Genomic DNA, 123682 nt, shown 5'->3' with positions numbered 1-123682 from the left:
CATCTGAGTGGACCCCTCCTCTAGGCCAAGGGCTTTCCAAAGTGAACCTGAAGAACTAGTTCAGGCTGTGATGGGAAGGGGGAGCCAGACATGCCTCATCATACCCTCCTCCCTTTTAGAATTACTGATAGAACACACTCTTTAAATCTGATAAGAAACATTTACAGGCCTGGTGGCTCATGCCTGTAATTTCAGCACTTTGGGAGGCTGAGGCGGGCAGATCACTTGAGGCCAGAAGGTTGAGACCAGCCTGGGCAACGTGGTGAAATCCCATCTACACAAAAAATACAAAAGTTAGCCCAGTATGGTGGTGTGCATATGTAGTCCCAGCTACTTGGGAGGCAGAGGTGGGAGGATCACCTGAGCCTGGGAAGGTTGAGGTTGCAGTGAGACATGATCACGTCACTGCACTCCAGTCTGGGCAATGCAGTGGCACCCTGTCTCAAAAAATAAAAAGAAAAAAGATAAAAAGAAAAAACATTTACAATCAGTTCTCTCTGAGGCCTGCTACCTGGACGCTTCATCTACATGATAAAACCTTGGTCTCTTGCCGGGCACGGTGGCTCACGCCTGTAATCCCAACACTTTGGGAGGCCAAGGCAGGCGGATTCACCTGAGGTCAGGAGTTTGAGACCAGCCTGCCCAACGTGGCAAAACCCTGTCTCTACTAAAAATACAAAAAATTAGCCGGGCGTGGAGGCAAGTGCCTGTAATCCCAGCTACTTGGGAGGCTGAGGCAGGAGAATCGCTTGAACTCAGGAGGTGGAGGTTGTGGTGAGCCGAGATTGCGCCACTGCACTCCAGCCTGGGCAACAAGAGCAAAACTCTATCAAACAAACAAACAAACAAACAAAAAACCCTTGGCCTCTGCAACCCCTTATTGTAACCCAGACATTCCTTTCTATTGATTCTAGGTCTTTAGATAATAACTCTTTCAAGCAATTGTCAATTGGAAAATCTTTGAATCTACGTATGACCTGGAACTCTAACTCTAACCCTAATTCCCTTGCCCGCTTCTTCACTTCCAGTTGTCCTGCCTTTCTAGACTGAACCAATGTACATCTTACATATATTGATTGATGTCTTATGTTTTCTTAAAATGTATATACAAAGCAAGCCAGTACAGTGGCTCACGCCTGTCATCCCAGCACTTTGGGAGGCCGAGGCAGGTGGATCACCTGAGGTCAGGAGTTCAAGACCAGCCTGGCCAACATGGTGAAACTCCGTCTCTACTAAAAATCCAAAAAGTAGCCGAGCATTGTGGTGCGCCCGTAATCTCAGCTACTTGGGAGGCTGAGGCAATAGAATCTCTTGAACCCGGGAGGCGGAGGTTGCAGTGAGCCGAGATTGCGCCATTGCACTCCAGCCTGGGCAACAAGCGTGAAATTCTGTCTGAAAAAAAAAAAAAATGTATAAAGTCAAATTGTAGCTTGTTCACCTTCGGCACTTGTCCTCAGGGTCTCCTGAGAGTTGTGTCACGGGCCATTGGTCACTCATATTTGGCTCAGAATAAATATCTTCAAACATTTTACAGAGTTTGACTATTTTCTTTGACATGACACTAATGTTAATAAGTTCTGATAACCCACTACCATCAGACCAGCTTCTTCTAATCTTGAGCATGTTTTTCATTTATTCTCTCTCTACCACCTCCTTCTCCTGTGCTGTAATGCAGTGGGGGCTTCCTGTCCCTGTCTTCCTCATGTAGAAGCCTGTTTGGGAGGTTTTTCTTTTCCTTTTTTTTTTTTTTTTTTGAGACAGAGTCTCGCTCTGTGGCCCAGGCTGGAGTGCAGTGGCGTGATCTCGGCTCACTGCAGCCTCAATCTCCTTGGCTCAGGTGATCCTCCCACCTCAGCCTCCTGAGTAGCTAGGACTACAGGAACACACACTGCACCCAGCTAATTTTTTGTTGGTTTGTTGTTGTTGTTGTTTTTTGAAATGGAGTCTCGCTCTTGTTGCCCAGGCTGGAGTGCAGTGGTGTGATCTTGGCTCACTGCAACCTCCACCTCCCAGGTTCAAACGATTCTACTGCCTCAGCCTCCCCAAGTAGCTGGGACTACAGGCGCTTGCCACCACGCCTGGCTAATTTTTGTATTTTTAGGAGAGACAGGGTTTTGCCATGTTGGCCAGGCTGGTCTCAAACTACTGACCTCAGGTGATCTGCTTGCCTCGGCCTCCCAAAGTGTTGGGATTACAGCCATGAGCCACTGTGCCCAGCCTATTTGTTTTTTTTGAGACAGTCTCATTCTGTTGCCCTGGAGTGCAGTGGTGCGATCTCAGCTCACCACAACCTCCGCCTCCCGGGTTCAAGAGATTCTTGTGCCTCGGTCTCCCGAGTAGCTAGGATTACAGGCATGTGCCACCACATTCAGCTAATTTTTGTATTGGTAGAGATGGGGTTTCACCATGTTGCCCAGGCTGGTCTCGAACTCCTAACCTCAGGTGATCTGCTCGCTTTGATCTCCAAGTGTCAGGGGCATGTGAGCCAGAGCAACTCCATCTTGAAGAGGAGCTGGGTAAAATGAGGCTGAGAACTACTGGGCTGTGTTCCCAGAAGGTCAAGGCATTCTAAGTCACAGGATGAGATAGGAGGTTGGCACAAGATACAGATCATAAAGACCTTGCTGATAAAACAGGTTGCAGTAGAGGAGCTGGCCAAAATCCACCAAAACCAAGACGGCAACGAGAGTGACCTCTGGTCGTCCTCACTGCTACACTTCCACCAGCACCATAACAGTTTACAAATGCCATGGCAACATCAGGAAGTTACCCTGTATGGTGCAAAAAGGGGAGGCATGAATAATCCACTCCTTGTTTAGCATATCATCAAGAAATAACCATGAAAATGGTTAAATCCATGGAGTCACCATCCTTTTGTTCCAACACTTTCCTAGTAAACTTGTTTTCACTTTACTCTATGGAGTTGCCCTGAATTCTTTCTTGTGCGAGATCCAAGAACCCTCTCTTGGGATCTGGATTGGGACCCCTTTCCTGTAACAAACGTGCTGGGATTGCAGGCATGAGCCACTGCGCCCAGCAAATTTTTGTATTTTTTATAGAGACAGGGTTTCGCTATGTTGCCCATCCTGGTCTTGCCAACTCCTGGGCTCAAGCGATCCATCTGCCTCAGCCTCCCAAAGTGCTGGGACTACAGGCAGGAGCTACCTTGCTTGGTCTGGGAACTTTTTTCCCATGGAATCATTAGTGTCCCCATTATACTTGTTGACATAAAGGAAAAAACTGGCACAAATTTAAGTAGAGAGTTTACTTGGGCCAGTTTTGAGGACAGCAATCCAGGAGTATAGATTCAAGTTGCCCAGGACAATAGGCTCAGATTATCAGATTAATAGCAGTTACAAATGTGTGTGGGGTTTTTTTTTTGTTTTTTTTTGAGATGCAGTTTCACTCTTGCTGCCCAGGCTGGAGTACAGTGGCGCGATCTTGGCTCACTGCAACCTCTGCCTCCTGGTTCAAGTGATTCTCCTGCCTCAGCCTCCCGAGTAGCTGAGATTACAGGTGCCCACCACCACGTCCGGCTAATTTTTTGTATTTTTAATAGAGTCAGCATTTCACCATCTTGGCCAGGCTGGTCTTGAACTCCTGATCTCGTGATCTGCCTCCCAAAGTGCTGAGATTCAGGCGTAAGCCACCAGGCCCGGCCAACAAGTGTGTTTTTAAAGGAAAAAAGAGGCCAGGTGTAGTGGCTCATGCCTGTAATCTTAGCACTTTGGGATGCCCAGGCAGGAGGATAGCTTGAGGCCAGGAATTTAAGATCAGCATGGGCAACCTGAGACCACCACCACTCCACCGAAAATAAATAAATAAATAAATAAATAAATAGAAGAGGCAGTTCCTAAACTGTTCGCCAATCACTTACATTAACATAGCGTAAGGTATTTGATTGGCTGTACGTTGTTCTTTGTGTCAGATTCCACGAACATGAAGATAATGGGTGAGGCAACTAGTCAGGGACCAAATGCCTTTAAACCATTGCCCCCAGGCATGGGTCGGGGATTTGTGACTGAAGTCCCATACTCATGTCTCTCTGGGCCTGATAATTTTGCATACCTCACATAGTTCAGACTGCTTTAAGCTATTTTTCTTTTCTCATCCTGATGCATAGAATGATATTAGAATAGAGACTGCAGAATACAAGCAACTATACCTCAGAAGAGAATATAGTTTACGAATACATTCAGTCAGTGGACTTTCCTTTTTTCCTTTTGAGACAGAGTCTCGCTCTGTGCCCAGGCTGAAGTGGAGTGGTGCGATCTCGGATCACTGCAACCTCCGCCTCCCAGATTCAAGGCATTCTCCTGTCCCAGCTTCCAGAGTAGCTGGGATTACAGGTGCCCACCACCACGCCTGGCTAATTTTTGTATTTTAGTAGAGATGGGGTTTTGCCATGTTGATCAGGTTGGTCTCAAACCCCGACCTAAGTTGATCCACCCGTCTCCGCCTCCTAAAGTGTTGGGATTACAGGCGTGAGCCACTGTGCCCAGCCCAGTCAATGGACTTTCAGGTGCAGAATGAGGATGTGGTTTGGGGTGAAGGTGAAGTGGGATAAGAAAAAGGCTACACGTTACATGATGTGAGGCAGGATGAACCAACTCTAGCATAATCCAGAATGGGAATGACATTGTGATCAACAGTCCAGTCCCCTCTCTTGTACATTTTCTAAAGCAAGTGAAATAAAAATTGTGGCCAGGCGCGGTGGCTCACGCCTATAGTCCTAGCACTTTGGGAGGCCGAGGCAGGTGGATTGCCTGAGCTCAGGAGTTCGAGACCAGCCTGGGCAACATGGTGAAACCCTGTCTCTATTAAAATACAAAAAATTAGCTGGGCATGGTCTCAGCTACTCGGGAGGCTGGGGCAGGAGAATGGCTTGAACCCAAAGGTGGAGGTTGCAGTGAGCCAAGATTGAGCCACCGTACTCCAGCCTGGGTGACAGAGCGAGACTCTGTTTCAAAGAAAAAAAAAGTAAAAAAAAGGGCGATCTTCCTTTTCTTATTAACTTTATTTATTTGTTTATTTATGTTTTTGAGACAGAGTTTCACTCTTGTTTGCCCAGCCTGGAGTGCAGTGGCACAGTCTCGGCTCACTGTAACCTCTGGCTCCCGGGTTCAAGCGATTCTCCGGCCTCAGTCTCCCGAGGAGCTGGGATTACAGATGCCTTCCATTATGCCCAGCTAATTTTTGTATTTTTTTTTTTTTTTTTTTTTGAGACAGAGTGTCACTGTGGCCAGGCTGGAGTGCAGTGGCGCAATCTCACCTCACTGCAACCTCTGCCTACCGGGTTCAAGTGATTCTCCTGCCTCAGTCTCCCGAGTAGCTGGAATTACAGGTGCGCGCCACCACACCCAACTTTTTTTTTGTGTTTTTAGTAGAGACGGGGTCTCACCATGTTGGCCAAGGATGGTCTCGATCTCCTGACTTCATGATCCACCCACCTTGGCCTCCCAAAGTGCTGGGATTACAGGTGTGAGCCACTGTGCTGGGCCAAATGGATTGAATTTTAAAGCATACTTCAGGCAGAGGGAATAAGGGAATAGTCTGAGTAATGGTGATGAGAAAAGAAAGAACTGGCCAAGTGCGGTGGCTCATGCCTATGATCTCAGCACTTTGGGAGGCCAAGGAGGGCAGATCACCTCAGGTCAGGAGTTGGAGACCAGCTTGGCCAACATGGTGAAATCTCGTCTTTGCTAAAAACACAAAAATTAATCAGGTGTGGTGGCGGGCACCTGTAATCCCAGCTACTTGGGGGGCAGAGTTTGCAGTGAGCCAAGATTGTGCCACTGCACTCCAGCCTGGGTGACAGAGACTCTGTCTCAAAATAAAATAAAATAAATAAATAAATAAGAAATAATTGTATTTGATGACTTGGTGAGTCAGCTAGCATAAGACATGTGTACCAGGGAGTAGTATAAAACTACAAAGTTGTTTAGCTTGGAATTAGAGCAACTTGTCAATTTGATTCCCGAGGCAATGGGAAGTGTTTAAAGTTTTTTTGTGATGCTGTCTGAAGTATACTTTAGGAAGCCTATGGTGGCAGGATGAATTGAAGGCAGAGGAAAAGGTTTCAATATTCAATAGTCCAGGGAAAAGAAACGTAGGACCTGCAACCAGGTGTTGGCACTAAGGATGGAGCTTTGCCTAGATTTTCCCTTCGTAGATTCTTCTCTTCCTGGATGGAAACTGATAAAAGGAAATTCTTCTGCTAGTAAATTATAATGTTGACTCCAAAATCAATTCTAGATAAAGGCGATTAATTTGCAAACCCAGGATGCCTGGCTGAATGGTCCCTGCATTCAAAGATATTTTCCCCTTTACAGGAGCACCTGATAAATTTAACTCCCTAATCTGTCAAGGGCTTTGTGGAAGAGCCTGGAGGGGGATCGAAGGCGGAACTGATACTTACTGACACACCTGGGTCTGCAAACTCCCAAAACCGAGGCTCAGAATTAGTAAATTAGGGCAGGGCACTTCCCTCTTTGGAAGGGAAGTTCCTATTTTCAAAGTTCTTCCAACGGAACTTTTACATTAGAGAAGTGTAATTGAGTAAGTGGAAGTGACCAGGAACAGCATTTCTGTTCCCTGGGCGGGAGAGAGAACTCCCTCAGGCAGAGCCAGCAGCAGGTCAGCTTCTGAGGGGGCCCTCATGCTGGCGGCGCCGACCTGTGGTGCAATGCTCTGAGTAGGAGAATCTTAAATACATGTTTGAGATTCAATTCCCAGAAACGTAACTAGTCTTCACAAGCCAAAAAAATAAAAATAAAAAATAGAAAAAGGAAGTGATTTCTTTTCAAGAGGTCAAAGGGCCTGGAAGAAGAGCTCCTGGCTTGAGTGTCTCAAGCCTTTCTGGGGCCTAATCCGGCTGGAATGGGACGCAGCATTCATATTCCTGTCCTTGGTCCTGTCTTAATGAAGAATTGAAAATAAGGGGTGGAGAAATAACTTTCCTTCTTCTCCCACCATCCTCCCACAGTGTAAATAAGCAAATAACTCTAAGCTCGATTTCCTCATTTGTCAGGCGTGGGGAAAGACTTGACATCAGGACTCTTCCATTCCACCGCCACCTGTCTTAATTTAAACATTCCCATGACCCACCCCAGAAGCGCCAGCCTCCCGCCCACAAGGAGCATGGAAGTCTCGGTTTCTGGCTAGTGCGCAGACTCCACCTTGAACCTACTCCCCCAACCCCCCACCGCTCCTTTCCCCGTTTCTCCGGCAGAGGGCGCAGGCCCGAAGGTTCCGCCGGCCCCGCCCCAGCCTGGCCCCGCCCCGCCCCGGCGTAGGGGCAGGGGAGACGGGCACGGAAACCTGGCCCCGGCTTTCCGGGAGCTGTGGGCACGCGGGCTGCTCGAAGCCGGTGGCCCGGGGGTTGTCGCTGCCCAGTCCGGCCGCGGCCGGCCGCTTCCCCGAGCCTACGAGCAAGTCGGTCCGCCTCCGGGACGCACCCCGCCCGCCCCTGGCTCGCGCGCTCTGAAGGGGCGCGTCCCGCGCACTCCCGGCGCCGCCCACTCCCCTCCCCACGGCCGCTCCTCCCTCCGCCCGGATAGCCGGCGGCGGCGGCGGCGGCCGGGAGAGGCCCCTCCTTCACGCCCTGCTTCTCTCCCTCGCTCGCAGTCGAGCCGAGCCGGCGGAACCCGCCTGGGCTCCGACCCTGCCCAGGCCATGGCCGGCAACGTGAAGAAGAGCTCTGGGGCCGGGGGCGGCGGCGGCTCCGGGGGCTCGGGCTCGGGTGGCCTGATTGGGCTCATGAAGGACGCCTTCCAGCCGCACCACCACCACCACCACCACCTCAGCCCCCACCCGCCGGGGACGGTGGACAAGAAGATGGTGGAGAAGTGCTGGAAGCTCATGGACAAGGTGAAAGGCCGGCTGAGCGCCCGCTGTTGCAGGGTGGGCGTGGGCGGAGGGCCGCGGGGAGGGGAACGAGCGGACGGAGGAAGCGGGGGAGGGGACGGGTCTGGTGAAGCCGGGGAGGCGCGGAGCTGGGGTGACCGGCCGGGGGCCGGGGGGCGTGGGGGCAGGGACGAGGCCGGGAGGGTGGGGGGCGGCGTGGGGGAGGGGCTGCCGTTGGGAGTCGGGGAACGCTGGGGTGCCGCGTTTGGGGTAGCCAGACAAAGATGGAGTGGGGGCTGGGGCGAAGGTTAACTGGGAAGCCAGTGGGGCGGAAGTATAATGGGGGGTGCGGAGTTTGGGGCTCTGTGCAGGGTGTAGGGATGTAGGTCACGGAATTGGCCTGGGAGGTTAGCGGTGGCGGGGGGGGGGAGGTGAGGAAGAGTGTTTGATTTACCGGCTGGGGCTCTTGGCTGGGTGAGATCTGACTAGGGAATTAGGCAAATGGGCTCTGATTGAGGAACCTGGCTGGGGTCAGGACAGCTTCGCAGGGAAGCTGTGCTCTGGGTGAGAGTATAGTCCTTTCTCATTAAGATGTAACACGAAGATAAGAGACATTGATGTTTAATGGAGGCAAGGAAAGAACTTTCCTCCACATCTAGCGCCAGCTCAAGTTTTTTGTTACCCTCAGAAACACTGGATGTGATCCATTGCTGGTGCTGAGATACGCACTGATTAAACCACAAGTTCTGGTTAGAACTATTATCTTCTGAAAGATGGACTGGCTGAGCCTGTTAAGCAGCAGCAGATTCTGACTTCTTAATAACTTCCTCCCTACTACACCGCTTGAGCTGGGTTCATTTTTTCTGGTAACGGTTCTGACTCCTTATTACAGGTCCTGACTTTAAACTTGTTCGTTGAGCTTCTTTGATTACGCTTTTTTGTTTGCTTTTTGCAAGTGTGAACAAAAATAACTCCTTTATATTTAGCCACTAAGTTTGTCATTTGGGAGAATTTTACTTCCTTATAGTTGTGTCTGTATGATGAAATGTAGTCTGAAGTACTTAAGTGTTTAAGCAGTCGGACGCTTTGTTAGAATTCAATACGTTTTCTTGGTATTTTTCATATTCATTAATTACTTTGGCAAAATTCATATTGCGTATGAAAAGTGATTAGAAGTATCTGACACGTTCTAACAGAGTAGTGTTATTTCCTCCAGGGTAAAATTTGGTTTTCTTTGGTTCCTCCCTGGGCCTCGGTTCCTCTTCTGTAAAGTTCTTCATGGGTTGTTTTGGACTAGAAACCGCTAATAAAATGATTATGAAGCACTTAGCCAATGTAATGTGCAATTTAAATGCTTCATAAGTCCCGTGTATGAATTAACACTCCTGTAGTGCATGTCAGTGGTTTCATAGCCACCTTTTTAGGGCTGGTTTTTCTCATGTTAAATAATTGGTATTGTAATTAATGACACAAGTATTTATGTGTTGATTATATTGGTGGTGTAGTACTAATTTTATTATTAGAAATTATAATAAAATCCTTACAGAAAGTTTAGGTGTGTAAAGGAAACTTTAAATGTGTCGACTCCTTTAAAAAAAAAACACATAGAAGATACTCAAATGCTAAAGTTTTGTTAGTTTGCTTTTTAGGGATTTATCGTTAAGGACTAACAAATTTACTCTGGCATAGAAAAAATACTTTTCTAATGAGTGTCTCGTATCAGACATGTGGGTGCAGTACAATCAAAATTGTGTTGATTAGTGGCCTCTGCTTAAGAATAATCTGTTTACTAAAGAGTTTCCGTATTCTGTATTCTTTTTTTTTTTTGAGACGGAGTTTTCACTCTTGTTACCCGGGCTGGAATGCAGTGGTGCGATCTCGGCTCACTGCAACCTCCGCCTCCTAGGTTCAAGAGATTCTCGTGCCTCAGCCTCCAGAGTAGCTGGGATTACAGGTGCGCGCCACCACGCCCAGCTAATTTTTTGTATTTTTAGTAGAGACGGGGTTTCATCATGTTGACCAGGCTGGTCTCGAACTCCTGACCTCAGGTGATCCATGCGCTTCGGCCTCCCAAACTGCTGGGATTACAGGCGTGAGCCACTGGGCCCGGCCCTGTATTCTTAAAGAATAAGAGTATTCTGTATTCTTATTAAAGTGTTTCTATAAATACAGAGTAAGTTATAGATAGTCCTATTCTACAAGGTAGCCCAAATAAAATCCTCCCTTAAGTCTTACTCCTTCATCTATTTAAATTATGTGTATTGAATTTTGATTTATTCTGCAGAATGTTTAATTATTTGGGAAGAATAAAGAGGACTCAAAGTTTGACTCAAATTGCTTTTCAGGTTTGATAGTTTCACGGAAAGTAGGCTTCTAGCTTTTCCATTCCAGTGTAGGGAGAGGGCTGTTTTATTTTTGTATTACTTGCCTCAGAAGTTGGTTTTAGTACTGTCTGTTCCCCCCTTATCACGTATTTCTAGTTGCTCTGAAAACGTAGATACTTTCTAATGTGTTAGTCTGATAGATTTATACTGCTTTCCAGATTTTCTGAATACCTGCGTGATGTTACTAGATTGCACCATCTCTTTTACCCTTGATGTTTTGAGCATAAGGTGTCCTCTTTTTTCACTTTATTTTTATTGTTGAAGTCTTAAATGTGTCACCACACCTTGACTTCATGTGCTATAAGTGGTGAAGAACCTACTGTCAAATCCGCAGATGTCCCACACATTTAGTTCTTTTTAACAAAATTTCTGGGCCAGGCCCCGTGGCTCACGCCTGTAATCCCAGCACTTTGGGAGGCTGAGGTGGGCGGCTCACTTGAGGTCAGGAGCTCCAGACCAGCCTGGCCAACATGGTGAAACGCTGCCTCTACTAAAAAATACAAAAATTAGCTGGGCGTGGTGGCAGACGCCTGTAATCCCAGCTACTTGGGAGGCTGAGACAGGAGAATCCCTTGAACCTGGGGCAGAGGTTGCAGTGAGCCAAGATCGCACCACTGCACTCTAGCCTGAGCGACAGAGTGAGACTCCGTCTCAAAAAAAAAAGTGTTTAATTCCTTTAAATGACACACATTTAGTTCTAAGTCACCATCTCATACCTGCTTTATCTTTGTTGTTGAAGCTGGATGAATATTATTCCAACCAATTCTTAATCAGTTTATTGAATTAGCACTGGGAACTGTTAGTCTCTTTCCTTCCCCCAATATTGGATACATACAGATGGAAAAGTTGGCATAAGTCATGGGTTCTCGTTAACAGGCCCGATTTACTAATCCATTATGGAACTTAAACTTACTGTTGGAAAAATGTTTGTGCTAGAATGCTTGTTATTAAATAAAAGTTAGAAGAGCCTCTGGTTTTCTTTTTGCCACCCCAGGATATTGTAATAAACATGTGCATAAATACTTGTATGTGAAGTGGCTTGTAAGCCAAAAGACAATTGGGCAGGGAGGAGAGGAGTCGGAAGTGGAGAGAAAAGAGAAAAAGTCACCTAAATTGGCCTTAAATGTATGCTGGGCTCACACCTGTAATCCCAACACTTTGGGAGGATGAGGTAGGCAGATCATTTGATCCCAGCTTCAGCCCAGGAATTCCAGACCAGCCTGGGCAACATGGCGAAACACTGTCTCTACAAAAAATAGGCATATTAGCCAGGCGTGGTAGTGCCTTCCTGTAAGTTCGAGCTGCTAGGGAGGATCACTTGAGCCTAGGAGATGGAGGCTGCAATGAGCTGTTGAGCGAGCCACTGCACACCAGCCTGGGCAGCAGAGTGACACCCTGTCTCAAAAACAAATAAATTGCTTTAAATGTAAATTTCAAAGTATCAAAGTGTTTAATTTAGTAAGAGACTTTATTTATTTATTTATTTGCTCCGTCACCCAGGCTGGAATGCAGTGGCACGATCTTAGCTCACTGTTTCCTCTACCTCCCAGGTTCAAATGATTTTCATGCCTCAGCCACTGAGTAGCTGGGATTATAGGCATGCGCCACCACACCTGGCTAATTTTTCTTTTTTTTTTTTTTTAACTAGAGACGGATTTTCACCATGTTGGCCAGGCTGCTGTCGAACTCCTCGCCTCAATTGACCTGCCCACCTCAGCCTTCCAAAGTGCTGAGGTGGGATAACAGGCATGAGCCACCGCGTCTGGCTCAATTTAGTAAGAGACTTTAAATTCCATTACGAAATAGAACAGAGTTTGGCAAACTTTTTCTGTAAAGGGAGGTTTCAGGGCTGCTGTAAATACAGTAATCCTCCATGGGGATATGTTCAAGACACCCAGTGGATGCCTGAAAACCCCCGATAGTACTGAAGCCTGTACATATACTATGTTTTTCCTATACATACATACCTATGATAAAGCTTAATTTATAAATTAGGCACAGTAAGAGATTAACAACAACAATAATGAAAGAGTACAATTACAAAACACACTATAGTAAAAGTTATATAAATGTAGTCTTCCAAAATATCTTATTGTAGGCTGGGCGTGGTGGCTCATGCCTGTAATCCCAGCACTTTGGAAGGCCGAGGCAAGCGGATCACCTGAGGTCAGGAGTTCGAGACCAGCCTGGCCAAAAAGGTGAAACCCTGTCTCTACTAAAAAATACAAAAATTAGCCAGGCATGGTGGTGGGTGCCTGTAATCCCAGCTAATTGAGAGGCTGAGGCAGGAGAATCGCTTGTACCTGGGAGGCAGAGGTTGCAGTGAGCTGAGACTGCTCCATTGCACTCCAGCCTGGGCAACAAGAGTGAAACTCTGTCTCAAAAACAACAACAAAAAATCTTATTGTATGGTACTGCAGGTAATGGAAACCTCAGATACAGGGAGATACTGTATTTTAGGCTTTGCTGGGCATGCAGTAAGTCTCATGTTCTTTGTTGTTATTGTTACAACTCTTTTTATTTTTTATTTTTTGAGGTAGAGGCTCCCTCTGTAACCCAGGATGGAGTGCAATGGCATGATCTCAGCTCACTGCAACCTCTGCCTCCTGGGTTCAAGCAATTCTCTTGCCTTAGCCTCCCAAGTAGCTGGGATTACAGGTGCCCGCCAGCACACCCAGCTAATTTTTGTATTTTTAGTAGAGATGGGGTTTTGCCATGTTGGCTAGGCTGGTCTCGAACTCCTGACCTCAAGTGATCTGCTGCCTCAGCCTCCCAAAGTGCTGGAACTACAAGCATGAGCCACCGTGCCCGGTTGTTGTTGTTGCGACTCTTTAAAAATGTGAAAGCCACAAGAAAAGGATGCAGGTGATAATTTGCCCACTCCTGAAGTAGAGCATCTATTTTAGGTTTGAATTTTATTTTTATTTTATTATTATTTTTGAGATGGAGTTCCGTTCTTGTTGCCCAGGCTGGAGTGCAATGGCGTGATCTCGGTGCACCGCAGCCCCTGCCTCCCAGGTTCAAGTGATTCTCATGCCTCAGCCTCCCAAGTAGCTGGGATTACAGGCATGTGCCACCATGCCTGGCTAATTTTGTGTTTTTAGTAGAGATAGGGTTTCTCCATGTTGGGCAGGCTGGTCTCGAACTCCTGACCTCAGGTGATGTGCCCGCCTCGGTCTTCCAAAGTGAGCCACCGCGCCCAGCCCTTATTTTTAATTAGCTTATATAATTGAAACATTAAGGTATTGATGATTTTTAAATAGAATATAGTTTATTAGAAAAATACATTTAAAATCATGAGCTCAAAAAAAATTACATTTTTTTGAATTAAAAAAATTATTTTATTGGCCGGGTGTGTGGTGGCTCACGCTTATAATCCCAGCACTTTGGGAGGCTGAGGTGGGTGGATCACCTGAGGTCAGGAGTTCGAGACCAGCCTGACCAACATGGAGAAACCCTGTCTCTACTAAAAATACAAAAAATTAGCTGGGTGTGGTGGTGCATCCCTATAATCTCAGCTACTCGGGAGGCTGAGGCAGGAGAATCACTTGAACCCGGGAAGCGGAGGCTGTGGTGAGCCGAGATCGCACCGTTGCACTCCAGCCTGGGCAAGAAGAGCAAAAACTCCATCTCAAAATAAATAAATAAATATTTTATTTTTATTCATTATTATTAACTAGTAGTATTTTTAAAAATAGAGACAGGGTCAGGCCGGTCATGGTGGCTCACGCCTGTAATCCCAGCACTTTGGGAGGCTGAGGCTGGGGGATCACCTGAGGTCAGGAGTTTGAGACCAGCCTGGCCAACATGGTGAAACCCCGTCTCTACCAAAATACCAAAATTAGCTGAGCATGATGGCGGGTGCCTGTAATCCCAGCTACGGGAGGCAGAGGTTGCAGTGAGCCAAGATCGTGCTACTGCCCTCCAGCCTGGGTGACAGAGCAAAACTCCGTCTCAAAAAAAAAGAGAAAAAAAATAGAGACAGAGTCTGACAGTGTTGCCCAGGCTGGTCTCAGACTCTTGAGCTCAAATAATTCTCCCACCTCAGCCTTCCACAGTGTTGGGATTACAGACGTGAGCCACTGCGCCCAGCCAACAAAGTATTTTTAAAAGGTGATTATTTCCTTCCTTCTAACTTTTCCTGCCTTACCCTATCCACCTTGCCTGCCCTGTGCCTCCTAAAAGCACGTTAGGAAACTTCCTGTGTTTTGGAAGTGAGATACACTTAGAATTTGCAAATTAATATATAGCATTTAATTGGACTACTACTTCACTCCCTCCCTTCCTTCTTACCTTCCTGTGTTTGCATACACAAGCATAGTGGTAGGTATTAAGTTGTTACACTCTAAGAGATTACATTATAAATGGTATATAAGTGATGTGACTATAGGAGAAATATGTCTGAAGTGATGAGGATCTCTTGAGTTTAAACATCTTTCTTCTGTGTGTGAAATGTGTCAATATTTTTTCTGTATTTATCTTGACCTCTTAGGATTGTAAAGTCCTTGAGGGTAGCACCTGTAACCTGCTTATCTCCTGCAATATCCAGTTACGGAGCCTTCTGTAATAGTAGATACTTTGTAAGTTTTTTGGTTTTGCTTTTTTTAAAAAAGGGATTTATTTATTTATTTATTTATTTATTTAAAAAGTACACTTGGAAGAGGGCCAAGTGGGTGACTTGAGACCAAGTGCCTATTTTTATTTTTATTTTTATTTATTTTTTACTTAAGAGACAGAGTCTTGCTCTGATGCCCAGACTGGAGTGCAGTGTCACCATCATAGCTCACTGCATCCTTAAGCATCTGGGCTCAAGCCATCCTCCCGCCTTGGCCTTCCAAAGTGCTGGGATTATCGTCACAAGCCACTGCACCCAGCCAGTAGTTAGCTTTGTGTGCCCCCAAGGAATAACTGCATGGAAAAGGTATGGAGGGGGGCATCCATCTTTTCTTTTCTTTTTTTGAGACGGAGTCTCGCTCTGTTGCCCCAGGCTGGAGTGCAGTTGTATAGTCTTGGCTCACTGCAACCTCCACCTCCTGGGTTCACGCAATTCTCTTGCCTCAGCCTCCTGAGTAGCTGGGACTACAGGTGTGTGCTACCACAGCCGGCTAATTTTTGTATTTTTAGTAGAGACAGGGTTTCACTATGTTGGCCAGGCTGGTCTCAAACTCCTGACCTTGTGATCTGCCCTCCTTGGCCTCCCAAAGTGCTGGGATTACAGGCATGAGCCACCGTGCCTGGCCGGGGGCATCTGTCTTAATTACATTAAACTTACTTATTTTTTGCAGTAGCCCGTTGGTATCATCCCTGTTTTATATATGAAGACATTTAGGCTCAGAGTGGTTAAGTAACTTAGTTAATGGTGGAGACTGACTTGGAATGGTGGATTACCCACTTTCCTAAAACTTAGTTGTTCCATACACTACCTTCTTAGGTATACAACAAAGTGTCAATCACAAAAGCCATTTATTTAGAAAGTGACCTGTTCAGGTCACCTGCTGTATAGACCTCTGACTTATACAGCATTTCCCCCCATTCGAGGGAAGTAGACATTCTCTGTTTTATTATTATTATTTTAAATTTTATTTATTTATTTTTTTTGAGACGGAGTCTCGCTCTGTGGCCCAGGCTGGAATGCAGTGGTGCGATCTTGGCTCAGTGCAAGCTCCACCTCCTGGGTTCATGCCATTCTCCTGCCTCAGCCTCCCAAGTAGCTGGGACTACAGGTGCCCACCACCACACCCGGCTAATTTTTTGTATTTTTAGTAGAGACGGAATTTCATCGTGTTAGCCAGGATGGTCTTGATCTCCTGACCTTGTGATCCGCCTGCCTCAGCCTCTCAAAGTGCTGAGATTACCGGCGTGAGCCACCGTGCTCAGTCCTGGCCGGCTAATTTTTGTATTTTTAGTAGAGATGGGGTTTCATCACATTGGTCTGGCTTGTCTCAAACTCCTGACCTCAGGTGATCCGCCTGCCTCGGCCTCCCAAAGTGCTGGGATTACAGGCATGAGCCACCCTGCCTGGACTTTTTTTTTCTTTTTTTTTTTAAAGACAGAGTCTTGCTCTGTCACCCAGGCTGGCGCACAGTCTAGGCTCAATGCAATGAGTGGCGTGATCTCACCTCTGCCTCCCGGGTTCAAGCAATTCTCGTGCCTCAGCCTCCCAAGTAGTTGGGATTACAGGCGTGTGCCACCACACTGGTTAATTTTTGTACTTTTGGTAGAGACGGGGTTTTACCATGTTGACCAGGCTGGTCTCAAACTCCTGGCCTCAAGTGACTTGCCCACTGCGACCTCCCAAAGTACTGGGATTACAGGTGTGAGCCACTGTGTCCGGCCAGTAGACATTCTCTTGAATGGTACTAAGATAGTGTTTAACTAGTACTATTCAATGAAATATCTGTTGTCTACTTAAAGGTTGGTGTTTCTTCAAATTATGTGTGCTAGTTACTTTGTGTGATGATCATAGAGGCTTTTGTATACTTTTCCAGTTATACTTAATCTATGTTGTCCACTTCATTTTTTATTTTTTTCTGATCAGATAGTTCAGATTGTAGTTTACGTTTTAGCTTCAGTTTATTAACATCTCTCTCACCCATTAGAGCTCCTGAGGACCAAGGCTTTGTCTTAACATAGTCCCTCATTTTCTGTCTAATTAATTGAGGAGATCCGGTAGGGAATTTTTTATTTATTTGTTTATTTTTTTAGCGAGTGCTCATTAAGGTAACATTTACTAAAAGAGGTTTTACCTTATAAAGGTAGTATATAATTATTGTAAAACATGATTTGTGTTTTATGCCTATGAAAAGCTCACCCAAAGGATGTAAGATTCTTCATAATTCCTTAATGTAAAACATGAGACGGTTGAGTATTTCATGTAATCAGCAATAGGATTTTGAAAGGCATATAGAATAAAAGTGGGGTTAGACCAGGGAAGAAGATTGTATGCTCTCTCTGTTTTGTGAGTTTGGTTGAAGTTTTTGCTGACTCTTGCTATAGGAAAAACCTATTTTTAATATGTTTTCAGCCAGCAGTATACATATAGTGAACCTGATAAATCATGGTCAAATTGGTCCTGGAGTCTTCGTCTTCAGCAGAGTTCAATGTTATATTCAAACATACAATAATATTTATACTGTAATAAGTAATTTCCCTAATGATTAACCTAGAGTGCTAAAAGCAAAATGGACTAAATATTCGTTTGAACACAGCCTAAATTTTTGTTTTTTTTTTTTGAGGTGGCGTCTTGCCGTGTTGCCCAGGCTGACCAACATGGTGAGCTCCGTCTCTACTAAAAATACAAAAATTAGCTGGGCTTGGTGGTGCATGCCTGTAATCCCAGCTTCTTGGGAGGCTGAGGCACAAGAATTGCTTGAACTTGGGAGATGGAGGCTACAGTGAGCTGAGTTTGTGTCACTGCACTCCAGCCTGAGCGACAGAGCTACACTCTGTCTCAAAAAAGAAAAAAAAAATTTGTTAGAAGAGGGGCATTTAACAAGTCACTATGAAATATTTTCATGATTAGCAAATTCTGTGCTGGAAGAAAATAGGTGGGAGTAGGCAGCTACCTGGAAGCCAGCGTCAGCTTTGTCCCCACAGTGCTCCTTCCTGCAGCAGCTTCCGCAAGGAGGGAGAGGGGATGCTAATGATGGCACTGGTGGTGTACATCCACTGGGGATCCAAGCACTGGGGAGATGTGATGCCACTATCATAGATGCACCTGTGGTTCTCTCACAAGAAATAAGTAGCCCTTCTGGGTCCCCTCTTTGCTGTTTTTGGAATGGCTAGTGAGTCATGCGTAACAGCCTCCACTGCCTGGGCACCTTCTCACAACCACCACTGTTTGCTGCCTTCCCTGTGGCTTGGATCTGCCATGGAGGAAGGACTACAATGAGGCCAATTCATTGGTGCTTCATTGAGTGGGGATGGGATCCTAACTCCTGCCTCCTCCTCTCTTGGACTTACTGTATTTTTTTTATTTATTTATTTATTTATTTATTTATCTATCTATTTATTTATTTATTTATTTATTTTTTGAGATGGAGTCTTGCTCTGTCGCCAGGCTGGAGTGCAGTGGTGCGATCTCAGCTTACTGCAACCTCCGCCTGCTGGCTTCAAGCGATTGTCCTGCCTCAGTCTCCGTTGTAGCTGGGACTACAGGTGCCCGCCACCACGCCCAGCTAATTTTTGTATTTTTAGTAGAGACGGGGTTCACCATGTTGGCCAGAATGTTCTCCATCTCTTGAGCTTGTGATCTGCCTGCCTCGGCCTCCCAAAGTGCTGGGATTACAGGCTTGAGCCACTGCGACCAGCCTCTTGGACTTATTTTAAACAGCAGCACATAACTGTAGCAATCTTTGAGAAAACCAAAAACAATTTATGAATCATAAAAGATACAGAATGAAATGTAAAAGTCTTCTTTTACCCCCATACCCCCAAATAACTACCCTCCCAAGAGGTATCTACTGTGTGTAGTTTGGGGTCCATTCCCTGCCATCTCCCTACCTGTCTTATCCTTGGTGACTCCGAGAAGGTTGGAGGAATAGCATTGATTGCCCTGGAATTATTTATATACTTAAGCAAGTAGTTGACTTTTCAGCATGTCATCATGTTAAAACTGACAACTAAGAACTAATAATTTGTTATATTGTAGAGCAGTTTACAATTTTATATCTGCAGATAAGTTAAATCTCAAAATAATGTGTCTTATTACAGTTAAACTGAGATTCAGATAGATTAAGCAAGCTACTTAAGTCACCTAGCTCGTATCTTTTTTTCTGAGACATAGTTTCACTCTTGTTGCCCAGGCTATAGTGCAGTGGTGCAATATTGGCTCACTGCAACCTCCACCTCCTGGGTTCAAGCAATTCTCCTGCCTCAGCCTCCTGAGTAGCTGGAGTTACAGGCATGTACCATGGGCCTGGCTAATTTTGTATTTTTAGTAGAGACGGGGTTTCTCCATGTTGGTCAGGTTGGTCTCGAACTCCTGACCTCAGGTGATCCACCTGCCTCGGCCTCCCAAAGTGCCGGGATTATAGGCGTGAGCTACCATGTGCAGCCCATATTTTTGTTTTTTATGTGGATCTTGAACTGATGTTCAGACTGTGTCAAGTGATTTCCTACAAACCAGTACTTCTCAGATTTTATCATGAATTCAGATCAATTCAGGGGATCTTGTTAAAATACTGACTTTGAATAGGTCTGGAGTGGGGCCTGAGAGATTTTGCATTCCTAATCAGCTCTCGAGATGTCATTGCAGCAGGCCCAGGTACCAGACTTGATATAGGAAGGCTGTATGCCACAGTTGCTTTTATTTTGGATAAGCTTGGCAGATTTTTTTTTAAATAAATGGAAGTTGGGCATCTTATGTAAAATTTTTATTATGATGTTCTTCAACTATGAAGGTAATACTTTAAAATATAAATTTTTTGCTGGATGTGGTGGCTCACACCTGTAATCCCAGCACTTTGAGAGGCTGAGGCAGGAAGATTGCTTGAAGCCAAGAGTTCAAGACCAGCCTAGTCAATATAGTTAGAACCCCATCTCTACAAAAATAAAAAATAAAAAAATTAGTTGGGTGTGGTGGTGAGTTCCTTTAGTCCCAGATACTCAGGAGGCTGAGGTGGGAAGATCACCCAGGAGTTTGAGGCTGCAGTGAGCTATGATCCTGCTACTGTGCATCAGCCTGGGCAACAGAGTGAGACCCTGTCTCTAAATAAAGGAAAGGAAAAAGGAGAAGAAACAGCTGATTGTTAGTTACCTCAGGTGAAAATTATGTTGACACTTTTCCACAGTCACACTTAACGTAAATGTAGTAGTTGCTGGGGAGTTAAAGATGACCCGGCACTCACACTTACAATTCGTGTGATACAACTGAAGGTACGTAGAGGGCTCTGGGAACCCTCTATGCTATAGAGTCAATGGGGCTCATGAGGCAAACCATTAATCTCTGAGGAGACAAAAAGGGAATGGGGAGGAACTTTAGACCAGTCAGGCTCTTCTGTGATACCCTTATCCACAATTGTGTCTTAATTAGTGTATGGCATCTAAAAGTGATATTAAAACATTTACAGTAGTCCCTTCATATCCATAGTTTCCCTTCCTGCAGTTTCAGTTACCTGTGGTCTGAAAATATTAAATGGAAAATTCCAGAAATAAACAATCCAGAAGTTTTAAATTGTATGCTCTTCTGAGTAATGAGGTGAAATCTTGCAATCTTGCGCTGCTTCTGTCCTGGGCATGAATCATCCCTTTATGCAGTGTAGATACATACTGTGGATATAGTAGTGTATCCACACCGTCTACACTACCCACCAGTTAGTCACCTAGTAGTCATCTTGATTCTCAGATCAACCGTTGCAGTCTTGCAGTGCTTGTATTTGACTCACCCTTATTTTACTTAATGACCCCCAAAGCATAAGAGTAATGATGCTGGCATTTTAAATATCCAAAGAAAAGCCAGAAAATGCCTCCTTTAAGTGAACAGGTGAAAGTTGTTAAGAAAAGAAAAAAATCATATTCTGAGGTTACTAAGATGTACAGTAAGAGTGAATCTTCTTGAAATTCTGAAGAAAGGTCTGGGCTCAGTGGCTCATGCCTGTAATCCCAGCACTTTGGGAGGCTAAGGTGGGTGTATCACTTGTGTCCAGGAGTTCGAGACCAGCCTAGGCACATGGTGAAACCCTTCTTTATTTAAAAAAAATTTTTTGAAGAAGCAAAAAGAAATTTATACTAGGGCCGGGCGTGGTGGCTCACACCTGTAATCTCAGCACTGAGGGAGGCAGAGGCTGGTGGATCACTTGAGGTCAGGAGTTGGAGACCAGCCTGGCCAACATGGTAATACCCTGTCTCTACTAAAAAATACAAAAATTAGCCGGGTATGGAGGTGGGCTTCTGTAATCCCATCTACGTGGCAGGAGGCTAAGGAGAATTGCTTGAACCCAGGAGGCAGAGGTGGCAGTGAGCCGAGATAGTGTCGCTGCACTCCAGCCTGGGCACAGAGTGAGACTCTGTCTCAAAAAAAAAAAAAAAAAAAAAAGAAAGCATACTAGGCTTGCTGTCATACTTCGTGGCCCTGGTATATGATAAGTGCTTCGTTAAGATGGAAAAGGTGTTAAATTTGTGGATGGAAGACATGCACAGAAACGTGCTCTGATTGGCGCAATTGGGTTTGGTACTATCCTCGGTTTGAGGCAACCACTGAGGGTCTTGGAATGCATCCCCCTAAGATAAAGGGGGATCACTGTAATCTCTGGTTCATGCTAAGTATTTGGTTTGAAATTGCATCAATAACTCTGGACAAAGAACCATTTTGCCTTTTTTTTTTTTTGAGACAGAGTCTCACTCTGTCGTCCAGGCGGGAGTGCAGTGGTGCGATTTTGGCTCACTGCAACCTCTGCCTCCTGGGTTCAACTGATTCTCCTGCCTCAGCCTCCCAAGTAGCTGGGATTATAGGCAGGCACCACCACGCCTGGCTATTTTTTTTTTTTTTTTTGAGACGGAGTCTTGCTCTGTCACCCAGGCTATAGTGCAATGGTGTGGTCTTGGCTCACTGCAACCTCTGCCTCTTGGGTTCAAGCCATTCTCCTGCCTCAGCCACCTGAGTAGCTGGGATTACAGGCATGCGCCACTACGCCCGGCTAATTTTTGTATTTTTAGTAGAGACGGGGTTTCACCATGTTGGCCAGGCTGGTCTCGAACTCCTGACCTTGTGATCCACCCACCTTGGCCTCCCAAAGTGTAGGGATTACAGGCGTGAGCCACTGCACCCAGCTATGCCTGGCTAATTTTTGTATATTTAGTAGAGATGGGGTTTCACCATGTTGGGCAGGCTGGTCTTGAACTCCTGACCTCAGGTGATCCACCCGCCTGGGCCTCCCAAAGTGTTGGTATTACAGGCGTGAGCCACTGCGCCTGGCCCATTTTTGCCTTTTAAAAGTAGAACTGACTAGGTGCAGTGGCTCATTCCTGTAATCCCAGCACTTTGAGAGATTATGGTGGGAGGATCACTTGAGGCCAGGAATTTAAGACCAGCCTGGATAACATAGCAAGACCCTGTGTCTAAAAAAATATTAGCCAGGTGTGGCACATGCCTGTAGTCCCAGCTACTGGGGAGGCTGAGGGAGGAGCATCCCTTGAGCCTAGGAGGTTGAGGCTGAAGTGAGCTGTGATGATGCCACTGCACTCCAATGTGGGCGACAGAGTGAGACCCTGTCTCAAAAAAATAAAAATAAAATCCATATATAAAAACTGCATGGTTAAGCTGTCAGAACTTACATTGTATTGAATATATTTTTTCTGCAGTTGATGTGGTGAGTGAAAGTAATGAGATTGGTAATGATTTGTAAGTGGCATGGTGTTTTTAATAAATGTGTTGGGTGGTATTTGAGAAGTATTCTGTAATAATTACAATTCCAGAACCTGAATGGAGTTTTGAGAAATCAAAAATTGAGAATAGTAATTACAAGTAAGGCGTTTTTCAAATTATTGTCTAATGATGGGGCTATTGTTTAGTGATGACACTTTTTTTTTCTATAATCAGTTGACTTTAAAATATGTTTGTTAAAAAAAAGTATAGGTGGCCAGACGCAGCGGCTTACGCCTGTAATCCCAGAACTTTGGGAGGCCAGGGTGGGTGATCATTTGAGGCCAGGAGTTCGAGACCAGCTTGTCCAACATGCGAAACCATCTCTACTAAAAATACAAAAATCAGCCGGGCATAGTGGTGCGCGCCTGTAGTCTCAGCTACTTGGGAGACTGAGGCAGAGAATTGCTTGAACCTGGGAGGTGGAGGCTGCAGTGAGCTGACATCACACCACTGCATTGCAGCCTGGGCGACAGAGCGAGACTCCATCTCAGAAAAAAAAAAAGTATAGGTTTCCGGCTGGGCACCGTGGCACATCCTGTAATGCCAGCACTTTGCGAGGTTGAGGTGGGCGGATTGCTTGAGTCTAGGAGTTCAAGACCAGTCTAGGCAACATAGTGAGACCCCATCTCTATTTTTATTTAAAAATTAAACCAAAAACAAAAAAGGATAGATTTCTGATTTGTCTTTGAAAAACAGTCATGAGTTTTTGTTTAAAAAAGCTTCACTATAAGCCGGGCGCAGTGGCTCACGTCTGTAATCCCAGCACTTTGGGAGGCCAAGGCGGATGGATCGCGAGGTCAAGAATTAGAGACCAGCCTGACCAATATGGTGAAACCCCGTCTCTACTAAAAATACAAAAAAATTAGCCAGGCGTGGTGGCGCATGCCTGTAATTTCAGTTACTCGGGAGGCTGAGGCAGGAGAATTGCTTGAACCCGGGAGGCGGAGGTTGCAGTGAGCCAAGTCTCACCACTGCACTCCAGCCTGGGCGACAGAGAGAGACTCCGTCTCAAAAAAAAAAAAAAAAAAAAAAGCTTCACTATATATTTATGCCTGTTAAACTTCTTCAAGTTTCTGAGATGGAGTTTTTGAAATGTGAAGCTTTAAGAGACTTTAGAAATAAATTGATCTAACTCTTTCATTTACAGAGACAGAAATTGAGACCTAGAAGGGCAAATAACTTGCTTGAGGTTGTATAGCCAGTTAATGTCAGTCACCAGACTAGAGCCCAGGTCTCTGGACTTGTGCTCTAGTGTCCTCCTCTCTTCTTGACAGGAGGTTAATATTCATCCTTTTAAATTATAATGACATTTTACACGTATAGCTCCACATATTGAATACTTGTTTTTGTAGCATAAAACTATTAATTTTTAACATGGGAAAACATTGAAATGAAAGTGAAAAATGCTTCTATCCATAAGTTGGAGTCTTTAGAGATAAAAAATATTTAAGTTATTTTAGTCTTATATGCTTATGGTTTTCTGCCTAATTAGAAACGCAGACTCCTTAGTGTTAGAAAAGATTCTGTATTCACAACAGCATTAGGCTTAGGCATTGTTGTTCTCTATAACTTTTTGCTTTTTAAAAGTTTAGCAATTTTCGAGCATAGTTTTATTCCTCTTTATTGTGATCATAACACTTTCCACATTTTTTCTATTGACCATTGAGTCTCGGCAGAAGCAAAGGGAGGAGCTAGGCCAGTGAGAAAGCTATTATGAATGGAGTGCATGGCAGCTGTACAAGGATACTGTTGGTTTCCCGGAGCTAAGCACGTTTCTTTTTAACATTGTTCTGAGTGATGCTGTAAATGTACAGGCAGAAGTAAACAAAAGGCAGCCATTTTTGCCACTGCAGCATTTGGAATGCAAAATACAGTTGGCCAAATGGAGGACAGACTAAGCAGGAAAATATTTGTATCTTTCAGAAATTTTTTGGTGAATTTTTTTTAAGCTTGAGGTTCATGTTTGTTTTTTGAAGGTTAACTGTGACTGCCAGTTTAAAATTCACTAAATAATATAGGCATATTGTTTGGGTTTTTGATGTTTGTTAACTATCGACTTGAATTATTCACACAGGACCTTTAGGAACCAATTTTTTAAAGAGGTTATACATAAGAAGGACTTTTTTTCCTTTCCAAAGAGTATTAATATCGAGAGTATCAAGAGCATGGCCAGGTGTGGTGGCTCTTGCCTGTATATAATCCCAGCATTTTGGGATGCCAGGAGGCAGGATCACTTGCCAGGAGTTTGAGACCAGCCTTGGTAACATAGTGAGGCCCTATCGCTGCAAAAAATAGTTTAAAAAATTATCAAGGTGTAGTGGCGTGTACCTGTAGTCCCAGCTACTTGGGAGGTCTAGTTGAGAATGTCTCTTGAGTCCAGGAGTTAAAAGCATTTGAGGTATGATCATGCCACTGTGCTCCAGCCTGGGTGACAGAGCAAACCACCCCACACCCTTCCTTTTTTTTTTTTTTTTTTTTTTTTAAAGAGACAGATCTTGCCATCTCGCCCAGCTGGTCTCAAACTCCGAGGTTCAAGCCATCCTCCTGTCTCAGCCTTTCAAAGTGCTGGGATTACAGGCATGAGCCACCACACCTGGCCTTTTTAAAATTTTTGGTTTTTATTTTATTTTACTTTATTTTATTTTGTTTTATATTTTATTTTGCGTTATGTTATTTTATGTTATTTTAAGACAGAGTCTCGCTCTGTCACCCACGCTGGAGTGCAGTGGCCTGATCTCCGCTCACTGCAAACTCCATCTCCCAGGTTCAAGCAATTCTCCTGTCTCAGCCTCCCCAGTGGTTGGGATTACAGGCGTGTGCCACCACGCCCAGCTACTTCTTGTATTTTTAGTAGAGATGGGCTTTCACCATGTTGGCCATGCTGGTCTCGAACTCCTGACCTCAAGTGATCTGTCTGCCTTGGCCTTCCAAGGTGCTGGGATTACAGGCGTGAGCCACCGCACCCGGCCTAAAATTTTTTTTTTTTTTTTTTTGAGACGGAGTCTCACTCTGTCGCCCAGGCTGGAGTGCAGTGGCACGATCTCAGCTCACTGCAAGCTCCACCTCCCAGGTTCACGCCATTCTCCTGCCTTAGCCTCCCAAGTAGCTGGGACTACGGGCGCCCGGCCACCATGCCTGGCTAAATTTTTTTATTATTATTTGTTTATTTCATTATTTATTTATTTTGAGACAGAGTCTCTCTCTGTCGCCAGGCTGGAGTGCAGTGGCGTGATCTCAGCTCACTGCAACCTCTGCCTCTCAGGTTCAAGTGATTCTCCGGCCTCAGCCTCCTGAGTAGCTGGGATTACAGGCACATGCCACCACACTCAGCTAATTTTTGTATTTTTAGTAGAGACGGGGTTTCAACATGTTGGCCAGGCTGGTCTCGATCTCCTGACCTCGTGATCTGCCCGCTGCAGTCTCCTAAAGTGCTGGGATTACAGGTGTGAGCCACCGTGCCTGGCAATTTTTTTTTGAGACTTCATCTCTTAAAAGATGAAGAAAAAAAAAAGAGTAGACCTACCTGTATATTCTTTGAGGTCTGCGTTAGTGTTCCATAGTTGAAGACTTAAGAGTTAGTGCAGTGCTGATTTCCCTGGTCATGATGATTCATTTTCAAAAGATCTTGAGAAAAACATTTAGTATACAAATGAACTTTAAGAGGTTACATGCTAAAGAAGGACAAATAACACTTGTGGAAGGCACATGGTACTAGTTTAAAAATACTAATCCGTGAAATGTTTTGGAAACATTTTGTGGTACATTGTGAAGGCTAATACATTGTCATGAACATTTATTGATTGCATATGATATAGGTTTTAGTTTAGTTTTTTGTTGTTGAAGGGATGTGCAGTTGACCCTAGAACAGCTAGGAGGTTAGGGGCACAGACCACCCCACGTCCCATCCACCTCCGTCCCTATCCCCCTCATTACCTCCAGCCACTGCCCCCCATTGAAAGTCACACATAACTTTTGACTCCCTGCCAAAAGTTAACCAGTAATAGCCTATTGTTGACCAGAAGCCTTACTGATAACATAAAACAGCTTATTAACACGTTATTTTGTACATACATGTATTGTATCCTGTGTTCTTACAATACAGTAAGCCAGATTAAAGAAAACATTATTTTTTGTATTGTTTGTTTGTTTGAGATGGCGTCTCGCTCTGTCGCCAGGCTAGAGTGCAGTGGCATGACCTTGGCTCACTGCAACCTCTTCGCCTCCCGGGTTCAAGCAATTCTCCTGCCTCAGCCTCCCAAGTAGCTGGGACTACAGAAGAAAACATTGAAAAAATCATAAGGAAGATAAAATATTTACGATTCATTAAGTGGAAGTGGATCTTCATAAAGGTCTTCATCCTCTTTGTCTTCATGTTGAGTAGGAGGAGGAGGGGTTGGCTGCTGTCTCGGGTGGCAGAGACGGAATAGATGGAGGAGGTGGAGCGGGAGGCAAGGGGGCAGGCACACTTGGTATAACTTTTATTGAAAAAAAACTTCATATAAGCAGACCCACGCTTTCAAACCCATGTTGTGGAAGGGTCAACTGTATACCTTTTTTTCGGAGATATTAGGCAAGTACTCTGTTTTATCCTAAACTCTTTGGATGTGTGTGTGTGTGTGTGTGTGTGTGTGTGCGCGCATGTATGTATGTATGTATGTATTTATTTATTTGAGACAGAGTCTTGCTCTGTTACTCAGGCTGGAGTACAGTGGCGTGATCTCTGCTCACTACAACCTCCACCTCCTGGGTTCATGCAATTCTCCTGTCTCAGCCTCCCCAGTAGCTGGGACTACAGGTGCATGCCACCACGCCTGGCTAATTTTTGTATTTTTAGTAGAAACGAGGTTTCACCATGTTGGTCAGGCTGATCTCCAACTCCTGACGTCAGGTGATCCACCCGCCTTGGCCTCCCAAAGTGCTGGGATTACAGGTGTGAGCTACTGTGCCTGGCCTTATGTTTTGTTTTTGTTTTGAGACAGGGTCTCATTCTGTCCTACAGGCTGGAGTGCGGTGTTGCAATCTTGCTTCACTGCAGCCTCAGCCTCCTAGGCTCAATTGATCTTTTCACCTCAGCATCCCAAGTAGTTGGGACTACAGGCATGTGCACCAAATCCAGTTAATTTTTTGTATTTTTTGTAGAGATGGGGTTTTGCTATGTTGTCCAGGCTAGTCTTGAACTCCTAGGCTCAAGCGATCTGCCCACCTCAGCCTCAGCCTCAGCCTCCCAAAGTTCTGGGATTACAGATGTAAGACACCGTATCCAGCCGATATAAATATTTTCTTTCTTTTTTTTTTTTTTTTTGAGACAGAGTTTCGTTCTTGTTGCCCATGCTAGAGTGCAAAGGTGCTACCTCAGCTCACTGCAACCTCCGCCTCCAGGGTTCAACCGATTATTCTGCCTCAGTCTCCCGAGTAGCTAGGATTACTGGCATGTGCCACCATGCCTGGCTAATTTTTTGTGTTTTTAGTAGAGATGGGGTTTCAGCATGTCGGCCAGGCTGGTCTCGAACTCCTGACTTCATGTAATCCACCTGCCTCGGCCTCCCAAAGTGCTGGGATTACAGGCGTGAGCCACCGCATCTGGCCTAAATATTTTCACTGGGAGCTGTACTTGGTACTTGGTTTGAACCTTTGAAGGGGTGGATTCTGTAGCTTTTGCAGATTGTTGGTCACCCAATTCTTGTGTTGCCTGCTGCCTTTTCTCTATTTCTTGGTTACCAGAGACCATGCAGGACTGGGAAAGTAGTTGTGTTACGGGCCTAAATGATAGGACTGATGCTACCAGATTCTGGGAATCATCAAAGGGTGATATGAGGTCCACCATTCTGTCTTTAGTAGGTAATTCTTGCCTCCCCTGCATATAAGCCAGTCAGATGGTGTGGAAATGAGGGGAGCTAACATTTATTGAATGCGATTTTTTGGAAACTGTGCAGTCCTTTTATGCAAATTTTATTATGAGGCATTATCTTTAATTTTGTGGTTAGAAGAACTAAAGCTCAGAGGTTAAGAAATTTACTCAACTTAAATGACTGAAACAGGACTTTTTTTTTGAGATGGAGTCTGTGGCATGTCTCGGCTCACTGCAACCTCCTCCTTCTGGGTTCAAGCAATTCTTCTGCCTCAGCCTCCTGAGTAGCTGGGACTACAGGTGTGTGCCACCATGCCTGGCTAATTTTCACATTTTTAGTAGAGACGGGGTTTCACCATGTTGGCCAGGCTGGTCTTGAATTCCTGACCTCAAGTGATCTGCCTGCCTCAGCCTCCCAAAGTGCTGGGATTACAGGCATGAGCCACCACGCCCTGCCTGAAGCAAGACATTTTGATATGGCTATTTGATTCAGTCTGGTCAAAATACTAAAACATTATTTAGTCCTTTAAAAATTTAATTGAAAACTTAAAAACTTATAGTTTAGGCTTTAGCATAATGTCTCTTTGGTAACTTCCTTACCTGTTCCACAAATCTCCCTCATTACCTTCTCCACCTTGTTCACTATGCTTTAATCTCACTGATCTTTCTATTCTTCAGACAGATCTCAACCTCTTCCCACTTTAAGACCATTGAAGTACAATGGTTTGATGGTACAATTGTTTGATTTGGGATTTTTTGACTTTATGATGGTGCAAAAGTGATAGCTATTCAGTGGAAACTGTGCTTTGAGTATCCATATAAGCATTCTGTTTTTCACTTTTAGTATAGTATTCTATAAATTACACGAGTTATTCAGTATTTTAAAATAAAGTAGGCTTTGTGTTAGATGATTTTGCCCAACTCTAGGCTACTGTGTTATGAGCATGTTTAAGGTAGGCTAGGCTAAGCTATGTTTGGTAGGCTAAGTATATTAAATATACTATTGACATGATATCTTCAACTTAGGATAGGTTTATTAGAATGTAACTCCCTTGTAATAGACTTGAAATAGACTCCTTGTCTATTTCTAAAAAATTAAAATTCAGCCTGGGCAACATTGCAAAACCCCATCTCTACAAAAACATATTTAAAAAATTAGGTAGGCATGGTGGTGGGCACCTGTGGTCCCAGTCACTCAGGAGGCTGAGGTGGGAGATCTGCTTGAGGTGGAAGTTGTGGTCAGCCAAGATCACACCACCATATTCTAGCCTGGGTGACAGAATGAGACTGTATATCAAAAAAGAATATATTAAAAAATATATATTTTAAAAGAACAGGACAACTCCTAGAATAGGGAAAAAAAAAGAGTGAGCACAGGTTCAGACAGAGACCAATTTGTACATATGGAGGCTGTAAGTTAAAGGTTGTACCAGTTTTTATTTTTCTCAACGTATTCATTCAACAAATATGCGTCAGGCACCGGGACAAAGAAGTAAAAAGACAAGGTATCTGAATGTGAGAGGAATCAAGCAATAAAACAATAAAAATGAAGTCAACAAGAAAATTATAAGGTTTGCAGGGCGTGGTGGCTCACGCCTGTAATCCCAGCACTTTGGGAGGCTGAGGCGGGTGGATCACCTGAGGTCAGGAGTTTGAGACCAGCCTGGCCAACATGGCGAAACCCTGTCTCTACTAAAAATTCAAAAATTAGCCGGGCATGGTGGGGCATGCCTGTAACCCCAGCTACTTGGGAGGCTGAGCCAAGAGAATCACTTGAACCTGGGAAGCAGAGGTTGCAGTGAGCTGAGATCGCGCCATTGCACTCCAGCCTGGGTGACAAGAGCAAAACTCCATCTCAAAAAAAAAAAAGGAAATAGGGACAAGGTCTTGCCATGTGGGCCAGACTGGAGTGCAGTGGCTGTTCACAGGCATGATCATAGTACACTGCAGCCTCAGACTCTTGGACTCACTCAAGCAATCCTTCTGCTTCAGCCTCTGGAGTAGCTGAGACTTAAACCCATACCACCACCACCACCACTCGTAGCTAATTCCTTCTCTCTCTCTTTTTTTTTTTTTTTTTTTTTTTTTTTTTTTTTTGGAGACGTGGTTTTGCTCTTGTCCCCCAGGCTGGAGTGCAGTGGTGTGGTCTTGGCTCACTGCAACCTTTGCTTCCTGAGTTCAAGTGATTCTCCTGCCTCAGCCTCCCGAGTAGCCGGGATTACAGGTGCCTGCCACCATGCCTGGCTAATTTTTTTGTATTTTCTAGTAGAGACAGGGTTTCACCTTGTTGGCCAGTTGTCACTTATCTCCTTTTCTCTTCTGGATCTTTCTTAATATATAAAGCATGTTTAGTTTTCAGTTTTTGCTGGATCTTAATCTCTCTAGTTACAGTGTCAGTCTTCCTCACTTCCTTCCACAGACTAACATAGGAAACAACAATTTTAATATTTTTATTGTAAAATGTAGTCTGTTTATAAATACCTGACTTACTTTTGGAATGTAGCACTTGTAAACTGGGAACTGTCTGTATTTGTTTTATTAATATGAGTTATTAAATCTGTTGTACTTAGAATATAGTTATCTTCTGAGGTGGAGTCTTTTTTCCCTGGCCATGTTCTTCCCTTTTGACTTGAACACTTGATAAGAATGAAGAGCTTTCTAAAATGCTGTGAAAATATTCATGAACCAAATGTTTTTGTTGATTCAGCTTGTCTTTGTTTGCTAGGCTTATATGTGGGGCTAGCTGGATGTGGTGGCATGAGCCTTTAATCCCAGCTATTCGGGCAGCTAGGCAGGAGGGTTGCTTGAATCCAGGAGTTCGAGGTTGTGGTGAGCTATGATTGAGCTCCAGCCTGAGTGACAGAGTGAGTCTTTTTCTAAAAAAAAAAAAAAAAAAAAAAACTTAAGAAAACAAGAGTTCAAGAAATGTTGTATTGAGAATGACGTATTTAGTCTTACAATTTTCATATTATCATTTGAAGTTTTTTTTTTTTTTTTTTTTTTGAGACAGAATCTTGCTGTTGCCCAGGCTGGAGTGCTGTGGCATGATCTTGGCTCACTGCAATTTCCATCTCCTGGGTTCAAGTGATTCTCCTGCCTCAGCCTCCCGAGTAGCTGGAATTACAGGCGTGTGCCACCATGTCTGGCTAATTTTTGAGGAATTCTTGATCATTAGTCATTAAACGGGAATTTATCCTAAGGAAATAATCTGATGTATAGAAGAATGAAATACCCAAACATGTTCATCACTGTGATGTTGCTGTAGTAAAGACTTGAAAACAAAATAAATGTTAAAACAAAGTTGGGGGGAGATGGTTAAGATATGTTATTGTCTATCCATAGACTAGAATTATTTAAATATCTCAAAGTTTATAATGAGCTTTCGGTGACACAAGAAAATAGGTATTTTTAAATGCGAAATAAAAACGAGAATGTCAGGCTTATGCTTCCATTAATGTTAGCTTAGGTTGTTTTGAACCAAATATACTGCTAATAGCTAGAAAAGCTAGAAGACATAGATAGAATTGTTATCAAGACAGTGAGAAATTATGCCAAATTTGGGAAGTTGAGGAGAGCTGTGAGAAATTTATTTTCATGTAATGTGTAAGGGATCTAGTTTTATTTTTTCCCATATGGATAACAAAATTTTCAGTAGTTTATTTCTTGTATTCTTGATTTGTAATGTCACCGCTGATACTGAATTTCCTTATGTGCATGTGTGAGTCTGTTTCTGGACTTTCTGTTCCACTAGATTGTCTTTTCCAGACACAGAAAAGTCCATGTAAATAGAAAGCACAAACAAGTTGTTAGGCATAAATCCAAATTTATTTGTATGACAAACACAAAATGGACTAAACTTAGCAGTTAGAAAACAATGATTGTTACATTGGATTTTTAAATTCTGTCTATATGATCTTTAAAAGAAACACTTAAAACATAACTCAGAAAAGTTGAAAGTGAAAGATGGGACAAAGAATTACCAGGCAAATTCTGAGAGTCCAAATGTAGGACTCTCAGCTCCATGCTTTACTGGGTCCAAGGCCTCTCTGTTCCTGTTCCTCAAGCGGTTGTTAAAACTCAAACCCCAGGTTGGGTGCAGTGGCTCATGCCTGTAATCCCAGCACTTCGGAAGGCCAAGGCTGGCGGATCACCTAAGATCAGGCATTCGAGACCAGCCTGGCCAACATGGCGAAATCCCATCTACTAAAAATACTAAAATTAGCTGGGTGTGATGGCGGGTGCCTGTAATCCCAGCTACTTGGGAGGCTGAGACAGGAGAATTGCTTGAACCTGGGAGGCGGCAGCTGCAGTGAGCTGAGATTGCACCATTGCACTCCAGCCTGGGCAAAAAGAGCAAAACTCCATCTCAAAAACAAAAAAACAAACAAAGGGCTGGGCGCAATGGCTCACGCCTGTAATCCCAGCACTTTGGGAGGCTGAGGCCAGTGGATCATGAGGTCAGGAGTTCGAGACCAGGCTGACCAAAATGGAGAAACCCTGTCTCTACTAAAAATACAAAATTAGCCGGGCATGGTAGTGCATGCCTATAATCCCAGCTACTCAGGAGGCTGAGGCAGGAGAACCGCTTGAACCCGGGAGGCGGGGTTGCGGTGAGCCAAGATCACACCATTGCACTCCAGCGTGGTCAACAAGAGTGAAACTGCCTCAAAAAACAAACAAACAAAGCTCAAGACCCTAGATTACAGAGATTTACCTCCCAGGACAGTCATGTCCTTTATTTCTGTCCCTGGGAATTTTCTTTGGTCTATTATAGGGGTCAGGCTGGACACAGTGGCTCATGGCTATAATCCCAGCGTTTTGGGAGGCTGAGGCAGGTGGCATCGTTTGAGCTCAGGAGTTTGGGACTAGCCTGGGCAACATGTCTCTACAAAAAAAAAAAAAAACAATTAGCTGGGTGTGGTTACGCATGGCTGTAGTCCCAGCTACCCAGGAGGCTGAAGTGGGAGGATCACCTGAGTCTGGGGGTTTGAGGCTGCACTGAGCCGTGGTTGCTCCACTCCACTCCAACCGTGAGACCCTGTCTCAAAATAAATAAATAAATAAATAAATAAAAATATTGTGGGGATCAGCAGTATATTTAAAAGTAATTTGCCATATTTCATCTAGCATGTTTTAGGCATTTATGTGGATGTTTTCCCCTAGTTGTTTGTTCTGTATGTTATCTGTACCATTAGTCTCTCAAAGGGATTTAGAAACACATTCTTCTGGGGGACCACTAAAAATTTTAAAATGATTGCCTGGGGCAATGGGGTTATGGATCTGCTTCTTATATTCTCATGTATTTTTCATATTTTGCAAAAGAGCACATATTTCATAACTTTCTTAAAAAAGGGAGCTGTCCTTAAAATTCTCCAAGTAATAGCCCTTCTTTTTCATTTGTTGCAGGTGGTGCGGTTGTGTCAGAACCCAAAGCTGGCGCTAAAGAATAGCCCACCTTATATCTTAGACCTGCTACCAGATACCTACCAGCATCTCCGTACTATCTTGTCAAGATATGAGGGGAAGATGGAGACACTTGGAGAAAATGAGTATTTTAGGGTGTTTATGGAGAATTTGATGAAGAAAACTAAGCAAACCATAAGCCTCTTCAAGGAGGGAAAAGAAAGAATGTATGAGGAGAATTCTCAGCCTAGGTAATGGAGAAATACTACACAAATAATAATGCAGGTCTGTGACTGCCTGAATGGGTAACACATAGAAGTAGTTGAGTTGGTTTCAATTTTATGTTAGTAGGAATGGAAATTTGGCATTTGATTTAAAGGTATAGTTTATATAAAAGGTTGCCATGAATGACATTGTACTATCCCTAACTCTGAATGATTCGCTTAGCTCTGAAAAATCATTTACTGATAGTAATGAAAATGATTTGGAGGCAGTAGGTCCTTTGGAGAACCTGAAGATCATGAAAGTTTGTGGGTAGGTGGGAGTTTGGAAGAAAGAAGATTGGGGTTAAGTGGAGTTTGGGAGTAAATAAGAGGCAGATCTTGCCAAAAGCTGTAGTATATTAGGTAAATTTACGTGTGGGATGATAGGGGGAAAAGCCACTAGTTTAACTTTTTAAAACACGAAGCAAAGTGAAATGACATTTTCTTTATAGGTAAAAGTAACTTTTCAGATAAAATAGGTAGAGGTGAATGCAGTTAATTCAATAAATATTTGAAGGATCACTATTATTCTTTTGTATTAATTTTATTATTATCATTATTTTTTTGAGACAGAGTCTGGCTCTGTCGCCCAGGCTGGAGTGCAGTGGTGTGATCTTGGCCTCCAGGTTCAAGCGATTCTCCTGTCTCAGCTTCCTGACTAGCTGGGATTATAGATGTGCACCACCATGCCAGGCTAATTTTTGTGTTTTTAGTAGAGATGGAGTTTCACCATGTTGGCCAGGCTGGTCTAGAACTCCTGACTTCAGGTGATCTGCCCGCTTTGGCCTCACAAGGTGCTGGGATTACAGATGTGAGCCATCGCACCTGGCCCTCTTTTGTATTAATTACATACCAGAAACTGTAGGCTATCCTGCATGTTGTTAGCTTAGCTGTCGTAAATTACATACTGGGAGAGAAATAAGTTAACTGTATGTGTAGATGTAATTGTGTTTTATTTTGTTCAATTGGAACTAAATATTAACTCATCTAGAATGAGTAATAATTCCACTAGAATTTTTTAGTGAGTAAATTATTCTCGAGTAGTGACTTGAATTAGAAGGAACAGTATTTCTGAAGTCATCTGGTTACCATAAATGACTCTAGCAGTAACATACTAAATGGTATCCTTGTTGTCTACCTTTCCTTTAGGCCTGTTGGCCTAGATTCTGGCAACCCTAGCTCTCAATTAAAATTTTATGCACATGATTATCCATATTACCATTATTGCAACAAATTACTCAGGTGTAGTCTGAGTAATGGACTCAAAATGTCCATCTTTTCTTTCTTTCTTTTATTTATTTATTTATTTTTTTGTTTGAGACGGCGTCTTGCTTTTGCCACCCAGGCTGGAGTGCAGTGGCGTGATCTTGGCTCACTGCAACCTCCGCCTCTTGGGTTCAAGTGATTCTCCTGTCTCAGCCTCCTTAGTAGCTGGGATTACAAGCATGCACCACTGTGCCCGGCTAATTTTTGTATTTTTAGTAGAGATGGAGTTTTGCCATATTGGCAAGCTGGTGTCAAACTCCTGACCTCAGGGGATCTACCCGCCTCCGCCTCCCAAAGTGTTGGGATTACAGTTGAGAGCCACTTCAGCTGGCCTGTCCATCTTTTCTTAAAAAGATTCTGGTGAGTGAATTCAATCCGTAAGAGCCTTTGTAACTTCTAGTTTATCTGGAAGTGAACTTTATTCCTTTTAAATATTCAAATTTTGTAACTTTTGTTAAAACCTCGACTGTATGGACTTTTTAGCTAACTAGTCATTTTATATTGTATTGCTGAGTTTCTAAAAGATAATTTTAATTCATGAGGTACCAAAACTTAAAAATTTGATTTACCAGGTACTGTGAACTAGGTTCTGGTTCTAGGAGGTGAAAAGGAAAGTTAAGCATTCAAATTTGAGGTAATATGACAAATGCAATAATAGAGATATGTACAAAATGCTACTGGGAGCCGGGCACAGTGACATGTACCTGTAATTCTAGCTACTCAGAAGACTGAGGTGGGAGGATTACTTCAGCACAAGAAATTGAGACCAGCCTGGGCAACAACAGCGAGACCTCTTCTTAAAATAAATGAAACAGGGCCGGGCGCGGTGGCTCACGCTTGTAATCCCAGCACTTTGGGAGGCCGAGGCGGGTGGATCACGAGGTCAGGAGATCGAGACCATCCTGGCTAACATGGTGAAACCCCGTCTCTACTAAAAACACAAAAAATTAGCCGGGCGTGGTGGCGGGCGCCTGTAGTCCCAGCTACTCGGGAGGCTGAGGCAGGAGAATGGCGTGAACCCGGGAGGCGGAGCTTGCAGTGAGCCGAGATCATGCCACTGCACTCCAGCCTGGGTGACAGAGCGAGACTCCGTCTCAAAAAAAAAAAAAAAAAAATGAAACATTTAAAAAGTGCTGTGCGAATACAGTTTTGTCCAGTGGCATCAGAGAAGGTGGCATAGAGGACTTGTAATTTGAATTAGAGTTTGAAGGATAAATAGGAATTTTCTAGGCAGAGAAGTCAAGAAAAGTCTTTTAACACAGTGGCATGAAAATGGAGGCTCTGGTATGTTTAAAATAAAGAGAAGTTTGGTTTGGTTAGAATTGCGGGAGATAGATATGCTGGAAATACAGGTTGAAGTCAGATTGTAAAGGGCTGTTTTTTGACCTCTAGACTTTCTCCTATAGATGATAGGCTGTCATAGAACAGGTTTATTTTAAAGAGCATTTCTTTTTTCTATTTTTTTTTTTTTGAGATGGAGTCTCACTCTGTTGCCCAGGCTGGAGTGCAATGGCACAATATTGGCTCACTGCAAACTCTGCCTCCGGCACTCAAACAATTCTCTTGCCTCAGCCTCCTGAGTACCTGGGATTACAGGTGTGTGCGTCATGCTGGGCTTATTTTTTTGTATTTTTAGAAGTGACAGGGTTTCACCATATTGGCTTGGCTGGTCTCAAACTCCTGGCCTCAAGTGATCTGCCCGCCTTGGCCTCTATTTTGTATGTATTCTCACAATAAAGTGTGCTAGAGAAAAGAAAATGTTACTAAAATCGTAAGGAAGATAAAACATATTTATTATTCAGTAAGTGGAAATGGATCCTCATAAAGGTCTTCATCCTCATTGTCTTCATGTTGAATAGGCTGAGGAGGAGGAGTAGTAAGAGGAGGGGTTGGCTGCTGTCTTGGTACTGAAAATTCCAGTACTGGTGTTTCTGTGGTAGAGGCAGAATAGGTGGAGGAGGTGGAAGGGGAGGCAGGAGAGGCAGGCACACTTGGTGTGACTTGTATTGAAAAAAAAAGTCTGTGTGTAGGTGGATCCACATAGTTAAACCCATGTTGTTAAGGCTCAACTATATCTAATTTGCCATTACCAAATGACTTCAGTTATGTGTTGACAAGTTCTTTTGCCTCTTTTTAAACTTCACTGTCGGTGTGCCTGCCTGTATCAATTTTATTCCCCCTAACATGAGGCTTTTAATATTTTATGGACTTTGAACCCAGATTTGTACAAATTATATGTAAAAGGAGAGTAAACAGATTTCAAGTGAGAATCAAGGAGTTCATTTTTTCAATCAACTTTCTCAGATTGAAAGGGTTTTTGTAAATAGGGAAAAATATATAGGCTTTTTGCGTATGATCTTTGTGGTCTTTTTGATTACTTAGAGGTTTTTTTTTCCTATTCAGTTTTTAAATTGAGATATAATTCACATACCATAAAATTCACCCTTTTAAAGTATACAATTTAGTGGTTTTTAGTGTATTCACAAAGTCAGGCAACCATCACCCCTCTGTAATTCCAGAACATTTTCACCCCACACAGGAAACCCCGCTCCCATTAGCAGTCACTCTTTGTTCCTCTCTCTGGATTTCCCCCGGCCCTTGGTAATCGCTAATACCTGCTTTCTGTCTGTGTGGATTTGCCTGCTCTGGACATTTCGTGTAAGTGGAATCACATAACGGTGGCCTTCTGTGGTTTTTTTGTGTGTCTTCTTTTGCTTAGAATGTTTTTACAATTCACCCATATTGTAGCATGTATCAGTACCTCATTCCTTTTTATGGCTAAATCATATTTCAATGTATGGATATACCATATTTTGTTTATGATATTTTTGTCATTTCTACTTTTTGGCTATTACTGAATAATGTTGCTATGAGTATTTATGTGCCAGTTTTTGTATGGCTATAGCCATATAAACATATATACATATGTGTTTTCACTTCTTTTGAGTGTATATATATACACATAGGAGTGGAATTGCTGAGTCATATGGTAATTCTGTGTTCAACTTTTTGAGTAACCTCCAAACTATTTTCACAGTAGCTGTACCATTTTTCGTTCCCCTAGCGATGTACGTGGGTTCTGATTTTTTGCTAACACTTGCTATTGACTTTTTTTATTATAGCCATTCTACTAGGGGTAAAGTGGTGTCTTGAGGTTTTGAAATGCATGTGAATACTTTTTCGTGTGCGTATTGGATGTTTGTATATAGTTGTCCCCCCTTTATCCTCAGTTTAACCTTCCTTGGATTCAGTTACTTCCAGTCAACCATGGTCTGAAAATATTAAATGGAAAATTCTAGAAATAATTCAAAAATTTTGAATTGCATGCCCTTCAGAGTAGTGTGATGTAATCTCACAACGTTCTACTCTATCCCAGCCGAGATGCAAAGCATCCCTTTGTACAGCATCTCCATGCTGTATACGCTAGCACCTGTTAGTCACCTAGTAGCTATCTTAGTTATCAGATTGAGAAAACATAATATACACAGGGTTCAGTACTATCTGTGGTTTCAGGCATCTGCACATCTTGGAATGCAAAGGGGGACTATTATATCTTCTTTGGAGAAACACCTATTCAAATCCTTTGCCCATTTTAAAGTTGCATTATTTGTCTTTTCATTGTTGAGTTGTAAGATTTCCCTTCATATTCTGGATGCTAGACCAGATACATGATTTGCAAAACTTTACTCCCATTCTGTGGGTCATCTTTTCACTTTCTTAATAGTATTCCTTGAAGCACAGAAGTTTTAAATTATGGTGAAGACCAGTATTATTTGGTTTTTGTACTTTTAAGACATTATTGCCTAATTCAAGGTCATGAGGCCTGTTTTTTCCTATTTTATAGTTTTACCTCTTGTATTTAGGTCTTTGATCCATTTCTGAGTTAATTTTTGTATATGGTATGAGGTAGAGGTCCAACTTTATTCTCTTGCTTGTGGATATCCCTTTGTCTCAGCACCATCTGTTGAAAAGACTGTCCTTTTTAATTGCATGGACTTGTTGCCCTTTTAGGAAGGAAGTAAGTTGACCATAAGTGTAAGGGTTTATTTCTGGACTCTCAATTTCATTTCATTAATCTACATGTCTATCTTAATGCTAGTACCACGCCATCTTGATTACTGTAGCTTTGTACTAAAGCTTTGGAATCAAGAAGTGTGAGTTCCTCAGCTTTGTTTTCAAGATTGTTTTGGCTGCTTTTCTGGGTCCATTGTATTTCTTTTTTTTTTGACATGAAGTCTCACTCTGTCACCCAGGCTGGAATGCAGTGGCGCCATCTTGGCTCACTGCAACCTCTTCTTGCCAGGTTCAAGCGAGTCTCCTGCCTCAGCCTCCTGAGTAGCTGGGATTACAGGTGCACACCAACAATCCCAGCTAATTTTTGCAATTTTACTAGAGACGGGGTTTCACCATGTTGGCCGGGCTGGTCTTGAACTCCTGACCTCAAGTGATCTGCCCACCGCAGCCTCCCAAAATGCTGGCAGGTGTGAGCCACTGTGCCCAGCCGCCCTTGAATTTCTGCATGAATTTAGAGTCGGCCTGTCAATTTGATCCCAAATACAATTTTTTTTTTTTTTAGTAGCTAGAGTCTTACTCCGTCACCCAGGCTGGAGTACAGTGGCATGACCTTGGCTCTGCCTCCCGGGTTCAAGCGATTCTCCTGCCTCAGCCTCCTGAGTAGCTGGGATTACAGACGTGCACCACAACCCCTGGCTAATTTTTCTATTTTTAGTAGAGATGGGGCTTTACCATGTTGGCCAGGCTGGTCTTGAACTCCTGGCCTCATGTGACCCACCCGCCTCGGCCTCCCAAAGTGCTGGGATTGCAGGAGTGAGCCACTGTGCCTGACCCCTAAATACAATGTTTTCGTATCAAAAAGAGCAGCAGGGGCTGGGCGTGGTGGTTCACTCCTGTAATGCCAGCACTTTGGGAGGCCAAGGTGGGTGGATCACCTGAGGTCAGGAGTTTGAGACCAGCCTGGCCAATGTGGTGAAATCCCATCTCTACTAAAAATACAAAAAATTAGCCAGGTGTGCTGGTGGGTGCGGGTACCTCTAATTTCAGCTACTCTGGAGGCTGAGGCAGGAGAATCTCTTGAACCCAGGAGGTGGAGGATGCAGTGAGCCAAGATGGAGCCACTGCACTCCAGGCTGGGCAACAGAGCAAGAGTTCATCTCAAATAAACAAGAGCAGCAGGAATTTTGGTAGATACTGTATTTTTTTTTTTTTTTTTTTTTTTTTTTTTTTTTTTGAGACGGAGTCTCGCTCTGTCGCCCAGGCTGGAGTGCAGTGGCGCGATCTCGGCTCACTGCAAGCTCCGCCTCCCGGGTTCACGCCATTCTCCTGCCTCAGCCTCTCCGAGTAGCTGGGACTACAGGCGCCCGCCACCACGCCCGGCTAATTTTTTTTGTATTTTTAGTAGAGACGGGGTTTCACCATGGTCTCGATCTCCTGACCTCGTGATCTGCCCGCCTCGGCCTCCCAAAGTGCTGGGATTACAAGCGTGAGCCACCGCGCCTGGCCTAGATATTGTATTAGATCTGCCTATCATTTTGGGGACTACTGCCATCTTAACAATACTGTTTTCCACTACATGAATACTGGATATATTTCCACTTATATTTTTATTCATTTTTATTGTTGTTGTTTTAGACAGAGTCTCACTCTGTTGTTGCCCAGGCTGGAGTACAGAGGCTTAATCTCAGCTCACTGCAACCTCCATCTCCCAAGCTCAGGTGATCCTCCCACCTCAGCCTCCCTAGTAGCTGGGACCACAGGTGCGCACCATCATGCCTGGCTAATTTTTGTATTTTTTTGTAGACGTGAGGTTTCGTCGTGTTGCCCATGCTGGTCTCAAACTCCTGGGCTCAAGCAATCTGCCCATCTCTGCGTCACAAAGTGCTGGGATTACAGGCATGAGCCACCTTGCCTGGCCTTACTTATATCTTCTTTAATGTATTTCAGTAATGTTTTGTAGTTTTCAGTGTTCAAGTTTTTTTGCCTTCTTAGTTAAGTTTATTCCTATTTTGTTCGTTTTGATGCTATTGTAAATGGAATTGTTAATTTTAGGTTCATGTGTGGAAGCATAGTTGACTTCTGTATATTGATCTGGTACTCCACAACTTTGCAGAACTTACTTATTGGCTCTAGTAGCTTTTTAGTAGGTTCCTTAGGCTTTCCTAGATCCCAGTCATGTCACATGCAATTAGAGGTAGTTTTACTTCTTCCTTTTCTTTCTGAATGCATTTTATCTCTTTTTCTTGCCTAATTATTCTTGGCTATGTTGAATAGGAATATCAGGAGTGGCCATCTTTGTCTTTTTGGTATTGAGGAGGAAAATGTTCAACCTTTCACCATTGAGTATATTAGCCGTGAGATTTTTGTAAAGGCTTTTCATCAGGTTAAAGAAGTTTCCTTACATGTCTTGTTTTTCAATTTTTTTTTTTTTTGCTTGTTTTTTGTTTTATCGTAAACAGATGTGAGAGACCTTTTATGTTTCATTCATGGTTTTTCTTTTTTTGATAGGTGAGTTGTGGACAGCTGAGTGCTAGTTAAATATAGTACATAGAATCTCGAAAACTAGTTTGAATAAGCCAAAGTAGAAACTTGTTGACTCATAAAATTCTAGAAAAAATGAGTATCTTACATTGCACTAAAGAGGCTGGGCATGGTGGCTCACGCCTGTAATGCCAGCACTTTGGGAGGCCGAGGTGGGCGGATCACTTGAGGTAAGGAGTTGGAGACCAGCCTGGCCAACATAGTGAAACCCCATATCTACTAAAAAATGCAAAACAATTAGCTGGACATGGTGGCATATACCTGTAATCCCAGCTGCTTGGGAGGCTAAGGCACGAGAATCGCTTGAACTCGGGAGGTGGAGGTTTGCAGTGAGCAGAGATCACGCCCCTGCACTCCAGCCTGGGTGACAGGGCGAGACTGTTTCCAATAAAATTAAAAAAAAAAAGAAAGAAAAAGAAAAATGCACTAAAGGCAAGAATGCAGGTAAGCCTCAGGAACAACTGAAACCAGGATTGAAATGTTGCCGGGACTCTGTCTGTTCTCTTTGATTCTTCTGGTGTTACTTCCATACTCAGTGCAGATTAATGCGTAAATTGCAGAAAAGTTTGGTCTCTGTTACACCCAAGTTTTGTATCTTAAGAGTTTCTGCTGTAGCAGAAGATCTGACTCTTAGTTGCAGTTTTCACTTTGGCTTGGTATAGAGCATTTAATTGTCCCTGGACCAATCTCTGGAAGGAGAAGTTAAGTACTGGGATTAGTACAGCAGAGGCCAGTTGCAGACCTCTGGACTAATCGACTGTGGCTTGGGAGACATATGTGTTCCTTCATAGCCATGTGCATGGGGGAGTTTGTTCCTAGTTTTTTGTGTGTTGAGGAGCCAGTCTCTTAAATATTCTCTATAAGAGTATACATAATTGGCTGGGCGCAGTGGCTCATGCCTGTAATGCCAGCACTTGGGGAGCCTGAGGCGGGTGGATCACCTGAGGTCAGGAGTTCAAGACCAGCCTGGCCAACATCGTGAAACCCCGTCTCTACTAAAAATACAAAAATTAGCCGGGTGTGGTAGCGGGCACCTGTAATCCCAACTACTCGGGAGGCTGAGGCAGGAGAATCACTTGAACCTGGGAGGTGGAGGTTGCAGTGAGCTGAGATTGTGCCACTGCACTCTAGCCTGGGCGACAGAGTTAGACTCCATCTCAAAAAAAAAAAAAAAGAATGTACATAATTCTATCTATTATTGTATAGTATTGTTGCTTCATGATTTTATTTTAGTTATTATTAGCTGATTTAAGTTCTCCAAAGATAAATTTGCCCTCATTTTTGTTAGACTTTATAAAAAATGAATTAAGTAAAACCATAAGCCTCTGTTTCGCCTTTGATCTTTCTGGGTTTTGCACCTGTTTTCATTTGTGTACAGGAAGTTACAAGAGAAGCTGAATGGGATTATACAGTGCAGTTAATTTAAAAAACTCGATTGTATTCATTGTGCAAGTAGGATTAAGCTTTTCTATTGTAATTCTGCCTTCTTAGAGGTAGGAAAAGGAAAAAAATTAGTATTGAGTATTTTGTCTATGGTAGGCACTGCTCCTGAATAGTACATAGTCCCTTCTTTTCATGAAGCTTATAAGCTTATTTCTTTTTCCATTAGTTTCCAAAGCATAACCTCCATATTATCATCCAGTGGAACGGTATTTAACAAACTAGACAAAAGTGTTTGTGCAGCTATAATCTTTTCCTAGCACCCTGAAAATAGGTTTCAATAAGTGTGCCAAATTCTTCTGGTAGGTAACGGCAGCTTAGATCTTTGTGTTCAGGAATTTGGACTTGGTGGGAAGAGATTTTCGCTTAGGTTAAAAATGTCCTTGCATTTAGGAAAGGGACAGCAATATGGGTCCTGAAAAAGATTTTCAGTCCACGAGAGAGACAATGATGGCTTGGACCAAAGTGGTGGGTGTAGAGATGGAAAGAAGTGGGCAGAATTTGATGTATTTTAAAGCTAACATACCAGGACTTGCTAATGGATTGGATAGATTCCTAGTTTGAGCAACTGGATAGATAGTGCAATGGGAAGCCACTGAACTTTTAAACAGGTGAAGGATGTGATCCACTTGTATTTTACAGTGATAGTATTGGCTGCTGTCTGGAAAATAGGTAAGGTCTTGTGGCAATGATGGAAATAGATGGATAGGTTACTAGGTTATTACTCTAGGCCAGGTTAGATTGATTAGACTAGGGAGGAGGAATTTAAAATGAAGAGAAATGGGCAAATAAGAAATAGATTGGGGCTAGGCATGGTGTAATTCCTGTAATCCCAGTGATTTGGGAGACTAAGACAGGAGGATCACTTGAGGCCAAGAGTTTAAGACCAGCCTGAAGCTGGGCGTGGTGGCTCACAATTGTAATCCCAGCACTTTGGGAGGCCAAGGCGGTGGATCACCTGAGGTCAGGAGTTTGAGACCAGCGTGAACATGGTGAAACCTCCTCTCTTCTAAAAATACAAAATCAGCCGGGCGTGGTGGCGGGTACCTGTAATCCAAGCTACTCAGGAGGTTGAGGCAGAATTGTTTGAACCCAGGAGGCGGAGGTTGCAGAGAGCCAAGATTGTGCCACTGCACTCCAGCCTGAGTGACAGAGTGAGACTCCATCTCAAAAAAAAAAAAACAAAAAAAAACAAAAACCCAGCATGGCACCATAGAGAGACCCTGTCTCTACAAAAAATTTAAAAAAGAAAAATTGGCCGTGTGCAGTGGCTCATGCCTGTAATCCCAGCACTTTGGGAGGCCGAGGTGGGCGGATCACCTGAGGTTGGGAGTTCGAGACCAGCCTGACTAACATGGTGAAACCTCATCTCTACTAAAAATACAAAATTAGCCGGGCGTGGTGGTGCGTGCCTGTAATCCCAGCTTCTCGGGGGGCTGAGGCAGGAGAATCGCTTGAACCCGGGAGGCGGAGGTTGCGGTGAGCCGAGATCGTGCCATTGCACTCCAGCCTGGGCAACAAGAGCAAAACTCCATCTCAAAAAAAAAAAAAAAAAATAAAATAAATAAAAAATAAAAATTAGCTGGGTGTGGTGGCATGCATAACTGAAGTCCCAGCTACTCAGGAGGCAGCTGAGGTGGGGAGGATCGCTTGAGCCGCTGCACTATAGCCTTGGTGACTGAGTAAGGCCCTGACTCTTTCAAAAAAGAAAAAAAAAAAAAAACCAGTTTGCTAGGCATAAAATAATTGTTTCTTTTGGCTTGCAAAAGTGGCAAAAATGGCAAATCTACTTTTTTTTTTACTTTTTTAAAAAAAATTTTTCTCGCAAATCTATTTATAATGAGTATTCTAAAAGAGGATGCAGGGTCATGAGTATTGCCTACCAGGTGGCATTAGGGGTGAAATTGGTTTAACCTTTCTGGGGTGGTGGTTATATCAAAAGATTTAGAATTTTCAGCCAGGCGTGGTGGCTCATGCCTGTAATCCCAGCACTTCAGGAGGCTGAGGCAGGCAGATTACCTGAAGTCAGGAGTTTGAGAACAGTCTGGCCAATGTAGTGAAACCTCGTCTCTACTAAAAATACAAAAATTAGCTGTGTGTGGCGGTGCACGCCTGTAATCCCAGCTACTTGGGAAGCTGAGGCAGCAGAATTGCTTGAATCCAGGAGGTGGAAGTTGCAGTGAGCCAAGATCATGCCACTGCACTCCAGCCTGGACGACAGAGCGAGACTCAATCTCAAAAAGTAAGATTTAGAATTTTGCTTAATAAGTTCACTGGTAGGATATTTATTTATTTATTTATTTTTAAAGAGAGATTGGTCTCACTATGTTTTCCAGGCTGGTCTCAAGTGATATGCCCACTTCACCCTCCCAAAGTGCTGGGATTATAGGCATGAGCCACTGAGCCCAGCCTCCTGTTAGGAATTTATCAAAAAGAATTGATCAAGGATGTGAGACACCGTCTCAAAAAAAAAATTTTTTTTTTTGCTGATGAAGAGTAGTGATATGACAAACAGTATATTAAATAGGCTATAGAATTGTATGTATAATAATATTCCATTTTTGTAGAAAGTATTTTAAAATATGAAAACAACACCTAGAAAGAATGATACCAAAATAACAACGGTAAGTATTACAATTAGAGGTGGTTTAAATTTTCTACAATGAATATGCAATTGATCCAAAAAACTTTTTTTTTTTTTGGTAGGCAGGGTCTCTTGTCACCCAGGCAGGAATGCAGAGATGTGATCACAGCTCATTGCAGCCTCAGCCTCCCAGGTTCGAGCAATTCTCTTGCCTTAGCCTCCTGAGTAGCTGTGACTACAGGCATGTACCACCATGCCTGGCTCGTTTTTAAATTTTTTGTGGACATAGGGTCTCACTGTGTTGCCCAGGCTGGTCTCAAACTCCTGTGTTTAAGTGATCCTTTTGCCTTGGCCTCCCAAAGTGTTGGGATTACAGGTATGAGCCACTACTCCTGACCTCAGATTCTTTTTAAAAGAAGAAAAAAATGTGATAACTTCTTAGGTAACAGCATGGATTCACAAGAACAGTTCTGAAAATTTTCCCTTTTATTGTAGTAATATGATCACTAGATTATGGTGAAGCTCAGTGAACCTAGCTAGAGAGATTGCAAAGTTCCTAGCTAGAAAGACTGGAAAACTGGGTTAGAATGAACAAGGTGAAGTTTAATAAGGTGAAAAGTCACACTTAGTTCTCAGCGTCATCCTGTACAAGGTAATAGTGCTTGTAGAGCAGTAGATCATAAATTACTATGGTTTGTTTAATTATGAAAACCTGATAATCAGATCATCTGTTTTCTTAGAAATTCTAATGTAGTGGTAGGTTATATTAGTGCTTCAAGCGTGGTTTGCTTTTTATTTTTAATTAAAAAAATTATTTTTTTTGAGATAAGGTCTCACTCTGCTGTGCAGGCTGGAGTGCAGTGGCACAATCTTGGCACTGCAGCCTCAACCTCCAGGGCTCATGTGATTCTCCTACCTCAGCCTCCTGAGTAGCTGGAACAGGTGCATGCTACCACGCCCGGCTAATTTTTTTTTTTTTTTTTTTGAGATGGAGTCTCACTCTGTCGCCCAGGCTGGAGTGCAGTGGCGCGATCTCGGCTCACTGCAAGCTCCGCCTCCCGGATTCATGCCATTCTCCTGCCTCAACCTCTTCCAAGTAGCTGAATTTTTGTATTTTTTGTAGAGATGGGATTTTGCCATATTGCCTAGGCTGGTCTTGAACACCTGAGTTCAAGCAATCCACCCCACCTTACCTTACCATAGTGCTGGGATTATAGGTGTGAGCCAGCATGCTTGGCCTATTTATTTTTGTGAGACAGGGTCTTGCTTTGTCACACAAGACTGGAGTCCAGTGGCAATCACAGCTTACTACAGCCTCTTCCAGGATCATCAATTTACCTGCTTCAGCCTCCTAAGTAGCTGGGACTACAGGCACACGCCACCATGCCTGGGTAGTTTTTTAATCTTTTGTAGAGATGGGGTCCCACTTTGTTGCCCAGGCTGGTCTCGAATGCCTGGCCTCAAGCGATTCTCCCGCCTTGGACTCCGAAAGTGCTGGGATTACAGGTGTGAGCCACCTTGCCTGACCAGTTTTTTTTTTTTTTTTAAACCAGATATCTACCTGCTTGTCTAGAGCTTTTTTTATTAATGCAGTTTTTCTCTCAGCCTTTTGGTTTGAGGACCCCTTTACCTTCTAAAAAATTTTTGAGGACCTCGAAGAGCTTTTGTATATATGGGTCATATCGATCAACATTTACCATATTTGATACTAAAACCGAGAGATTTAAAAATATTTAGGTTTTTAACCTTTAAACATTTAACAATAATAAGCCTATTACATTTTAACATAAAAAGTTTTAATGGGCCAGGTGCAGTGGCTCATGCCTGTAATCCCAGCACTTTGGGAGGCCAAGGCGGGTGGATCACTTGAGGTCAGGAGTTTGAGAGCAGCCTGGCCAACATGGTGAAACCCCATCTCTACTAAAAATACAAAAATTACCCGGGCATGGTGGTGGGTACCTGTAATCCCAGCTACTCGGGAGGCTAAGGCAGGAGAATCACTTGAACCTGGGAGGTGAAGGTTGCAGTGAGCTGAGATCGTGCCATTGTGCTCCAGCCTGGGTGCCAAGAGCAAAGCTCCATCTCAAAAAACAAACAAAAAAGAAATAGAGACAAGGTTTTGCTCAACCTTCTTTGTAACTGGGACTATAGGCCTGTATCACCATGCCTGGCTAATTTTTAAATTTTTTTGTAGAGATGGGATCTTACTATGTTGCCCAGGCTGGAATTTCTGTTGTTATAAATTAACAAGTCTTTGGTATTTTGTTAATAGCAGCCCAAACAAACTAAGATAGACGCATTCGTTTACATTTTTTGCAAATCTTTTTTTTTTTTTTTTTTTTTTTTGAGATGGAGTCTCTCTTTGTCACCAGGCTGGAGTGCAGGGGCACGATCTCAGCTCACTGCAACCTCCGCCTCCAGGGTTCAAGCAATTCTTCTGCCTCAGCCTCCCGAGTAGCTGGGACCACAGGCGTGCACCACCATGCCCAGCTAATTTTTGTACTTGTAGTAGAGACAGGGTTTCACCATGTTGGCCAGGATAGTCTTGATCTCTTGACCTCGTGATCCGCCTGCCTTGGCCTCCCAAAGTGCTGGGATTACAGGTGTGAACCACTGCGCCCGGCCTTACAAATCTTTTTAATACATAGTTTAAGAGAATACAGCTGGAGTTTCATATCTGCTGCATTCAGTGTGTTACAGTATGATATTTTGGTTGAAGTTTATGAAGAAAATTAAGCTACCCACAAATATGTAGTTGGAAAGGGGGAGGGGTATTCATACTTTGCCAAAACTGGACAAGTGTTAGTTTCTCTTTTTTCTTTCTTTTTTTTTTGAGTTGGAGTCTCGCTCTGTTGCCCAGGCTGGAGTGCAATGGCACAATCTCAGCTCACTGCAACCTCCGCCTCCCGGGTTCAAGCGATTCTCCTGCCTCAGCCTCCCGAGTAGCTGGGACTACAGACATGTGCCACCATACCTGGCTAATTTTTGTATTTTTAGTAGAGATGGGGTTTCACCATGTTGGCCAGGCTGATCTTGAACTCCTGACCTCAAGTGATCCGCCCGCCTCGGCCTCCCAAAGTGTTGGGATTACAGGTGTGAGCCAATGCACCCAGGCGAGTATTAGTTTCTTAAAAGATTAGTTGCAGTGTGCAACTGCTTCAATTAACATTTGGTACTTTAAGATTCATGCTGTCTTGTAATTGGAATGATTATTTTACTTGTGCATGATTTCGTAACATACATTGGTCACTTGGAAAATATTGATTCACTAGGTTATAGAGATTTTTCCATATATTGATATATCATATCATATCAAAGCATTAAATTCATTAATTAAATCTCATTGGAAAAGTTTGGTATTGGGAAGCTGTTGCTTATAGTTGTGGATAGAAGTTTGAAAAATGAAATTTTGCTTAAAAGCTTGAGTTTCGTTATTGACAATGAAAACTGCCAGTTTATCATCAGGTGACAGGGCACTTCATTTTGGAGAAACACTCTGCCAATTATGCAAGTCTGAATAGCCATAGTTAGTCTATTTGTCATTCTTTCAAATAAAAATGATATTCCATACCGTACATGAAAACACAGCTAATACTTGATGGTGAAAGACTGAAAGCTTTCCTTTTAAGATCATGAGGCAGACAAGATAGCCTACTTTTGCCACATCTCATCAACGTGGTACTAGAAGTTCTAGCCAGAGCAATTAGGCAAGAGAAAGGAAAGAAGCCTAATTGCTCTGGCTGCAACTTCTAAGAAAATATAGGAAAAAGAGCCATTTCCATTTGCATGTGACATAATTCTGTATGTAGAAAATTTTAAAGAATCCATTAAGAAAACACTAAAGCCAATAAATGAGTTCTGCAAAGTTGCAGGACACAAGATCAATATACAGAACTCAATTGCCGGGTGTGGTGGCTCACGCCTGTAATCCCAGCACTTTGGGAGGCCGAGGCGGATGGATCACTTGAGGTCAGGAGTTCAAGACTAGCCTGGCCAACATGGTGAAACCCTGTCTCTACTAAAAATACAAAAATTAGCTGGATGTGGTGACAGGGGCCTGTAATCCCAGCTATTCGGGAGGCTAAGGCAGGAGAATTGCTTGAAACCTGACAGGCAGGGGTTGCAGTGAGTCGAGATCATGCCACTGCACTTGAACTTGGGTGACAGAGCAAGGGTCTGTCTCAAAAAAAAATTATAGTTTTATACATAAGGAATGAACAATCCAAAAATAAAATTAAGAAAATTCCATTTGCAGTAGTATCAAAAATAATAAAATACTTAGGAATAAAATTAAGGAGGCAAAAGACTTGTACACTGGAAACTACAAAACGTTGCTGAAAGAAACTAAAGAAGACCTAAATAAATGGAGAGACATTCTGTTCATGGATTATAACTTAGAATTGTTAAGGTTGCAGTATTCCCCAAGTTGATACACAATCATTGCAATACCTATCAAAATTCCAGTAGCACTTTTTTCAGAAGTTGACTAGTGGATTCTAAAAGTCATAAAAAATCTCAAGGGACCTCAAATAGCCAAAACAATCTTGAACAAGAATAAGGTTGGAAGACTTGTACTTCTGATTTCAAAGCTTTACTGCAAAGCTACAATAATCAAAACATTGTGGTACTGGTATAAGGATAGACATACAGACCAGTAGACCAGAATTGAGAGCCCGGAAATAAACCCTCATACATATGGTCAATCGATACTTTCTTGACAAGGTTCTCAATGGAGAAAGGACAGTCTTTTCAACAAATGGTGCTGGGAAAACTAAATTATCATATTCAAAAGAATGAAGTTGGACCCTTTCCTTATGTTGCATATAAAAATCCTGCAGAAGGATGGGCCAAAAAAACAAAAACAAACAACCCTCAAAATGTATCAAAGACCTAAATTTAAGAACTAAAATACCAAATTCGTAGAAGAAACATAAGTGAAAATCTTCATGAATCTTGGATTAGGCAATGATTTCTTAAGTATGACACCAAAAGCATAAAGATAGATAAATCAGACTTCATGAAAATTAAGAACTTTGTTCATCAAAGGACATATTAAGGAAGTGAAAAGGCAGCACACAGAATGGGTCAAAATATTTACAAGTTATATATTTGATAAGGGATCAACATCCAGAACATGTAAAGAACTGCAAAACAACAACAAAACAAACCAATTCAAAAATGCTTAAAAGTTTTGAATAGATTTTTCTTCAGAGAAGATATACAGCTGTCCAATAAGCTCATGAAAGGATGTTCAACGTCATTAAATCATTAAGGAAATGCAAATCAAAACCACAATGAGATACCACTTCACAGCTGTTAGATAGATATTTTTTAAGAATAAAACCCCCATGCATTGCTGATAGGAATAGAAAATGGTACAGCCACTGTGGAAAACAGTTTGGCAGTTCTTTAGAAAGCTGAACATAGAATTACCATAGGATCTAGCAGTTCTTCTAGGTACATACCCCAAAGAATTGAAAGCAAGGACTCGAACAGATATTTGTACACCAATGTTCATAGCAGCAGTTTTCACAACAGCCAAAAAGTAGAAAGCAGCTCAAGTGTTTAGCAGATGAGTTGGTGAACCAAATGTGTTATAGCCATATGGTGGAATATTATTCACTCATAAAAAATGAAATTTTTTGACTGGGTGCGGAGGTTCATGCCTGTAATCCCAGCACTTTGGGAGGCCAAGCAGGGCAGAACACTTGAAGTCAGGAGTTTGAGACCAGCCTGGCCAACATGGTAAAACCCCATCTCTACTGAAATACAAAAATTAGCTGTGTGTGGCGGTGCATGCCTGTAATCCCAGCTACTTGGGAGGCTGAGGCAGGAGAACCGCTTGAACCCAGGAAGCAGAGTTTGCAGTGAGGTGAGACACGCCACTGCACTCCAGCGTGGGTGACAGAGTGAGACTCGGTCTCAAAAAAAAAAAATACTGTAGGCACATTATGGAGAATTGAAATCAAATAACAAAAGGGAAAGGAAAGTGACTAATATTGCTGTTATTTTGGTACAGTTTCTTTTTTTTTTTTTTTTTTAATTGAGACAGGGTCTCCCTTTATCTCCTAGGTGGTGTGATCATGACTCACTGCAGTCTTGACCTCCTGGGCTCAAGTATCGATCCTCCCACCTCACCTTCCCAAGTAGCTGAGAATACAGGCACACACTACCATACAGACTAACTTATTTTTTTGTACAGGTAGAGCCTCATTATGTTGCTCAGGCTGGTCTCAAACTCCTGGGGTCAAGTGATCTTCCTACCTTACTCAGCTTCCCAGAGTGCTAGGATTTTAGATGTGAGCCACTGTGCCTGGCTTTTGTCTGCTAATTCTGTCATCTTTGTCACTCATAGATTTAATTCTCTTGGTTTATTTTTATCCTCAGTAAGAGTCATATTTTTCTGCTTCAATCCATGCTGGGCAATTTTTGAGTGGATGCCAGACATCGTTAATTTTACCTTGTTCTACACTGGATTCTTTTATATTATAAATACTCCTAAGCTGTGTTCTGGGACACAGCTATGTTACGTGGAATAGTTTGATCCTTTTAAACCTTGTGAGGCAGGACCAAAACGACCTTTAATCTAGGGTGAATTTCCCTTGATGTCCATTGAATTGTAAGATTTTTTTCCTCTCTTGTCCTTGTGTGAGATCTAGGGATTATTCCCTCTACTGCTTTCAGGTGGTTCTTTCCCTAGCTTCAGGTATTTTCCTCTGTTGATCAGTGCTTAGCTGAAGACTTAGAAGGTCCCCTCTGTAGCTCTTCAAAGCTGGGCTTTCTCTGTGCATCTCTCTCCTCTCTTGTATTTTGCACTGTGAACTCCAGATGCCTTGGCTTTCCCAGGCCCGAAATTCTGTCTTCTCAACCCAGAGTGACCGTCAAGTCTGCCTGAATTCCCTTTCTAGTGCTGAGACATGAGAACTCTCCAGGCAGTGAGTTAGATCAATCACAGGGCTTGCCTTACTTGTTTCCCTTTTTCAGGGGGTCCCTGTCCTCTATTGCCTGGTGTCCAGTTTGTGAAAATTATTTCAGGTGCACCATTTCATGTCTGTAATCTCAGCACTTTCAGAGGCTGGAGGTAGGTGGATTCCTTGAGGCCAGGAGTTTGAGACCAGCCTGGCCAACATGGTAAAACCCCGTCTCTACTAAAAATACAAAAATTAACCGGGTGTGGAGGTGCGTGCCTGTAATCCCAGCTACTCAAGAGGCTGAGGGGGGAGTATCGCTTGAACTTGGGAGGCAAAGGTTATAGCTAGCCAAGATCGCACCACCGCACTCCAGCCTGGGTAACAGAGCAAGACTCTGTTTCAAAAATAAAAAATTATTTTAAATATTTTGTCTTATTTTTTAGTTCTTTCAGCTGAGAGAGTAAATCTAGTCCTTGTAGTTCCATCTTGGGTGAAAGAAGTTGTCCCAGTCTAAAATTTAGTTTGGGGTATTTCCAAATTCTGGTGAAATTAATATTTATCATATGCTTGCTGTGTGCCTGATATATTCAAAACTCAACCTATCCTTCTTCCCTTACTCCCTACCTCACTATACATGTTAGTTGAGCACTTTCTCTGTGTCAGGTATTCTGTATTCATTGTGGAGCTAAATAACCTGGCCTTTGCCTTTATGTAAGGACAGTATTTTTCTCTTTTGAGTTGCGGACACCGAGGCTCAGAAAGTTAGATTAACATACGTTTATCAGCCTCTCTTCCTTTGAAACACACAGTGGTTCAACCCCAAAAAAAGACAAGATAAGCCTGCCTTTACCCAAGGTTTCCAAAATGTTAATAAGCAGTTCTGTTTTGTTTGAATGTAAAGGAATGGTGACTGTTTCATTTCATATTACAGAAGTGATTCTTTGGAGGCCATACTTCAAACATCATATAAAGTAGTAAACTACATAAATTTAGAGAAGTTACACGTCCTAATAACCTAATAGCCATGCCTTTTGGACACAAAATACTCAGTAATGTGATTTACAGCAGGATTGTATGTTCACATGACGAGAGAATTTCACTCCTGAAATTTCTAATGGAACATAGGCTAGGTGATGCAGAGAGAGGAATTATAAAGAAACCCTCCTGCACCCACCCCCAATAATCAGTGATAACTTTTGTAAAACTAGAGTATTATAGAGAAGTAGGCTGTGAATGTCAAGTAGAAAGTGCAGAAGCGTTTTCCAATCACTTTGCTCTAATATTGTCAACCAAGACTTGCTCTAAAACCATAATACTTGTGAAGTCTACAACTGCATTTAAATTAGGACATCTTAAAGAACAAGCCCCAAAACTGGCTACAAGAACGTCTTTCCTGCCAGGCTTTAGTATACAAAGCCAGCAAATGCCTGCTAGAGATACCTAGTAGTGTGAAAATGTTAGCAGCATTGTAAACTTCAATCCTGGCAGCTTATTTTTTTTTACTCTTACTTGTTGTGATTTGAATTTAGTAATACATTTTCTTCAGAAAGCTTAAATCCTATGTGTTAAATTTGTTAAAGAAATGGAAAAAAAAAAAACAACCTTTTGTTAACATTTTTCTTTTCTCTGTTTCCGTAAACCCTCCCCCTACTCCATTTACATGCAGAACACTCATCCAGCCTAGTGTCTAATATATCTAGGTGGTTGAAATCCAAGTTTAAGTATTTAGATTTGGTGTTTCTTAACTTGTTTCCTTATATTTATGGTATTTTTTTCAGGGTATTTACGTTTAAAATAGTTGAATATTTTCTTTCTAAAGTTGAACCAGATAATAGTGATTCCTTTCCTCCTATTCTTTTACTTCATTGAGTATGATTAAAAAGCCACTTCGGGAAAGAAAATCTTCCATTGTGCTTTCTGTTAAATAGCAAGCTAAGTGCTATTGACATCAATCATTGCGCAGGGCTTTTTAGGCCTATATATGACTGAATATTAGATACTCTTAAAATCACTAGATTGAAGCCAGACACGGTAGCTCACACCTGTAATTCCAGCACTTTGGGAGGCTGAGGCGGGTGGATCACCTGAGGTCAGGAGTTCGAGACCAGCCTGGCCAACATGGTGAAACCCCGTCTCTACCAAAAAAAAAAAACTTAGCTGGGTGTGGTGGCGGGCACCTGTAATCTCAGCTACTTGGGAGGCTGAGGAAGGAGAATTGCTTTAACACAAGAGGCGGAGGTTGTAGTCAGCTGAGGTCGTGCCATCGCACTCTAGCCTGGGCAGTAAGAGTGAAACTCCATCTCAAGAAAAAAAAAAAAAGAAAGATTAAAAAAAATAAAATCACTAGGTTGAGGTTTTATAAATTGCCTTCTTTGCAGATCCTAAATGATTAACATATTGTTGGTAGCATAGTTTCTTAGTCATTTTATCCGATGGCACACTTATGTGTCAGTAGATACAAAGTGTTTAGCATTGAGATGAAGGCAGTGTAGAATAAGGTTACATGCACAGATCATGGAGCTGGAAACAAGTTACTTTTAAAAACTCAGATTTCTCATTTTAAGTGTTCTCATAGTTTAATCATTTCAAAGTATAAACATGTATCAAAACATCACATTATACCCCATGAATATAGACAATTATTTGTCATTTGAAAAAAATTTTTTTTAACTATTCTCAGAAGATTATTACAGAGTACTTAGAATAATGCCTGGTTCACAGAAAACAGGGCATGGTATTTGATTAAAAGAAAATTAGAGCCATGCATGGTGGCATGTGCCTGTAGTCCCAGCTATTCAGGAGGCTGAGGTGGGAGGATCACTTGAGCCCAGGAGTTCAAGTCCAGCCTGCTCAATATAGCAAGACCTCCTCTCAAAAAAAAAAAAGTGATTGATGAAAAATTATGTAAAGGAGAAAGTGTTAATAAAAGTCACCCAGGGCCGGGCGCGGTGGCTCACGCTTGTAATCCCAGCACTTTGGGAGGCCGAGGCGGGCGGATCGCGAGGTCAGGAGATCAAGACCACGGTGAAACCCCGTCTCTACTAAAAATACAAAAAATTAGCCGGGCGTGGTGGCAGGCGCCTGTAGTCCCAGCTGCTCGGAGAGGTTGAGGCAGGAGAATGGCGTGAACCCGGGAGGCGGAGCTTGCAGTGAGCCAAGATTGTGCCACTGCACTCCAGCCTGGGCAACAGAGTGAGACTCCGTCTCAAAAAAAAAAAAAATAAATAAATAAATAAAATAAAAGTCACCCAGGCTGGACAATGTGGCTCACACCTGTAATCCCAGCACATTGGGAGGCCAAGGCAGGAGGATTGTTTGAGACCAGCCTGGGCGACATAGCAAGACCTCATCACTACAAATAATAAAAAAGGCCGGGTGTGGTGGCTCATGCCTGTAACCCTAGCACTTTGGGAGGCCGAGATGGGTGGATCACCTGAGGTCAGGAGTTCAAGACCAGCCTGGCCAACATGGTGAAACCCCGTCTCTACTAAAAATACGAAATTAGCCGGCTGTGGTGGCGCATGCCTGTAATCTCACCTATTCGGGAGGCTGAGGCAGGAGAATTGCTTGAACCTGGGAGGTGGAAGTTGCAGTGAACCAAGATCGTACCATTGCACTCCAGCCTGGGCAACAGGAGCTAAACTCTGTCTTAATAATAATAAAAATAAGATTATCTGGGTGTGGTGGCGCATACCTGTGGTCCAAGCTATTCTGGAGGCTGATTTGGGAAGATGCTTAAGTGTGGGAGGTTGAGGCTGCAGTGAGCTGTGATCGTGCCACTGGAGTCTAGCCTGGGCAACACAGTGAGACCCCATCGAAAAACAAAAACAAAACCAAAAAAGTCATCAGCCAGTCTTGTTGGCTCATGTTTGTAAGTAATCCCAGCACTTTTGGAGACTGAGGCAAGATCCCTTGAGGCCAGGAGTTTGAGTACAGCCTAGTCAACAGAGTGCTACCTTGACTCAAAAAAAAAAAAAAAAAAAAAAAAAAAAAGGACATACACTGATCGATGAAAAAATATAGAAAGGGGAAAGTGTTATCAAAAGTCAGCTGGTCTTGGTGCCTCACACCTGTAATTCTAGCAGTTTTGGAGATCGAGGCAAGAGGATCACTTGAGGCCAGAAGTTTGAGACTAGCCTGTGTAACAGAGCAAGACCTCATCTCTATAAAAAAGAAAAGTCATGTTCACTGAATTATATACTTAAAAATGCTTAAAATAGTAAATTTTGGTAAGTATATTTCACCACAAGATTTAAAAAAGAAATGTCACAATTTAAAGGCCATTGAAATTTTCTTTTATGTAAGTACAACCATGTATTGCTGACGACAGGATGCATTCTGAGAAACGTATTGCTGCCTGATTTAGTTGTTGTGTGAACATCATAGAGTGTACTTACAGAAACCTAGATGATTCAGCCTCCCACACACCTAGGCTATATGGTAGAGCTTATTGCTCATAGGCTGGCAACCTGTACAGCATGTTACTGTACTGAGTACTGTAGACAGTTGTAACACAATGGTAAGTATGTGTCTTAACATGTAAACATAGAAAAGGTGCAGTAAAAATGTGGTATTATAATCTTTTTTCATTTTTATTTTTTTGAGACGGAGTCTCGTCCTGTCGCCCAGGCTGGAATGCAGTGGTGCCATCTTGGCTCACAGCAGCCTCCGCCTCCCGTGTTCAAGCAGTTTTCCTGCCTCAGACTCCCGAGTAGCTGGGATTACAGGTGTGCACCACCACACCCAGCTAATTTTTGTATTTTTAGCAGAGACGGGGTTTTGCCATGTTGGCCAGGCTGGTCTCAAACTCCTGACCTCAGGTGATCCTCCCGCCTCAGCCTCCCAAAGTGCTGGGATTACAGGCGTGAGCCACCACGTCTGGCTGCAAGTATTTTTTGAGAACTTGTTCTCAGTAGATTCATGGTGAGCATCAGTGACATCATTTAGACTGGAATTCATGGGTAGAAGGAGGAGCAGGTACACAGTTCTCCTATTCTCTTGGTGTCCTGTGGAGTGGCGTGCTTGGATTGGGGCATAGGTGGATGTACCATTAGACTGGGCTCCATGAAAGGATTCTGCCTGCCTTCCCCTAACCTTCTTTATGGGATTGAGCGTGATAAGTGAGGTTAAAAAGCGTGAGTTTGGGTACTGACTTTACCGGAGTTGCTGACAGCTAGTGCCCTGGTACCTAGAGACTGTGTGGGGCTTCGGGAAGGTGCTTTGGAGAAACTCCTGGCCAGAGGGAGGGAGGAGCCAGGAGCCCCAGATCCTAATTAGCTCTTTGCTAAGCAATCCAGAAAGAACAAAAAGATCAGTTGGCCAAATTTGGTAATCCAGGTGAGATCATGATGTCTTGGACTAAGGTAACAACTGGACTAAGATGGAGATAAAAAGCTGTTGGCACTATGAGATGATTATATGTTTTTTCCCTGTATTATGTTACTGCAGTGAATTGTTCATAAATTTGCAAAGTTAAACCATCCTTGCATAAATCCTAGTCTGTAATTATATATTTATAATTATATAAAAATATATATTTTACTATTTCTCTGGATTGTAGTAATCATTTAGGACTTTTTCCATCTATATTGGTAAGTCAAGCTAGTATATATAAAATTTTTCATTGTTTTTGTCTCATTATGGATGTAACCAAAATGAGTTATTTCTCTTCCTGTATTTGTGAACAGGTTGTAGAAGAGTTTGCTTTTGCAGGGTACGTTTAGCAAAATTCTATAATATATTCACAGCTTAATGTTTGTACTTATGCACACATGAATGTGTGTCTATATATGAATGATGAAGAATGGATTTTGATACCTATTCTATTTAATGGTTATTGTTTTATTCTGGGTTTAAAATGGCCCATTTCCCCTTAATTTATACTTTAAAAAATAAAAAAGTAGAGACAGGGTTTTACTGTGTTGCCCAGGCTGGTCTTGAACTCCTGGTCTCAAGCAGTCCTCCTGCCTCGGCCTCACACAGTGCTGGGATTACAGGCATGAGCCACTGCACCTGGCCGATACATTTAACAATAATGCCTGCCATCTAGTAGGCACTCAGTAATCTAGTAGGCACTCAGTATTTATGGGGTGAATAAATTAATGAACGTTATTGAAATAGAATCCATTGCGTTTTGTTGTTGCAGTACTGTCTATATGTTAAGCCTCCATTCTACTTGATAGTATTTGTATTTTTTTTTTTTTTTTTTTTTTAGATGGAGTCTCACTGTCGCCCGGGCTGGAGTGCAGTGGTGCGATCTCGACTCACTGCAACCTCCACCTCCTGGGAGGCGATTCTCCTGCCTCAATCTCCCGAGTAGCTAGGATTACAGGCATCCGCTGCTACGCCCAGCTAACTTTTGTTTTTTTCAGTAGAGATAGAGTTTCACCATGTTGGCCAGGCTGGTCTTGAACTCCTGACCTTAGGTGATCCACCCGCCTTGGACTCCCAGAGTGCTGGGATTATAGGTGTGAGCCACCATGCCTGGCCATATTTGTACATTTTGAAGACTTTTACTGATTTATCATGATAGATTTAAGTTGATGCTCTTTTTTTTAGATTTTTCTTTTTAAAAATTTCAGTAACTTTAGGGATACAGGTGGGTTTTGATTATATGAATGAATTATATAGTGAAGTCTGAGATTTTGGTGCACCCATTACCCAAGTAGTGTACATTGTACCCAGTATGTAGTTTGTTTTTTTAATCCCTCGCTGCCCTCCCACCTCCCCACTTCTGAGTCTCTAAAGTCCATTATACCAGTCTGTATGCCTTTATGTACCCAGAGCTTAGCTCCCACTTATAAATGAGAACCTGTGATATTTTGTTTTCCATTCCTGAGTTACTTCACTTAGAGTAATGGCCTCCAGCTCCGTCCAAGTTGCTGCAAAAGACATTATTTCATTTTTTTCTATGGCTGAGCAGTATTCCATGGTGGGTGTATTAATGTATCACATTTTCTTTATCCACTCATTGGTTGGCAGGCACTTAGGTTGGTTCCATATCTTACAGTTGTGCATTGTGCTGTGATTAACATATACGTGCAGGTCCTTTTCATATAACGACTTATTTTCCTTTAGGTAGATACCCAGTGGTGGGATTGCTGGATTGAATTGGCAGACCTACATTTAGTTCTTTGAGAAATCTTCATACTATTTTCCACAGAGGTTGTGCTAATTTACTTCACCACCAGCAGTGTATAAGCATTCCTTATTCAAATGAACACATAACTAAATGAAGCATTCCCTTTCAGTATGTACACATCAGCATCTATTGTTCTTTTGATTTTTTAAATAATGGCCACTCTGCCTGGGGTAAGGTGGTATCTCATTGTGGTTTTAATTTGTATTTCCCTGATGATTAGTGACGTTGATCATTTTTTCATTTGTGGCCATTTGTATATCTTCTTTAGAGAAATGTCTTTTCATGTTATTTGCCCACTTTTTGATGAGATTATTTGTTGTTGTTGTTTTCCTTGCTGATTTGAGTTCCTCGTAGATTCTGGATATTAGACCTTTGTTGGATGTGTTGCTTGCACATATTTTCTCCCATTCTGTGGGTTCCATTTATTTTTGTTTTTGTTGCATTTGCTTTTGGGGTTTCAGTTATAAATTCTTTGCCTAGATCAGTGTCCGGAAGAGTTTTTCCTAGGTTTTCTTCTAGAATTTTTGTGGTTTCAGGTCTTAGATTTAAGTCTTTAATACATCTTGAGTTGATTTTTCTATGTGGTGAAAGATAGGGATTCATTTTCATTCTTCTACATGTGGCTATCCAGTTTTCCCAGCACCATTTATTAAATAGGGTGTGTCCTTTCCCTAATTCATGTTTTTGTGTGCTTTGTCAAAGATCAGTTGGTTTTAAGTATTTGGCTTTATTTCTGGGTTCTCTATTCTGTTCCACTGGTGTATTAGTCCATTCTTGAACTGCTATAAAGAAATACTTGCGGCCAGGTGCCGTGGCTCATGCCTGTAATCCCAGCACTTTCAGAGGCTGAGGCAGGCAGGTCACTTGAGGTCAGGAGTTCGAGACCACCCTGGCCAACATGGTGAAACCCCCTCTCTACCAAAAATATGAAAAATTAGCCAGGTGTGGTTGTGCACGCTTGTAATCCCAGCTACTCGGGAGGCTGAAGCAGGAGAATCGCTTGAACCTGGGAGGTGGAGGTTGCAGTGAGCCGAGATTGCGCCATTGCACTCCAGCCTGGGTGACAGGTGAGGTGAGACTACGTCTCAAAAAAACAAAACAAAACAAAACAAAAAACAAAAAGACTTGAGACTGTAATTTATAAAGAAAGAGATTTAACTGGCTCATGGTTCTACAGGCAGGCACCATGGCCTGAGCAGGAGGAAGAATGAGGGAGGAGGTGCTACACACTTTCAAAGGACCAGATCTCCTGAGAACTCTATCACTGTATAGTGCCAAGGGGGGATAGTGCTAAACCATTCATGAGAACTCTGCCCTCATGATCCAGTCACCTCCCACCAGGCCCCATCACCAGCACTGGGGATTACATTTCAACATGAGATTTAGGTGGGGACAGATCCAAACCATTCATTTGGTCTGTGTATCTTTCTTTATACCTGTACCATCCTGTTTTGGTTACTATAGCCTTAATAGTATAATTTGATGTTGGGTAATGTGATGCCTTTAGATTTGTTATTTCTGTTTAGGATTGCTTTGGCTTTTCAGGCTCTTTTTTGGTTCCATATGAATTTTAGGATTGTTGCTTTTAATTCTGTGAAAAATGATGTGGGTATTTTGTTAAGAATTGCATTGAATCTATAGATTGCTTTGGGCAGTATGGTCATTTTCACGATACTGATTCTTCCAATCCCTGAGCATGCAATGTGTTTCCATTTGTTTGTGTATTCTGTGATTTCTTTCAGCAGTGTTTTGTCATTCTCCTTGTAGAGATCTTTCATCTCCTTGGTTAAATATATTCCTAGGTTTTTATGTGTTGTTTTCTTTCAGCTATTGTAAAAGGGATTGAGTTCTTGATTTGATTCTCAGGTTGGTCATTGTTGATGTGTAGCAGTGCTGCTGACTTGTGTACGTTGATTTCGTAACCTGAGACTTAACTGAATTCACTTATCAAATCTAGTTGTCTTTTGGAGGAGTCTTCGGGTTTTTTTTTTTAGGTATGTGATGATATTATTGGCAAAACAGAGATAGCTTGACTTCCTCTTCCAATTTGGATGTCCTTTCTTTCTCTTGCCCAATTGCTGTGCCTGGGTAAGTTGGTAGTCTTATGTGGCTTTAAGTTTCTTGTATTCTGCTTAAGATACATTTGTGATTTTTCTCTCATTTGTTATTTATTCTTATGTTTTTCCCCATTTATTGAATATACCTCTGCTCCTTTGACAATACTGAAATTTTGTGTATTTACTTATCTATTAGAGTCACTATGCAAAAGTAAACAGCATTTACTAAATTTATGTGAATTTAGTAAACACAGTAAATACTATTTACTTTTGCATAGGGGCTCTAATGTTCAAGTTCCATGTAAATATAAATGTTTCTGGTGGGAGAATTATGATAGATACTACTGAATGGGTGTTAGAACTCCCCAAACTTGAGAATTTTTGAGGTGCTAAGATACTAAATGTGTTTTCATCAAGCCTATATAAAAGATACTGAGAAACAAAGATTGGGTCTCAAAGAGATGGCATTAGTTTCTGCCTTAGGTGAGAACAACTAAAAAACTGGCATCATTTTCTTATTAATATAGCTCATTTGGGACATGGATTGTATTTCCAAATACCTGTCACATGGATTTATTCTGCCTTTTATAGGAGAAACCTGTAATACTGTTCTTTTGTATCCTTCTGATTCTATCTCACTTACCTCCACACTATTCTCAAAGGGGGAAACTCAATTTCAGCTTGATTATCTTGTACAAGGGAGCTAGCAAATGGACCTTTCCATTCCCAGAGATGCCAACAATCTTACACAGATTATTCACAAATCTGTTTTCCCAAGCTGCCTGCTAGTTATACTCATGTTAGTATCTTCCCACACTCAAAATACCTGAACACTGAATGTATCCTCTTCATCAGCAAACCAACTTCCTCTTTCATGTCCCGTTACTGAGTTAGTACTGTATAATGTAGTGAATAGTGATGATGAGCATGGATTGATTATTGGCTTAGCTTCTTTTTTTTTTCTTTTTCTTTAATTTTTGAGACAGACCTCTGTCATTCAGTCTGGATTTAGTGGTGCGATCTCGGCTCACTGCAACCTCCACCTCCTGGGTTCAATCCATTCTCCTGCCTCAGCCTCCCGAGTAGCTGGGACTGCAGGCACGTGCCATCACGCCTGGCTAATTTTTGTATTTTTAGTAGAGATGGGGTTTTACTATGTTGACCAGACTGGTCGGCTCAGCTTCTTTATGCCTAAATTTTCTCATCTGTAAAATGGGGATAATATTGGAATCTGATGGGATTGTAAGTGAGAGTTAGTTAAATAACAAAATATGTAAAGTGCCTGGTACTTAGCCCTTAAAAAGCATTAGCTTTTACACTATTACCAATATATTATTGGTAATACCCTAGGTTTATCTCCTCTCTTACTCAATCATACTCTTGATTTTACTGCTGCAGTCTCTCTCAAATCTGTCTTTATTTTACTGCCCCTGTTACTTTTCTATCTCAGGCTCCCATTACTTTTCTACTGCACTACTATGCTGCCTGATCTCTCTGCTTTTGCAGTTTCCTCTCTAAGTCACCTTGTACATTGCTGTCATTTTCGGTCTTAAAATGATCAGATATCACTCCCCAGTCCCAGATCCTTAATGACTCCCTAGTGCACTGCATTTGTATTTTCTTCCGCTTTGGCAGTTAAATCTCTACTTTTTTTTTTTTTTTTTTTAATGGAGGCAAAGTCTCCAGGCTGGACACTGCAACCTCTGTTTCCCAGGTTCAAGCGATTCTGATGCCTCATCTATCCGAGTAGGTGGGATTACAGGTGTGCACCACCACGCCTGGCTAATTTTTTGTATTTTTAGTAGAGATCGGGTTTTGCCATATTGGCCAGCTGGTCTCAAACTCCTGACCTCAGGTGAGCTGTCTGCCTTGGCTTCCCAAAGTGCTAGGATTACAGGCGTGAGCCACTGCGCCCAGCCTCTAGATTCTTTTCCATGGAACATTTATTGAAGATTTCTCTAGTTTTTGTCCCTTTTAATAGTCTTATATTCAGACAGCGAACATTCCATGTTCTTTCTCAAGTGTTGCAAAGCTTAGTATTAGCTACTCTGTTTATTTGTTCAGGGAAATGCTATGTTTAAATGGAAATTGATGTCTAAGTTACATACTCAGGAGTTAAATAATTAATGGTAACTAGATACAGACTTTCTACGTATTTGATTAGATTCTATTAATGCTGTCTCAGTATAATTTGTATCTGTATATTTTAAGTTGATTGCATTAGCTTTCTGAAAGGTGCTTGGTGGTAGTTGTCATTTGTTGAGGGAGAGGGTATGAGAAGTTTTGAAGATTTTAGCATTATCTTACTGATATGTTTGTATATGTCTTTAAGGAACTGGTGTAGCGAAGTAGTAACCAGTACTGAGGGTTAATATGCTTTCAGTTGTGGGCAAATGCTCCAGCGCATGTAATTCTACTTACTAAAGTTGTCTTTCAGAGCTTGGGTTAAATGAACTCAAAAGTTATTTTGAAATACAGAGAAATCTGATTAAACAGGACCATGAAGTAATGTAGCTAGTGAACACTTGCTAAATGTTCACAATGATTGTTTTGAACTATTTTTGTTTTTTCTAACCACACTGAAAACTAAAGATACTAATGTAAAATATTTGTGCTTTAATGAGAATGTATTACAATCATTTAAAAATATTATTGACTCTTGTATAAGTGATTTTTTAAAAAAGATCTAAGAAAGAAGGTGTGGAGAAGTAAATATTTTTCACTAATAGCTTCACCTGCAGAATCATGGCATGCAAACACTAAGTGATCGAGTTGAACATTTTCAGTGATCCCATGTAGATATTATGACTTGATGTGTTGAGAAGGGCACTTCACCTCTGTGTTATTCTTTCCATAAACTCGTAACTCCAGTCAAAATATCAGAAAAACAGACAGACACACTAAGAGACATCCTTTAAAATACTTGACCAGTGCTCAGAACTGTTGTCATGAAAAACAAGGAAAGACTAAGAAATGATTACAGACCAGAGGAGACTAAGGAGATAGGATGAGTAAATGTAAAGTGGTATCCTTGATTGGATCCTGGAATAGATAAAAACGTTAGTGGAAAAAACTGGTGAAGGCTGGATATAGCGTGGGATTCAGTTACTACTACCATACTGATGTTGGTTTCTTAGTTTTGAAGAATGTCCCACAGTAATATAAGATGGTAACATTAGGGGAAACTGAAACTGGATTTGGGGTTTATGGGAACTCCCTGTGTGGTCTTTATAACTTTTCTGTAGATGTAGAATAATTATTCTAAAATTAAAAATGTGTCAAAAGTAGGTAATATTTTCCAGTTCAGTTCTACAAATGTATTGAATGCCTGTTATGTGCCCAGTGTGACCAGGGTTGCAGGGGATAAAGTGTGTAAGAGATACTTTCCCTGCCTCTGCCCTTAAGGAGTTGTCTTCCAGATTGGGGAGTATGACAATTAATATGAAGCAGAATATGGTGGAACCTGTGTAAAACTATGAGCAAGTTGCTGTAGGGGGTTCAGAAGCTGAGAGTAGACGTTAAATATAGACTGGAGAGTCCTCCCCAAGGAGGCAGTGTTTGAGAACTTTGAAGAATGGGCAGGATTTAGTAACCATAGTCATTGGAAAGAAAATGTGTCATAACCAAAGAGCCCTGGCTCTTGAATTTCATAGACCTACGCTGCCCCTTACTAGCTTTGTGACCTTGGGCAAATTATTTAATGTCACTAAGTCTTTGTTTCTCATTTGTAAGATACGGTTAGTAATTCCTATTTCAAAGCATTATGAGAATTAAATGCACTTTATTTAGCTTAGTAAAGCGTCTAATCCCTACTAAGCTCTTAGTGTTAACTGCTAGAGATGGAGAGAAGCATATATTGTTGATGCAGTACCATCACCACAGGCACAGAGCCTGGGAAGTGTAGAATGTTTGGTGGAACATTGACTGGTATTGTTTAGCAAGGTGAATTAGGACTACATTGTGAGTGCTTTGATGTATCAGGTCAGTAGTTTGAACTTTTTAAGTGGTAATTGAGAAGTCATTAAGGATTTTCATGTAGGGGGAGTAAGGAGATTGAGTCTGTTTTAGGATTAATTTGATAGAAATATGAGGGGAGTGTTGGAGGCTCTCATGTGGGTTGCTGCCTTCCCATTTACTTGGTGAGTTAGGTATGTCCCCTTTAGCTTTAGAATTCAGTGAAACAGTTAGCTTGAAATGCTCTGGATGATTAGTGGTAATCTGTTGCTGTGTAACTTGGGAATTTCAAAAGCAGGACCATGAGTATGTAGTATCAAATACACTTAATATGTGTTTAGTAAAAAGGGCCATTGCTGTTTTTAGATGTATTGGCTGAGAACTCCTTTTGTAGGTGATGGTTTTCATTTTTTTTTTTTTTTAACAGTTTAAGTCGATAAGAGTTAAACAGTACTTCATTGACTTCCTGTGAGGCTTTGTGGAAAGCAGTTCCGTTGTATCTATTTTTAAAGCTGATTACTGTGAGCAGAGGATGCTGCTATTGAGTTATAAATGTCATCTCAGTATGTTCTCACTCAGCATTCTTTAGATGACACTAGTGTTTGGATATCAGGTTTCTGGAGCTTATCTGATAGGAAAAGCAGCAGTTATCACTGAAATAGTACCAGTAAATGAAATACTTAAAAGCGGTGATCAGGCTGGGCGCGGTGGCTCACGCTTGTAATCCTAGCACTTTGGGAGGCCGAGGTGGGCGGATCACGAGGTCAGGAGATCGAAACCACGGTGAAACCCGTCTCTACTAAACAAATACAAAAAATTAGCCAGGCGTGGTGGCGGGTGCCTGTAGTCCCAGCTACTCGGAGAGGCTGAGGCAGGAGAATGGTGTGAACCTGGGAGGCAGAGCTTGCAGTGAGCCGAGATTGCGCCACTGCATGCCAGCCTGGGCGACAGAGCGAGACTCTGTCTCAAAAAAAAAAAAAAAAAAAAAAGCGGTGATCATGTTACCCTTCAGCAGTATAATTATCATCATCTATATGAGTCTTAAGCCTATACCATCACTGAATGGCAAAAAATTGTAACCTTATTTTGGGAATATTTTGCAACCCTGTAATGGTATTGTATAATGTTTTGCAGCTTTTTTGTTAATCATTGTATTAAAAGTATTAAATCATCTTGGAATTTTCCTCTTGGGAATGATAGTATCATTTGATTTACAAATATTGTTAAAATACTCTTACGTGTAAATTATTGGGGGTTTTCTTCAGTGGATTTTTTGGTTTGTTTTTAGAGACAGTCTCGCTATGTTGCCCAGGCTGGTACGAAACTCCTGGCCTTCAGCCATCCTCCCATCTTGGCCTCCCAAAGAGCTGGGATTATAGGTGTGAGTCCCTACGCCTGACCTCCAGTCTTTTATTATGATCTATCTTTCTTTCTTTCTTTCTTTCTTTCTTTCTTTCTTTCTTTTCTTTTCTTTCTTTTCTTTCTTTCTTTCTTTCTTTCTTTCTTTCTCTTTCTTTCTTTCTTTCTTTCTTTCTTTTCTTTCTTTCTTTTCTTTCTTTTTCCTTTCTTTCCTTTCTTTCTTTCTTTTTTGAGGCAGGGTCTCTCTCTGTTTGCCCAGGCCAGAATGCAGCGGCATGATCTCTGCTGACTGTACCTCCACCTCCAGGGCTCAAGCCATCCTCCCACCTCAGCATCCCGAGTAGCTGAGACTACAGGCCCATGCCACCATGCCCAGCTGATTTTTGTATTTTTTGTAGAGACAGACTTTCACCATGTTGCCCAGGCTGGTTTCGAACTTGTGAGCTCAAGTGATCTGCCTGTCTTGGCCTCCCATAAGTGCTGGGATTACAGGCATGAGCCAGCACGCCCAACCTATAAGGAAATTTTTCATTCCTACAGAAGAGTTGAAAGAATTTTATAACCACCATATACCAATCTACAATTAGCTAAATTACTTTTCTTTATTTTTTATTATTATTTTTTGAGACAGTCTTGCTTCGTCACCCAGGCTGGAGTGCCGTGGTGCGATCTTTGCTCACTGCAACCTCCACTTTCCAGGTTCAAGCTATCATCCCACCTCAGCAACCCTAGTAGCTGGGACTACAGCTGTGCACCACCATACCTGGCTAATTTTTGTATTTTTTTGTATAGATGGGGGGGTCTCACTGTATTGCCCAGGCTGGTCTCAAACTCCTGAGTTCAAGCAATCTACCGGCCTCAGCCTCTCAAAGAGCTAGGATTACAAGTGGAGCTGCTGTGCCCAGCCTAAATTACTGTTTTTAAAATGAAAGTTTTGTTTCCTTCTCTTTTTAAATATCATATAAACTTTTTTGAGTCTTTAAACCATTTTTAAGAGACTTTTGAAGTAGGTGAGATGATTTTTGATATTTCTGTGTTAATTCTTCAGAACAATAATATTCAAGTAAAATAATTCTGATAGTCTGAGATTTGGCAAATCTCTGTTTTAGAATAGATAATACTAGTTTAGTAGATTAATTTTTCTGGCCCTGTATAGGGTTTATACAGTTAACTATTCATTTAAATTCCCTAAGACATAAATTCATTTAAATTATCTGCAGACAGAAAATATACGTTAAAAAGTTATTTCTGCTAAGGTGTGAGGAGCCCAAGAGGTGGAGACCAGCCTGGGAAGTATAGTGAGACCCCCATCACACACAAAATAGAAAAAGTGGCTGGGCGTGGTAGCTCACACCTGTAATCCCAGCACTTTGGGAAGCCAAGGCGGGTGGATCACCTGAGATCAGGAGTTCGAGACCAGCCTGACCAATATGGTGAAACCCTGTCTCTACTTAAAAATACAAAAATTAGGCCAGGCGCAGTGGCTCACACCTGTAATCCCAACACTTTGGGAGGTCCAGGTGGGTGGATCACCTAAGGTCGGAAGTTCGAGACCAGCCTGACCAACATGGAGAAACTCCGTCTCTACTAAAAATATAAAATTAGCTGGGTGTGGTGGTGTGTGCCTGTAGTCCCAGCTACTTGGGAGGCTGAGACAGGAGAATTGCTTGAACCTGGGAGGCAGAGGTTGCAGTGAGCCAAGACGGGACACTGCACACCAGCCTGGGCGACAGAGACTCCGTCTCAAAAAAAAGAAGAAAAATTAGCCAGGCATAGTGGCCTGTAGGTCCAGCTATTCAGGAGGCTGAGGTGAGAGGATCGCATGAGTCTGGGAGGTCGAGGCTGCAGTTTCCTTGTCTTAAATGTTAATACATGCATTTTTAATAGAAGGAGTTAATTTATCTCCTCATAATGTGTTTGTTTTCCTGTTTCCTCTTTCTCTTCAAAGTACCTTATGGGCAAGAGTTACAAGATAACTTTTTCAGTATTCTATATAGTAGTGACTGTACTGGTCAAAATAGTTTCAGAGATTTTTCTGTTTACCTCATCATTCATATAAAGGCCACTTTTCAACTCCTGTCTTGCTTAAGACGGTGATTGTGATTCCTATGAAGTTGTATTTATATTTTTACTTTTGAAGCTAAAACAATAGCTATAATTGCTCATTTAATTTTTAATATACTGGTGTATTGGTGATATGTAAATCTTAGTTTTTTATTATGTGAAATTGTACACAGGAAAATGCATAACATTGCTTTGGGCCTGAGGCACGAAGGTACATTGGCTTTGAAGGTAGGCCCTGAGGTAGAGAGAAAAGAAATGACACCAGTCTTGAATTAAAAAAAAAAAAAAAAAAAAGCTGCATACAGAATCAGCATTTGATTATGAGGAAGTTGTGAGAGGAAAAGAGAAGAGGAAGATGGAGGCTGTGGAGTAGAATTTGCAGTTACGTAGATTTAGATGGTTAGAGTAGAAGGTGAATGACCCCCTTCCTCAGCACTGTGTTACTGTATTAAAGGAAAGCCAGTACTGCTTGCTGCTACTAGAACTGAAGAAAGAAAAGTTCTGTCTTCAGGGCATTTACAAAAAATTGAACAGTTGTGTTCCTCTGTAGATCTTTGGAGAATTGTTAGAACTCATTATATGAGTTAAGGTAACTGCTGACAGAATTTTTTAAAGTATTGCTTACCATGTAAACTCAAATGTCTATATCATGCCTCATTCTTTTTACATGTTAAGACAGATTCTGCTGATTAAATTCTGCCCCATATACTGTAGACACTGAACCATAAGCTTCAGATTGATTACAAAATGCTCTTACCCATGGACTTTTGTAAATTCATTATTTCCTTTTAAGAAGTATGATGCTTACAGTGGATATCTCTGGTGGTTTTAAGAAATGTAAGCAGGCTTTTTGGAGGGATGCATTCTTGAGTAGGAAAATGTCTTAAATTGATTTCCCGTAACTGTCGGCACTTTGAACTGCTCTTAGGTACCTGGTGCCATTACATCTTTGTGGTCAATAACTTTTTGTGTGTGTGGCTTACTTTACAAAATAAAAATGCTTCCTGTGTCTTGTTATTTTGGTATGCATATTTTATTTTTGATCCAACATAGTGCTAGGTACCTGGTAGATTTTCCGTAGAAAATTATTTTAAGAACCAAAGATAACCAGCTTGGTCCAGTTATTCCAAGACCCACTCCCTGTATTCACTTCAGACTCAGCTTAAAAACCAACACTCGATAAGGTCTCTAAGACTACCCTCCCTAAACAGCAATCCTGCATGGCTTCTCATACTGTGTGTTATTCTTCCTCACAGCACTTTCCTCCTACCATCTGATAACACTCTCATGGGAATGTACCTGTCATAAAAGCAAGAATTTTATTTTGTTCATTGCTGTATTCCCCCCGAGCCTAGCACATAGTAGGCACTCAAATGTTTTCTGAAGGTATATTGATCATTAGAAATTTCTGCCATTTGCTTGGCCCAGAGGGATATAAATACAAGTCAGAAATAGATTTAGCCATTGTGTGCACAAATAGCTATAGTGCAAAATGGGTTCAGATGTTGTAAGAGAACTGCAGAGAAAACGCTGGGGTTGTTGAGCATTTTATTATGTCTAGCTGGCTCCTAAAGAAATGACATTTAAACTGGGTCTTATTTCAGACCAGAGAAACAGATAGGCAAAGGCCGAGAAACAAAGAAGAGTGGCAGGTGTAAGAAACGGTGAAGTGCTTGGTTTGGCTAGAACATACTAGTGAAGAACTAAGAAGTTAGTTCTTCTTCTTCGTGTGAAGTTCTTCTTAGTGAAGTTCTTCTTAGTGAAGAACTAAGATAGGTTAGATCCAGGTCAATGGAAAGCCTTAAAATCCAAGCTGAGTTTGGATTTTATCCCATTGGCTGTGAAAATTGGTTGTTTATTTTTTCCCTTCAGAAGGCAGTTAAATGTCGTAAGAATTGGACCTGCATAGAAAGAGACACTGAAGACCAAGACTGGAATTTTAATTTTAATTTTAATTATTACCAAGGAGTTTGCATTAGGCCAACACCACATAAATCGAAGGTAGGAATGACGACAGATTGGCAACAAATTGACCAATCAGATATGGAGAACACGGTAAATGAAAGAAGCTGAGAAGATTCTTCAGGTTTTGAACTTGTGGGAAGTAAGATGGTGTTGTCATTAAATACAGAAGTAAAGTACGTGAAGAAAGAGCAGATTTAAGAAAGATTAGTTTAATTCTGAACATGTTGCTTTGAGGTGCTAGCATTCAAGTGGAGGAAATGTGGTAGAGTAGATAGTTGGAAAAACTACCAAGGCCTAAGATTTGGGCATTGTTTGCTAAGTAGTTTTTAAAGCCCTGAAATGGCAAAGGAAGAGGAGAGAGTACACAGAGAAAGAACTGAAAATAGCAGAGAGCAGATTCTTGGGAAATACCGCTTAAGACGATGGGGGAGAAAAGCCAAGAAAGAACAAAAGGAAGTAGGAGAACCAAGAGAAGACAACACTGCAAAACCCAAGACAAGATCATGTTCAGGAAGAAGTAAAATTCAAACCTGTTTGCTTCAGAAAGAGCTCTGGTATAACCTCAGAAGTGTGACACATTTTTTCTATCATCTCATTCATTATCCTGCTATACTGTTTAGTGTAGTTCTTCACACACATAGTAGGTTCTCAGTAATATAGTTTAAGGACTACTGCTTGACAGAATGTTATGTAGATGTAGATGTCTGAGCCTCAGGCTGCTGATTGTGCAGTCTAGGGTCCTGCGGAAGACTGGAAAGTAAATTCATTGGGATTAACTTGTGCTTTGCAGGGTTTCTTTCACGTTACCTATTTCATATTCCATTTGTGATATATTCTTGATCTTGTCTATTTTCTCTTTGGTAAATGGTAGAAATTCTATTAAACAATAATCAAAGGATCTCAAGGTGCTAGGAAGAAAACAGTTAATGGACTTTAAAGATCGGATAAGTGCTTTTTTTTTTTTTTTGGACCGATTCTCACTCTGTCGCCCAGGCTGGAGTGCAGTGGCGTGATCTCAGCTCACTGCAACCTCTGCCTCAGCCTCTTCAGTAGCTGGGATTAAAGGCATGCGCCACCATGCCCCACTAATTTTTGTATTTTTAGACTATTTAGAAATGGCCAGGCTAGTCTCAAACTCCTGACCTCAAGTGATCCATCTGCCTTGACCTCCCAAAATTTTGGGATTGCAGGCGTGAACCACCCCACCCGGCCAAAAAAAGATTTCAGTAGCATTTTTCGAACAAGTCATGGATATAAAGACTTGGATCATTTGGTGCTGCATTTTATCCACGAAAGACAAAGATAGCACTGATGGTGACCTTCCAGTATAGCATTAAAAAAGAAAAATCTGTTCCTAATAGAGGATTGTTAGGCAATCAGTAACTGATCACTATTTGACTTGAAATTTTATAGTACATTTATGCTGGGCACTGTGGCTCACGCCTGTAATCCCAGCACTTTGGGAGGCTGAGGCTGGCAGATCACGAGGTCAGGAGATCAAGACCATCCTGGCGAACACGGTGAAACCCCATCTCTGCTAAAAATACAAAAAAATTAGCTGGGCATGGTGGCGGGCACCTGTAGTCCCAGCTACTTGGGAGGCTGAGGCAGGAGAATGGCGTGAACCTGGGAGGCGGAGCTTGCAGTGAGCCAAGATCGCGCCACTGCAGTCCAGCCCAGGCGACAGAGCGAGACTCCATCTCAAAATAAATAAATATAGTACATTTATATGACAAGAATAAACTTTTGAATACATAAATACAAATTATTGGGTCAAAGGAAAATAGACACGTATTCAGTAGCTTGTTTAGTGTAATAGTATCTATATCATCTGTATCCTGTTTCTGTGGCAATAGCATTAAAGAGAACAAAGGTAATCTGATCAAAGGACACATGGAAAAGTAGAGACTACATCTGGCATGTTAAATGGTACTGTGTGACTTTTTTTTTTTTTTTTTTTTGAGATGGAGTTTCGCTCTGTCGCCTAGGCTGGAGTGCAGTGACACAAACTCAGCTCACTGCAACCTCTGCCTCCCCGGTTCAAGGGATTCTCCTGCCTCAGCCCTCCCAAGTTGCTGAGATTACAGGTGCACACCACCATGCTCAGCTAATTTTTGTATTTTTTAGTAGAGACAGGGTTTCGCCACGTTGGCCAGGCTGGTCTTGAACTCCTGACTGCAAGTGATCGCCCGCTTCGGCCTCCTATAGTGCTGGGATTACAGGCATGAGGCACCACTCTCAGCCTGTATGACATCTTTGTAATCATATCCATTAAACAGGTTGTGAGAACAAAATTAACTAATTGTTAACAGTACCATATGCACTTACGTAGAAATTTTTGTGTGGTTTGGATGTTAGCATCTCATTTTTGGTAAAGGAAGAGGAGTTTGGGTAAAATTTATCTCTTTAAGGTCTGATTTAGTGAAAGAAAACATTTATTAGGTCTGGATACTTAAAAATTCTTTTTATTAAGACTTTATCTTTTATTTAGATATGTTATATGATGATAAATATACTTGATAAATACACCTGCAAAGCAGGAAATAATACATTGGTTTCCTAACATTTTTTTCTTTTGTGATAGAGTGATTATAGCAGTGCATAAGTTCTTACACTTATTTGTTGAATTCTCTTACCTGTCATCTTAAAAAAGTAAATTTGTCCATGTTCATGCTTAGCTATTAAGCTTTATTTTATTCTTTTTTTTTTTTGAGACGGAGTCTCGCTCTGTCGCCCAGGCTGGAGTGCAGTGGCACAATCTTGGCTCACTGCAAGCTCCGCCTCCTGGGTTCACGCCATTCTCCTGCCTCAGCCTCTCCGAGTAGCTGGGACTACAGGCGCCCGCCACCACGCCCGGCTAATTTTTTTGTATTTTTAGTAGAGACGGGGTTTCACTGTGGTCTCGATCTCCTGACCTCGTGATCCGCCCACCTCGGCCTCCCAAAGTGCTGGGATTACAAGCGTGAGCCACCATGCCCGGCCTATTAAGCTTTATTAATTCAAGATTAAAAGCTTTAAAATATATGACTAAATGTTTTCTCTTGTTTACTTCATAATATCTATTTGAATGGAGGAGATAAAAGTGGAGGCAGTGAATGCAACAGTATTTCTTCATTGTATTTGTATCTTTCATATGATCTTAGAGCAAAAAGTTTCTAAAACCCTTCTTTAAATAAGGACAACAATATCACTGAATATGTAACATCCTCAACAGCACATTTCTTTTCTCTTCTCTACTTTTTTATATCCTTGAATAATACTGGCCAGAAAGAATATTTGAAGAAGTTCTTTCTAAATGTATTTTAATATTCATGTTAATTATACATCTTGTATGGTGAATTTGGTGCATTTAAAATATAATTGTATGTGTTTAATTATTGCATTCTGATCATTTGTAGGCGAAACCTAACCAAACTGTCCCTCATCTTCAGCCACATGCTGGCAGAACTAAAAGGAATCTTTCCAAGTGGACTCTTTCAGGGAGACACATTTCGGATTACTAAAGCAGATGCTGCAGAATTTTGGAGAAAAGCTTTTGGGGAAAAGTAAGTCTCAGAATAATGAATTTGAACTATGAAAAACTAAAGCTTATGAGTTTTTTCTTTACTTTTTTACTAATGAAATATTTAAAATTTGGGAACTCTCTGAGAAAAGTAATATATGTGTACATATTTCCTAGCTTTGGTTAAATATTAAGTTTTTTCCCTGTTGTTTTGCAGATTAAATTGAAACCCATGCTCTTTGAATACTCTTCCCTTTCTCTCCCCTTCCATTGTGCTTTTTTTTTTTTTTTTTTTGAGACGGAGTCTTGCTCAGTTGCCCAGGCTGGAGTGCAGTGGTGTGATTTCTACTTACTGCAAGCTCTGTCTCCTGGGTTCACGCCATTCTCCTGCCTCAGCCTCCTGAGTCGCTGGGACTATAGGTGCCTGCCACCACGCCTGGCTAATTTTTTGCATTTTTGATAGAGACAAGGTTTCACTGTGTTAGCCAGGATGGTCTCGACTTCTGACCTCGTGATCCACCCGCCTCGGCCTCCCAAAGTGCTGGGATTACAGGCGTGAACCACCATGCCCAGCCCCATTCTGCTCTTAATGGACATGTACATTTCACATTATTTGCTGTCAGCAGTGAACAATATCTAAGTTGTCTTCATATGCAAGAAATTGTCTTTATTTACATACATAGGAGTGGAATTGCTAAGTCTTGGGGTTTTACATCTTTTGCTTTGCTAAGTATTGTCCAATTTCTTTCCAAAATGGTGTACCAGTTCATATTTTACAGTAGCCCCACAATTTGGCTAACGCTGGCGATGTGAATTGATGTAATATTTTGCTTTATATTCCCTGATGAGAAGGGAGATTGAGCTTCTTCTCACCTTTATGACCAGTCAAGATTCTTATTCTTACTTGCCTGTTCCTATTTCTGATTTACCCATTTTCTTATTGAGTGGTTTATCTTTCTCTTATTATAGGTTACTAGTTCTTTGTTAGTTACTTACATTACAAATATCTTCTCCCAGTCTGTGGCTTACCTTTTCCATTGTGCTGTATTGTCTATATATATATTATATGGGTTGATTTATGCATCAAGCTTGTATTTTTAAGTATAAATATAAATATCCTGGGTTTTGTCGTGTTATTATTTTTTTTTTTTTGAGACAGGATGTCACTCTGTTGCCCAGTCTGGTGTGCAGTGGTACAACCAATAATATCTAATTGCAGTCTCAAACTCTTGGACTCAAGCAGTTCTCCCAAGTAGCTGGGACTACACATGTGTGCTGCCAGGCCCAGCTAATTTGCAGAGACAGGATTTTGCTGTGTTACCCAGGCTGGCCTCAAATAATCCTTCCCCCTGGCCTCTCAAAGTACTAGGATTACAAGCATGAGCCACTGTGCTAGGCCCAAGTTTCTCTTTAAAGGCCTTCATTTTTGGCCAGGCACAGTGGCTCACTCCTGTAGTCCCAGCACTTTAGGAGGCCAAGGCAGGAGGATTGCTTGAGGCCAGAAGTTTGAGACTACTACCCTGGATGACATTATAAGACCCGGTCTTTATTTGTAAATTATTTTTTATTTTTCTTTTCTTTTTTTTGCAGCAAGGTTTCACTTTGGTGCCCAAGCTATAGTGCAGTGGCACGATCTCACTTGCAACCTCTGCCTCCAAAGTTCAAGTGATTTTCCCACCTCAGCCTCCAGAGTAGCTGGAACTAATTAGTCCGGCTAATTTTGTTTGTTTGTTTGTTTTTGTAGAGACAGGGTTTCACCATATTGCCCAGGCTGGGCTCAAGCAATCTGCCCACTTTGGCCTCCCAAAGTGCTGGGCCTCCCAAAGGCATGCACCATGGTGCCTGGTCCCCTTCTTTCTGTTCTTAAAGAAGTTGACCTGTATATTGAATTAAGATAATTGATATTGGTATTGAGAGCTTAATGTGGATCTCCTTTCTTTCCTTGATTATGGTGATGCCTGGAATTATCTCTGTTATTTCACTTTGTGCCTCCTCTCCACCCCCACCCAAGGACAATAGTCCCTTGGAAGAGCTTTCGACAGGCTCTACATGAAGTGCATCCCATCAGTTCTGGGCTGGAGGCCATGGCTCTGAAATCCACTATTGATCTGACCTGCAATGATTATATTTCGGTTTTTGAATTTGACATCTTTACCCGACTCTTTCAGGTAGGGTACTAATTTTTTTAAAATAACATTTGGGGTTTTTGTCTGTATGAAAGTATTTTAATTCATTTTAGGAACTATGCCAAAAAAAGATTAAAACTACCTCATATTAAAAATATATGTACGTGTGTATGTATATGTAGTGAAAATGACAGCTATACCACCTGCTTTCTTCTCCTCACATCTTTCCTTATTATTGAATATTATTCTTTTGTATCATTTTAATGTTTGTAGAATGGCCAGAATATGGATATATTAGTTTTCTGATATTGGATATTTGTGTATGTTTGCAACTTTTTCTCCTGTTTTATTGAAATTGACTGTTAATATTGAGATGTTTAGATGCTTCAAAAACAACTCCTTTCTTTTTCTCTAAAAATAATGCTTTCTCTGGTGTTGTCTGTGCCAATTTGCATACACATTTATTTGGAATTTATTAGTTGCACCTATAGGCCCTGTCCTGGTTTTCAGTTTGTTGTTGTTCAACCCCACTACTGTTAATTAGAGCTGCTTTACAAATTCTAGAATTTTCATTTTGTATCGTTAAGTTTCTCCCTATAAGCATATATTCTTTTCTTCATAGCTTTTCAGAGTTTTTAATCTCCTGGACACGTGTGTCTTCCCTCTGAGTGACGGTATAATTAAAAATTTCTGACAATGAAATTGAGAGTTGGTGTTGTTTTTTTTGTTTTGTTTTGTTTTGTTTCTCATTGCCCTCTGAGTTGGTTGTACGTCTGACCTGAATAGTCTGTGATTGATCTCGTTTCTTTAGCCCTGGTCCTCTTTGCTCAGGAATTGGAACAGCCTCGCCGTAACTCATCCTGGCTACATGGCTTTTTTGACGTATGACGAAGTGAAAGCTCGGCTCCAGAAATTTATTCACAAACCTGGCAGGTCAGTGCAATGAAGCAAAGAGATTTATTCTTCTGAATTTTGTTGTCTTGAGACTTCTACTAGTATAGAAGAAACATGGCCTTGATTAGTTTCGCAATAGCCAAGATTCTGCAATAGGATTGATATCTGTTTATCAGACGTATTGACTTAATTCAGATCCTATAATTTGATAAGTGTTTTCAGGCCACTTAAGAATTGAGTTTATGGCTGGGCACAGTGGCTCACACCTGTCATCCCAGCACTTTGGGAGGCCAAGGTGGGCGGATCACGAGGTCAGGAGTTTGAGACTAGCCTGGCCAAAGTGGTAAAACCCTGTCTCTACTAAAAATACAAAAATTATCCAGGTGTGGTGCGGGTGCCTGTAATCCCAGCTACTCAGGAGGCTGAGGCAGGAGAATCACTTGAACCTGGGAGGTGGAAGTTGCAGTGAGCTGAGATCACGCCATTGCACTCTAGCCTGGGCTACAAGAGTGAAACCCCATCTCAAAAACAACAAAAACAAAAAAGAATTGAGTTTATGTATCTTTTGCTTCTGGTGTGGAGTCATGGAAGAAGTTACTCTCTTTTTTAAAATATTTTCTTTTTTCTTGTCACTGACTTGAAGCTCAGAAGAAGTTATTCTTGGCTGGGTGTGGTGGCTCACGCCTATAATCCCAGCACTTTGGGAGGCCAAGGTGGTCAGATACTTGAGATCAGAAGTTCAAGACTGGCCTGGCCAACATGGCAAAACCCCATCTCTACTAAAAATACAAAAATTAGCCAGGCGTGGTGGCACATGCTGTAGTCCCAGCTACTCGGGAGGCTGAGGCAGGAGAATCACTTGAACCCAGGAGGCGGAGGCTGCAGTGAGCTGAGATTGTGCCACTGCACTCCAGCCTGGGGGACAGAGCCAGACTCCATCTTAAAAAAAAAGAAAGAAAGAAAGAAAGTTACTGTTATTCTTGACGGTCCTTTTGATTTTTGTCTGTATCTTGCCTTGCCTTCCACCCTAATACCAGCATAATCTACTAAAGCTTCTGTTTATGTCTGTTCATAGTTATATCTTCCGGCTGAGCTGTACTCGTCTGGGTCAGTGGGCTATTGGGTATGTTACTGCTGATGGGAACATTCTCCAGACAATCCCTCACAATAAACCTCTCTTCCAAGCACTGATTGATGGCTTCAGGGAAGGCTTGTGAGTACCTACTGCATACCATCTGTTAGAGTCTAGGAACTTAGGGGCTGTACAACCTCATCATTAATGACTTTATTCCAGGTTTCTTAAACTGCAGACTAAGATTCAGGAAAATATTAATAGATGATATTGATTTGACCTTCAGGTCCTGGAAGACTTTTGTTTTTCTTTTTTAGGGATTCCATGAGTGAAATTACTCTCTACCTACCGCTTCAGTTATTACCATAAATAAACTTTATCTTTCTTTTTTCCAAATGTTAACTTATTTTCAAGCCTATGTTAGGTTTTAAAATATACCAATTAGCAGAAAATTTGACCAGTTATTTAGCCGGCATTCAAGTGATTCAATGTTCCTAATGGCCATAGGCCTCAGTGGCCTTCATCTGCTTTCATCCTCACTTCACTTTTGTTCAGCAGCATTTCTTCAGGCCTTGGGCTTTTGTAACCTATGCTGCTATTCATAACTAAGTCCTTATTTATTCCAGAACTGCTATTCCTTTGAGAATTCAAATTAATTATCAGTTGGTAAACACTTAAAAATACTAACAGTTGACCAGATGGCAGAAAACTAGCTTGTATTTTAAAGTGATTAGGAAAATACATTTTATATTATACATTATCTTTTACTTACAATAGCATTGGGTTGGAAAGAAGTGCTGCCCCAAATGTCAGAACAGTTTGATGCTAGAAACTGGATCTCCCTGGTAGATGATCTCAGTAGCTTAATTTGCATCTTGTTACATTGCTTTTAAATTGATGTCTCTCATTTTCTTCAACCTGTAAATAAAGGTGTTCAGGTCTTTGGTCAAAAGCAAATGCAGTTTAAATTAAGAATTTAAGCTGGGTGCAGTGGTTCACACCTGTGATCCCAGCACTTTGGGAGGCTGAGACAGGCAGATCACCTGAGGTCAGGAGTTCAAGACCAGCCTGGCCAACATGGCAAAACCCTGTCTGTACTAAAAGTACAAAAAGTTAGCTGGACGTGGTGGTAGGTGTCTGTAATTCCAGCTACTTGGGAGGCTGAGGCAGGAGAATCACTTGAATCCAGGAGGCGGAGGTTGCAGTGAGCCAAGATCACTCACTGCAACCTCAAAAAAAATAAAAAGAATCACACACACACACACACACACACACACACACACACACACACACACACACACGAATTTCTATCTGGTGGCCATCCATTGATTAAAAATGGGTTGGTAAACTGTGACCCATGGGCCACCTGTTTGTTCCCGGGTGAGCCAAGATAGTTTTTCCTAAGAGTCGTTTTGAAAAAAACAATCAGAGAAGAATATGTGACACAGACTAATGTGGCCTACAAATCCTAAATGATTTTCTATCTGGCCCTTTGCAGAAAAGCTTTGCTAACCAACCCCTTGATTAAAAGATAGAGCCTATGGCATTGTTACCTGGAGAAGGAATAACAGTTTTTGGAGAATATCTTTGAACTGTTCTGTGTTATTTATTTTTTTGAAGTATTATTTTTTGGAATTATTTATTTTTTTGAAGTAAGATTTATCTTTATACTTACACCAAGTTGCCCTTTTAGAATGGAGAAACTCCCAGATTCCATTTGTCTGTATTAGCAAGCACTGGTAAATTGGCTTCAATAAAACCCAAGGTTGGTTACTCTTTACAGCTATTTGTTTCCTGATGGACGAAATCAGAATCCTGATCTGACTGGCTTATGTGAACCAACTCCCCAAGACCATATCAAAGTGACCCAGGTGAGTTTTGTTTCACATTGTAACCATATCACTGTACACAAGCTTTAGTATGTTCTTTATAGAACTGACAGCATAATTGAATTGATTGGAACACCATTGACTAGATTAGTGAATTTCAGCTGTTGACTAGATTACCGAATTTGTGTGTATGTGGTTTCACTTTAAACCCTGGAGCTTAAAATAGGACCCAGACTAGATGCTTTTTGGTTTAATAGAAAATAAACCACTGTTGTGACATTTTTATATAAACAAAATTTGTATAGGAAACAAGTCTTCACTTTTTCTGTTAACATTTATAATTGCAGTTATTTATTCAACTAATAGTCTCTTAATTTTTTTTAATAAAAGGAACAATATGAATTATACTGTGAGATGGGCTCCACATTCCAACTGTGTAAAATATGTGCTGAAAATGATAAGGATGTAAAGATTGAGCCCTGTGGACACCTCATGTGCACATCCTGTCTTACATCCTGGCAGGTATGGATCTAAACAGCGACATTTTTCAGCTGTGTAATCACCTTGGAAAATTCGGTATTATATAGCTTTTACTGATATAAGGGGTGGCCTGGCTTTTGGGGTTAGGTTTAAACTTTTACTTTTTTTTAATCTCTAGGAAATGTGTTTTCTAGTAGATTAATATTTTAAGTATTTTCAGATGCATCTGTTACTATCTTTTGCTTCTTCTGCAGGAATCAGAAGGTCAGGGCTGTCCTTTCTGCCGATGTGAAATTAAAGGTACTGAACCCATCGTGGTAGATCCGTTTGATCCTAGAGGGAGTGGCAGCCTGTTGAGGCAAGGAGCAGAGGGAGCTCCCTCCCCAAATTATGATGATGATGATGATGAACGAGCTGATGATACTCTCTTCATGATGAAGGAATTGGCTGGTGCCAAGGTAAGATGGCAGTTTAGGAGACTGGCAAAATCCATTATGAGTTGTGTTTTAAAGCTGTAAAACACTTAACGATATCCAAGCTACAATGATAGGTAGTATTAATAGCTAATATTTATTGAGCATTTACTATATGACAGATACTGTGTTAAGCACTTTACTTGTTTTTTACTCATATAATCTTTACTACAACCCTATGAGTACATACTACTATTATCCTTATTTAATAGATGAAGAAACTGAGGCACAAAGAGGTTAAGGAATTTGCCAGAGATCACACAGCTAGTAGGTTGAAGCATCTGTGAGCTGCATCTGTGACCAAGCATTCCAGCTTAAGGCCCATGTTCTTACTGTCTGTATTTTAGGACTAAGACTTTATTCATATCTCTTGGTGGAGAATATGAGGGAGAAATAAAAGAACTGGACGCTCTTTTGCTAATGCAACTAGAATAAATTCTGTTCCCTTTTTTTTTTTATTTTAATGGAGTCTTGGCATTAGAAGGTTGGGGCTGGGCATGCCTATAGCTCACGCCTATAATCCCAGTACTTTGGGAGACTGAGGCTGGAGGATCAGTTGAGCCCAGTTTGAGGCCAGCCTTGGCAATATAGTGAGACCCTATCTCTACCCCCGACTCCAAAAAAAAAACACAGCTGGGTATGGTGTTGTGCACCTGTAGTTCTAACTACTGGAGGATCAGTTGAGCCCAGCAATTTGACATAGCAAGACCGTATCTTTACCACCACTGCCCCCATGCTGCCCTAAAAAAAAAAAAAATAGCTGGGCATGACGGTGTACACCTGTAGTTCTAACTAGTCTGGAGACTGAGATGGGAGGATTGCTTGATCCCAGGAATTCAAGGCGGGAGTGAGTTGTGATTGTACCACTGCACTCTAGGTTGGGTGACAGAGCGAGACCCTGTCTCATAAATAAATAGTAATTGTATACAATGTGTAGTGTGACTTCTGTAAAAAAAATTTTTTAAGCATATACATAGAAAAATTGGATGACTACATACCAAACTAATCACCGTTATTTCTTAGGATAGGAATTCAGAGCACTTAAATTCTGTGGAATATTTGAATTTTTTACAGTTAATGCATATTACTTTTTCAAAATGTTTATTGTGCTAGATGGTTGAGTGCTATATGGGATAAGAAGTCTAAGACAAGGCTTTCAAGGAGCTAATCGTTTTATTTAGGAAGAGGGCATATGTGCAGGTGAAACACTTCAACACAAGGCAGACAGTGAACATTGTTCCAAATTGTTGGGTACACTATAAGTCGGATAGGAGTTTAGAGGAAAGAAGTAAAGGAACACACTTTCCCTAGCCATGTAGAAATGCAAACAGAAAAAAAACCAGCCTCATGTATTTTGTCATTTGGCCATTCCATAATTTATTTTGTCTTCCTTTTAATGAACATTCATATTGTTTGCAGGCTTACATATATTGGCCTGCTTTTACAAGTCTGTCTAGGCTAGCAGTGGGATTGCTGCATAAGGGAGTGTGTATTTCAACGGTGATAGAGGGGAGGGTTATAATTACCAGAGGGGCTTATGGGAATATCACAGTGATAATGGTATTTTGTTTTTTAGCTGGATGGTAGGTAAGTACATGGATGTTTTATTCCTTGTACTTTATAGTTCATTATATATTTTGTATGAATAAAATAATTTGAGTGAAAATATTTAACTTTTGGATAGTTACTAAAGTTTATCCCCCTTTTTTGGTCTTGAAATCACTCTTGAAGATATGGAAAAGAATGAGAATGCCTGTTTCTTCACATCCTGGTAGATGTTGTTTTTTGTTTTATTTTGATTTGTTTGTAATATACTGAATCTACTTATAGTTGGTGAATGCACATGGAATTTTTTAAGGTTTAAAAGAATTGCTAAAAAACTTAACAAAAACATTGGTTCCTGCCTCTGCCCCTCCAGCACCTCTCTGTCCCCTCGTTCAGAGTTCTAATTCTTGAAACTGTTTACTGCCTCTGTGTTTCTTAACCATATGCTTATACTGCTTTTTCTGGATTCTTGATCTCTTCACCTCAGATATTGTGGGAGAGGGTTTAGGTCTCTTACTGTCTCCCTCCTCCTACTCCATATCCTCCCACTACAGTTATTTGAATTTGGCTTAGTACTCAGTGTTTACCTGATTTCACTCCTTACTGTGCCAAGTAACGTACTATACAGTAATTAGTTTTGCTTTCTTATACAACTTTCTGCTTTTCCTGGTATAATTATTTTTATTTTCTTAGTTTTCAGTTTGTACCTGTCACTACCAAATCATACCATACTCTCAGACATCCTCTCAATATAGTTTCTGTGAAATAAAATCTGTTAGTATAGTAGTATGTGATACCGTGTACTGCTGTGTAGGAAATAGGAGTCATCTGTGTTCCACTCCAGTATGCTCCAGTTATTCTCTGTGCCACACTACTTGTCACCCTGAGGTGTCCCCTTGCCATCCTCATGGGACTTCGTTGCCTCTCCTCTGTTGGAGTACCTTGGTTCTCGTATTTTCCTCTACTTCTTTGTTTATGTCCTTAAAGTAGCTTTCTGTGAAAGGGTGAGAGACTTTGGTATCTTAAAATGCCTTTATTCAACCCTCAAATGTGAATTGACTAGTTACAGAATTCTAGGTTGATAAATATTCTGCTCTAAATTGTTAAGGCTTCACTGACTTCTAGCTTCTAATGTATTTTTGCTTTTCAGTGCTTCCTTTCCCTCTGTCACTAAAAGCCTTTTTTTTTTTTTTTTTTTTGAGATGGAGTCTTGCTCTGTCGCCCAGGCTGGAGTGCAGTGGTGCAATCTTGGCTCACTGCAACCTCTGCCTCCCGGGTTCATGCCATTCTCCTGCCTCAGCCTCCTGAGTAGCTGGGACTACAGGCGCCTGCCCCCAAGCCTGGCTAATTTTTTTGTATTTTTAGTAGAGACAGGGTTTCACCATGTTAGGCAGGATGGTCTTGATCTTCTGAACTCGTGATCCACCTGCCTTGTCCTCCCAAAGTGCTGGGATTACAGGTGTGAGCCACTGCACCTGGCCTGCCAGAAGCTTTTAAGATATTTTCCTCGTCCTTGATTTGATAAAAAATGTAAGGGTATTTTTGGTTTGTTTGTTGTGGGTTTCTTTTCCTTCATTGAGCTAGGTATGTAATAAACCCTTTCTATTTGGATGTTTATGTCCTTTAAGTCTTTAAGTCTTGGAAATGTTCATATTTCTCTGATCATTTATTTCCCATTTATAAATTTTTAAAGGTTCCACCTTTTCTGGAACCTTATATGCTGCGATAAAATAATATTGCGGCTGGGTGCAGTGGCTCACGCCTATAATCCCAGCACTTTGGGAGGCCGAAGCAGGCAGATCACCTGAGATTAGAAGTTCCGTACCAGCCTGGCCAATATGGTGAAACCCTGTCTCTACTAAAAATACAAAAATTAGCCGGGCATAGTGGCGCATGCCTATAATCCCAGTTACTTGGGAGGCTGAGGCCGGAGAATGGCTTGAACCTGGGAGGCGGAGGTTGCAGTGAGCCGAGATCCCGCCATTGCACTCCGGCCTGGGCAACAAGAGTGAGACTCCATCTCAACAACAACAACAAAAAGAATATTGCAAGGATCCATTATGCTGTTGAGACATGAATTTAAAAATATGATTAGTTCAACCCTCTGTGCTTAAGGAATGAGAGAAAGATTGATGATGGGCAGAGAGGGCCTTCCAGAATGGGGAAAGGATTTGAAGAATGATACGGAAGTCGAAATAATCATAGCATGTGCAGTAAACACTGAAGAGATGAGCCTGAATAGAGCAGCGTTGACGCTTGTTACGGAGTTGTGGGAAATACTTTTGGTTGCAGAGACCAGATTAGAAAGACCTGTGAAAGCCGGGCAGGAGGGTGAGATTTTGTAACAGGGCAAATTGGGAGTTACTGGTGGTTTTTGAGTTGGTGAGTGTTTAAGAATGGCTAAGCTGATAGTGGTAAGCAGAAGGATGTGGTGAGATAAACTACAAGTTGGGAAGTTCACTAGGTTGTTTTAATAAATCACGGCCAGCCGCGGTGGCTCACGCCTGTAATCCCAGCACTTTGGGAGGCCAAGGCAAGGAGGATCACTTTAGTCCAGAGGTTTGAGACCACCCTGGGCAACATGACAAGACCCTGTCTACCCATGCCCCCCTGCCCAAAAAGAAAACAAAACAAAACCCACGTGTGGTGGTGCACACCTTGTCCCAGCTACTTGAGAGGCTGAGGCAGGAGGATGGCTTGAGCCCAGGAGGTCAAGGCTGCAGTGCACCATGTTTGTGCCACTGCAGTCCAGCCTGGGCTACAGAGCAATACCCTGTCTCCCATAAATAAATAAGGTCTGGGGTTGGTAAGTAGAATGAGATGAAATATACAGATATGAGAATCTTTTAGGGAAAAATCAGCAGGATATAGCTACTGACAAAATAATTATGATGAAGTGAGAGGAGGCTTGACTAGTAACTTTGACTTTTGTCATTGAGCTGTTTAGCTGCTCATGCTGCATTGTCAGCTAATTGGGAGCCCGTTATCTCAAGCATGTGGATAAAACAGAGCTAAAGATGAGAGCTTTCTTTTCTGTCATCCACCACCCAACACTAATAACAGGACTAAATATGGCTGTTTCTCTGTCAGTGTTGCTTTGCTGTTGGGGAATTTAAATGCAGAGTAGCATTTTTTTTTTTAATGAATTACTGTATATTTCTTGACAGCTTACCTTGACAAGCTTATCAGCTATTCCTAAGCCTGCTATAGGCAGGGAAATGGAAAAGGTTATATATGTGTTCTTTCTTCTAATTTGGTACCTCATTTTTTAGAGCTCAAATTGACAGAAAATATTAATCCCTTTTAATTCTTTTTTTTTTTTTTTTTGAGACAGAGTCTCGCTGTGTCGCCCAGGCTGGAGTGCAGTGGCATGATCTCGGCTCACTGCAAGCTCCGCCTCCCGGGTTCATGCCATTCTCCTGCCTCAGCCTCCCGAGTAGCTGGGACTACAGGCGCCTGCCACCACGCCTGGCTAATTTTTTGTATTTTTAGTAGAGACGGGGTTTCACCGTGTTAGCCAAGATGTTCTGAATCTCCTGACCTCGTGATCTGCCTGCCTCGGCCTCCCAAAGTGCTTGGATGACAGGCATGAGCCACTGTGCCTGACCTTAATTCTTGAATTGAAATAATTTATTTGGAAGGACTCAAGATGCTTTTTAGTGATATTCTTGATCATTTTTCTTTACAAATTTCACCTTAAAAAAAGTTTTTAGTTAAAAAAAATTTTTTAGAGGGATCTCACTATGTTGACCAGGCTGGTCTTGAACTCCTGGCCTCAAGCAATCCTCCTGCCTCCCAAAATGCTAGGATTACAGGTGTGAGCCACTGTACCGACTCTCATCTTCTTTCATATCTTAGTAACCCATAGCGAATTCACCATCATTGATCTCTTTCTTTATTATGTCCCTTAAACATTGTTTTCCCAGGTACTTTGTTAAGAGATTAATATCTGCACCCCCACCACTGCCATCCTTTTTTTATTTTTGTCGAGACAGGCTCTTGCTCTGTTGCCCAGGCTGGAGTACAGTGGCATGATTATGGTTCACTGCAGTCTCAAACTCCTGGGCTCAAGTAATCTTCCTGCTTTAGCCTCCCAAATAGCTGTGTGCCCCCATGGCCAAGCTAATTTTGTATTTTATTTTTTGTAGAGACGGGGTCTCATTATGTTGCCCATACTGGTCTCGAACTCCTGCCTCCCAAAATCTTAGTATTACAGATGTGGGCCACTGTGCATGGCCTGCCCCTTTCTTCTTATATGGATTCCTATTTTTAATCTTGAAAACATTTTTTTCTTTCTCCAAAGATAAGGGGGTAGAAAACTGTAGTAATTTTTAAAATCGTAAGCTAGGAAACTTTTGTAGCCTTGTCCTTTCTAGATAGATTACCTGTGGCTTGCCATGGGTATGGTGTTTCTGTGATTGAGAGTGCCCTCTTATGGTGACACAAAAATTATTCAGGAAGTCTAGAGTCTCTGGAAGTTTTTTAAGAGGGTGTGTGCGACCTCAAACCTAAGTCTGGCCCATTTGTAGTTGTAAGTGTTCCCATGGTATTTGCCATCCACAGCTTTAGGAGAGTTGAAAGATGCCATTTCCCCAAATGAGAGTAACCTGTTAAATTTTTTATGTACCCTAGGTGGAACGGCCGCCTTCTCCATTCTCCGTGGCCCCACAAGCTTCCCTTCCCCCAGTGCCACCACGACTTGACCTTCTGCCGCAGCGAGTATGTGTTCCCTCAAGTGCTTCTGCTCTTGGAACTGCTTCTAAGGTAAAGCATTTTTCATTACTGCAGTTTTTGGATTCTTTGCTGTGTACTAGTGGGTTTTTACTGATTTGCTTTCACCCTGCTTCCACAGGCTGCTTCTGGCTCCCTTCATAAAGACAAACCATTGCCAGTACCTCCCACACTTCGAGATCTTCCACCACCACCGCCTCCAGACCGGCCTTATTCTGTTGGAGTGGAATCCCGACCTCAAAGACGCCCCTTGCCTTGTACACCAGGCGATTGTCCGTCCAGAGACAAACTGCCCCCTGTCCCCTCTAGCCGCCTTGGAGACTCATGGCTGCCCCGGCCAATCCCCAAAGTACCAGTATCTGCCCCAAGTTCCGGTGATCCCTGGACAGGAAGAGAATTAACCAACCGTCACTCACTTCCATTTTCATTGCCCTCACAAATGGAGCCCAGACCAGATGTGCCTAGGCTCGGAAGCACGTTCAGTCTGGATACCTCCATGGTGAGTCTTAATTTTGAAACTATCTAACCTGTTAAGAAATATAATGGGCCAGGCGCAGTGGCTTATGTCTGTAATCCCAGCACTTTGGGAGGCCAAGGTGGGCGGATTGCTTGAGCCGAGGATTTCGAGACCAGCCTGGGCAATGGGGTGAAACCCTGTCTCTACAAAAATTACAAAAGTTAGCTGGATGTGGTGGCACGTGCCTGTAATTCCAGCTACTTGGGAGGCTGGGGTGGGAATATTGCTTGGGCCCAGGAGGCCAAGCTTTCAGTGAGCCGTGATTGTGCCACTGTGCTCCAGCCTAGGCAATAGAGTAAGACCCTGTCTTGAAAAAAAAGAAGAAAGAAAAAGAAATATGTGTGGATAGAAGTTTATGGGTTGAAATTTTGTGATAGATTTTATATGGAATTCAGAGATGCTGTAACATAATTCCTACCCTTAAGAAGTATGGCTGGGCATGGTGGCTCACACCTGCAATCACAGCACTTTAGGAGGCCGAGGCGGGTGGATCACCTGAGGTCAGGAGTTTGAGACCACCCTGGCTAACATGATGAAACCCCGTCTCTACTAAAAATACAAAAAATTAACTGGGCCTGGTGGCGGGTGTCTGTAATTCCAGCTACTCAGGAGGCTGAGGCAGGAGAATCACTTGAACCGGGAGGCAGAGGTTGCAGTGAGCTGAGATCAGGTGATTGCACTCCAGCCTGAGCAACAAGAGTGAAACTTTGTCTCAAAAAAAAAAAAAAAAAAAAAAAAAAAATCGTGTATGTTCGTAGACCAGATGAGGCAGTTTGTAAATATTGCAGTAAATGTCCTTTTATAAATGCCATTTGTAATCTAACTAGAAGACACTTAAGTTTTAGAGAAATACGAGGTTATTCCCAGATAGGGCAATCATGAGGACTTTATAGAAGGAGTGGCATCTGAATCTGAAGTATTTCTTTGGAAAGTGGATACGGTTTTCAGATTGATAACAGCCACAGTGACAGAAATGCATAAGGTGTATTGTGGAATGATGATTAGGTTATTTAGAGCAGAAATTTTGTCAGTAGGAGAAAGCTGGAAAGGAACATCACACTAGATTACAGAGACTTGAATACCCTCTCCCAAAAGAATTTTAATTTATGTGGTAGGAAATGAAGAGCATTTGGTTATTGGTTCTTTGTCTAAATATGCAAGAAAGGGTCCAGAACTGGGAGGTGGGAGAGGAATATTTGATGTTTTGTTCATTTATGCACTCAAGAAAAAGTCTTGCCCTCATAAAGTTTATATTCTAATGGGAGGAAGATGGAATATAAGCATGTTAATTGAATAACATAGTATGTTCACAGTCACAAGTGCTATGGAGAAAAATAGCCCAAAGAAGGGTATAGAGAAAGCTGGCATAGGAGTGGAAAGTGTGTGAAGTTATAGAGTACAATTCTGAGCAGAAACCTGTAGCAGTAGGGAGGATGTGCCATGCTGATCCCAGGGGAGATTATTCCAGGATGAAGGAAAAAGCAAGTGAGTTTGGGAGAGACTGACGAATAACAAAGGGGTTTAATATAGCCAGTACTAAATGAGCAAGAGAGAGAATCATTGTTTATGAGCAGAGTGGGCAGCTAGATTAGGTCGAAGCCTTTCGAGAGCATGAAATAAAGACTTGTTAAAGCTTGAAAAGCAGTCAGTGGGTGGAAAAAAAGATAAGAAGTACCACACGTGTACCGCATGCGCATAAAAACGAAGCTTTTACCTGGCTGACTGTTGAATTTGAAATGAGCAGTTGATGGAAGCATCGGCAAGTAGGCAGTCAGAAATCTAAGGAGCTAGAATGGGACGAGTGAAGTTGAGAAATGTTGTGGCACTAAGTGAATGGCATCTCTTGGTTGCAGAGAAAGGGTAACACTCAGGTGGTATCTGTGGGGTGGACAGCCTAATTAGTGAGTGTGGATTAGGTTTGACTTTCTGGCAGCATGAGTATAGAATGACCATTTTGAGTTTGGATATAGATATTTAAGATACTAATGGTATTTGTGTAGATAGCCAATTTACTCAAATCTTTTTAGAATTAAACCAAAAGTTCATTTCCCTGGTTCTTTGTAGATCTCCACCTCCCTAAACTTTATATTTGAAGGTTCTTCGGAGCCCTAAGGCCCCTAAGCATTTGGTCAGATGTGATAACCCCTGGGCATGGCATTGAGAGTTAGGTTTGTATCTGTTATTGTTATTTTGAAAAGGTTCAATAAGAGGAGAGGCTCAGCTGTGGTAAGAAAGTTGTTTTTCAACACTTTTCTTTACTTTCCAGAGTATGAATAGCAGCCCGTTAGTAGGTCCAGAGTGTGACCACCCCAAAATCAAACCTTCCTCATCTGCCAATGCCATTTATTCTCTGGCTGCCAGGTAAGTCTGCTAAAGCTATATTTTGTACAGTGGAGTTGGTACTTGTAAAAAGCTTACTTGCAGAAAATTTAGAAAACCCAGAAAAGTGTAAAAAAGAAAATAAAAATTAATCTCTGTTTGCACCATGTAGAAATGATTATATATATATATATATATATATTTTTTTTTTGAGACGGAGTCTCGCTCTGTCGCCCAGGCTGGAGTGCGGTGGCGCAATCTCGGCTCACTGCAAGCTCCGCCTCCCGGGTTCACGCCATTCTCCTCCTCAGCCTCTCCGAGTAGCTGGGACTACAGGTGCCCGACACCACGCCCGGCTAATTTTTTTTGTATTTTTAGTAGAGACGGGGTTTCACCGGGGTCTCGATCTCTTGACCTCCGTGATCCGTCCGCCTCGGCCTCCCAAAGTGCTGGAATTACAAGCGTGAGCCACCGCACCTGGCCAGAAATAATTATATTTTATGTTTTAGAGTATTTCCTTCTTTTCCTTTTTCTGAATAGATGTACCTAGATCTGTGTTGCTGGGGTCTGTCAATTTTATTAATATTTTCAAGGAAGTAATTTTGGATATCTGCCATCTGTTTCATTGCTCTGTGCTCTTTATTCTTCCAGCTTTCTTTAAGTTTAATTTGCTGTTTTTCTAGCTTTATGAAATGGATGCTGTGTTGGTCTGCTCAGGCTGCCATGACAAAATACCACATATTGAGTGGTTTAAATAGCGGAAATTTATTTTCCCTCAGTTCTGGAGGCTGGAAGTCTGAGATCAGGGTGCCTGCATGGTGGCTTTCCGGTGAGGGCTCTCTTCCTGCGTCTCACTATGTCCTTACATGGCTATCCTCAGTGTTTGCACAGATAGAGAGAGAGAGAGAGAGCACGCACAAGCTCTACTGGATCTGGGTCCTCCTATCCCTATGACTTCATCCAACCTTAATTACATCCTTAGAGGCCCCATCTCCAAATACAGCCACCCCTCAGTATATATGCATGCAGGGGATTAGTTCCAAGACCCCAGCATATACCAGAACGCACATGGTCGGGTCCCACACTTGGCCCTGTGGAACCACAAATATGAAAAGTTGGCCCTTCCTGTATGTGGGCTCTAATGAATGCTGTATTTTTGAGCCAAACTTGGTTGCAATCAGGGAACCCAAGGATACAGAAGCCTGACTGTGTTTATTGATAAAAATCTGTGCGCACACTGAGAATAAGGGCTTCAACAGATGATTTTAGGGGGAACACAAACAGATGTTTTACGGTATTCCGCCCATTTTGATATGTCATATTTTCATTAAATTCAAAATACATACTTTTTCTATTTGTGATTTCTTCTTTAATTTATAAGTTATTCATATGTTGCCTGATTTTCATACATTTGAAATTTTCTAGTTATCCTTCTGTTACTGCTGGCTTTATTCCAATGTGGTCAGAAACCATACTGTCAACTAGTTTATGGTAAAATTTGGTAATTTGTATCACCCTCAGTTCCTAAGAATGTGTATTTTGCAGTTTTTGGGTTGTAGCATTCTATATAAGTTAATGAGGTCAAGTTTGTTAATTGTGTTAAATCTTCTATCTCCCTAGAATCTTTTTTTAAATCTCTCTGCTATTGGATAACTGAGAGGAGAATGTTAAATTCTCCACCTATGACTGTGGTTTTTTTCTTTTCCTTTTAGTTATATTTATTTGTGTTATCTGTATATTTAGCCTATGTAATTGGGGTACATAGAAATTTAGAATTTTTGATACTAAATAAGTTTTTATTATAATCAAATACCTCTTTTACTTTGTAGTTCTATTTCTTGCCTGCCTTAAGTCTGCTTTGCCATATATGAAAGTGGCTACATCACCTGTCTTTTAGTATTTGCATAATCTCTGTATTATACCATTTCACTCCATATATATATATATATATTTTTTTTTTGTAATATGGAACGCTTGATGATTTGTGTGTCATCCTTGCATAGAGGCCATGGTAATCGTCTCTGTATCGTTCCAGTTGTAGTGTATGAGCTGCTGAAGTGAGCACAACTCCATTATTTAATAGTTATCAAGAGATTCCATCATGCACTCTTGACTTATTAGTTTGTTTTATTTATTTATTTAGAGATAGGGTCTTGATCTGTTGCCCAGGTTGGAGTGCAAAGGCTCAATCATAGCTCACTGCAGGCTCAATGTACTGGGCTCAAGAGATCCTCCCGCCTTAGTCTCCTGAGTAACTGGGACTCCAGGCATTCGCCACCGTGCCTGGCTAAGTTTTTAATTTTTTTTTTTTTTTTTTTTTTTTGAGACAGAGTCTCGCTGTCGCCCAGGCTGGAGTGCAGTGGCGCGATCTTGGCTCACTGCAGGCTCCGCCCCCCAGGGTTCACGCCATTCTCCTGCCTCAGCCTCCCGAGTAGCTGGGACCACAGATGCACACTACCACACTCAGCTAATTTTTGCATTTTTTGTGTAGATGGGGTTTTGCCATGTTGCCCAGGCTGGTCTCGAACTTCTGGGCTCAAGTGGTTTGCCCGCCTTGGCCTCCCAGAGTGCAGGGATTATAGACAAAAGCCACTGTGCCCAGCCCACTTTTAATTTTTTAAAAAGATACTTGGCCAGGCGCAGTGGCTCACACCTGTAATCCCAGCACTTTGGGAGGCCAAGGCGGGCAGATCACGTCAGGAGATTGAGACCATCCTGGCTAATGCGGTGAAACCCCGTCTCTACTAAAAATACAAAAAAATTAGCCAGGCATGGTGAGTGCCTGTAGTCCCAGCTACTCGGGAGGCTGAGGCAGGAGAACGGCGTCAACCCAGGAGGAGGAGCTTGCAGTGAGCCGAGATCTTGCCACTGCACTCCAGCCTGGGCGACAGAGCGAGATTCTGCCTCAAAAAAAAAAAGAGATACTTTCACTGAATACAGCATCTGTTTTTGTTTTGTTTTGTATGTTTTGTTTTGAGATGGAGTCTTGCTCTGTCACCCAGGCTGGATTCCAGTGGCATGATCTCGGCTCACTGCAACCTCCGCCTCCTGGGTTCAAGCAAATCTCCTGACTCAGCCTCCTAAGTAACTGGGATTACAGGCACACACCACCATGCCCAGCTAATTTTTTATTTTTTTATTTTTTGGTAGTGACAGCATTTCACCGTGTTGGCCAGGCTGGTCTCAAACTCCTGACCTCAAGTGATCTGCCCGCCTCAGCCTCCCAAAGTGCTGGGATTTATAGGTCTGAGCCACTGCGCCTGACCCAGAGTAGCATCTGAACTGAAGTTGTTTTCTTTCAGCAGTTTAAAAATATGATCATTCCACTCTCTTTTGGCTTCCATTGTTTCTGTTGAGAAATTAGCTGTCAACCTTAATGTTACTCCTTTAAAGGTAATGTTTCTTGGCTGTGAGTGGTGGCTCACGCCTGTAATCCCAACACTTTGGGAAGCCAAGGCAGGATGATCACTTGAGTCTGGGAGTTTGAGACCAGTCTGGGCAACATAGTAAGACTCCCATCTTTACAAAAAATAAAAAATCAGCCAGGCATGGTGGCACACGCCTATAGTCCCAGCTACCGGGGAGGCTAAGGTTTGCTGGAGCCCAGGACGTTGGAGGCTGCTGTGAGTGGTGACGACACTACTTCACTCCAGCCTGGGTTACAGAGCAAGACCCCGTCTCAAAAAAAGAACATAAAATAAAACTGAAAAATAAATAAATAGGCCAGATAAATAGGCCAGGTGCAGTGGCTCATGCCTATAATCTCAGCATTTTGGGAGGCCGTGGCAAGCGGATTGCCTGAACTCCGGGATTTGAGATCAGCTTGAGCAACATGGCGAAACCCTATCTCTATGAAAAAGATACAAAAATGTAGCTGGGCGTGGTGGTGCACACCTGTGGTCCTAGCTGCTCAGGAGGCTGAAGTGGGCGGATCGCCTAAGCCCAGAAGGTCGAAGCTGTAGTGTGCCATGATTGTGCCACTGCACTCCAGGGTGGGCAACACAATGAGACCCTGTCTCAAAAAATAAAAATATATTTAAAAAAAAAATGATAATGCTTATTTTCCTAGCTGCCTACAAAATGTTTTCCCCCGCTCTGGGTCCCAGCAGTTTTACTGTATCTTCCTTTGTGGTTTTCTTTGTATTTATCTTTTAATCCTTCATAAGTTTTCATAAGTTATTTTTTCTTTTTTTTTGAGATGGAATCTCACTCTGTCACCCAGGCTGGAATGCAATGCTGCGATCTCAGCTCATTGCAACCTTTGCCTCCCAGGTTCAAGCAATTCTCCTACCTCAGCCAAGTAGCTGGGATTTTAGGCATGTGCCACCATGCCTGGCTAATTTTTGTATTTTTAGTAGAGATGGGGTTTCACCATTCTGGCCAGGCTGGTCTCGAACTCCTAATGTCAAGTGATCCACCTGCCTCTGCCTCCCAAAGTGCTAGGATTACAGGCATGAGCCACTGCACCTTGGCCTCCTTTTCTTTTTCAAACACTAACTAGAACCAAACCTTCATAAGTTTGGTAAAGTTTATTTAGTTTGTGATATTTTTAATCAGTTTTAGGACATTGTCAGCCACTTTTCCTGAAAACAGACTGAATATTGCAGTCCCTCTTTGTCCTCTTCTGGGACTACCTTTTCCGGAATGTTAGACCTTTTCACTATGTCTCCGAGAGCTCTTATGCTGATGTCTTTTTTTTTTTCCATTATTTTTTTCTTGGCATACTTTATTTTCTTTTTTTTCCTTTTCTTTTCTTTTCTTTTTTCTTTTTTTTTTTTTTTTTTTTTTTTGGCAGAGTCTCGCTCTGTCGCCCAGGCTGGAGTGCAGTGGCGCGATCTTGGCTCACTGCAAGCTCCGCCTCCTGGGTCCATGCCATTCTCCTGCCTCAGCCTCACGAGTAGCTGGGACTACAGGCGCCTGCCACCACGCCCGGGTAATTTTTTGTATTTTTTTAGTAGCAACGGGGTTTCACCATGTTAGCCAGGATGGTCTCGATCTCCTGACCTCATGATCCGTCCGCCTTGGCCTCCCAAAGTGCTGGGATTACAGGCGTGAGCCACCGCGCCCGGCCTCTTTTCTTTGATTTTTAAATTTATTCAGCCTCCCTAGTAACTGGGACTATAGGTGTGTGCCACCACACCTAGCTAATTTTTGTATTTTGTGTAGGTATGGGGTTTTGCTGTGTTGCCCAGTTTTATTTTTCGATACAGATGCTCCTCAACTTAAGATGGGGTTATGTCCCAGTAAACCCATTGTAAGTTGAAAGTGCATTTTGACTTACAGTATTTTCGACTAGGTTTATCCAGATACTACTCCATTGTAAGTAGAGAAGTGTATTTAATGTTTATTACTTTTGCGCCATTGTAAAGTTGAAAAATCGTAAGTTGGGGACTGTGTTGTATTTTTAAGTTCTAGTGTTTCCATGTGATTTTTAAAAATGTATCAATTCCATCCTTTTTTTTTTTTTTTCTTTTTTGAGACAGAGTCTCACTCTGTCGCCCAGGTTGGAGTGCAGTGGTGCAGTCTTGGCTCTCTGCAACCTCTGTCTCCCAGGTTCAAGCGATTCTCCTGCCTCAGCCTCCTGAGTAGCTAGGATTACAAGCATGTGCCACCACCACGTCTGGCTAATTTTTGTATATTTAGTAGAGACAGGGTTTCACCGTGTTGGCCAGGCTGGTCTTGAACTCCAGACCTCAAGTGATCCACCCACCTTTGCCTCCCAAAGGGCTGGGATTACAGATGTGAGCCATCGTGCCCATCCCATCTTTTTTTTTTACTGAGCACATAAATTATTATTTTAATGGCCGTATGTGACTCCAACTCTGTCCAGCTTGGCAAGACAGCCAAAATATCTATTTAGCTTTTCAATTGCTGCTTTCTGCTTGTTTTCTCAAAATCTAGCCCCATTCGTAAACAGTTTAGGGATTTGCAGTAGCTCTAGGGAAAATTGCCGGCATTTCAAGTATACTTCTCTGCTGTTCCCTCCTCTGTCCTTTTTGGTCCCTTATACCTTGGCTGTCATTATACCCCAAAATTCCTGTCTCTTCTTAGTCTGTTTTCTGTTGTTATAACAGAATACTTGAGATTAAGTAATCTATAAAGAAAAGAAGTTTAGGCCGAGTGCGGTGGCTCACGCCTGTAATCCCAGCACTTTGGGAGGCCGAGGCGGGCGGATCATGAGGTCAGGAGATTGAGACTATCCTGGCTAACACAGTGAAACCCCGTCTCTACTAAAAATACAAAAAATTAGCCGGGCGAGGTGGCGGGCGCCTGTAGTCCCAGCTACTTGGGAGGCTGAGGCAGGAGAATGGCATGAACCCTGGGGGGCAGAGCTTGCAGTGAGCCGAGATCGCGCCATTGCACTCCAGCCTGGGCGACAGCGAGACTCTGTCTCAAAAAAAAAAAAAAAAAGAAAAGAGAGAGAAGTTTATTTAGCCCACGCTTTTGGAAGCTGGAATGTTGAAAAGCATGGTGCTGGCATGCTGAGGGCCTTCCTTGCTGCCTTGTAACAAGGCATCAGCATATGAAGGTGGTGACTAAGTTTCCAACACGTGAAATTGGGGGACACATTTAAATCGTAGCATTCTCACCAGCCCATTGAGACTCCCTTAAACCCCTAGTTCAAGACCCCTAATATAGGGCTTACTCTAATGTATTCTTTCTTGAATCTTAGCCTGTTAAGTCGTGGCTGCCTGGTTGCTCTCCAGTGTCTTCTTTCTTTTAAAGCATATATTGCCAACATGCTTTGTGAGAAGGAGGTTCAATTATATATTTTATGGACTTTATTAACAGAGAATTATAATTAAAATTTTTTGAAGTTAGGCACGGTGGCTCACGCCTGTAATCCCAGCACTTCGGGAGGCCAAGGTGGGTGGATCACTTGAGGTCCGGAGATCGAGACCAGCCTGGCCAACCTGGTAAAACCCTGTGTCTACTAAAAACACAAAAATTAGCTGGGTATGGTGGCGGGCGCCTGTACTCTCAGCTACTTGGGAGGCTGAGGCAGGAGAAACGCTTGAATCTGGAAAGTGGAGGTTGCAGTGAGCCGAGATCACGCCATTGCACTCCAGCCTGGACGACTCTGTCTCCAAAAAAAAAAAAAAAAATTATTGCCTTTTTAATGGCCCTTTTTACAAAAATAATACATGTTAACTAAAATTTAGAAAATACAGGTAAGCAGGCTGGGTGCGGTGGCTCACGCCTGTAATCCCAGCACTTTGGGAGGCCAACGCTGGCAGATCATTAGGTCGAGATCAAGACCATCCTGGCCAATATGGTGAAACCCCGGTCTCTACTAAAAATACAAAAATTAGCTGGGTGTGGTGGCATGTGCTTGTGGTCCCAGCTGCTCGGTAGGCTGAGGCAGGAGAATCGCTTGAACCTGGAAGGCAGAGGTTGCAGTGAGCCTAGATCGCGCCACTGCACTCCAGCCTGGTGACAGAGTGAGACTCTGTCTCAAAAAGAAAAAAAAAAAAGAAAAAGGAAATATAGGTAAGCAACACTAAGAAATAAATGTTATCTATAATCTTACTACCTAGAATCACACAATAGTTAGCAATCTGATGCATGTTCATTGCCATTCTTCCTTGTATGAAATCATATTGTCATTGCTGGTTTTCACTAGAAATATCTTGAACATCTTTGCATGTTATTACATATTCTATTGCAATGATTTTCAAATTATTTCACATGATTATACATCAGTGTAACTAACTTAAGTGGAATCCCAGTTTGTAAAATAGTTAAGAACAGATCTATTGTAGTAGAAGCAGCAGTAGGCTTCTGTGGCTCCGGCTTGGAACCTCTAAGGCACTTGGGGACACAGTTGTGTGGTTCAATATTTATTCAGTACATTATTATTTGGTATTTAAGTTATTGCCTAATTTTCCAGCATTATAAATAATGCTGCAATGAATGTTCTTGATGGTTTCCTTAGGGAAAATTCTGAGAAATGGAATTTCTGAGACCAAGAGTATGCATGTTTGGTAAATACTTTTGTTGAATTACACAACAGAAACGTATTAATTCCTTATTTCTACAGCTGTGTGACAAAGTACCCATTCATTTCCCTATACCTTCACTGACACCATGTGGCCAAATACCACATTAAGAACAAACTAGGGCTGGGTAGGGTGACTCAGGCCTGTAATCCTAGCGTTTTGGGAGGCTGGGGCGGGAGGATCACTTGAACCCAAGAGTTTAAGACCAGCCTGGGCAACATAGTGAGACTCTGTCTCTACAAAAAAATATTTTTTTTTAAATTAGCCTGGTGTTGTGGCACATCTCTGTAGTCCCACCTACTGAGGAGGCTGAGGTGGGAGCATCACTTGAGCCCGGGAGATCAAGGCTGCAGTGGGTTGTCATCATGCCACTGTGCTCCAGCGAAAAATCTAGGTGTTTCTTTCTTAATATGGATTGTCCTCCCGCCATCTCATTTTATTGTGAAAAATTACAAAGATAGTAAAGGTGAAAGAATTTTACAGTGAACACCCATATACTGATCACCTGGATTCTACTTTTAGCATTTTGTTATACTTGTTTTATCAAACTATATGTCTGTCTTTTGATGTTTTCAAAGTAAATTGTAGATACCAATACACTTCTGCCTCAGAACTTCAGCATGTGTTGCACAAATCTTAAGTGGATATTTCCCATTAACGGCAAAAAACACAATTACTTTTGCACCAACCTAATAAAAGTAATATGTAGATATAAGAAAAAACCTCAAGTGAGATTAAAGGGGACTTCTATGTTCTGTGTTAAGTTTCTATAGCACTTACATGTGTATTATAAATGTGTTGCTTTTATAATTAGGAAAACTAAGCATCGAGCAGACAAATAAATGAAAGAGATGCTCCTTGTAGTGTCTTTAGGATATGCAAAAATAATATAAAGAGGAAGGGAGGAGAAACACAAATTCACACTCCAAGAAGTAGGTTTTTGTGTGTCTTTTTTTTTCCCCTACAGTTTCGTGGGGTGTTTTTGTATTTCTTGGGAGTTTTTTCGTTTCATTTCATGGGGTGGCATAAGTCTTGTTTCCAAAGTTTCTAGGTGAAAGTTGCATGTGGATATAACAGCCGGATCCTTGATGTGGGAGTCGGTAGATCTGGGATCTAGCCTCAGAATTTACGCTAACTGCGGTCGCTTTCTCTCTATTTTAAATTTTTCTTACATAAAACAAGGAGTTTGAGAAAGCTTTTGACAAGCTATGCATTCCTTGAAACCATAGGTAGAGTTTAGAATTGGAATTTAGTTTACAGTTCTAACATATTGTCAGAAAAAATCTTGCTGTTTCTCTGACTCTAGGGTCTGAGACTCTATAATGAAACTTCTGTAGGGGATTAGGACTAACCAGTATCTCAGGTGATTAGCCCAGTATATCACCTCTGAAGCATAAAAGCTGCACGTTTGGTCAGTTGAAAGTGACATTTTTAGTTAGTGTGCTTTTGCTAATTACTTGTCTTGGTCAGTAGAAATAATAGTTCCCTAGGTGGCATGTATTTTGCTCTGTTCAATATGAGTTATATCTGTTTTTAAGCCATTTATTTTATACTTCAGAGTTTACCGATTTGTTACTTCTTTTTCTATTTTTTATTCTTCATCTTCCAGACCTCTTCCTGTGCCAAAACTGCCACCTGGGGAGCAATGTGAGGGTGAAGAGGACACAGAGTACATGACTCCCTCCTCCAGGCCTCTACGGCCTTTGGATACATCCCAGAGTTCACGGTAGGTTCACAACAACCCTTTTTGGGCCCTATACCTTTATGTGGGTAATTGACACCCTTCACCTGCTTGGCTTGCTGCCTGCACATACTGTTATCCAGTCAAATTAAAGCAGAAAGATAAATCTAGCCCTTAATGGTTTAAGCCTTTTGTAGCTGTAGGTAATTGCACTTACGTTTTCTCAGCAACATGAGAACCTCGAAAACACACACACCTATAACTTGCCATAAGAGTCAACCTTAACAACATTTATTAGTGATATTGGCAAAACAAGAAGATGAATCTTCATAAGTTTATAGATAACAGTTCTATTTCCAAAGATCATTATGGCACTTTCCTTCTGGTTCAGAGCATGTGACTGTGACCAGCAGATTGATAGCTGTACGTATGAAGCAATGTATAATATTCAGTCCCAGGCGCCATCTGTCACCGAGAGCGGCACCTTTGGTAAGTTGCCATTCTGCTACTTTAAAAATCATTGATATGTCATAGGAATGAACATGTAATATTTGGCAATTGAGATAGCTTTATCTAAGCTGCAAATTCTTCTGTAGCTGGGACTACAGGTACATGCCACCATGCCCGGCTAATTTTTGTATTTTTAGTAGAGACGGGGTTTCACTATGTTGGCCAGGCTGGCCTGGAACTCCTGACGTCAGGTGATCCACCCCTCCCAAAGTGCTGAGATTACAGGCGTGAGCCACTGCTCCTGGACAAAGCTGAAAATTATTTTCAGTAATCTTTGGCAAAATATCTTTGACATGGGCAATAAAGTATCCCCACTCCTCTATTTCCTACTCACATTGCTGGTTCCTTTTGTGCTTTTCTTTGTCCTTCCAGGGCCTAGAGACATTTGTGTTCTATACCCTGGACCTGTAAGCTCCTTTTTTTTCTCATTGCATTGATGAAATTCTTTTATGTGGGGGTGGTGAACACTCAATTCCCATGTTAACTAGCCCACCAGATTGAAAGTTCAAGAAGCCTGCTCTCACAGGACCCTTTGCTGATCTTCCAGGGTGGAATGTGGATAGAAATGTTTATTGAATGATCTGAGATGACACTGGAGTCATTGGCATCAGTGGCTATTAACCTTGTCAAGAATAACCTTTGGCATGTTCAAAAATGAAAGCTGCAGTGTTGGTGCAGATTTTATTTTCTATTTTTATCTCTGTTTATGTGGTGTTTGGCCCACAGTAGACAATCAGTAACTGTTTGTTGAATGAGATAAATGATTGCACACATGCAAAAATGAGTGGGCACTCCTGTATTGAAATGTGTTAGAAGATGAAGTGTGTCAGAAGAAGATAACATCACTCATTTTTCTCCAGGTGAAGGGAATTTGGCGGCAGCCCATGCCAACACTGGTCCCGAGGAGTCAGAAAATGAGGATGATGGGTATGATGTCCCAAAGCCACCTGTGCCGGCCGTGCTGGCCCGCCGAACTCTCTCAGATATCTCTAATGCCAGCTCCTCCTTTGGCTGGTTGTCTCTGGATGGTGATCCCACAACAAGTGAGTCTCAAGGCTACTTTGGGTTTGTCCTGAATGGCAGTATGGCCTGTATGTTCATATTTAAAGGGAGATGACCTTCTCTGGTGACAGTAAGTCAGTATGTAGGCTAAACATTATGTCTAACTGGGAGGAAAGTCCCAAGTTAGGAAGTTAGACTATAGTCAGACTCTTTAGGGTTTTTGCAGACTTAGAAAAGAGTTCGTTCCTTAAACTCTGGCTCTTCTTATGTTAGGGGTAGGTAGGATTTATAGTTTCTCTGAGTATGCCTTATGACACTGGTAATTAGGCTTGATGGCTGAGAGCACACATTCCTTTTTTCCTGGGCTCTGTTCCATTGGAAAGGAGGCATGCTAGCTCTGGAACACACACTGAATGGGCCTGGAGCCAGCCCATGTTGGGCCTTGACTATTGGAGGCTGCTCTTCTTGCACCTGTGGCTGCCTGGTAGGGAAGCAGCCAGAGTTGCTGTCATTTTGGAAATTGAAGACAGCCTTCAGGACAGACAGCTGGTGAAAAAGAATACAGCCTTCGGTTGCCCAGATGAGCAGTGACCCCCACTCAGCCTTGGCTAATGCTTTTTTATTGCAACTTACATTTGTCTTTTTCCTTATTCGTAGAAGGCAAAGTTTAATATCTTCTCTGGTCCCCTCAGAATTAAAACAGACGATTACATGTGCACAAACATGTTGCTTAGTGTAAAGCATGATGCAGATGTTTATAATTGCAGTGGTTATTGTTCATAGAACAGGTGGATGGTATATTTAGGAGGTTGGTTTTATTGTGATAAGGAGGAGGCTATATCTTAAAAACCTTGAACCTGTAAAACCCAGCCTTGTGACTGAAGAGCACATGTACCCAATTTACAGGAAGCCAATAATAACATCTTGATATTCGCACATTTTTATTGCTGTCGTTAAATGAGGATTTCCCCAGATTTGCAAATGTTTGCTTTCCTATTTCTTCTAGATGTCACTGAAGGTTCCCAAGTTCCCGAGAGGCCTCCTAAACCATTCCCTCGGAGAATCAACTCTGAACGGAAAGCTGGCAGCTGTCAGCAAGGTAGTGGTCCTGCCGCCTCTGCTGCTACCGCCTCGCCTCAGCTCTCCAGTGAGATCGAGAACCTCATGAGTCAGGGGTACTCCTACCAGGACATCCAGAAAGCTTTGGTCATTGCCCAGAACAACATCGAGATGGCCAAAAACATCCTCCGGGAATTTGTTTCCATTTCTTCTCCTGCCCATGTAGCTACCTAGCACACCACCTCCCTGCTGCAGGTTTAGAGGACCAGTGAGTTGGGAGTTATTACTCAAGTGGCACCTAGAAGGGCAGGAGTTCCTTTGGTGACTTCACAGTGAAATCTTGCCTTCTCTGTGGGATATCACATCAGTGGTTCCAAGATTTCAAAGTGGTGAAATGAAAATGGAGCAGCTAGTATGTTTTATTATTTTATGGGTCTTGAGAGTGCATTTGAAGGTGTCCTTCAGTTCCCACGTAGAGAGTGTGGATTTTATTACATGATAACCTACCTGGGGAACAGTCCAGAAAGCTGTAGAACAAGTATTTTGCTGGAAATCCTAATTGAGGACTTAAGACTTCCTGGGTTAAGGATGTGGCTGTGTGTGTGTCTGTCTGCCTGTGGTTGTGTGTGTCCTTGTGATTATAAGATTAACCTGCTGTGTGTGTTAATTCCAGGCAGGGAATTAACACAAAAGGTTTAGGAAGGAATCTTTTTTAAAGACTTCTATCTACTGTGGTATTATACCCAAGCCTAGTGGGTATTACAACTTCAACACTCCCCTTTGGCTTATATTACCATGAGCATAGCTAAAGTCTTCTATTTTTAGAACACTCTCCGTCTGTTCTTTCCCCATCAACTCCCTCCTCATCCTTCTTGGTGTTCTGTCATGGGCCGTGGGCTTGCTATAGCCAGCCTTACTGAGGCCAAGCAGCTTATGGGATGTTCTTTATTGTGTGTGATGTTATTGGTTTGTTTGGTAGATAAGTGGGAGGAAAAGTACTGTTGCTACACTATTATAGGCATGTTTGATACTAGCAGCTAACACTGGTCACTCCAAAGCACTGTTTCTATAGGAACATTGAATCTATTAAGATGTTTTGATTATCCTAATTACATAATGACTGATTTGAGATAGAGGCCTTTAAATACATTCCATGCCCTCCCCAGAAAATAGTCTGTGGGAGTCAGTTGCCTTGGTGCCAGGTATGTGTTCTGATGTAGGTCATGAGTCTTTCTACTTAATGGGAAGGGAAGAACATTTGTTTCCAGGATGACTTTCTGGCCAGAATACCGGAAAGCTTTTAGGAAGCTTCGTTCACATGCTATTTAAATGCACAAAATAGACAGTAAGGATTTATCTGTTCAGTTTTTCTTCCCAGTGAATTAATTTCAGCTTATATGGGTGTCTTCATTTGACCATAAGGAATATTAGGTTAGATTTTCAGCCGTAGTTTTTTCCTTTGCCCTTTAAGGAGTGGGGATAATGTTCATGGTGGCCCAGCCTCTTGCTGATAGCACCTTCCCTGCATTGCTGCCTTCCGATAATGTGGTTCTTTTCTTGTGCCTGTGGCTTTGGGAATGTAACATCTCTTTCCTCCTTTCCTTCCCTTTTCCTCTTCACCTGAGGTCCTAAATACTCTCTGTAATTACTGTGTTCTTCACGGTAATTAGACATCATTCAGTGAATATATTACTGTAGTCAAAGACAATATGGGCTGGCAGTTTGTGTAATTGCAAGTTCATAAAGAAGATTGAGGGTCCAGTTTGGAGAACCATTAGTCAGTTCCTTTATATGCTGATAAATGATCCCTCGAGTTCAGTTAGTGTTCTGTCCAGAGTGTTTTGCTGACTTTCTTAGCAGTGTATAACCTTTCTTCATGTCAGAAGCAAGCCTGCTCTTTGATAAATCTGTCTTCCTGAAAATCTAAGTCATGCTTTTGTCTTCAGATCTACACAGAAATGACCCTCCTTGGATCAGTTTTCTTTCCAGTCTTATCATCCTTGGAACTAAAACTTGTTCTAACTCGTCTCTTGGCATTCAGCTAATCCTAGATCTTTTGGTTTTATCCTCTGGCCTCAGAGCCATTTATGTTCCCAGAGTAGGGCAGTACAGGATCTTGTGTTGATTTGCTGTGGTTACCCAGTGTCTTCTCTCCATGGCATAAAGCGGCAAAGCCCACCATTAGGTGAGGTGGTCCGGAGTTGAGGTGGAGTAGGGCAGAGGAAAATGGCAGTGAATATCAAACAGTAGACTGCCGTCAACTTCTAACAGCCAGTATGTATACTATTTCATTTTGAGGTAGCGTTCAGTTTTGCATTTTGTTTAAATATTGAAGGCCTAGACAAAGAACTAGAAAAAAAACGGCAGCAGTTTCCAGGCCCATCCATATTGTAATTTTTCTTTATCTGCAGATATTGCCCGTAGTCTGAAGATCTCTTTGGAAGACAAGGCATTGGCTATATATCTTTTGCCTTTTCCATGCATCTAAATCTTCTCTGGAAATTATTTCCCTACTGTGTAGGCTAAGGGCAGTCTCGACTTTTCCTTCTTTGAGTCCTGTGTGGCTCTTTGAATCAGCGTGAACCTGAGGCTCCAGCTCCCTGTGTTGTGCGTGTGCCATCGATGGGCTTGGGTGTGTGTTTGTCACGGGTATCTGCCAGCATTCAAGGTTTTGGATCATTTCATGAGGATCTTTCCTTTGACTGGGTGCTCTGAGGACACACCTGGGTCTGTGCCTTAGATTGCCAGGCAAGATTAAGGAAAGTTTTCATGTGGCTTTTGTTTTGAGGTTATTCTCAAAACCTTAATTTCTTATATTTTCTGTTGACTAAGGCACCAGTAACCAATTCTTCACCCTCCATTTGTATGGCAATTTAAAATTCTTTGGCTTTGCTCTGAATTTAATTAAAACTGCCTTTTATGAACAGACTTCGAGTTTTGCCATTTTTGGCAAGCCCTTCGGCTTCCCCTTGCCCCTTCCTAGTGGCTGATAAAGTAAAAAAAACCCACACCACTTTGTTCTCCTTTTTCTCATATTCATTGGGCTGTTGTATTCAGCCAGTCTCGTGCTTTCCCCGTGTCTTCACAGGTTGCTTTCCAAGCTGCCTTGTTGCGGGGTTGCTGCTCTGCAGCAACCACAACTGGACCTTTCCAGCTGCCCCCATGTTCCTTCCACTAAAGTAGAGGGTTCTTAAAATGGAAAAACTTGTGGGCTCTTCATATACCTCCCTTTAGTTACATAATAGACCAGGCAGCTTCTCATCTCAGCATTTACCTGTTAATATTTTTGCGAATAGTGCTCTCTACCTGTGGGTGGCAGCTCTCTTCCACTTGCTCGTCTCCCTCCAGTCCCACTCTACATAATCTGCCATTCTTCTCGTCCCTTTCTCTTCTTACACAGACCCTCATTACCAGGGCCCAAGATGTGGATAGTACTGTTAGTATTATTTAACTATTTTGTAGATTTAAAAGATTTCTGGTTAAAGGAGGTGGGGGTCACTGTTCATCACTCTTAAAATATGTGTTTTCTCTATAGAAAAGTAAAATGTGCTTATGGTCCCAAACAGTCAACTCACAAATTTTTATAACAAAACTTCCTTGTAAAAACTAGGCACCCCCTATATATTCCCTTTAAGATCTAGTTCTTTTTGTAGGTGTTCAGCAATGGTGATAAAGCAGAATATTCTCCTACCTCACGTCATGAAAGTCAGAAGATTACAGACCGTCTCAAACTATGTCTCTCTTCTTGCCGTTGGCCTTTCTGACTCTGGAATGACCACTGTTCATTGAAAAATAGTTTTCTGACTATTGGCCTGGCTCTAACAATTTGTTTGTTCATCCAGCAAATGTTTATGAGTGATGACCATGTGCCAGAAATGTCAGGTATGTGTCCTTCCCTTGGCACCACATAGTAGTTTACTAATGTTTGGGGGATTGTACTTGGGCTGTCATAGCCTCTGCATTTGACCTTAAAATAGCTCTTCCCAGTAAGATTGTGCAATTTTTATTCACAGCTCTTTCATGTAGACTTACCTTTCATTATAGAGCTATCCTGGTTAATAGCAGGCCAAGATTCTCCCATTATCCGCTGTTGTCTCCTATAGCTTTGATAATGCCTGGGAGATTCCTTGGTGTAAGTCTCACGGATACCCACTGTCTTTATGGTGGAATTTGTTCCAACATAATTAGAATCTGTTTGGTGAGTTGAAAGGTAAGTTGACTGAGAGTTGCACAGTAGGGCATTAAATGTTTAAGCAAAGCATCTGCCCACACTCCCCTTTCCAATCTAGTGCCTTCCTTGAACTTTTTCCTGAGCTGCTACGTCCCTAATCCCCCTTATTGGGAGGATTTTCATATCACCCTTCTGGGACCTGTCACCACATCCTGTACTATTTGGAATTGGTTTTCCAGTCTTTAACAACTGTTGCGGCTAACTCTACGTTTTAGAAGGGCTGGAGGTGTGGGCCCTGTCTTCGGGTCTCAGGACCCAAAGATCCTCTAGTCAGTTGTTGGGTCTTCCAAGAGCCAGACGTTAATACAGATTGAACTCCATCAGTCCCCTAATTGTCAGCCTTTACCTCCCTCCCAGAGCAAGGAGTTCAGGGATTCTAAAGCTTAATGTCCACACATCATTCTACCAGACCTTAGAGCTTTAGAAGCTCAATCTAAAGTACTGTAACTCAGCATAAACTGTTACTATCACTCCTTTGAACTCAGTCTCCATGGAGCAGTCTTTTGTTGGAAATACATAGAACAGCTTAATGCCTAGAGGGTGGTGGATAGTGAAGGACAGTCAAGGTTGTATTTTTGACTGCTTAGGGATCCTTTGGATACAAGAAACAGAAATATTCAAGCAGAAGAAAGGAGGCAGTTGTGAGGATGCAGGGTATTTTGCAGAACCCAGGACAGGAAGTGCCTTTGGTTCCCGGGTGGAGCTGGAACTGCAGAGTTTGGCACCTAGTCCTTTCTCCCGCTTCACAGTCTGCTTATGGTATATGTGGCCCCAAATAGGCACTCCAGTCCTCAAGTCCACACCACCTTCCAACTCTAGGGATCACCATGAACAAATTCTCAATTTCCCATACTTAATTTTGTTTTTTGAGATGGAGTCTTGCTCTGTCGCCCAGGCTGGAGTGCAGTGGTGCAGTCTCAACTCACTGCAACCTCTGCCTCCCAGGTTCAAGCAGTTCTCTGCCTCAACCTCCCGAGTAGCTGGGATTACAGGCGCCTGCCACCATGCCCAGCTAATGTTCAGATTTTTAGTAGAGACAGAGTTTCACCGTCTTGGCTAGGCTGGTCTTGAACTCCTGACCTCGTGATCCACCCGCCTCGGCCTCCCAAAGTGCTAAGATTACAGGCGTGAGCCACCGCGCCCGGCCCATACTTCGTATTCTTAAGAAAAACTACGCTCAGCCCAGCACATTGATCAACTATCTATCCCTGAGCAGTTGGCCTTGCCAGGGAGAGCAGAGATGTGGCAGACTCCTTCAGCTGGAGACAGGGAGCTTCTCAGAAAAGTGAGCAGAGACTCCACAGACACCCTAAAAAGGCTTCTACTCAAGGAGTAAAGCCATACTCTTGCCTTTTTGCTAGTGGAAAGGAAGGCACAGGAGTTTGTCTGAGACATCATAGAAATTCTTAGGTTTAACTTAATTCTGGTCATTGTCTTCTTTATTTCCTGTTTTTCTTCCCTTTGTCAGTCTTGGCATCCAAGATTTCTTACCTCTCTTTGTGGGCCAGCCTGTCCTGTTCCAGAGCTAGCCTGTTCCTGGGTGGCCTTCCTTAGCCTCCATTCAGCCTCAGGTCTTTTGCCTTCTTCCGTGTTTATTTAGAGAGCAGAATCTAATAACGGGTTCCACTGTAGCCACTATCCATGGACTTCTGGGCCCTCTTCAGGTTTGAGTGCTTGAAAATGTTCATTCTCTGGGCTTGTGGCCTGTCTCCTCCACTCTCCTCACCCTCTCGCTCCTTCCTGTGTGAGGGCCGCTCTGCAGTAATGTTCTCAGGCAAGCCTTCCTAGGCACCTCAGAAACTACTTTGCCAGAGTCAGTAAGAATATATAATATTGGAGCAGTTGCCAGGATAGTAATTAAATATAGATTCCAGTTTAGGATAGAGTTTTTACTGAGAGCTCTTTAGACAGTATACCTGTGTCTTCTCTGGCAGTTGCTTTCATTTTAGTCCTATATAAAAGCTTTCCTTTTGTGTTTTTTTTTAAACTATGCTTTTGCTTGCCTGAATCTTTTGATCTTGTATTTGTCTCATCGTAGAGCCTGTCCTGAGTTGTAAGGTATTTCATACTGCCTTACTGAAAAGTTTTTTAAACTACTAGAGTCATTTGATACACACAGAAGTTACCTAATAATCCAAAGATGTCCATCAAGGGAGGAATGGTGGGTCATCAGACTTTGCCTTTGATGTTGTAGTCTAGGCTCCTGAGTTAAGCAGCAGAGGGACAGCAGTGCCATGTGCCTTCACCGTGTCCCAGGAAATCTGGGTTGGTTCCAGTGGGAAATACCAGTGTTTCTTGGTTCTGGAAAGTAGCAAAAGAGTAAGAGATGGGGAAATAGTGATGGGGAGAGCAAGCCCCACATGTCCATGGCGAGTCAGGTGGGGAGCACGGGTGGAAGGGCCGGCTGTTGACAGACAGACTAAGCTGTGTGGCGCTCTTGCCGCCCCTTCCTGGGTACAGAGCTTGAGAAAAATGCAGCCGACCACTCCCTGTGTTTGTACAGAGCAAAGCCCAAAAGCCAACCTCAGATCTCCTGATTTGGCAGCTGAAGAAATCAGCAGAGTCCTGATTGCCTGATTCAGTCCCAAAAATGAATGTCAGGCCCCGCCCCGCCCCCTCCTCACCAACATTGCCTCTCCTACATTCTCCTTCTGCCCCTAAATCAGACAGGAGGCCAGAGAGGACTATTGCTCAATGTGTGCTATGTGCAACTCCTCAGGCCTTGCGCCACCTCCATGCTCAGCCCTGAAGCAGGGTGTCCTGGGTGCCTGTGTGTCAGCTCCCTCCTCTCTACCTACCTCTGACCTTGTTGTGGGTGAGGTAGCCATGCTTATGGCCATCTTAAAACTGGAGAGGCAGAGAACTACTTATGAGTCTGTAGACCACGTGTTGTCTTCCGTGCCCTGTTTCTCCTGCTGTCTGGGTGAGTGAGCCTGCAACGCAATGCCCGTGAGAGTAAATGCCTCCTGACCTACCCTGCTCAGCACTGTTCTGGTGTCTTGGCCTTGAAAGAAAAGCCTGACTTCCTGCTGAAACATGTGGTAGGGGCATGGCAGCTATGAGGCACCTCCTACATCTGTTTTCTGGCTGTGGTGACTTGGGATTTTTAACCTTATATATCTTTTTCCTTCACTCAAAACAAAACAATTTTTAGCACACTGAAAAAAAAAGCCAAATGTTTTGTGCCTTTCTAAGGCAGCACTGTATCCCAGGCTGCATTTTAGGACTTAATATGGAAATACCAGAGTCTGAGCTCCTCTACCTTGAGTTTCATTAGTCCTTAGTGTCTAGGAGACAGGAAAGAATGCTGTCTGTGACTGGAGAGGTGACATGCAGGTGCAGTGTGTCTGGAGTCCCTTTCCCCTGCTGTGAGACTTCAGTGGAGGAGAGAAGCATTGTACCCTGGGATCATTTGGTTGGTTCCAATCACAAGCTTAGCTATCAGGTTGCATGCCTTGTCTCCTGCAAGAGACAGAATGTTCCACAATTCCCAGGTAAACTCTGGACCATTCCAAGTGTCTTAGCCTTCTGATGACATTAATTATACCCAGTTGTGTGGAGGAGTGTAGGATGGACTCTCCTGAGAAGGGGAGGTTGGTGGCTTTGTCTTTTCTTTTTGCTGGATCCTGAACTGGTCTAGACCTCCTGCCCCCAACCCCCAGCCCCCATCAGATGTGGCTGGCCTTTCATTTGAAGGCTTCAGACTTAAAGCATTAAGCAGCTAGTGCCCTCTGCAGGGCCTGGTTTCCCCAGGGAAGGGCAGCAAGGAACACGGACCAGAAGCCTGTCCTCAGTAATGTGACTATAGTGAGCTTTAGCAAAAGTTTTTCTATATAATGACATTTTACTTATCTCTTACCCTTTCCTCAGTTTTCCCCTGCCTTTAACTAATAAAGAAATGGGAGATAGAAATTTTAAAGTCCTCCTTATTCAAGATTTTGAAATTCTTAGCCTGGGGGTGCTGGAGAGAACCTGATACTTTCTCCAGAATGAAGAGTCCCAATTTGTATGTCAGTGTTAAGAAGAAAACAAAACAAACACATAGATGAGATTTTCGTGGACTATTTTAAAAATGTGTCATTAATATAAAAAATTTATATTAGCAGTATTTAATCATTCTCACCTGTAAAGAATAAGAAAAACAGAAGGTAAATATTCTTACAGAGAATAGCAGAGCTTTAAGATTCATTTTCATTTTAAGTCCATTTTATTTTGCCAGTGTATTAATGTTTAGAAGTCTGTTATACTAATGTTATTTATTAATTTTTTTTCATTTCCATACACAGTTAACTAAAGAGCTTTTTCAAGCACCCATGTCTGTAAAAAAATATTTTTAAATAAAGTTTCTTTTGTTGTAGCAGACTTGAGTTCTTGCTCATTCAGGGGTTTGGGAGGCAATACTCGAGTTGCCGTAGGACCAAATGCCAAGGCCCCCTTCCTCATGGCGGTGAGCCTGAGCTGCTGTCTGTCTCGAGGGCAGTTCCAAGTGGCAGGAAAGCATAGGAAGGGGACACAGCTCCTCCTAACAGCCTGCCAGGCCCTTCGTGCTGCCTCATCAGGACAGTTTGGCTGCTGAAAAGTAGGGTGACTGTCCGTTCTGTGGTAGAACTTGAACCATTTGCTCAGAAGCAGAGGTAATTACCCCTGATCTCTGCTGCCAACTGGAAATGGTTTTGTGTGACTTTTGGTTGTAGTTTCAGAGGCCCTGAGGTTCCTGTGGTACCCATGATGAATAAAAAGCAATGTAAGATTTCTGGGACAATTAAGCTTTATTTTTCATATATATATATCCATATATAAAGGAAACAATTTGCAAATTTACACACCTGACAAAACCATATATACACACATATGTATGCATACACACAGACACAGACACACACCGGAAGCTCTAGCCAGGCCCCTGTTTTCCATCCCTAAGTACCATTCTCTCATTTGGGCCCTTCTAGGGTTGGGGCCCCTGAGCTTGGTTTGTAGAAGTTTGGTGCTAATATAACCATAGCTTTAATTCTCCATGAAGGACAGTGTAGACCTCATCTTTCTTTGTCCACTCCCCCCTGCCTTTCAGTCTTAGGTGATCCATCAAGAGGGCCATGGGAGCCAAGTGAACACGAGGGATTGAGGCTAATTCACCTGAACTCAAAAACAGTACCCAGCTTCCTCATTGCAGGCACATATCTTTTTTTTTTTTTTCCCCCGAGACGGAGTCTGGCTCTGTCACCCAGGCTGGAGTGTAGTGGCACGTTCTCGGCTCACTGCAAGCTCCACCTCCTGGATTCACACCATTCTCCTGCCTCAGCCTTCCGAGTAGCTGGGACTACAGGCACCAACCACTATGCCCGGCTAATTTTTTTTGTATTTTTAGTAGAGACGGGGTTTTACCGTGTTAGCCAGGATGGTCTTGATGTCCTGACCTTGTAATCCGCCCGCCTCGGCCTCCCAAAGTGCTGGGATTATAGGCATGAGCCACCGCGCCCAGCCCCGGCACGTATCTTTTAAGGAATGACACCAGTTCCTGGCTTCTGACCAAAGAAAAAATGTCACAGGAGACTTTGAAGAGGCAGACAGGAGGGTGGTGGCAGCAACACTGCAGCTGCTTCTGGATGCTGCTGGGGTGCTCTCCGGAGCCGGTGTGAACAGCACACTTCAACATGAGCAGGCGCCTGGCTCCGGTGCGTCCTCACTTCAGTGGTGCACATGGATGATGGAAGCCAGCCTTTGGGGCAGGAAACCAGCTCAGAGAGGCTACCCAGCTCAGCTGCTGGCAGGAGCCAGGTATTTACAGCTATAATGTGTGTAAAGAAAAAACACGTTCTGCAAGAAACTCTCCTACCCACTCGGGAGACTGGGGTTCCTTGCTTGGGATGAGCTTCACTCAACGTGGAGATGGTAGTGGACTGGTCCCTGAAAACCGGGCCTTCCAGGGCCAAGTGAAGTCCTCAGGACAGCTCTGGTCCCAACCCAGTGGCCCTCTGAAAGGGGGTGTGCAGGCGAGGGGAGCAGGAGGCTTCTCTCTAGTCCCTTTGGAGGCTTTGGCTGAGAGAAGAGCGAGCAGGGAGCCGGGAATGGTCCAGGCAGGGAAGGGAGCTGAAGTGATTCGGGGCTAATGCCTCAGATCGATGTATTTCTCTCCCTAAAAGTGGGAAGAGGAGAAGAGGGGAACACGGAGACGGTGCTGAGTTGAAGGTATGAGCACTGAGAGGAAGGAGAGATGGAAGCAGAAGCCGATGAACTTGGTGCAGCAGCCTTGGGGAGGAAGCGAGGATGGGCATGGCAGGCCAGGGAAGGAGGGCGGCCCCCGTCTGACTGCACTGGTGAAATGGCCACACCCAGAGCCACGGGCATTGGTTAGGAAAAGGTGATGGGACAGGGTCTTTCTCAGTCTTCCTCCAAGCTCCCTCGGCCACTTGCTTGGCCCTGTCATCTGTGAGTAGTGTTAAGAAGGCAAGATGGGGCCTGCTCCCTATCTCCGACAAAGAGGGATGAAGGATAGAGAGTTAGAACCGTTAGTCCCTACTGCCCCCGGTCCCTGAGGATGTGGCAGGCTCTGGCCACAGGAACTGCCTCCTACCTGGTCTCCCGGAGCCCTCTTGTCACCGCTGCTGCCCTGCAGGAGGCCCATCTCTTCTGGGAGCTTATCTGACTTAACTTCAACTACAAATTCGCTCTTACGAGACGGGGGCAGCGTGCTGGGAGGAGGGAGGGAGGTGAGAGGTTGGTACCTCAGGGCCACAGGAAGGGAAGGGCCTGCTGTGAAGGATGTGGAATGGAAGAGGGCTCCTTGCTCCAGGGCCAGCCCAGGGCAGGGAAGCAGGTCATGAGACCGTGTGGCTGATGGAAGCTGGGCAGTGGGCAGTGGAGCGGGAAGCACCCTGGCCCAGGGCCTCACTCCTGCTCTGGAGGGGCAGGCGGGTGCTGGGCAGGCAGCAGGATGGGCAGCAAAACGGGCCGGGGCGGAGGGGCCGGTGTTGGGCTTACATCTCCTGCTTGCCTGAGCGCCCGCACGGCAGCTTGCCCTTCTTATAGAGGAAATACAGGACGGCGCCCAGCACCGCCAGGACCAGGATGCACACAATCACAGCCACGATGACCACGCCCTGGCTCTCTGGCTCTGGCAGCTTTCTCTCTGCGCCACAAAGACACTCCTCGTCACTCCCTGCCCCAGGCCACCTCGTCACCATTGTTGCCCCAGCCAGTCCAGGGCCGACAAGATGGGGCTGCTACTCACCTTTCTGGACAGGACTCTCTGGGGAGGGACAGGGCAGAAAGGATGCCCTGGCACAGCCCTGTTCTCTTGCCAGGCCTGGCTTACCTGTGGAGGTGCTGTTTGCTCTGGTATGAGGACTGGCAGTGGAAGTGCTGAGGCCAGTGGTTGTGTTGGAGTCTGGTGTGAGGGTGGTTAAATTGACTAGGAGGCAGAGGGAGGGGTGTTAGGAGAAGCGCAAAGTTACTGCCCGTGCCTGGGCCTGCCCCTGCCATCCCCTGCAGGGATGCAGCCCTCACCCAGCTCCAGGAAGAGGACACTGGTGTTTTTGCCCAGGTCGTTGGAGGCCGTGCATTCAACACCTGTCTCCAACAGCTCTGGGGTCACGAGGACATTCAGGGTGCTCAGGACTCGCTGTGGATCTTGGTCTTGTTCACTTGCCTGCGAGGAAAGGAAGGAGGCAGCTCAGGGGATGGGGAGGATCTCTGGTTCTGGCCTCAAAGCCCAGGCAGGGATTAGGAGAGTGTGGCAGATGAGACACCTGCTCACCGTGCCGTTGACGTTCCAGGAGATGGTGGGCCGGGGGTGCCCTGACGCTTCACAAGACAGATTCAACACCATATTCTCTTTCACCCACACCTTCCTCTCCTTGAATGCCATCCAAGGGGGGCCTTGGGGAGGTAGGGAGAGGTGAGGCGGCAAGCCCAGCTAGCCTGCCTCCCCCTCCGCACCAGAGCTCCCCAGGGCAGCAGGTGGCTTTTTGTCAAAGATCTTAAAATTGGGGTGACCTGGTCTCTACCCAGAGGGAGGGCCTCACCAAAAATGGCCACGCTGACCCGCTGTGTGCGGTTCAGGCCGGGTATGCTGGGCACAGACGCCACGCAGCAATAGCCGCCTCCTGCCTCCCGTTTCAGGTGGTGCAACTGGAGCACAGGCCCTCTTGCCAGCACCTGGCCTGTCTGGGATGAGAGATGGGTCAGAGGGTCTGGGAAAGAGCACATCCTTGTCACCCCCAGCCCCACCCACCCCATCAGCCCCTTGCCCCAGACCCGCCTGGGTACCTCTTCTCTCAGCCACTGGAACTCGAGGTCCTGGCTACTCTCTGCCTCACAGGTCAGGGTGAGGCTGCTGCCTTCCTGTTTTTCAGGGGCTGCGGGACTCACTCGGACGTCAGACACATCTGGGGGTACAGCAATCATGTCACACAGGGCAGGGTGGGGCCAGTTCCCTATTGCCCCAGCCCCCTGTCCTGGGTCCCCAGCCTCTCACAGTTCACCAGTAGTTCCTGTGGTTCACTCGGCAGCGATATCATGGTGTCCAAGTCCAGGCCCTGACATTCATAGAGCCCACTGTGTTCCTTCCGGGCAGGCTCCAGCACCAGGACCCCATTGTCGTTGGTTGTCTCTTCCTCTGCTTCCCTGGTGCTGGGGTTCTAGCGAGGATTGGGGAGGTGAGCAGAGTGCACCTCCCGCCACTCCACCTGGGTCTTCGCTGGCATCCCCACCTGCACCCACCACAACGCCCCCACACCTGCTTGCTGATGCTGAAGTGTGGTGGAGGGTTGCCATCAGCCAGACACCTGATTTCCACGCGGTCCCCTTCCTTCAGCATTCCCACGGGCTCCACTTCCAACCACACTTTTTCTGTTGGGTCTGCATAGGCAAAGGGGGTAGCTCTTGGCCCATGAGTCAACCCTGGGCTGGATAGAGAGGGGCCAGCAGGAGTTTCCAGCAGCCCCAGCCCCAGTAAGCAGAGAGTCAGGGTAGTACTCACAGAAAACAGGGACGGTGACTTCCCTGGACTCCTTCATGTGGTTCCCACTGGGCAGCCGGTAGTTGAGCTCACAGTAAAACTGGGCATCTTTGTCTTCTTTAACCAGCTGTGCCTTCAGAATACTCTGCAAGGTGTACAAACCACTCGACTCCACAGTCTGGGATGACTGAATGTGGACCCCTGGGCAGGGAGGAAGGGGAGGAAGACTCAGCCTCAGCCCCACCTCCAACCCCACCCTAGGGTTGTCCACCGGGGTTGGCAGGGGACCATCTAAAGAGTCCTCTGTCCCCTGTAGAGGGCCAGGTACAAATGCAAGCTGGAAACCCTTCAACCCAGCACTTTTACTGCTCAGGGTCAACCCTAGAAAAACATTTACATGTCTGCTCATATCCAAGGGTGTGTGCAAAGAAAGCTGCAATGATAAAAACGAGCAGCTGTCTAGATGTCCACTAACTGGGGAATGGTGAACTCGACTACCTGCCATGCATAGTATGGAAAACTTGGCAGTAAGCAAAACGATCAGTTGATCTAAATAGAGTGACCCAGAAATATTGTATAAAAGAAATTGTCTAACAATGTATACCATACACCACCACTTAGATCAGGGTTTCTCAGTACTACTGATAATTTTTTTTTTTTTTCAGCTCTTGTTGCCCAGGCTGGAGTGCAACAGTGCAATCTCGGCTCACTGCAACCTCCGCCTGCCTCCCGGGTTCAAGTGATTCTCCTGCCTCAGCCTCCTGAGTAGCTGGGATTACAGGCAGGCGCCACCATGCCTGGCTAATTTTGTATTTTCAGTAAAGATGGGGTTTCTCCGTGTTGGACAGGCTGGTCTTGAACTCCCGACCTCAGGTGATCCGCCCGCCTTGGCCTCCAAAAGTGCTGGGATTACAGGCGAAAGCCCAGCCAGCACTACTGCTGTTTTAGGCCACGTTGATTCTTTCTGTGCCCTGTAGGATGTTAGCAACATCCTTGGTCTCTCTACCTACTAGATGGCAGTAGCACCCCTTCTATGTGTGACAACCAAAAATATCTCCAGACATTGCCAAATATCTCCTAGGAGGAGGGGGTACAAAATCACCCCTGGTTAAGAATGACTGATTTAGATAATAAAAAACAAAAGCCTATATCATTCTAGAAATGTTCCTATATATGAGCAAATACATAGAAATAGGCTTGAAAGAACACACCCTGATAGCAGAGATTATTTCTGGGAGGGGGGGTCTCAGGCAAGAAGAAACTTCTAGATTTTTTGTCAGTTTAAATTCTCATGAAAATATTTTCAAGCACCATTTGTATAATTTTCTTAAGTTAAAAGCTTAAAGAAAACGTAAGGCAGTTCCTGTGTAGTACCATAGGGACAGCTCTTAAGAGATGGGTTCTCGCTCTGTCACCCAGGCTGGAGTGTGGTGGTGCAATCCTAGCTCACTGCAGCCTCTATTTCCTGGGCTCATATGATCCTCCTGCCTCAGCCTCCCGAGTATCTGGGACCACAGGCACACACCACCATGCCTGGCTAATTTTTTTATTTTCTGTAGAGACAGGGTCACCCTATGTTGTCCAAGGTGGTCTTGAACTCCTGGCCTCCAGAGATCCTCCTGCCTTGGCCTCCCAAAGCACTGAGATTACAGGTGTGAGCTACCACACCTGGCCCAAGGGTGGCTTTTGGGAGAAAAGGCTACTCACGGTTCTTTTCCTCCTTCAGAGGCCGGCCATTCTTGTACCAGATGACTTGAGGAATGGGGTACCCGTTCCTCCCTACACAGGTAGCAACCTAAAGAGCACAGGGTGTGAGTCTCCCTGCGTCCGAGCTCCCTGCAAGCCCCATCTCAGCAGCTGTGCACCAGCTGCCCAGTCCACCTGCCACACATCTCACCTCCTCAGGCTCCTTACTGTTCACAGGGATGCCCTGGGCGTTGACCTGGATGTTTGGCTCCTCCGGTGCTTCTATAAGAAAATAGAAATGAGGGGGACATCTGACCACGTCGCACCACCCTCACTACCCAACTGGCAGACACGGGGACACGCACTGTAGACGCGGAGCTGGATGCGGTACTCCTGGGACCGAGGGCGCTTGCCCTGGCACAAGAAGATGCGCTCGTCGTGGGGGGTGACTTGAGTCAGGGCCAGAGTAGCCCCTCTGTCCTGGAGGCTGAGCCGCTGCTGGTACTCCCCAGGTTCGCTCTGGCCCTGGCCCTGGCGCACACGGAAGATGAGTATCCGCTTCTCCTTGTGGACCTAATGGGAGGAGACACAGAGGAGGAGAAGGGTCCTGGGCTACCAGAGGGGCAGAGTCTCCCTCCCCCGGCTGCTCTTGCAGGAGCCCAAGCACTCACAGTAAACCAGTCGACATGGCCGAGGTTGCCTTGGGACTGGGAGAGGCCGCACTTCAGAAGGGCTGTGCTGCCCACTTCCACCTCCACCAGCTCAGGCGCAGGCTGCTCAGCCTCTCCGGGCACACCTGGGGGAGGGAGGCGGGGCCCCCGCAGCTGTGTCAGCTCAGGCTGCTGTCCGCCCCTCCCCTCGCAGCGCGGCTGCAGCTGTTTTTCCTGCCACTCAGAGGGTCTGTAGAGGGCCCTGTCCTCTGAACGCTCGACCCCCTGACCCGCGCCCCACCTGGGCCAGCCCTCTCCCCGTCCAGGAGACCCCAGGTCCTTGGAGCCGAGCAGAGATTGAGCAGAGACTGAGCACCGAACAGCTTCAGCTGAGGCTGGTAGAGGGGCAGAGAGGGGCAACCTAGGCTCGGGGCCAAGAGGAAGGCCCCTTTCCTTCCAGGCCCCCTCCTCTCCGGGTGAGCTCAGAGTGTGGGAATGCAAGGCATGTGCCAGGCTGGGGCACACAGGCCCTTTTGTGTCACCACCGCCAGGGGAAGACACCACTGCTCTACCCTCTGCCCTCCAAAATCCCTGCCCTAACTCCCCACAAGACCCAGAGGCCTAACTCTGGAGGAAGTTCCCGTCTCATGCTCCCTCAACAGCACCTCCATGAACACTCCGCATACACCCGCGGACCCCACCCTGGGAAGCTGGTAAGGATGGAGAGGTCAGAGTCTCCCCCAGGAGTCAGGGCAAGGGCCAGGCAGTGGGCAGGAGTGACGTCAGTGGTGCCAGCGTGCTGCCAGCCCTGTGAGGAGGTGATGTCACTCGACACCATCTGCCTGGGCTCTGGGATGCCTGGGTTGTTGCCTTGGCTCTCGGACAAGGAGGGCAGGTGGAAGGTGGGGTCTCCAACCCAGAGCCTCAGACCCCTGACTCCTCCCAGAGCTAGAAGAGCAGGGCAGGGTGGAGCTGGACCGGCTGCAACTGTGGAGCCCGATTTAGCCCTTTCCCCGAAATAAAGTCAGCTTGGGAGGCAGTAGCCTGGAATACCCCAGGGACATGGTTGGCGCTGGGCATGAGGCCAGCGAGCTGGGTATTGCCTAGCCCTCCCCTTCCCCAGCCGGACAGCGGCTGGGACGGCGGAATGAGAGCCAAGAGAAACACGCGACACCGCTGCGGGCCATACAAGGGCAGCGTGGACCCGAGAGCGCCCGGCTACCAGGCGGATCCGGAGAAACGCTCCGAGGTGCCCGGGCGCTCTTCCCACCTGAATGTGGTCCCCAAAAGAAGCCAGCGGGCGCTTCCAGTATGGGAATCCTCCATCCTTCATCTCTGTCCCCTATGATCCCATCACTCGGGGAGGCGCGAGGCGCCTCGCACCGCCCCGCAACCCCTGCCAACGCCCAGCTCGGGCGGGAGCCGCCGAACCTCCCGCTCTCGCTCACCTCCAGCCTGGCGTGATGCCCAGGCAGGAGGGGGAAGGGGTGAGTCGGCGCACCCCCTCCAGCGAAGGAAGCTGCCTTTTCCAGCAACAGGCGGGCGCGGAATTCAGGCTTTGAGGATGCACCCCAGCTGCGCCTCCTGCCCGGCTTCAATTGCGGGCCCCCAGAGTGAGCACCTCAGGGACGACCCACCCCCCAGCACCCCGAAAGGCTGGGCTCCACCCCTTCTCGCTCCCAGAAGCAGCCTCCTCTCCGCCTTCCCAGTGCTGCTCCCGGGATACTCTAGAATCCCGGCTGCAAACTGGCTGCAAAGAAGAGTTGCTCGCGCGCAAGGCGCCCGGGGGTCGGGGACCCAGGGAGGAGGCGCGTCCTCCCGGGCGCAACGCCCCGACCCCGCCGCGCCGCTGGCTCTGCTCCCTGGCACGCTCCACCGTAGACCCCTAGCCGGGGCGCGGCCCCCCTGCGAACTCACTCACCCGCGACGAGAGGACAGCAGCAGCAGGCGGCGAGCAAGAAGGCGCAGACCAGCCTGGGAAGCCCCATGCTTCCCGGCCGGAGGGCGAGAGCCAAGTGAGCAGCTCGAGGCTGCCGGGGGCTGACGTCAGGGGGGCGGGGGAGGGGGCCCGGAGCGCCCGGGCCCGCCCCGCCCCGCGCAGCCCCCAGCCCCCGCCCCGCGCGCCGCAGCCCTAGGGGGCGGGCCCCGGCGCCGCCAGCCCGGGAGCTGCGCCTAGGAGCGCTGCCGGAGGTAGGCCAGAGCCGGACTCCCAGGCTCCTGGCTTGGGAAGGCTGAGGAGGTAGTGACAGGTGTCTCCGGGTCTGACTGGCCGAGGTGGCAGCGAGGAGAAGCTGTCCCGGATGCCCGGAGTCGACCCGGGTCGAAGCCAGCCAGGCTCACCCCTCTCAGCCCCTGCCAGCCAATGTAGCCCCTGGGGAACCTCCTGGGGGAGGAGCAGTAGCGGACCTGGTCCTTGGTGTCCCCAAGGGGCCTCCCACTTGGGCTCCCCTCCCCTGCCACAGAGAATTCAGGCCGGCCTCTATGGCTTCCCAGAACGATTGCACCACTGCCGCTGCCGCCGGCCTGGCACTGCCTCAGCCTCACAGTGCTGGCAGCTTTAGGAGAAGAACCCTGCGCCAGTCCCACAGACCCAGAGGTACCTGTATGGGGAGTGGAGACGGTGCCTTCTGGGCTGTCCCTTCAAACCCAAGCTCCTGCAGGTGTAGCCTTTGACCAGAGAAAGGAAGGAGGGGCCTGAATTCACAGGCCCAAGGTGTTCACACTTGTCCAGACCTGGGCCTTGAGAATCATGTTTCTTCCCTCTTCACTCTGGAGCCTACCCTGGGACTCAGTTTCCCCTCACCTAAGAGAAAGAAACAGGGAGAAGAAAGAGTTAATGGGCGAGGGTCCCCAGCCTGACCCTGCAAACCTGTTGCTGTTCCTGATGATTGAAAGGATCCCGGCAGCGCTGATCTTCCCCCACCCCATGTCTTCCCCAGCCCTATTGATTGTGGGTCCACAGCTGAGGGAAGAATCAAATCAGCCCTGCGTGGGTGGGGAGCTCTGCAGCTACCCTTCTCCCAAAAACGCCGGCTTCTTCCTGGCTCTTCTGGCCTCTTGAACTAAGGCTCTAGAGAGGGGGAGGGGCTCTTGCCTCACTCTGACCCCAGCAGCCTGGCCTCAGAAAAGGGGTCCACATCTGCTGGTGTGCCTTCACCAGGGAGTGCCAAATAGGGGCCTGGATTTGGGTAGAGGTCTGTTGCCCAGCGGGGCCACCCCTCTGCTAGCTAGGGGAGATGGAGGGTGAGCCAGCAAACCCCGGAGATGGCCAGGTGACTTGAGAGCATGCTCCGGGGTGGCGTTTTGATGACGCAGAGATGACTGGCAAACCACACCAGCCTTGTCTTTCAGAGCCTTGCCGACCCCTCTTCCAATGCCATTAGTCTCTAGCCAGAGGCTGTGCAGAGCCCAGGCCCACCAGGCCAGGGGCCTGGAGCCTGGAGCCTGCAGGGAGAACAAGAGGAGGACCCTGGCTCCCCCCTCCAGAGTGAATGTATGGACTGGCCCCAGGCCCAGAGCTGAAGAGATGAGAATGTTTTGTCTGCTGGGCTGGAGTGGGAATGGCTGAAGGATGCCGTTTGCCCTGGCAGGCCCGGCTGGGCATGGAGCTGGCTTCCCTGCCCAACCCCCTTCCTTCACTTAACACCATTAACTAATCATTCGCCTCTCTGGCTTGAAAACAAAGCCAGCTAACCACCAAGGACAGTCAGTTCTGAATTCTTCCGCTGGAGGAGAGTGAAGCCAGGTGGGGGTGGAGGATTCGTCTCTGCGGTGAAAGGGAAATGAGGTTAGAGCCTAGAGCCTAGGGTGACGTCCCTTCCCCTGCATGGCCCCACCAAACAAGCACAGAAGACTGTCCTTTAAGGAAGCCAGTAGCCTGGGGCTGTCTAGGCTGCTCCGGAGTGGGTTGTAGCCTCAGGGGACAGACAGCTTTGGGATGGTTTCATGAGGTGGGCACTTTGGAATTCCAAACTAAAGAGGGGTTAGGACCTCGGAGAGGACTCAGGAGTGGAGGCAGGGAGCAGGGTGGAGGGAGCAGAAGGTGAAGGGGATCAGCCCACAGCTCTTAGAGGCCGGAGGCTAGCGCTCCCGCAGCACCAGGGGAGAGAAGGTGGCTGCGGGACTTCCAGCAGGACAAGAGTGACAGCCAGCAGAAGGGAGTTGCAGGAGGAGAGCATGGCCTTCCACCCTGCAGGGACCCAGCACCTGGACTGGGTTGGAAGAGCCTGGCTCAGATGTAGGCCAGGGCCAGAAGAGGCCCTGGGGGCAGAGTCCTAATTCTTCTTTTTTCCCTCCTTGGGTTGCAGGCAAGAAGGCTGCTTTCCTCCAGCCCCATGGTGGACCTGGGCCCCTCACACATGAGGGGACCCTCCTGCGCATAATGCCCTCTGCATGTTTCTAGTATAGGTCTGACCACAGGCGGAGAAACTGAGGCCAGGTGGGGCGGGGGTCCTGGTCGGGCTCCTCAGCCACAGTCTCCTGGGTGGATGGAGCTTTCAGCTCATTGTAAGGAGAAGTGGAGCCCTGGGGAGTTGGAGGTAAAAAGACAAGGATGGACCTGTCCCCAGAGGCGGCGAAGGGGCAAGACTGGAACCCAAGTGTCCTTTCTCAGCTCCAGCATAGGGAACGTAGTGACTTCTGACCCACCCTGGATCCAGGCGCCTTGAGCAGGATGTGAGGTTATGAGAAGGGTGGGCTGGGCTGAGGAAGGAAGCTGATAAAGAGGTGTTTGCAGCTGCTATGAGGACATGGGGTGGGAGTCCCAACAATCTTGGCAGTTACCGAGACTGGGGAACCCCCTGGCCAGGCCAAATAATAGGATCCGGCCTGGGTCTTTGGAGGGGGTGCGGAAGTTGGAGAATTTTTCCAGAATGTGGGTGTGAGTAGAAGATTGTACTGAAGGAGTGAAAACAGGGTGGAAAAGGGTAGGGGGCAGGAAACCGGATGCTGTACTGGGGGGCAGGTGGAAGATGTGGGGGAAGAGATTGAATTGGGGGAAGCAGCCCCGCTACCGCC

General features: G+C 43.7%; 2 protein-coding genes and 1 non-coding gene across 5 annotated transcripts; 1 reads left to right on the top strand and 2 right to left on the bottom strand.

Annotated features, from left to right (window-relative positions):
- Positions 1–7552: 7552 nt before the first annotated feature.
- CBL (Cbl proto-oncogene) lies at positions 7553–111736 on the top strand. Its single transcript, XM_030828834.1, has 16 exons — positions 7553–7869; positions 33848–34095; positions 74802–74948; positions 76917–77073; positions 77843–77964; positions 79001–79138; positions 80781–80868; positions 81217–81348; positions 81561–81764; positions 87957–88088; positions 88177–88554; positions 90839–90933; positions 100501–100617; positions 100964–101061; positions 101943–102125; positions 103091–111736. Exons 1-16 carry the CDS (start codon positions 7675–7677, stop codon positions 103375–103377), a joined length of 2721 nt encoding a protein of 906 aa, XP_030684694.1. The 5' UTR covers positions 7553–7674; the 3' UTR covers positions 103378–111736.
- On the bottom strand, positions 92851–92956 carry LOC115830511. Its single transcript, XR_004026064.1, has one exon. It is a non-coding gene; the product is annotated as a U6 spliceosomal RNA (small nuclear RNA).
- A 386-nt stretch (positions 111737–112122) lies between the features above and the next one.
- On the bottom strand, positions 112123–120745 carry MCAM (melanoma cell adhesion molecule). 3 transcript variants are annotated; one of them, XR_004033586.1, is made up of 17 exons: positions 120588–120731; positions 118688–118812; positions 118382–118589; positions 118228–118298; positions 118038–118125; positions 116352–116531; positions 116109–116230; positions 115848–116010; positions 115640–115758; positions 115396–115537; positions 115128–115249; positions 114878–115019; positions 114687–114782; positions 114353–114500; positions 113946–114063; positions 113208–113507; positions 112123–113090 (listed from the first exon to the last, which is right to left on the bottom strand). XR_004033586.1 is itself a non-coding variant. In XM_030828836.1 (16 exons), exons 1-16 carry the CDS (start codon positions 120652–120654, stop codon positions 113478–113480), a joined length of 1941 nt encoding a protein of 646 aa, XP_030684696.1. In that variant the 5' UTR covers positions 120655–120745; the 3' UTR covers positions 112123–113477. The 3 variants fall into 3 exon arrangements, 2 of the variants coding, with proteins under 2 accessions (XP_030684696.1, XP_030684695.1); XM_030828836.1 differs by having other exon boundaries at positions 112123–113507; positions 120588–120745; XM_030828835.1 differs by lacking the exon at positions 113946–114063 and having other exon boundaries at positions 112123–113507.
- Positions 120746–123682: the final 2937 nt, after the last annotated feature.

The sequence above is a fragment of the Nomascus leucogenys genome, chromosome 15, assembly GCF_006542625.1.
Source record: "Nomascus leucogenys isolate Asia chromosome 15, Asia_NLE_v1, whole genome shotgun sequence".
Lineage (NCBI taxonomy): Eukaryota > Metazoa > Chordata > Mammalia > Primates > Hylobatidae > Nomascus > Nomascus leucogenys.
Note: the sequence above shows the minus strand (reverse complement) of the source record. Positions and strands in the feature narration are given on the sequence as shown.

Coding starts and splice junctions, on each gene's coding strand:
- CBL (XM_030828834.1), top strand. CDS start 7,675: ATGGCCGGCAACGTGAAGAAGAGCTCTGGGGCCGGGGGCGGCGGCGGC. Junction 88,089..88,176: donor CTCTTGGAACTGCTTCTAAG/GTAAAGCATTTT, acceptor CTGCTTCCACAG/GCTGCTTCTGGCTCCCTTCA. Junction 100,618..100,963: donor GATACATCCCAGAGTTCACG/GTAGGTTCACAA, acceptor CTTCTGGTTCAG/AGCATGTGACTGTGACCAGC.
- MCAM (XM_030828836.1), bottom strand. CDS start 120,654: ATGGGGCTTCCCAGGCTGGTCTGCGCCTTCTTGCTCGCCGCCTGCTGC. Junction 116,532..118,037: donor TCTGAAGGAGGAAAAGAACC/GTGAGTAGCCTT, acceptor CTCCCTGCCCAG/GGGTCCACATTCAGTCATCC. Junction 116,231..116,351: donor AGTCACCGTCCCTGTTTTCT/GTGAGTACTACC, acceptor TTGCCTATGCAG/ACCCAACAGAAAAAGTGTGG.